General features: G+C 38.3%; 13 protein-coding genes, 1 long non-coding RNA gene and 1 other non-coding gene across 24 annotated transcripts; 4 read left to right on the top strand and 11 right to left on the bottom strand.

Annotated features, from left to right (window-relative positions):
- Nucleotides 1-581: 581 nt before the first annotated feature.
- On the bottom strand, nt 582-1,440 carry LOC116245474 (ethylene-responsive transcription factor ERF039-like). The gene has a single exon (XM_031616997.2). It carries the CDS (start codon nt 1,371-1,373, stop codon nt 837-839), a length of 537 nt encoding a protein of 178 aa, XP_031472857.1. The 5' UTR covers nt 1,374-1,440; the 3' UTR covers nt 582-836.
- A 15,591-nt stretch (nt 1,441-17,031) lies between these two features.
- On the bottom strand, nt 17,032-21,640 carry LOC116245804 (ATP synthase subunit delta', mitochondrial-like). Its single transcript, XM_031617369.2, has 2 exons — nt 21,290-21,640; nt 17,032-17,537 (listed from the first exon to the last, which is right to left on the bottom strand). Exons 1-2 carry the CDS (start codon nt 21,572-21,574, stop codon nt 17,193-17,195), a joined length of 630 nt encoding a protein of 209 aa, XP_031473229.1. The 5' UTR covers nt 21,575-21,640; the 3' UTR covers nt 17,032-17,192.
- A 2,697-nt stretch (nt 21,641-24,337) lies between these two features.
- On the bottom strand, nt 24,338-31,111 carry LOC116247863 (uncharacterized). Of its 3 annotated transcripts, none has more exons than XM_031620251.2 (7): nt 30,617-31,111; nt 30,042-30,308; nt 29,622-29,824; nt 26,686-26,781; nt 25,235-26,502; nt 25,006-25,078; nt 24,338-24,715 (listed from the first exon to the last, which is right to left on the bottom strand). In XM_031620251.2, exons 2-7 carry the CDS (start codon nt 30,166-30,168, stop codon nt 24,557-24,559), a joined length of 1,926 nt encoding a protein of 641 aa, XP_031476111.1. In that variant the 5' UTR covers nt 30,169-30,308; nt 30,617-31,111; the 3' UTR covers nt 24,338-24,556. The 3 variants fall into 3 exon arrangements, with proteins under 3 accessions (XP_031476111.1, XP_031476122.1, XP_031476130.1); XM_031620262.2 differs by having other exon boundaries at nt 30,621-31,111; XM_031620270.2 differs by lacking the exon at nt 30,617-31,111 and adding an exon at nt 30,437-30,576.
- Nucleotides 31,112-31,932: 821 nt separating this feature from the next.
- Nucleotides 31,933-39,408, bottom strand: LOC126409188 (uncharacterized). Of its 2 annotated transcripts, none has more exons than XM_031626487.2 (4): nt 39,142-39,408; nt 36,748-38,433; nt 34,332-34,497; nt 31,933-32,735 (listed from the first exon to the last, which is right to left on the bottom strand). In XM_031626487.2, the coding sequence occupies exons 2-4, from the start codon at nt 37,717-37,719 to the stop codon at nt 32,206-32,208; spliced, it is 1,668 nt and encodes a 555-aa protein (XP_031482347.1). In that variant the 5' UTR covers nt 37,720-38,433; nt 39,142-39,408; the 3' UTR covers nt 31,933-32,205. The 2 variants fall into 2 exon arrangements, with proteins under 2 accessions (XP_031482347.1, XP_049931467.1); XM_050075510.1 differs by having other exon boundaries at nt 34,332-34,494; nt 39,142-39,407.
- Nucleotides 39,409-44,885: 5,477 nt separating this feature from the next.
- On the bottom strand, nt 44,886-57,516 carry LOC116252307 (uncharacterized). The gene is made up of 5 exons (XR_007572266.1): nt 57,304-57,516; nt 56,794-57,220; nt 51,331-51,432; nt 47,706-47,946; nt 44,886-45,070 (listed from the first exon to the last, which is right to left on the bottom strand). It is a non-coding gene; the product is annotated as an uncharacterized LOC116252307 (long non-coding RNA).
- TRNAH-GUG (transfer RNA histidin (anticodon GUG)) lies at nt 55,427-55,498 on the bottom strand. Its single transcript has one exon. It is a non-coding gene; the product is annotated as a tRNA-His (tRNA).
- Nucleotides 57,517-62,160: 4,644 nt separating the features above from the next.
- Nucleotides 62,161-65,059, top strand: LOC116245891 (uncharacterized). The gene is made up of 5 exons (XM_031617494.2): nt 62,161-62,641; nt 63,486-63,600; nt 63,702-63,783; nt 64,522-64,573; nt 64,738-65,059. Exons 1-5 carry the CDS (start codon nt 62,240-62,242, stop codon nt 64,798-64,800), a joined length of 714 nt encoding a protein of 237 aa, XP_031473354.1. The 5' UTR covers nt 62,161-62,239; the 3' UTR covers nt 64,801-65,059.
- On the bottom strand, nt 63,790-84,322 carry LOC116245889 (uncharacterized). 5 transcript variants are annotated; one of them, XM_031617490.2, is made up of 18 exons: nt 84,109-84,322; nt 83,794-84,016; nt 81,902-81,978; nt 81,400-81,521; nt 80,218-80,268; nt 79,081-79,200; nt 78,577-78,696; nt 78,265-78,406; nt 77,853-78,023; nt 70,149-70,301; nt 69,881-69,987; nt 69,582-69,672; nt 69,262-69,403; nt 68,654-68,810; nt 67,950-68,066; nt 66,714-66,837; nt 66,490-66,631; nt 63,790-63,921 (listed from the first exon to the last, which is right to left on the bottom strand). In XM_031617490.2, the coding sequence occupies exons 2-18, from the start codon at nt 83,915-83,917 to the stop codon at nt 63,830-63,832; spliced, it is 2,052 nt and encodes a 683-aa protein (XP_031473350.1). In that variant the 5' UTR covers nt 83,918-84,016; nt 84,109-84,322; the 3' UTR covers nt 63,790-63,829. The 5 variants fall into 5 exon arrangements, with proteins under 5 accessions (XP_031473350.1, XP_031473353.1, XP_031473348.1 ...); XM_031617488.2 differs by lacking the exon at nt 63,790-63,921 and having other exon boundaries at nt 66,386-66,631; XM_031617489.2 differs by lacking the exon at nt 63,790-63,921 and having other exon boundaries at nt 66,386-66,631; nt 83,794-84,065; nt 84,174-84,322.
- A 6,076-nt stretch (nt 84,323-90,398) lies between these two features.
- LOC116250250 (pentatricopeptide repeat-containing protein At1g71490) lies at nt 90,399-93,359 on the bottom strand. Its single transcript, XM_031623838.2, has one exon. It carries the CDS (start codon nt 93,321-93,323, stop codon nt 91,158-91,160), a length of 2,166 nt encoding a protein of 721 aa, XP_031479698.1. The 5' UTR covers nt 93,324-93,359; the 3' UTR covers nt 90,399-91,157.
- Nucleotides 93,360-96,523: 3,164 nt separating this feature from the next.
- LOC116249316 (uncharacterized) lies at nt 96,524-103,426 on the top strand. The gene is made up of 13 exons (XM_031622563.2): nt 96,524-96,759; nt 97,565-97,717; nt 97,966-97,992; nt 99,007-99,100; nt 99,384-99,427; nt 99,984-100,082; nt 100,989-101,046; nt 101,238-101,290; nt 101,488-101,589; nt 102,353-102,418; nt 102,598-102,719; nt 102,804-102,975; nt 103,146-103,426. Exons 1-13 carry the CDS (start codon nt 96,619-96,621, stop codon nt 103,212-103,214), a joined length of 1,200 nt encoding a protein of 399 aa, XP_031478423.1. The 5' UTR covers nt 96,524-96,618; the 3' UTR covers nt 103,215-103,426.
- A 151-nt stretch (nt 103,427-103,577) lies between these two features.
- Nucleotides 103,578-106,102, bottom strand: LOC116265810 (uncharacterized). Its single transcript, XM_031646757.2, has 3 exons — nt 105,741-106,102; nt 105,042-105,318; nt 103,578-104,615 (listed from the first exon to the last, which is right to left on the bottom strand). The coding sequence occupies exons 1-3, from the start codon at nt 105,957-105,959 to the stop codon at nt 104,182-104,184; spliced, it is 930 nt and encodes a 309-aa protein (XP_031502617.1). The 5' UTR covers nt 105,960-106,102; the 3' UTR covers nt 103,578-104,181.
- A 4,842-nt stretch (nt 106,103-110,944) lies between these two features.
- On the top strand, nt 110,945-114,673 carry LOC116245930 (amidophosphoribosyltransferase, chloroplastic-like). Of its 2 annotated transcripts, none has more exons than XM_031617553.2 (2): nt 110,945-112,999; nt 114,412-114,673. In XM_031617553.2, exon 1 carries the CDS (start codon nt 111,149-111,151, stop codon nt 112,904-112,906), a length of 1,758 nt encoding a protein of 585 aa, XP_031473413.1. In that variant the 5' UTR covers nt 110,945-111,148; the 3' UTR covers nt 112,907-112,999; nt 114,412-114,673. The 2 variants fall into 2 exon arrangements, with proteins under 2 accessions (XP_031473413.1, XP_031473412.1); XM_031617552.2 differs by lacking the exon at nt 114,412-114,673 and adding an exon at nt 114,215-114,381.
- A 3,726-nt stretch (nt 114,674-118,399) lies between these two features.
- LOC116245814 (ethylene-responsive transcription factor ERF020-like) lies at nt 118,400-118,987 on the bottom strand. Its single transcript, XM_031617382.2, has one exon. The coding sequence runs from the start codon at nt 118,977-118,979 to the stop codon at nt 118,473-118,475; it is 507 nt and encodes a 168-aa protein (XP_031473242.1). The 5' UTR covers nt 118,980-118,987; the 3' UTR covers nt 118,400-118,472.
- Nucleotides 118,988-123,321: 4,334 nt separating this feature from the next.
- Nucleotides 123,322-128,022, bottom strand: LOC116246297 (uncharacterized). Its single transcript, XM_031618103.2, has 3 exons — nt 127,448-128,022; nt 125,979-126,239; nt 123,322-123,970 (listed from the first exon to the last, which is right to left on the bottom strand). The coding sequence occupies exons 1-3, from the start codon at nt 127,871-127,873 to the stop codon at nt 123,776-123,778; spliced, it is 882 nt and encodes a 293-aa protein (XP_031473963.1). The 5' UTR covers nt 127,874-128,022; the 3' UTR covers nt 123,322-123,775.
- Nucleotides 128,023-129,360: 1,338 nt separating this feature from the next.
- On the top strand, nt 129,361-140,724 carry LOC116256818 (conserved oligomeric Golgi complex subunit 1). 2 transcript variants are annotated; one of them, XR_004173237.2, is made up of 7 exons: nt 129,361-131,684; nt 134,054-134,260; nt 136,417-136,706; nt 136,915-137,094; nt 138,866-139,046; nt 139,905-140,334; nt 140,471-140,724. XR_004173237.2 is itself a non-coding variant. In XM_031633318.2 (6 exons), the coding sequence occupies exons 1-6, from the start codon at nt 129,513-129,515 to the stop codon at nt 140,082-140,084; spliced, it is 3,210 nt and encodes a 1,069-aa protein (XP_031489178.1). In that variant the 5' UTR covers nt 129,361-129,512; the 3' UTR covers nt 140,085-140,469. The 2 variants fall into 2 exon arrangements, 1 of the variants encoding a protein (XP_031489178.1); XM_031633318.2 differs by lacking the exon at nt 140,471-140,724 and having other exon boundaries at nt 139,905-140,469.
- Nucleotides 140,725-141,322: the final 598 nt, after the last annotated feature.

The following is a 141,322-nucleotide window of genomic DNA, read 5'->3' as shown; positions in this document are numbered from 1 at the left end:
TATACATCTAAAAAAGAAGATACAGTTAAGAATACATCCAATTCATATCCGATTGATTGACATCCCTAATTATGTAGACATTCAAAGCTAAGGCTATCGCTTAGTTCTTCGACAATAGGGTTTTCCAATTGTATATCCCGAACTCAATGAGCTTTAGGTTAAGAAGACGTCAACAAGCTCCAAGTCAACTTGAACTTGAGCTAGCTTTGTCACAAGAACAAAACAAAAACAAACCATGGAAGGTTTCTTTGTTGATTTTAAAAGATTTCCCCTCAAAAAGTTCAGAATAGTTCGGTCAAGAAGGGTCATCCACCGCAGGGCCCTCGTCGTCTTCTTCATGCAACAGGCCAAGAACATGTTACATCAATCTTTCATTTTCTTCATCGCACTTACAAAGTTTGTTTGTTAGTCTCCCAATGTTGATGTAATGAGTCTGATAGACAAGAATGGTTCAATCTTCTAGAGGGGAACATACGGCTCTTGGCATTCTAACATATAAGTTTTATACATCGAAGAGCTACAAAAAAAAAATCGTGAAAAAATGTTTATTTCACGATAAAAATAGGCATGGTAACTTGGAATATGCTTAAAAATACCTGATTTTTTTTATTTTAATTATTTTAAATATTCAAATATCTTGAGTTATTTTGATATCAGTGACCGGGATCCGACCCGAAGTCCCGTACCCGGTACCTCCCAATGCGGGAATACATGTATACATGCGATGAAGACAAGTCACGTGACGGCACAATCCTAATAGTCTAAGCATTCATACTCTGATACTCACAGTGCTGTTATATGATTCTCATTTTTTTTTTTTACCGAGGAGGGTAGCATCATTTGCACAAATTCCAGAGCTGCCCACCCCAATCGGCGTCGTCTTCCTGCACGTCGCTCTCCGCCGCGGACCAAAACCGCGGCGGACTCAGCAGCATCGCCTCCGCCAACTCCCTCCATAGCCTCGGCGAGTCGAAGGGAATCTCGTCGCCGGGGAACTGACCCAACGGCGTGTCACTTGCTGGAGAAGCAGCTTCCGCCGCAGCCTCCTCCGTGCGGGAGTTCGGGGGCGCGAAGCTGAGTGCGGCCTGCAGCGCCGCGAGGCGGATGTCGTTCGGGTCGGAGCTGGCGGGACGAGGCAGCTGCCCCGCGATCTCCGGGAAGTTGAGGCGCGCCGAGCTGCCGCGGAGGTAGAGAGCGGCGACGTCGTGGGCCGCCGCGGCCATTTCCGGCGTCTCGAAGCTTCCGAGCCAGATTCGCGACTTCTTTTTTGGCTCCCGGATCTCTGACACCCACTTCCCCCACTTCCTCCGCCGAACGCCCCGGTAGTTCGCCCCTGACGAGCAGTCTCCCTCCCCGGCGTCGCTCCGATCCATCGGTGCACCCTCGACTCTTCTGAACTAGTTTCTTCCTTCTCCTGAAAGCGTCGCCGGCAGGTTTCCCGGCAAGTTTGGTCGGATACTGAGCGGAGTGAGTGCATACTTAAATAGGGGCCTCGGCGGGGATTCATGAACGTGAGGAAATGGTCGAAGCTTGCTTCCAGGCAACTACGCGAAGTGAGATGGTATCTATCAGTGTGAACGACATTTACCATTTTATCCTCAGAAATTTCGTCTCGGACTCAAGGCTGGCACGGACGTGGAGGCGATCTTCGCTGTTTGAGGGTGTTGCGGTTTGACCACTCAAAATGTCAAAAGCGTTGTTTCTACTGGCGATTGCTGTTGCTGCTTGCCCACACCAGACTGGAAGGAATGAGTCTGTGAGAATGGATCGGGTTACGGGTAGGAGTGTAAACGAATCCGACGTATCCAACCCCCCACCCAATATCAAATTTGTTTAGTTGGATCTGGTAAAGAAATTCAAATCCAATTACCAATCAGATTCAGATTCCGCGTATGATTTCATAATTGGATATGAATCCTAGTCCCATGTCTAAGGTCTGAGCTGAAAAGTTTCCGAAAACATGCACTCTTGAATGGGCATGCCTTTAGTTTGGACTTGGGTCTGAGAATTTGGAAATGTTTGATAAGATTCAGCAGCCTAAGGGCCTGTATCCATTTCTGGATCTAAAACTCGGTACCAATATGGATTCGACCATAAGATGGATCTATATATAGGCATATATTTCTAGATAAGTTGAAATACGGATTTATGGATCTGATTTGAGATTCATTTGCGATTGAACTGGATCCTATAAGGTTACCGGATTGAGGTTAAATCCAACAATGCAGCTACTTAGGGTGGCCCAGAAATAAGAGAAAACATGTGTGAACTGTGACGATGTCTGGTTGAACATTCATCTGGAACAAATTAATGGGCCCGGAAATTTGGATTAGTCGACCAGTTCGGCCCCAGCCTATGCTGTATGTTTGCCAAAGTAGGGTCCATTACTCCTTTCTGGCAATGCTGTCGGATCGGACCGGACCTTAGCAGGCCCGACGACTTAATCAGTCAAGTTAGCTCAGCAAAAACTTAGACATAAAGTTGGCACCGATACACGAGTTTTAGTGCAAAACCTTGCATAAATTGAGGTTAGTCAATAAAATCTTGTAGACTACCCATATATGTTATTCATATATATACACATGGGTTCAGGGGCTGAGCTAGAAATTTTTCATGAGGAGGATCGAATTAAAGTTTTTATTCCTCTTAGAGCCGATCAAACTTTGAGTTATGCTCGCTAGTGAATCAAACTCTGAACAACTAAACGCGTTAATTCTGCAGCATTACGTTATCCGAACCTTTCTTTTTAATGGTAGGCAAGGGTATTACCAATCTATGTGAATGGATTTTGGGTCGGGAGTTGAAATTTTCAAACCAAATCCAGATCGAACAGGCTATGACCCAGTTTTTTGTTGCAGCCGCGTCAGATTTCCATCCGATTTTGAACTTGGATTGGGATCCGAATCCATAAACTGCATTACAGAATCCAAGACCGATTACACGGAGGGGAGGATCAGGTCATTGACTTAGAGAGCAAGGGTGGAGTGGTAATTTCCACCAGCAGCCAGCACAATATTTTTTAAGCGTCCAGCTGGCTGGGTCTAGAAGCGGGGGTTGGTAAATGGCAATGGTTCGAGCTGTGCTCCATTGCTCAGGTGGGCGTTATCGTTTGACCATCCGTACCCGAAGCCCACCGCGTCTCAGCGCCTCCCCACCGCCACCCGCAACCCATGTCCCGCCCATCCTATGACTGTGGGCCTCACATTATCAGCCCAAAACGGCCGAAATCCGGCTTCATTTCCATGTCGTCCTCAGGGTTTAGAGTTGCATACGACTAATGTCATTTGGACTACAAGTATAATGCTCCCATTCTCACAAAATGGTAGTGCCTACAAAAATCAAACTAACAATACGTTACCATTATAACCAAAGACACGACACCCTTGTAGACTCAAGATTGACAAAGCCTGTTTGGGTCAGAGACTCGAAAACCAGATCAAATGATTTTTTACTTTTTTTTTTCCTTTGGCCGCAACTGAGCTTAGACTACTAACCGTTATGAAAGACAAAACAACCCTAGAATTAGGGTTTGATTCAAGGTCTTCAAATTGGTACCCTGTGTACTTTTATCTCACCGCCTCACATGGTATCTCGCTCCAGTCTTTTATTATTTTTATTTTTAAATAAACATTTTTAAACACACACACATATATATATATATATATATATAGTTACAAATAAAAACGGTGAGGTTTTTCTCGGATATAATGTGGCAAGCTTGAAAAAAAAGAGAAAAATAACAGAAATTTTTAAACATTTGAAAAAACTAAAAATGAAAGAAAAATAAAATAAGTGAGAAACTAATAACACAAATATCAAACAATAAGTAGATTTGTAACAAATAAAAATAAAAATAAAAATAAAAACTGTTTGGCATTAAAGAAACTGAAAAACATGAAAAAAGAGTAAAAAAAAAACACACATTTTTAACTTGTTTTTTTCGTTTTTAAACGTTTCTTAAAGTTTTAAACGGTCATTTAACTTATCGCATTTTTTTCAGATTTTTTTTGAAAAAAAACGCGTTTTCTGTGACTATAAATTATATATATGTGTGTGTGGGCGCCTCACTAAATATACTAAATATGAGTATTTTTCAACAAGTGACCTCCAACCAATTTTCTGATTTGCCACTGCACCACCTTAGTCACCATGTGTACCATTGAGTCAAAGATTCTTTTTTAAGGTGGTAATTAGTTAAAACTTGTACCCATTGTTGCTTACCATATTTGACTTTGGGCATATTTTTTAGAGTTTGACTTAGACTTGCGCGTAGACTCAGCTCGTATTTCAAGAGCTCTTAGACTTGAAATTTGCATGTGATCGGACTGAACTATCTAATTTAGTCGATTCAGTTTAATATTAAATATGAATGCAATTAGCATTCAGATATGAATTTTTATTAGATCAACAGTACCAAGTCATTGACATCCCTGCACCTTCCAAACATATGTGTGGTTCAAATTCAAGGTGTTTATGTAACATAATGTGATTATAGGGTTCATAGAATAGATGATCAGGAGCGCCTTGTTTTTTTTGTTTCAATAAACATGATGTGATTCTACATACTTTATGAATATATAATAATCAAACAGAAAACATAATGTTTTCATGTTTTCCAAAACAACATGATATTCTTAAAGCACATTTGTACCAATAATTCAATGTCCTTATTATGAAAGGACCTTTAAGGGAGCATTTTATTTATTGGCATAGGCACATGTACCACTTTTTTCATTTTTTTTCAGTTTTTTTAATGCCAAACATTTTTTTAAATTTTTTATTTTTTATTTGTTGAAAATCTACTTATCTTTTGAAGTTTGTGTTATTAGTTTTTCACTTTTTTTATTTTTTTTATTTTTTTAAATTACCGCATCTTTCATTTTTTTTCTCATTTTTTTCAAACTCGCCGTATTATACTCGATAAAAACCTCGTCATTTGAAACTCCGAGACATTATTTGTAACTATACTTAATACCTCATTACTTATTTACATCAGTAGCAGAGCTATATGGGGGCTGGTACATGGGCAACTGCCCACACTAGGCACACAAAATATATTTTATTTTAATTTATTGTTTTTAAATATTTCATTGTTTATATGTATATGTGCATCTAAAAAAAATTAAAGTTATTCAATTAGTGTCCCTCCAGCTTAAATTCCTGGCACCACCTTAAGGGTCCTTTTAGCGAAATGAAAAGCTTGTAAATTGTTTCATGCATTTGCCTCAAATTTTGGACACATTTGTAGAGTTACAAGTTGTTCTTGTTACTAAATACCTACTAAAAGTTACAATTTAAGGTATTAATATCCCTCATTTAGATGTTTCTAGCTCTGCCATTGTTTGATAGCTTCTGATTTAGTTTGACATTAAAACTTGAGAGTTTGAAAATGATGAATATAAGCTCAAATTCCCTCCATATGATCTTGAAACAAATGAGCTTATAATATAAAAAGGTAAAACAAAGATCTAAGTTTGAGTTTTTAAGTTAAAGGATGAACATAGAGCCTCAAAAAGCAAAGCATAGCTGGTCAGGTGGGTGGGCGCATAGAAGGCGCATCGTCAGTTCAATTCTCATGAACGGTATTTCTTTGTACCGTAAAAGTGTGATCACAACACCCTAATTGATGAGTACGAAACAAGAAAATGTAATATATATTTCTTGTTACGTAGGTATTATAAGATAAATACATCAATCAATTTGTTTTAAACAAAAGTTAATCTATCGGGATTATTTTATGAGAACTAAAATGAGGTACAGTAAAAAGGGTGATGTATAATGGATTTAGTTTTTCTCGGCAGCTCGCAATTGATACCACTGGCGCACATATTTCAAAAATGTGCCTTTTCTCTTGTCTCTAAATGCGTCCTTATCTATTCTCCTATTGACAAAACGCGTCCTTACTTTATAGCTACTGACAAACGCGCCCTCATCTTATGGGCATTTCTCATTCTGTTCTTAGATTTAAAACTTAACGGAGATAGTTTCCTTCTAATCACTTGACATACAAAACCTAAGGTAGTTGAACATAAAGGTATATTATTACAACTTTTCTAAGGGGACTTTGATTACCTCTGATTCAATTAATTTGATTATAAATCTTCAAATTTAAGATCCTTGGAATTTAGGATTAGACCCTCTTCTGTTTCCTCTCAATAAAAGAAAGTAAAAAAGAAAATCACATGTTTATAATTGTGGTTATAAAAAAAAAAACACGCCTGTAGTATATGAAAGGTGACGCCACTCCCTTTCCTCTTCGACTCAAGTGTCGTACATAACATTATTTGTGGTTCACGAGAATACCGCCCACAAAAATCAAACTGAGGGGGCGTTGTTTGTAGCCTCTCGGGCTGACCAGCTATTCTACGTCCGCATTAAAATTGTGTTTCTTGTTTTAGTGTTCTCAAATGTCTTTAGTTTCGATGATCTTCGAAAACAAACTTTTTTGAAAACAATATTCCTCGATTCTCCAATTTGTGGTGCCTCTAGATTGTAACCCTCCTTTACATTTGTTTCACTCTTTTGCTGTTCCACACCTGAAAAAGGACACGTTTTTGTAACTTTATTCTTTTGGAACTGTTTGATGGCCCAGTTTGATATGAGGGAGGAAAAGTAAAATTGGCCATAAATACGTGGGCCCAAAAGTAAAAGCAAGATGTCCATTACCCTAACATAGTTTCACCAATTTTTTCGATCAAAACAAAAAATTACGTAGCTATAAAAAAAAAACAATAAATTGCCTAAAGCTGACCTTTTCCACAAGTTTTTCACTTTCCTCCCTCTTTTAGTGCTGGGAAACTCGAGAAAGTTATTCATTTCCCAAATCCTTACGTGACACGCCCCTGCCAAGAGTCGCACTGACATAAAGAAGAAGACAGCCACATGCATGCCTCTCTACACGACCTAAAAACATAAAGTCACGTGTGGGCAATTGCCAATACAGAGCCACAAAAAATACTTATTTTTATATCGACACTTTATAGCAAAATTTTTCATTTACATGTTATTGTCTCTTTTTATTACTAGTATTCCTTAACAAGAAATTTTTGTATAACAATATACATTAAGGGAGCAACCAACCAAGAAAATTAATGTGGGGAGGTAGGGTTATGATTGTATTAAGATTTCAATTCTGGTTTCCAGTATGTATCAAATGTTTATATTTTACAATTTGGTCCACCGAGAGGTTTTTGTGAAATATATATGTTAAAGCATTGGCGCAATATATCTAGCTAAAAATCAAAATATTTATTTGTATATGTTCTTTAAAAAAAACTTTTCCTTTTCTCTTTCAATCATCGGCAGAAAGATTCAAAAATGGTAAAGCATTAAACTTTTCCGTTTTTCTTTGAGTTTATCGATTAAGCATGCGATCAGTTCCATAGCATCGTTGTTCATGTGGTGGACATGGGCGGCTGGAATTTTAATCACTTGATTCAATCATCAAAGCTATCTAATGTTTGCGACAAAGTTTTCAAGATACTCTCTATCTCATTTTTTGTCCTCAAGGCCATCATAAAACGTGCGGACCGATGGACGACACGTTTGGACGTTCCATGTCGCCTTGTCGGAGTGTTAAAATCCAAATACATTCTCATGGAACTCAAGAATTCTGCACCCATATTTCATTTCATGATAGAACACGGTGGGCTGGAAATCCCTAATGGGTTTTTGACTTGTTAGTTTAGGCAACGAGCCTAACTCAAGGCTCGACTCGAACTTGCTCAGTTAAGCTTGACTCAAGTTTGTCTCCTTTGTTAAACAGTTGCGCTCGAGCTTAAATTAAAACTCGAGTTTGTAAACAAATTAAGTCCATGCAGACTAACCTCGAGCGGATTAATGTAAAGCTAGGGTTGTTCAATGAGCTGAGCCAATTCAACTCATAGGTCCGGTTTGGCCCCCTATTAGCTTGCTATCTAACTTGAATCTGGCTGAAGTATTGTCGTGCTCATCCGCCTTAACGAATTCAACTCGAGCTTCATACCTGCAATATATTGAGTCGAGCTCGAGCTAACCTTGCAGAGTGACCTCAGCTCAAGCCAAGCTTGGGAAGAGCAATATCATGTATAATAGGTGAGTTAAGCCTATGATTTGACAAGGATCTAATGCATTGGAATCCTTGTGGAAATTTTAGTCCAAGTAGAAAACAAAGATTGGTTCCAACTATCGAATACGCGGAAGTGAATCAAAGCGAGGTTCACGTGATTGTTCCTTTACCATTTATGACATTCCTCTTTGGTGGGCAATCCCACCGTTCGAGTGAAAGCTAAAACCTCTCTTCTCCCCACAATGCACCCCCATCTATACATGTAGAGCTGCTTTAGGTCAGTGGCGGACCATGCTGACTGGTGTGGGCAACTGCTTCTTCAAAATTCTTTATTTTTGAATGGGCATCTTTAAACATTTATTCTTCTACACACACACACACATATATATATATATATATACACAAGTGACCTACCAAATATGAGTATTTTTACGAGCACCCCTCCAACCAATTTTTTTTTGCTCCGCCACTGCTCTTGGTGTCTTGAGTTGATTTTCCGTTGTATGTCAACATGCATATTAGTGCCCTTCCTTTTCCAACACAAAGGACAGAGACGGGCTCTGCGAGTCCCCGCTCCATCCTTTGACAAGGATTATCTCGTTATAATCCAAATTCGGCTGAATCAGATACGAATCAGCTTAAAATGTTTAATTGAAAACAATAAAAAGTAGAAGATTCTTAAGCTATTTTTACAAAAATTAAAAATTAACATGTGACACACTTGAATCGGTTTGAATTGGTTTGCCACCGATTTGATTCAAATTGACCTTTCGGCCTATTCTAATAGGAATATTGATAGAGATATTATGCTTTGGATGCAACTCAATTTCAGAAATTTTAGTCCAAGTTGGAATCGAAGACCGGTTGCAATTATTGGATGTGCCAAAACGTGAATGAAAACGGGGTTCACGTGATTGTTCTTTTATCCCTCTCTCTCTCTTATATATATATATATATATATATATATATATATATATATATATATATATGACATTCATGACATTCATAGTGTAATAGTTATTCATCGAGATATCTCTAACTTAGATCCCGACCCTTGTGGATCGGCAAAGAAATATATTCCTTCTTTTTTATTTTTTGTTTGTCTCAACTATTCTTCCTTTGGCTCATGTTTATGCTTCATACATATACGAAGTTATTTGAAAGACACAAAAGTTTAATCAGCTCAGACGGTTGAGGGATAGGAATATATATATATATATATATATATAGTAATGTTGATTGAAATTATGGAAATATAAGGGTAATCTTTGTAAATTGGTATTCTACTCTAACTTCTTTGAGAAATTTTCTCATGTTGGTTTGCCACTTAAGGCACAAAGAAATTCAATGTACAATAAGAAACATATTTTTTTATAGAAAAGCTATTTAACAAAATGTGATTAGAATATTTGAACCCCAAAAGAAAGTAAATAAAACTACCTTTGTAATGACAATTTCTCAAAGAAGTTAGAGTAGAGTATCAGTTTACAAAACTACCTTTATAATGAAAATTGTTTCTAGAAAATAAAATAATAAAATGACAACTTTGTTTAGGAGGCGTAATTTTATAAATTACTCATCCACTTCAAGTTTTCCCATCCAGAGGTGACCCTTTGAAAAATTCTTTAAAAAATTAAGCACCTATTTGGTGGTCCTCAAAAATTAAGCATCAATTTATTATTTCTCAAAATTTAGGTTGTTGTGCGTAATTTAGTTCTTTTATTATTTAGATAGGCAATAGCTAACACTACCATTTGCCGGTCTTGGGAAAAGCAGGTTTATGCCGATCAAAATTTACTTGATTGTCATTCCGTTTCCCTTAAAGTAAATGCTTATGTCATTTCAACGAAGGAAAAACAACTCTTTGGTCTATAAAATTAATTACAAAAACAAACTAGACAGCTCAAGTGAAAATCTACCTGCACTAATGTTGCCAGCACATATTGACCTGTTTAATTTGTTCTTAAAGTTAAAAAAACGAAATAATTTTCATTATTATTTCATACAAATAATAACTATTATGGAGCTCAATTGGCCTATACTATATATGTATTGACAGAACACGCACACAGGCGGAGCTAGAAAATTTTGAATGAGGGACACTAACCCATCTCTCGCTTAAGAGAATGAGTGGTTGCATGGCATTGACTCAGGTCTGATGTGGGCACAAGCGTACAGCTGGACCTAGCTGCACCTAGATCTACCTTAATCATAATATAAGTTTTCAGGGGCTGGCATGGGTAGTGGCCCACGCCAGTCCATAGTAGCTATGATATATATATATATATATATAGTTTAGGCTGATATGGGTTCGATACACATCAGCACTGTTCAATGTCGACAATGCAGTCATCCACCTGTAAGTCGGAAAAAACAAAAGAACGATAAAAAAGCCAAAGGAATGTTGAGCTTGCATGATGTTTCATGCATGGAAAAACAACCAATGATGATAAGATGGCTCTTGCAAAAGCCCATTCATTTTTCACATTGAAAAACTGATCATTATTCCTTTGACTGAATTATGGAGGTCTATCACATGCACAATACAACAAGAAGTTGTTTTGTCTACTCCTAACTCCAACTGCATGTGGATCAAACATGGCCACCTGTTTGCATGGGATTCGTCTTTCAACCAAAGCGCGTTCAAAATGCAGCCCATTGCTTATTCTCTTCCAAAAGATCACTCAGTGGCCGAGCCAGAAATTTAATCAAGGCCCACATGTGTAACGTTTTACTTTGTACTGTGAAAAGGGGAAATGAGACAAGAGGTTATCTACAAAAGATTTGGCCAAGTAGGGAGAGGGTCCATTGCCCCCACATGTAGCATGGCCTTGTTTGCCAACTGAAAAAGGCACTCCAATTAGCACATAGTGGAGACAAGTATATAGTTTTGGTACTCTAAGGACTCATTTGATTGGAAAAACATTGTCTCTTCGAGAAAAAGTCGGCCAAATGTCACGGGAAGTACCCACGCGGCCGATTATACAGTAATATTGCTTTGAGAAATAGTATGCACGCGGTCGATTATACGATACTATTGCTTCGCAAAATATTTTTTTGAGTATTTTATATGATCCATCTCTACTAGAATTTTGAAACACATGCTAGACCAAAGAACCACATATATCATGCCTTTGTTAGGCTTGTCGCATTATTCATGATGTACTAATGAAAAGTGATCAGCTGTATTAATGGTGTTTTAAAACATTGTTTCCAGTAATTGGATTTGGGTGGATCTAGGTTTTGTTATATAGGCCACACTCTTCAAAACCAATTGAAAATTTGTTAACCATATATTTAGTATCCCATAAAAAAAAATTAAAGTCTAACTTAACCTCTGGTTGAGAGGCAACCCCCATATGGCCAATACATGCCTACCCTTGAATGAAATTTTTGCGAGGGTGTGGTGATGGTGTATATATATAATATATTTATTTCATATATATAAATGTATGTATTTGTAATATATATAATTTTAGCTTGTTTTTTAGCTCAATCTATCATTTCTTTTTACTTTTATTACCATACATAAAGAAAGAAAGAGACATAAAAAGAAAAAAATAAAAAAAATTGAACTTGCATAAGAAAGGACACGGGTGGAGTGCGTGTCAGAACAGCATCAGCATTGTGTCGACACGAGTGCGACCTCTATTTTGAAGAGTCCATGTGACATAGATACCCACACCTAACTCCGGAGCCATTCGGTGTTACAGTTACCCTAGATTGTTACTTTGTCATTAATAATGGTAGAACGTATCAATGTCATTTCTTTGAAGCTTCGTCTCGTTAACAAGGTCATGGTGCAATGATAGCTGTCTTCAGGATACTGATCAGAGGATCTCTCGGCGTTTGAATTTTGTGCACTTAGAATTTGATCCATTACAGATGCACACTGTACTCCCAAGATAAAAGATAAAGTCTGTAGGCGTCAGCGCCACGAAGAAAAGGAAGCATCCATGCATGCTTCGTTTGAGAAGAAAGAAAACCAGTTTTTAAGATTCAGAGGGTCCACCAGCTTCATGGAAGACGAGGAAGACAGCTACCATCTTGCTGCCAAGCAGAAACTCAAGCAAGAACCCTTTTCTTTTTTTATTATTTTCTTGTCTCTTCTTAAGACCAAATGGAATGACGTCGATCAAAGTGCAGGATCTCTTGTTTTAACTAAAAGTTATAGACCTATAATGTGGGGTCCCAGTGAGAGTTTTATGTTATTTCTTGGAAGTTGTTTAGGTGCCCCAAGGGTCCTAGCATAGTTAATCGAGTTGATGAACTGGTGAAAGTCAAGTCATCAGTTCGATTCTCGTAAGTGCTATTCTTTTGAATTGCAAATGGTAGTAAACAGAACTCTTGAATTAAAAAGGAGTAACTGCTTCGATCTCTTTGAAAAATCTTCTCCCCTGAAAGCTGGTTTAAGTATGTGTTCACATCAAGCTTGTTTTTAAAAAAGTTTTATTTCATTATGGACTTCTAACTTTACCGAACCTTATTATTGAAAATGAATTGGGTGAGTGGTAATAATAATTGAATATACCATTTGGTGGGGAGTAAACTTGACCAAATCAAACCAAGTCAAGCGAGCTCTGCCGACGATCATAAGTTTAATTAGCTGTTTTCAATTATTAAAAAGTCGCACCAAAAGAAAGCTTCCTTTTCTTGAGATTGAGTTTTCTTTAGGTATGTAGTTGTAGTATCCTACTGCCCAAATGAGAGCCGAAGCTCTTTTACCCTTCCTCCCAAGGTCTAAAGTTGTGTCGTGTCTAGTCCATGGCCCCCAATATATGTCAGGTAGTAGACCAGTCTCAATCTCGGGCCGAGATCGAGCTTTCTTATGTAGTCACTCTCATGAAACACAATTAGGAGATGGGAGGGGCAAGTGAATTGATGAACTTGACTCTACTCCAGGGCCGGATACCTGACTCATCTCTCTCATGTGAAACAAAGCCATGTTCTATAGGAGTCACAGAGTCGAGTTAAGGTGGAGTTCTTGAGTGTTCTCTCTTTTATTAAGAGTAAGGAGAGGAAAGTGAGCTTCAGAGTAGAGTACTCCCACACTCCCTTGCTGCATGGCTGAACTTAGACGAACTTGTTCAACCATGCAATGAAATTTGGTTTCTAGTCAAAGAATGTTCACGCGGCACTTTGAGAAGAAAATGAACCAATTGACCTTTTCTGTGAAGACAACAATGTCTCGCCAACCCTTTTTTCTTTTTTAATGAGCTAGCAAGGTTAGGCAAACTTATAAAATACACAAATTAATGAAGATGTCACCTTAGGGGCCATGCTCCTATATCATAAAATACCATAGAAGTGAGGAGGTTCGTACATACAAATTAAAGTACATACAAGTTGAAGTACGTGAAGATCGCACCACCTGGTACCAACATATCCTTCTGATCACCTAAACAAATAGAAATATATCATGAATATTGACTTGCTTCTTTAACTTGATGGTTTCAATTTCAACCTTTTACCTGTCCTTTATTTTCAATTAGTAGCCGGCAGGGGTCTTGCCCCTTCCTCAGATTTTAAAAACTTTAAAAGTTTATATATGTAAATATAAAAAAATTAGTTTAAAATATATATAAATTTAAAAAATTTTCATTTCCATCTCTTTAAAATTTTGAAACTATAGTTTTGACCCCTCAATATGTGGGATCTGGTATTGAGAGTTTTAACGTTTTGGTATCGAGTGCAAGCTGACCTGATATGGATCTGGGTCCCAAAATCCGATCCATTTTCAGGCCAACAATTCATTGGACAAAAAAGGTCGTTCTTCTTTCAGCTCAATGACAATGAGAGATACATACCAGCTGTCTTTCTTGCGGTTGTCAACTTCAAGGCCAACGGCCATGGCCTGAAATTTCTTCTCCGGCCATGTGACTTGTCAGAAAGATGAAAATGTCAATCCCGGTATATAATCACAGAAATATATATATATATATATATATATCTTGGAAATATAACGAAACATGACCTCATGGTTGGGCACACCTAGCTGTATTTGTCTATGGAATAAATCTATTCGGCCATCAATATAAATACATTTCGATCCACTTAGTCAAATTTGGTGAAGAAATAAAGGCACAATTACTAATAGGATTTTACCAAACAGAAACTAAAGCAAGTTTTGGATTCAAAGCTGGTGTAGTTCTGATTTGCAGCTTTGCAGCCAAATGCAAGTATGATATGTGAAAAACACATGAAGAACAAAATATGAGTAATTGTGGCAGCCTACTGGAGTTAGAGACAAAAGCTAGACCTCTTATTTTTGTATTAAAAGATATTGTAAACAAAATATGAACATCCTAACATGTCCATAAACAGTTATGCAATGTAAATCATGTATTAATTCAAGTTATTTTTTGTAAAAAAAAAAAAAAAACATTGATTTTTATACTGCAAAAATTTTGATGTTATAAGAGCCGTTACTTTTTTAGTATTAAGAATTGTGATTCATGTTTAAAAATGACTAACTTAATACGTGTTTCTCATCAAATCACTCTTAAGTTCATATTCATAAAATTATATTGTAAAAAAAAAAAAAACTTTTTAATAGGTCTGACATTTGTCTCTTATCTAAGTGGTCTAGTATTTACCAATTTCTCAGCATAATGTATTTCCTTTTAACTTTCAAAATAGAAATTTACATATATGTGCCACACTCGGTTTAAATTTTCGCTTCCACCACTGGCTTGTAATTGCTGGGTAAGTGGGTCGCCGGCATTGCCAGCAGAACCACTCCGTGTTTAGTTGGCATCTGAATCAGATGCAATGAATGAAACTGTACAAAACATGTGTAATTGCACTCTTTTAAGATATTCAAACTTTTAAAGGGAAACATCAAAAGTCCAAAGACGCGGCATAAAAGGTTCTCATTCTTCCCTGGATGGTCAGCTCATTTGGATGCGTTGATAAGGTTTTACAGCCAACGAACTTCAGAAATCTTAAGTCATTCAAATGTTCCGTTCATACAAACTAGTCATTAGTCAAAGTAGGACCTTCTTTCTCCCTCTCTCTTCATGTGTATGTTGGTAGTTTTAGAAAACTGTTGACATACTTTTTACAAATTAATTATTAAGTTAGTTGTTTTCTTACTTAACTAACCTTTTTTTAATAATTAAAAAATTGTTGGTTATTATAACATCAAAATCTTGATAGTGGAAAGATCAATTATTTTAACAAAAATGACTTGAACTAAATCATGATTTATGTTGAATTTGTTTTTGTAAACACATTAGAAGGTTTACATTTTCTTTAAAACACTTCTTAATACACATTTAAGAGGTCTGATTTTATTCCTTACCCAAATATGATCTGGTATATATATATATATATATATATATGATAGTAGGGATTCCGTCCACTAATTGCCCCGTGATATGCCCCGATCCATTCATCGGAACATGTGTGTGAAAAAAGGCGGGCAGTGTGTGTGTTAAGAGGTCTGGCTTTCATTTAGGTCGGAGATGAAAGCCAGACCTCTTAAACTTTGTTAAAATATATTTCAAAAACAAAGGCAATTGCGTTTCTGTCAGGTACTCACCATGGGATCAAGTCCTTTTGTGGTTGTTTGGGAACAGCAACAGTGTGTTACTATTTCAAACATCCATCCCAAAAGGTGGTGCAGATTCATAAAACACTTTTTAAAATGTTCAATGAATCTTAACCGACTTTTGAGTTAGATGCATGAAATGTTACTGTTCCCAAACAGCTTTAGAATCTCAAGTATTGAAGGTGGTCATTATTCTTCTTCTGAAATGGGGATTCTTCTTCAGTAAGAGCAGGGAGTATAGCATAAGATTCTTGAAGGCCGCCCCCTGTGACTAGGGACAGAATGGCTCAAAATGCTTGTGGGTGGCTTGGGAAATTATCAATGGTGGATTACATGGAAGTGACTCTTCAACCTCTTTTCCTCTGATCAGTGAATCTTCAGGGGAACAGGAGCATCAATCCCACTGCCCGCGCCGCTTAGAAAGAAGAAACAAAAACTAAACCTGAAGATTCAATTTCATCTTGACACTGGTTTTACTCACTTTCATGAAATGTGTGTGTGTGAACAATATGTGAACCACCGGCTTTATTCTTGATGAGTGAATTTGAACAAGGCCAGCGCTCGTTCAGCTTGTTAACCAGTTTCATCTGCATTCCTCAGCAAAATTTATAGACCAAAATAACAAAAACTCAACCTCAAAGTTCGTTTTTCTCCTACCCACTTGAACTAAGAATCACATTTAAATAAATGAGCAAGTTGGAACATCTGAAATTTGCATATTCATCATTTTCGCAAAAAAGGTAATCTCCTTTTGCTTATTTTTGCTATCGTTTCAGCAGATTGAGTCCCTAACCTTGATCACATGATATGGATATTGTGCGGTACTGGTCTTTTTTTACACGTGAAATCATCTGAGAAACTTACCGCCACAGGTGATGAGGAGGTGGTAAGAGGGAACTACGAACGAAGTGTCAATTTGAACGCCTTGGATCAAGTGTTTCCTTGTCAGGCTTGACAGTCGAGGCTCACTCTCGGCATAACAAAGAAAAGCTACAGGAGCGCAACTGTGGTGCACTCACCACGGACCAGAAAAACCGTCCCTTTTTTTTTTCGTATTTTGAAGGACTAAAGAAATCTCGAACTAGACAGAGCATGAAGGACAAAAGAATCGTTTCATTAATACCAAGATACGGCTTTGTTGGCCAAATGAGCAGACATACAGGTCTTCAAAGAACTCAGCTAAACGGGGACATTCCATTTTAGTGTGTCCATCGTAACATCCAACCAACGTTATCTTTTAATAAGTTTAAATATATAATAGACATTTTTGGTGCCTTGGAATATTAAAAGTTTAAGTTAAAAACTAAGAAATACTCATTCTTGTTTCACCAATGAAATTTTTAGTTCATGAGTCAAACCAGCATCACCATACTATTAACAAGGATCCAAATGGAGTAAAAAAGGCAGAAACAACAGAGTTACGAACAGCAGGTACAAAATGTGAGTTTTTTTCTTATTCCCAAACAATTATTCAACAGGGAGAAGGCAGCAGAATTCTTAAGCTTAAAAAGGAATGACACATCAAGCAAAAAAGATGAACTAGTTGTTTTGGCAGGTAAGAGTTCAAAGAGCTAGGGAGAAAAACGGGCACGGCTAACCAGTAAGGGCAGCATTTAGGGCACTGTGAACATCTATGCCAATTTGTGCTTCTGCCTTCTCTAGCTCAGTTGATGCTGTATTCAGCTTTTGTTGAAAATCTGCCAAACCCTTCTGAACCAGACTTGAATCAATGTGGTCAATTGGCACCGCTTCTACTGCAACTATATCAGCAAAGGAGTTGGCATGGATGAATGCAAAACCACTACTAATGAAGTATTTCTTTACATCATTCCCCTCATGAACAGAGAGGACTCCAGGCTTGAGCTCTGCAATGGTTGCCACATGCCCAGGAAGGACACCCATCTGCCCAGTTGTAGCTGGGATTATGACCATATCAACCTGCAAGCAACAAGCAAAATTTCTCACTAAATATACAAGCAGTAGTCAAGTCCTGATGGCCCAAACTTGACCACCAACAAATCAACTAGTGACACCATGTGAAAAAGCACAAACAAAAATTTTCACTTAGAAGACAAGAAACAATGGTCAAGTCCTGATGAAGAGGACCTTTTCAGGAACCAAAATTTCCCACTAGTGATTCCATGTCAGAGGAAGAGATCAGCTGCTGGTACAGAGAGAGGCACTAAATACTGCCCACTCTTGCAGACCTTAATCATTGACATTTTCAGCACTACCATAGCGAAGCAGCAGGTGAGGAGCATCGTAAGAGACATAAGAAACTTGGAACTGATTGGAGTCAATTACTAGTGTGGATGCTCATTTGCTAGAACTTATGAAAGTTGTATATTGTCAACTCCATAGTAATGGATACAAATGCAAGATATCTGTATAAGAAAAACAAAGACACTTTGGAGGTGATCATCTTTAAAGGTCAATAGTAGTTGTTTACAAAAGACAACATCTGAAAAATGCAAGGTAGAGTGGTGAAGACACTACGAGTTGAAAGGTAAGCGCTGCCAAAACTTTCATCCAAACTCCAGACACTCCGCTCCAAGTTCCTTCTCTCCAAAGCATATTGCTAACATATTTGATCAAAAGTATAGCTAACACTGATTATCATAGCAAGTAAATTATTTGAGTATTTAGAAGAAGTGCAGTAAAATGACTAAAACCTAACAAAGTAATCCACTACACGGTGAGACCTCGAGAAGAAAAGTGAGTTTTCTAGTATAGTGCATTTGCTTGGACTTACGATGGAAGAGAACTACTTGTAAAGGCAAGCATTGTCATCATTATAGCACTGCAAAACAACCAACATATAACAGGAGAGGAGAAGAATCAGGGAGGATTTGCTTAATTCTCTTCAACTGAACGGCACATGAGAAGAATTTATGGAGAACCACAATTTCCCCACAGAAATCAACCTAGAAGGGCAAAGTCGTTAAAGAAAGAAGACCAGCTACCATTCTTAATTTCAAATGAATGTGTGGACACAATTTCAGAAGGACATAAAGATGCTGTCAAAACCTTGTAGTTCTTAATTTGTCTTCATCCATACAGTCCATGCACAAAATTCTCTAAATGTCGTTTGTAAGTGTTCAGGTACAAATGTTTGCATTATTCTATTTTGTGTCTAGATGTTTATTTTTTTCTTCAATATCATTCATTTTTATTTTTTCTTCAATATCATTCATTTGGAAAAATGGAATATAACCCTGAAACAGCACCCTGCAAACTTTTCTGTTATCATAGAAATAGAATTTAGAATTTATGTTGCTATCCATTTTCCGATCTCCTTCCAGACAAGTCCATCAGGTGCTTCACTAAATGATTACCCTTCATGCTGCTATCCAGCAAATTAGGAAATTAGAAGCACATACATCTTTCTGGACATGCAAAATAGAGATATTGATCTCATCTCCCAAATATTGCAATCCATGAGCATGACATTCTTATCCTTGCACCTTTAATACTACTCGTCCAAAAGCAAGCCGCAAGGCTGCCACATCCCAAGTTGGGCTTTCACATTTCACATGATCAGATGATGCTGCAACATCATTCTGAATGAACTTCAATATAAACTGCAATAGCTATATGCTTATTTGATCCCCCTACAACCAGTGCGCTAAATTTCCACCTTTAGTTAATTTATCTCTCATCATAACTAGCATCACAACCAGATACTACCAAACTAATTCTTAAAAATGCAGGATAATGCCACTGGAAACCTCTGGAAAATGAAGTAGGACTAACAGTAGGAGATACCAATGAAAATAAAGAGCAGAACTCTGGCACTCACTGAATCATCTATAGACAATAATCTTATGCACAATGTGTTAACAGTTGCTGGTTTTATAAAACGTCCACAAACAGATTAGTAGATGATCGAAAATTAGAAATGACAGAAATACACCTCATATATACGAAAAACTAAAAGGAGCATTCCATGACAAAGCAATTAACATAATGCACCAAAATAACGTGTCAGACTTCAATTCATAAATTCACAACTCAAAAAAATATAATAATAAAAAAATAGAGAAAGCCGAAAAATAAGCACCTAATATAAGATGCAAATACCAATGGAACTAGATAAATGAATGAAATAACAGCCACCAACAAATGCACTTGATAAAGCAAAGAGCAGCAAACTATTACAGTTAAAATATAAGTCACCACTTAGAAAAATATTAGCATGACCAACCAAACTCCCAACCATGCATCGCAAAAAGCTTTGACCATGCCACATAGACGTGGATGCAGGTGCGGAGAACATGCATGTACGTAACATTAGCATACCGTTTACGTCGTTACACATTGAATAAGAAAGATTGCGGTCATACATTATGGTGCAAAAATTTTTGTTCTCTACTTGCTAAATACACATAATTCGATCAAAATAAAATCTAGAAACAACAGTGCTGTGTCCTGCAAGGAAAATAAAGAAATTAGTAGCACATGCTGCATACTATACATCTTATACCAAAAGCAAACCAAACACAGAAATGATACATATCAAAGGAACCATTGATAAAATATTCCCCATGAGAATAAGCTAGTTAGGCAGAAAATATTGCAAACATTGTAGGGAAAAAAGAATGTTAAATATGTTTGAAATGGTGATTGATAAAGTAATTGGTTAAAAACGCATCCCAGAAAAGCCAAAGAATACAAGGTTTATGTTGCCAAGCACCAAGTTCTAAGAAAAAACAAAGGCAAATAGAAGAGGGCCTTTAAGTGTAAATGCTGTCTGTAACTTGAAAACAAACACGCTCAAGAATAGGCATAAACAATGGTGATTCACGACCGATTTAGTACTTTCAACTGTTCATAACTTCAGAAAATCACTACTAGCAATGGAACTGTCAACCTGAACTTTTGAAGGACTGTTAAGAAAGCAATGAGAAACGAAAATAAGAGAAAAAAGGACCTAATATGCACAATGAATGACAAAATAGGAGCAGTGGAGTAATGGCATCAAATCTAGAATTAGGAACCCATAAAACTAGCGCGTAACTGATAAAAAAAGAGAGCAACTGGGTCAAAAGAGAGGCGTTCTCATCTCTACTATGATAAGTAACTATGGACGAGAGAATCGCAGTAAAACCATCGAAAATATCAAAAAGGGACACTACAAGCACTAGTTTCTTTACTACATAAAAGTTCTCATATTTGAGAAAGTAGATGACTAACAACCTAAACAAAAGCAGATTTATCCTCAAATTGCCTTTTTCATTTCACGAGATAACAGTTACCAGCATCGTCAAAAACCAACATTTTTTTAGGGTTAGGTCACTCCAAATAACCTCTACGTGCGGACAATCTACACTAGCGTACATTCGAGTACCTGCCCATGCAGTACAATCGGATGGAGTGACTAATGGCATATAAGAGCACGCCCTTTATGGAAAATAACAAGAACCAGAACTCTTGGCATGCCATGAACACTCTGACATTTCAATTATCTATACTACCCATATCTCTCTAAACGCTTTAGTAGAACCAAAGATGCGAAAGCATCAGATTCAACCACATTTGACTAGTCACAATCCCCAATCTATGAATCCAACCACCATCATACACGAAACTAAGAGTGAGCAATTTGTGAACAACCATATTGACTAGCTGAGAAGGGTCGACCAGCAGAAAGTAATCAGAGAAAACAGAAAAGGAGCTCTTGTTATTCTTACCTCTTTAGCCGACAGCTCCGACAGGTAAGGAAGCACGAAATTGACGGTAAGCTTGGAAGGGATGGAGGAAGGAACGGGCGGTCGTGGGGTCATGAAAGAGAGCGGAGTCTTTGGTGGGTCGATGTTGGGGACAACCTTCTTCCACGCCTCGATGAAGGTGGAATTTTCCGTTGCGGTGGCCGGCACATCCGCCGCCGCCGACGAGATGAAGCGAGATCGATTCGCAGAGAGGAGGGATCCTCCCCTCTTCAAAAGCCGAAGGCACGACGACGATTGACGGATCATAGCGACAGAGATCGACTAAAATCGAACGGGGGCTCTCTCTCCCTCTGCGTGAACGAATGAGGAGAAGGTAGTGAAGAGGGAGACGGCCAACATAAGACGGATTTGGATTTGGATCTAAGCACTGATCAATTTTATCCGATCCAGTAACGTGCGCCTTCAAATCTGCACTGCTCTCGAGCTGACCTGCCACTTAAATGAGGTTGACTAGCATTGCTTGCCTATATATGCAGTTCAACTTCTCATTGGAGGCAAGGAAAAATTTATAAACTTCACTGTATTCTTACCTTGGTACAATGTAAATAATTAATCGGAGTATGATTATCACTAGATTCAATACAGGTTTTTCTATTTTGACTTGCTTTTCAGCTGTGATCTAATAAGATAAAGTTTCATGAAATTGGCTAACTCCTTGCTAATATAAAGCACATTTATACGATTCATGCCTTGAAGCAAGAGACATTTCTAGTCAGCTTTGCCTACGAACAGGGGCAAAGCTAGGATTTTTTTTAGGGTCAGGCTAAGACGACTTGTGGGCCGGGCCAGGGTCGGGTCAAGAGGAGTGACCGGTCAGGCCAAACTAAAAAAAATTGATTTTTTCAATGTAAAAAAAAAAATCCTGAGCTCACCCGGGCCATGGCCTAGGCAGGCCCCCCCTCCCTCTGCCCCTGCCTACGAAGAAGGAAGTTACAAATAATGTAACCATAAATCTAATGAAAAAAGGAACTGGATTCTCAGGTTCAGCTTCCTCCCTGAGATCCAACAATTCTAAGATGCTAAGATGGATGGAAACTAAAAGTGCAGATCAACTAGATCATAAGCTCCTATAACACCCAAAACATTTCAGCTACTACATGGAATTAGCTATATGTGCGCTAACAATATGGTAAGACAACTATTTAGCTAACTTTATCTTAAAAAAGTGCTTTACAAAACTCATAGAAATAGATGTTGAGAAATAGCTACAATACATAGTGAGGGATTTTAATGTCGGACTGATGGGCGATGAAAGTTTGGTCGTCAATTTGATTCTTGTGTGTACTATTCTTCTGAATTGCTAATGGTGCACATGGTGCATATGTGATACTTTAGTTGATGGGTGTCCCACTCCCCATCTGGACCCCGAAGGTACATGTAAAGGGGAAGGAGTTTTGGCCTCACCAGACCATCATACCATCATAAATTACTTTTCAGTCTCTTACTTGAGACTTTTTCTAATGATCACCATTTCAAGGACAGTGTGTTTCTTATTTCAATTCTGTCTTTCATCTATTTATCTTTATCTTGTGATGGCAAAAACTTTCATTTAAGTTCAATGTTTTTTTGCCTTCATTTAAGTTCAATGCTTTCACCATTAGTGTCAGAAGCCCACATTATATCCTGAAATTTCTAAATGTGGTTTTCGTATTCTTTGCCAAAACCGCCAAATAATCCTTGTTTTATGCTTACCAGACTAATCACATGTTTTAGTTTTCATTGTAACTTGTCAATAGCAGCTCTGTCCATTATCCTGTAACTGCTACGTCCATGGCTCCGTATGCTGGATTTAATGTCGTTTGATGCGGGTAACAGAAAACCGAATGTCCGCGTCTATTCTACCGCACAAACCGGAGAGTGAGTTCCACACAAAAAAATTCTGAGAATCACTGTCCGCCAGGAAAGGATCACCGCGTCCCATGTGACTGGAACACATCCGTTCCTCGCATCAAACAGCCTTTCAAGGTCTTTGACGTGGGAGGAGATCACAACTTCCGTAGGGAGAGATTAACATGAGTTACTAGGGGTGGGACTCACCTTAAATTGCTTATCAAATGTAAAAAAAATTCCGCTCATCCTTAACAAATTGTAAATTCTTCTTGCAGAATCCGCCAGATCTCCCATTTCTGTGAGTATCAGAACCACATAATAAGCAAAGTTCATCTGAATCTGAATCTGAATCCTTCTCCGAGGTTAGGTAGTATCAGATTAAATTGAATCTGATAAAAGTTACTCCCGGTCTGAATCCAGCCTGTCTAAATTCTCACGTTTCACAGTATTGGTGGAGATTCATCTTCAAAGTCTGACACAACAAGTTCAAGACATAGATTAGGAATTCCAAGATGTTGGATGGTCAGGTTTGGGCTTTAAAAAATTCATCCAATTTTGGACCGACTTACTCACATTCAGATCACGTTTAGTTTTGAGTCTAGGGTGGAACCAATTTTTCATTGTATCGTACCGTGTCCAACTAAATTAAAATCCAACATTCACATGCAAACGATTCAAGATTCTAACCAGATTGAAAATTTTTTGAGCATAAAGGTTTTGAAGAGAAATTGCATACGAAGTACTGATGTTATTTTCTTTACTGCACTCGACTAAATCGATTTTTAACAAACTGGCACGTTTCGGATTTTTTTTTTTTTTTTTTGCACAAGAGCGGAACTTGAGAATATGTTTTTGTGGTTATTTGCTCCATAGATTCGTGTTTTATATCAAAATCGAATTGCCATCTTAAAGGCTGGGCAAGACAGATTTCTTCTCATTCTTTAGAAAGAAAGAGAAAACGAGATTCATTAACCAATTAGTTAGTTCCTTATGTAGTTGTACCCTTTTCCAGTTTCCTTCCACCTCATTTAATGATATCTCAAGTCCAAATTCCAGAGCCATTAATCAGGTGAATGGCGGCTACATGCATGATAAACAAGTCAGAAAGGCAGAATCCATCGTCGGCGCGGAGTTCTTTAACCTTCCTGACCCATTCCTCAATCTCCATAACCACCAGTTCCACTGCCATATGCCCATATCTATTGTGCTCACAAAAACTTTAAGTGCTATAGAGAAGAGACCCTTCAAAGAGAGAGAAAGCCTTTCATAGCTGAACTCGCGCATCAGGAGGGCATTGGGACCATGAGATCTCAAATGTTTCCATTAACTTACAATAATTGAAGAAACCATACAACAAATTACCTTTACAGGCGATACTTAACTGAAGGTTGTGAGCCATCACCTTTGCTTAGGGAGATCCCGACGCTGAATGTTCCTCCATTTGTCCTTCAGGTCTATAGGTGTTCGTGTTTTATGATATACATGACGACCATATTCCAAGATCCTAGTCCATGGATAGCCATTGCCTGCTACTGCAGGAAATTTCCTCACTCCTTCCTGCATCAGTAAAGCATGAATCCATGCAATCAGCTACATGGGAAGTGCAGAACACCCATAACCATTAACAGCAAAATCGGAAGGCAGAGAACAAAAGAGCGGACTGTCCACAACCTAAACAAAGTAAACCACCAGGCACCAAGCTAACTCAAAAACACACATGGATTGCTGTAAACCCAACACAAAAAAGTATGAAATGCCAAACATAGTAAAATTACAAGAAGATAAACCTGAGTTACCCGATGTGATAAGCTTAAGAAAAGATTTAAGTAATTTATGTAGTGGCATACCTTCAAAGCGTCTTCCTCTTCTTTGGTCCATGGGAGTTTCTTTCGCCTCAAATAAGGAAACATGCTGTTTGCACTGCAAGAGAAAATCCAGAAAATACATATATAAGCAGAGTTTTCCAAGTATCCAAGACCCACTATTTGGTAAAAGAATTTTTTTGATATAGGCCATAGTACAAGTTTTAACATGCTAAGATGATACGCATATATAGAGAATGTCATCCGAACTTACTAGCGCTTAGCTGGTCTTCTACGAGATACCCTGAGTGTACTGGAGGGGGATTCACTGTCTTTCTTTTGGCTTTCAACAGTATTTTCTTCAGTCTTGTCTGCATCATCAAGAGACCTGTCTGTCTGTTCTGGACATTTAGTTTCTTTTTTGCCATTTAGTGCAAATTGATCATTGTCACCATTTTCTGCCCCTTCACAGAATGATCTTCCATCACTACAGCGGACATCTTTAGGAAGCAGGCAATCTGCTCGCTGTTGCTTAATTTCACCATTCTCATCAGAGCAACCAACGTGATTTGCTAGTGCCTCTTGAGAATGGGCAGAATGTGCTTTAACCCTGTGCGTAGGTCCCTCTTCTAGTTGCCTATCTGTCAGATCTGTCCTCATGAAAGATAATAATGCTTTTCGGGCTAGTGAAACTTTCTCCTTTGCTTCTCTGTATGCAGCTGCAGCAAGCCTGTATAAGCAGTATGGACAGTAGAATTTGCCACTGTTGTCAAAACTTGCAGATGAACCCAAGCATGAGTCATGTACCAAAATTGGACATCCTATACTATCACAAGAAAGCAAGTTTCCACCTTCATTGCACTTGATGCAAAATCCTTGTTCACTCCCAACAGTAAGAGAGGCATGATCAACGGGGCCTCCAAAACTTGGTAACGTGCTTGTCCCAGCATGCAAGCCTTCATTTTGGCCAACACGTTGGCTCAGAACAGGGACGGCATCAGAAAACCCACCGCTGCTTCTTGATGTTTCTGGTATTATGCCATTACCATGAGAAACCTCATGAGCAAATACATCATTGGTGGAGGCATCGTCAACAGATTTTTGGCTTTGAGGGGCAGGAGCTTTGTGCTTCTCTCTATGGGACAACTGGTCCTCTTTATGCATCACTGTAGTGTCCGATTCAAGAAAATGGGCCTTCCTAGTTCTGGCTTTATCACCATGGCATATGCCCTGTTGATTGGACTGCTCTCTAGTTTGTGGTACATCAAGCTCTGCACAAGAAACTGGTGCATCATTATTCTCCTTTGGGAGCTGGATATCATGGACGTCAAAGGTTTGACACCTTTCAGAAGGCCCAAGTTCCTCCGTTTCTGAAGAAACATCATGCCTGGCATCAGGAATTGATCCAGCAGCAAGCTCCTTCAAGAGCTGAACACATGTCCTTTTACACCTTTTTGAGGGTCTAGGTCCATCAGTGCTTGTGGGATCTCCCCGATTGCTCACTTGGCTTTCATTTTCTCTGTCCGAAACACCTTCCAAAATCTGAGAAAGCAGATGCTGAAGTTAGAAAAGAAAAGAAATTCCAGAATTCACAGGTGATTAAAAAAGTTTGCCATGTGTGCAAAGATATGAGAGAGAGAGAGAGAGAGAGTGTGTGTGTGTGCATTATCTTTCAGCTACCAGCCTCAAAAATCAGAAATAGGCTAGCTAATAATGTCACACTACCTTCTCCAGAGGAGGTTTACCAAGGGAAGTTCTTCTTTGCTGTACATCATGTCTGAGCAGCTCCAACTGCTTTTGGCTATTAGCCGTAGAATGTACCTGAATTTTTCAGAAAATTACCTCTCAGCCATAAGTGAAACAAGAAAAATGCCAATTAAACCACAAAATTGAACCTTGCAATTTCTAGGTAATATATCTAGTGCAAATGAATAGTATCCAAAAGCCTAAGCCTCTCAATAAATCTTCAAGTTTGTTAAATTCCCATGATCATTCTCAATAACTTTAACCAGTTTGTAGAGGCCCACAGTAGACCTGTCAATCAGACAAGCACTCCGTATAAGTAGTACCTGAACAACCATTTTCCATCCAGCCAACAATGGCATAGTGATCAGCACATGAATTGAATACAGGAAAAAACTTCAAAAAAAGTCCTGGCATAAAATCCCGCTTCGATACATATGTACTCCTCGTCTCATAAATTTTGAAAGCTGACCAGATCTAGTTTGCATGATAATCCTAAAGAGTAGAAAAATTTGGAAAAGAGGATATAAATCAAGTACAAAATAAGAGCTTTATGGAGAGAGGTAGGGGTGCAGAAACAAACAGGAGGTTTGTATGAAAATCAAGATCTGATGATATAACTCATGCATTTTAGATGTTCAATTTATGTTGGGAATATGTCTGTCTTTGTCATTATTGGCTACAATCCAAACTAAGGTAGTGGCGTAGTGCAAGGAAGCAAACAAGTAAAAAATATAGAAAGTGGAAAGCAAAAAACAAGGAATCTTAAAATTCTTCAGAAGCAAGAATTACGATAACATAGAATTAAACTATAACACACAAAAAAACTGCTAGAAGAGTGATAAAAAAAGAACTGGATGAGAAATGAACAGGGAAAAATGATTAAAATGATACAATGAACATATAAATACATGAAAATTGGATATTTTATTATCTTAGAATTGAGTTAGAACTATGATGCCTAGGTCAAGTTTCCAGTGTCTACGAAGTATCGCTTAGAAGATATTCACGTGTTTGCCACGCCCCTACTAACTTGCTTACCAAAAGAGGCAAAAAAGCAAATTACATAAGGAATCATTTTATTCAAAATGAATGACAAAAAATAAAAGTGCCTTGATCTAGTTTTCAGATAAATATTGCCGGCATCCAACAATCAGAATTTTTGTGAAATTTCAAAATTGCATATCCAGTTTTTAAAACATGGTGAGTCAACCAAGTTTACTCGGATGACTTGGTGACGCAGTCCTCAACCTGGTCTAAAGAAATGAAAAAACCAAAAATTGACATCATCTGGCCGAGTCATGGAACAACCAGGTGAAGTCATCCTAGTTTGGGTCAAGTAAGCCGAGTAACAGGTTGGTGTAGTTGAGTTGAGTCACTTATGTAAATGACGTCAAATGATGTGAAAAATTGTGCATAATTGTAAATATACATATATGCTATCAAATTTGTATGGTATTACACAGAAGATACCTATGAATATACTAATAATGTATTTGTAGCCAACTTATTATTGAAGTTTTTTGCATTTTATAGATATTTCATTGCACATAAACCCAGTAAGTCATAACTCACCCAGCAAAGTCTCTATTTTTCAGATTGGGGACTGATGCCCACAGTTTTGTTGAGATTTTTTCAAAACATTCCTCACGTTTCATTTTCAATACTTCTAAGAGTTGTGGGAGGGTGAGTTTTCACCATTTGAAAAAGAAATTGCCAAAAAAATCATTGTCTTAAGGGAGAAATCACCAGTGTGAAGGGATGAGGATAAAGATGAAAAAGATAATGATTATTGTATCGATCAATAATAATCATGATGTTATTTAATCATAAACATTATTTCAGTTCTCATTTGACAGTCAACAACTATGGATTATATGTATTGATGTGATGTAAAATACTTTAAAGCTTAGACTTTATTTTATTAATGTGTCGTTACTCATGAATGATAAATCATGAACGTTCATTATGTGTCTAATGAGTTTTTTTATATAGAACATATTTTTCTTTATTTTTCAAGATTTTTCTGAATTTTTCTCTCTTTTTCTTGATTTTTTTTATTTTCTATGAATTAGAAGAAAATTTTAAGATATGTTTGCTATATGCTTACAATACGTTACGATAAGGTCGGTCCGACCAATACACGTTACGATGCGCTGGTTTACAGCATTGCTTGTAACAACTAACATTAACTTCTAACCTCTAAATCATTTGAAAATACCCACACAATGAATGCTAAAAAAAATTATGAAAGGAGCTTACATGCAAATAAGATAGGCAAACTAGTTTGGCAGATGATAATACAACATTCAGCTCTGGGTTTGTTTATGGAGTAGGAGAGTTTCACATGCTACAGTTTCTTCACACAACCAGCAGACATCCAAAACAAACCCAGAGATGTTTGAATTTGATTGACAAGACACTCTTTCACCTTTAGCAGAGATGAACTGGTACTTAACTTAAGAACAAACGAGATGCCAAGTGCCAACTTCACCATTCAACCTATTGCAAATCAAAAGCACACATTTTGAAAAAGCAGCCTAGAGTGAAACTGCATAAGGTCTTAAGTTCAAGATAAGTCAAGGGTGCTGAGGTGTGTAGCAGAAAAACCGAAAGACAATCAGAAGAATGGAGTTCGTTACACGATAATAGTCACAATTATATATAATAGCTCAAATAATGGCAAGTAGCCAAATACTTTCCTTCACTTAATAAATATGTAGAGAAAAACTGGTCCACGGGACCATGACATCATTATCTTTTCACCCCACACATACCATAATTAGAAAAGGATGAAAACATGAACCATTCTAAGCAAGCAAGATTATGCTAGACCCTTAAACCACTACCACAATCAAACATTCCGAATACCCACATGGAAGAAAAAGAAAGAATGGAAGCATTGGATTTAGTTTTACCGCTTTGGATAATCGAAGAAAAGCATCTTCACATCGTTCAGAGGGACCAATTCTGTCCAAATATGAAATCGGACTCACAGAATGGTCACAACCCAAATTTGACGATCTTGAATCCAATATTTCCTCCAAGCATCTCAAAGAAATCCTTTCCCTGGCATTGTCAAACAATTTGCCACCGAATCCCCGAATCCTAGAAACCAAAGCTGCAACCATAATTCAATTCAATTTGCGTGCAAAATGTTTACATTTCAAGATAGGAGCCTTGAATTAGAACAAATAAAGAAGGAAATAACAAGTCGCACAAAATCCTATCGACAAGTAAAGATTTGAACGCACGAAAAACGCAGATAAAACTGGAAAAAATAAACGGAAGAAGCAAAGAAATAAATAAAAGGAGAAGAGGTTAAAAACACGACTTGCCTTTAAGCAAGGAAACATCAACCTGCTTGCTATCAGCCAGGGTTTCGAGGATCCACGACCATGCAAGGGACACGCTTTCGTCCTGCCTGACAAAAAATCCACTCCCACTGTCTGTCCCTCCCTCCATAGAATTCGCATAACAGAAACCAAGTTTCCCCAACCAAATTCGTCCTCCTCCACCTTCAGCTGCCTATTCTTCTTTTCGCCACATTCTGATTCGACCTCCCACTAGCAGCTCGAAATCCCTACTTCCCACTTTGTTAATTGCTACAAGCCATAAAAGGGAGAAAGAAAATCATCCATTCTGTTCCAATAATCCAGAGATTTGGGATAGTAAACAATGAAAAGTAATTCAGAAGAATTAAAAAAAAAAGTGAAAAAGACGTTAACAGAACTGAAAGCAGAGCTAGCTCCGCTTGTGATTTCAAAACAGAGATGGAAATCCTTCAGACAAGCGCAAAACTTCGCGGTTTTCTCTCTGGGCCTCATATGCTCGTAATGGAAAAAACCGACGAACGGAACAAATTCGAATAAGGTGAAGATATGTGAGAATTTAAATTTTGACAAGACATTACCTACCCAAGGGAACAGGAGAGGGGAGGGACCGAGTCGAACGGGAACGAGATTGCGAGGGAAAAGGGGCTTTCATAGTCACTAGAATCTGTCGTCCCAGAGAAGGAACCCATACCACAATGACAATAACACCCCCCGTCGCTTGTGACAAATTACTTGAAACAGAACTGTTCGAACCCACCGCCCCGTTTGTCTCGGACGTGGACAGAGCGCCAATCCCTGCGTTTGATTTGCTAAGAGGAGCTGGGTCTGGTAGGACGGGCAAATCAGTCGGACCCGCTCCACCGATCCGGAAACGCTTCCCCGACGGAGGGAAACGCGTTTTCCTCCCCTCGCCCTTTCTCTCTCGGGAACCATCGACGGACGGCAGCCGCTCCTCCGCCGACGAGCGCCGCCGCTCTCTTCAATAGTTCTTCTCCGGCACGAGTATGATCTGGAGTGAACAGTCCCGGCTCCTCAATAAGATGGAGTGCATCCCATTTATAACGACAAAAAAAAAAAAAAAGCACTCACTACAATCAAAATCGAGCACTCGGTCACCAGCTTAGGTTTAATGAGAGCACTCCATGAAATTTTTAAGTAATCACAATATGATTTTTCATTTTTCCAATAAAACTTTTGACGTGCCACAGTCGGGTGGGATTTGTCCTCAGTGAGCAAGGCATGAACCCCCTCTTCGCAGTTTGATCTGAACCATCCATATTTCAGGGGAGCATCTACTTTTCATGGCAAGAATTGAATGAGGTTGATTGTGTGGATGATACCTCATCACTTGATTGAATGAAGTAAGCGTATCTGTTGAGATATTCTTATAGATGAAATTGCATATTGTTGAAGATGTTAGAATGCTTATTAAGGCAAGACCATGCATATTTCATGCTGATTCATCTTTTGTAAGATTGTGAGGCCAATGTGCTGTGACTGGCTACTACCTTGTCAAATTCTTATTTGAGGTGAGCAAGAAGAATATTTCATCCTACTACCCAAAAAGAGACCCGAAGCCTCCATCATTCCCGTCATCCTTCTAAGGTACTAGGCCTTCTTTCGGTGCATCGAGATGATGTCTCTGCTATATTTCAAATTTCGTATCAATCCTCTCTTTTGCAGGATAGAAAGTTGATGTCCTGATGAACACTCTCCCCGCTTATTAGCCTCTTTCTCATCCATTGCACCAACCCTTTTGAGGATGACTGCATCCTTGTTTGGCATACACCTTCTCCAGCAGAAGTTCGATTAAACACATACAAATGACATCACATGAGTCACATGACCCTTGTTAGAGCACTACTTGAAAGCAAACCTAAGGTTTAGTTGTGAGTAGGGGAAAATTGCAGCTTACAAATGAGACCCCCAAGTATGTACAACCTTTTGAAGATCTAACAGAAACGTGATTACAGATGCTGCTTTAGCTAGCAGACCATATTCTGATGACAACTGAACTGTGTTGAGTGTATATAAGAGATGTTCAATGGCGCAGGATCTGGCTAGTTGTTGTTGCAGTCTGGTACTTTAGCACCATGATGTCATGCAGACAGATGGAGGACATGGTGGTCAAGGCAGTGCAAACTGCAGAATCATGGTTCACCTGAGCTCAATCCATGAGGTCCAGCAATAGCTCATCGACCAAACTTCTTAAAACAGTGACCTCCATTTCCAAAACCATTTCTTCTTTTTCCATCATAAATTTCCTCCAATCTTCAGTCACTTCCATTTCCTTCACGCATAATTCCCTGCTCTCCTCTATCTGATTTTCCAGAAGAAACCATTCTTTTAGTCGTTCACTAGAAATTTTCACCAAATCTTCTTCATCGAGTTTACTTCCAATGCTTAATTCTTCCCTCAAGATGTCAATAACAAGCAGTTCAAAAGATCCCCATTGCCTCTTCGTTGGTGCATCCAAGAACTCGTTCAGTATCTCCTTTATGCATTCCTCCACATCTTCTGTTTTTACATCATTTAGGTCATGCCCGTTGCTGCTGTCATGATAGTTGGCGAAATTTTCAGGATGTTCATCCAAAATCTCCAACCTTGATGACGCAAAGCTTTTCTGCAGGTCAACTGGATCAAGCTGAATAAGAGTTTCATGCCGGCCAATCTTCTGCAGCAGCTGCCGCTTGGTTCCTGATCAACAGACATTATCATTGGCTAGGACTGACGCACAGATACAAAAGAAATACAATAGAAAAATAGCTAAATTCATGAATAAGCAAGATTCAGTGACTAGCCAAACAAGCAGACACCTTAAGTCGTACCTACATCTGGATTCTGGACTATCATAGACAGCACTGCAATCACTAATACGAAGCCATTTGGATGAAGAACGTCAATTAACAAGATATCAGAAATTTGGAGATCTATTTCTACAACATGGTGGAGGCTTAACAAAAATCAAAACCCTGACCAAAATGACAGATCATTGCAAATCTCTGTACGATGCTAAAAGATGTGCATCAAATCCTTTTCAGTAGTTACTGTTTCATTAAGCTCAGAGATGCACACATTAATCTCAGTAGCTTGGCGACATCAGCACGATGACCTTAAGAGTGAAGGTTTCCACCTTTCCTAGAGTTCACGAGTTACCCCTGTTCTTGTTTCACCCTTTCCCTATGCACCCCCCTTCCTACCAAAAAGCTAGCTGCTCATTGGCAGGTTTCTATTTTTCCCCCTGGCTTCAAGATGGACGTATAAAGAACAGATATTATCATGTCAAAGTATACATTACCAAATTCATGAGTAAATTTTATTCATTTCCAGAATCAGATGCGGGTAGGGAAAATCACATCAACAATACTCTATGCGAAAAAGAATATCGTGACTATGGTACACGAAGCAGATTGGAGACTAATTGATCTTGTTTCTGAAATTCCCAGGCAAAAGTATTCATGGGTGTTGGACACTTCTAAGCTTTTTACCATTCCACCTGAAATATGGCCCATCTTATCCTTAATTTGGACTCAGTCCACAACACGACCCCTTAACCTACTCACATGAGCCCCTATTTCTCTCAAGGCTTCTGCAAGATTCACGAGATTGAACAAGCCCATAGTGTAAAAGACCAATTCCTTCCATGTATTTGCTCCAAAACATTTTCTTAGTTATCTGCTGGACTTCCTAAGCAATAAGGACTGAAACTTATAGCCCCCACCCTCTCGTTAAGCTTGTTCCCAGAGAACTCAAGGAACACATAGAAGCAATAGAGAACACAAGTTCTGGGTGTTTTGTTTACTTGTAATTTTAGGTAATGATGATGGAATTTGTGTGTCGAATTTAAATTGAAAGACCTAAGTCCCAGATCTTGTTCTTTTATGGGTTATTGCTAGATATATGTCGTGTTTCACGCATATTTAAGGCTTTTAGTCAACGAACAAAATTTTCTTTCAGTAAACAAATATTAGATGTTCTTCCAGTCAAGCCAATCAAATTAGTTCTGATCCGAGGAAGCCATATGCACATTAAGTAGCACGGTGTCTGGACAAGCTTAACCTCCTAAGGATGCATGCGTGTCTTGCATATAACGGGTTCTCTTTGTTTCTGGTCTAGAAATAAAGGATCTGACACTGCTCAAAATGGAAAGTAAAACTAAAGAAAAGAACACAAGTGCTCTAGTAAAGACGCAGTAACTAGAGCGACGAGAATCTAATTTACATACCTCGCGTAAACCAAATAAAACTTAAGACGGGCGAAGCGTGGGTTAAAATTTTAAAATTCAGAACTTACTTCTTCTATTTGCAAGGCCCTCCTCGAAAGGTGCTGCCATGACATCATCTTCAAATGAGAAGTCAAGAATAGAAATTGGGCTAAACAGTTCTTTCTCATGCCCCTCAGCGTTAATGCGTCCAGTGAGTCCATCACCCCCATGCTCGAGCCGTTGGATATCAGCCTGCTGGTTCAAGAAACTACAGTGAGTATCGATCTCGAGTCGAGGCATTTGTTAAGCAAAAACAATATGAGCAAAACAAAAGTCGCAATTGAGCAGCAAAGTAAACTTTGAATTTAACATTGGTTTAATTTCATTTGCTGCAGTCAACAAGTGGCATAATGAAATCGAATCGGGCAGCTCAAAAGTTATCTGTGGCATTTCCTTCACTCTTTTCAGAACGGTGGACCTATTGGCTAAAAAACTTAAAGGTGCAAAAAAGACGAGCTCATCCAAGAGAAAATTAATCACCGAATCAGTGCCTTGGCGTCTTTCTTAGTGCAAGAGAAACGATACAATTTTTTTTAATTCCAGTCGTTAATCTGTCAACCCACTAAAGAAACAAGTAAAACTTTGAAAAAATACCCAAGAACTAAAAAACATTATTTGTGCTAGTGGCCTACTAGATCTAAGAAGTAATGGCACAAACAGCAACCTTAATAAAATAAATCGAGACGCTCAGTTTCTATGAACGGGTGGAAGAAGTTTCCATGCGTGGGCCCCCATGCTTATCTGTGACTTTGTGTACGGGTGCCGCTTGGACAAGCCAAGACTAAATTGACCAGGCAAGACCTACAAATACTTTTACCACAACACAATCAACTCCCTGAGATTCCAGGCCTAGCGAGAGATGGTTGAGGTCACAGTCCATCAGAGCATTTTGTTCGTGAGATGTACTCGATGCTGGGACTGGTCGGAAGTCCACTTCACAGGGCTTGGTTGAGATTCACTAGTCAAGTTGACAACGACAGTACATTCCAGTGTACATGCACAAGCAGTCAAGCACTACCATTTAGTACTCACCATGTTTCAAGCTCTAGTGACGCATCAATAGCATGGTTGATGTTCGGTCTGAGTGGTGAAATTTATCTAATAGCACTTTGAGGCTGATCATGACATGGCAGTACTCATCTTTCCTACCACTATAAAGCAAAGCAGTGGATCAAAAAGCAGATTGGGACCAATTCAGATCTGATTTTTTTGGGTTGCAGTGTGAGTGTCTCGTTTGGTGTTTCATAAATTTACCTAATTATAGTCTCCAGTTTTAGTGTTGCGACTGCCAAACACTCTGTTAGAACCAGTCGACGCGTCCTACTGTTTCCAGAAGAATTATGTTTTGAAGAAAAATAGCCTTTGCTGACCGAAACCGTAAGGCCATTGTAAACTGTGCTTTCTGCAAAATGGTTGGACGTGAGACACTTTTGTTGTGGGTCAAAGGTGACATTCCCATGTTTTTCGGCATCGAGACGGTGACAATTTTTTCACAAAAAATTTACAAAGTGGATCCCTTGACTTTTGGATGATTTGCAAATACACATTATCTTTGAAAATTTTCCAATTAGAGGCTTAGCAAAACCCCCCAACAAGTGAAAAGCATCTACCTGAAAACTTTTCAAGAAGATCTTTGTTTTTTTCTTTATGATAAACAGAGAGGTCTTGTCGGAATTAGGAGCTTGACAGGGGAACACAGTTTCTGTTCCACTTCCCTCAACGCGATAAATGTTCCACGAAGAGAAAAGCTTAACAAATAAACCGCAAGCCATCACGTAGGCTGTGGTAACTGGTAAGTCTCGTCAAATGTACTCACGAAAAGACTAACTAGGCGCAAACTCAAAGACTGTCGGAAGACTACTTTTATCATACGTTATCAATGTCGCACCCTAATGGAAACGCATCGGTCAGTACGTATCTTACTAGCACTTACCGATATCATATAAAACTGATACAGGTCTTACTATTTAAATAGTTAGCTTAGAATATCTAAATTGTTTTTAAATTGAAAAACTTATAAACAGGGAAAAGCGCCGATAGAGTTTTCCCAAACACTGCCTTTACTATATTTCATCCATTATTAAAAAATTAAAAACAATCAGTGGGCTTCACAAATGAGATTCTCCCTACTTTATCTAATATAATGTGTAAAACTATATCTAATATAATGTATAAAACTAAGTAGCGGACCAACAATAAGAGGAGAAAAAAAGAGGGAGCGGAGAAAATTAAAACCCAACAAAAGCCCGGGAGTAGGAAAGCGAGGGAAGGGGCAAAGCGATCAAGATGATACTCTAAAAACTGTAGGACAGCGCAGGAGGTGCGGAGAGATCCTAAAATGCCAAAGCCGGCGACGGAGACGGCGGAGAGCACGGGGACCCAGGTAATAGAAGATTAAAAAAGTAAACAGGAGAAGCAACCGCTCAACACGGTGGAAAAACGCACCTCCTCTTCGTTGGCGCAGCAGGTATCTGCTGTATCGAGGGAATCAGATCCTCCTTCCGACATTGCCAACCCTCCGGCGCTATCACGCTCAAGTAGGCGAACTGGGGTGTCGGCTGTTGGTCTCTCACGGCATCCCTTCTGTAAAATTTCCTCCACCGCCTGTTCTTCTTCCTCCTTGCCGTGGTAATTTAGTAAAAGCATCTTGTCCTTCATCACGTCAGCCTCAGAGCACACCGAACTCCCGCTGGAGGACTGCAATGTCGATGCACAGTCGCTCTCCTGCCCGAACTCGGACCACGTATAGCTACTTGTCCGTGAAGACGAGAGAGAATCCGATGTTCCATCATGGGTCCGCACATGTGCTTCCTCTCGCAGTGGGGTTCGAGAGTTACTATACTCGCAGGGCGTTGTTTCTTCGTCCCCAAATGATGCCCACCGCACGATGTCTCGAACCCGGACCGGGGTTTCGGCCCGTCTTTTGTTGTAATGGCGTCGGCGAGAAATATTTCTCAGGAGAGCAGACAGCCTTCGCGAAAGGCTTCCATTTGGGACACGGGATTCCCTCGCGGAAGGCAGCCTATGTGGAAATGAGCCTAATTTGTTGACGTTATGCACCCGGCGGATGGTGGTACCATGTCCTTGTTGAGATGGAGTGTCGCTTGAGAAGGGCAGAAGCTTGACTAGGACCTCCGAAGCCCTACGTAATGCAGAACGGGTGGAGGAAGCATGTCGGGAGGAGACAATGCCGACGCCTTGGAGGGCTTTCTTCTTGCTCTTGGATTCCATTTCCAGAAGATACTTCACAGTGGTCCGACATTCTTTCGAAGTTGGATGGTGATTCTGCCTGTTCTTCGTGACGTGAATCGGGCTAGTATCGTTCAAGAAATCCTTGAGCATCAGGGGTCTCTGTTTCTCCTCCGAATGTCCGCCTTTGGATTCCGGTATTCGCAGCCTCTCTGTTGCCATGTTCATTCGGTTAATATGGCGAACTTCTCGAAAGCGACTCGAACCAGTATTTGACAATGCACAGATCGGTGGATGGTTCCGCCAGAAAGCTGTTTCTTAAGGGGCTCGGAGGTCGTTGGTACCAACTAGGGATGCGATCGATCAGAATGAACAACCGTATAACTTGTGACGACCTTGGCGAGATAAAACCACGAGAAACAAAAGGGAAGACGAGCATGGACAAGATGAAGAAGGTGAAGGTGTAAAACTCGCTGTTTTTTTTCAAACGATGCTGCTCAAGACCCCTTCAATTTGAAATTAAAGATAGAAGAAGCGGACAAAAGACAAAAGAATGGTTCTATTGGAAGACGAGGAACCGGGAAGCTTGCCCGCCATATTTAACAGAGTAGGTCTGGGACCAGGGAGTAAAGAATACCAGTATAGCTCACAGGATCGAAGCGCAAGGCCCACCAAAAACTGCTCCCGATTACTTTTTCTAGAATCAATGTCACGCAGAGAGAGAGAGAGAGAGAGAGAGAGAGAGAGAGAGAGAGAGAGAGAAGGAGATGAAGAAGAAGAGACGCAATTGTGGTGCGAAGTTGCTTGTTCAGGGAGGTCCGAAATCAGCAGCATTTATGAAGAAAGGCCTGCGGAAGCAAGGCTGGTGCCGGACCTTGCCATAAACTCGTTACCCGGAATCACTGACTTCGGCTGGTACTTCCTGCAAAGCTCCTGGAGACACTGAAGCACAAGACAGCATATCAGAGGCTGCTCGTACACAACATTTAAGGAAACGAGATAAGAGTATGAAGAAGAAAATAACAAGCAAGTTCCAACTAATAGCCAAAGTTACGAAATATGGTCCCGTTTAAGGAAAAGACGGCAAATTTCTCAACAAGGACGATACAAAACCAGTACCAATATAGGAAGGAAGAGCTCAGAAGCACCAGATGCCGTATGGCCGAGTTATAAATAAGTTCAGGAGGAGCATTTCGAGGAAAAGCACGGAAGTTTATAGCCAAAACGTAAGAAAATCGATGTTTTCAGAAGGGAGCAATAAATGGAAATTTGACAACAGGCCAGGTGGGAAAGAATCATAAAATTGGATCATGATCATGCGCTCTTAGGCCGAAATATGCACTCGATGCTGTCAAAAACGGTCGAAAGGAACATATTTTCAGGCAAAAACATTAGGATTTCCTATTGCTCTGCTTAAAAACCAGTACTACTCTGTTCATGCAACCAAAGGAACCAGGGCCCGTTGTCAGAAAGCGACGGCCCTATGCATTAGCTAAAATGCGTAAAAGGAGCCGATCTTCGGACGAAATCAACGGAAATCTAGTGTTTATAACAGAAACCGACTACTAAACCGACAGTAGAAGAATCGGAAGGGGATAGTCGGTAAGAGCCGTACAGAAGCCAAAGGAAATCGAAAATGTAGATGAAAACCTGCTACGAAGTCCGGAAAAACGGAAAGGAAGTAGCAAATCTTGATTCCGATCACCAGAAATTAACCCTCATCGGCCGGAATTTAATTTTCCGACGGAGGAAAACAAGGCGATTCTCAATTATACGGCGGCAAATGCAGAACCCCAGCGAGATTCCACGACGACCAGGCAGAAGGCTTCCAGAAGAAGACTGAACACTGAAGCAAGAGGAGGCGCAGAAGGCTTGGGAGAGACCTTGAAAGAGATGGATCTTGACCTGACGAGAACACCTGAGGACGTGAAATTTATAGGCCGACCGAGAACACGCGCGCAGAATGGCGGAGATATACAGCGCGAACCCAATCACGGTCCAGGACCACGGTGAAAAAAAAAAAAAATTCCTCTACAGTAGTCGCAGTAAAAAGGTAAAAATCAATCGCAGTAAAAAAAAAAAAAAGAAAAAAAAAGGGATGGAAGAGGAAGGAGGAACGAAGGTTCTATGCAAACGAGTGAAATGCATTTTAAAAGCGTTCTGATCGCAGGCTTACCTGCAAAGCTCCTGACTCTCTTCGGATCTTGAGCTCTCTCTCTCTCTCTCTTTCTCTCTCTCTCTTCCCCGGTAAAAGAATCATATGAATTTCACTTTCGGGAATATTTCCATGTATTATGTTGAGAAAATTCTATAATCTCAAAAAAGAAAAATTTTAAGGTATTAATTTAACTCCAGTAATAATACGACAATGCCTTTATATTTTCCATAAAGCATTTATTATTTTTTAAGAAATATATATCTTCTCCAGATAACTGTCAAAAAATATCCTTTTTTGTTTTAAAAGAAGCGGTTCTTCCGGTCACAAATTCAATTTGGTATCTCTAATTTCCTTTTTAAAATTTTATGCTTTTCCTCCAAGCCAGAATTCTTTTTTGTTTTCTATTTAATTGATTTACCGTTTTTATCTATTGTTGCACTGTGAAGGATATGAGCTAATGGATGCACTTCTATTGGAATCCGGATAATCGATTGGCCACATATTTGGATTAGAGTCCAAAATGAATGAGTAAAATATAATGCGATATAATTCGGATTCTTAAAATTGCAACCAAATCGGAGGCTATATCCAGATTCAGACGGCAGTTTTGGCGTAGAGCCAAAAAAAAATTTATGAGAGAGCTCGAATTAGAGTTTTTTAATTTTAACTAGCGTCAAAATATTAATTTTTCAAAATTTATATATATAAAATTTATAGAGAACTTAAAAAAAATTGTGGTGAGACCAGGGCTTATGCCGACCTTACCTTGGTTCCGCTCCTGATTGGCATGTTTTTATCGATGTGGCAAAAGAACCATGACAAAATCCATGGTTGATCAAACTATAAATCTTATGTAAGACCCAATATTCATACTAAAATTTTTATTTTACCTTGTTACATTGAGAAAATGTAAGGTTTAACATTGGAGGAGGTGGATAGTTCGGATCTTATATTAATGGTCTTCAAATCTCGACGATTTGATGTGATTTTCCAATAACGATTTGGATTTGATGTGTGTGTGGTTTAATATTTGATCTGAATCGGATCCATTGGTACATTCAAGCTTATTAGGCAGGAGTTAAAACTACATCGACACATGCAGTAACACCTATTTGCCATGAGATTAAACATTATATGTGGATTTAGACATTTAGATGCATTAAAAAACAGGATAGTTCAACTTTAGTGTTTGAAAATCGGTTTTTTTTTTTTTCTTGTTACGGGTGAATGGTTCATTCCACCATCTTCGGAGAGGCCATTGACCCCCTCTATGCTTGACTCTCTCGGTTTTTATAGAGTATGCTTTTGGACGTTTTACGGTCCAGAGATAAAACACATTTGGACGTGACAGTGACAATTCCAAGACTTGAACCTGAGCACTTTGCCGCTCAGTCTGTTATCACCCCTAGAACCACTAATTAAAAAGAAAAAAGAGATAGTGACCCCTTTATACCCAATTACCTCTACGAGTGTAAATTGGTCTAGTATTTAGCTATATATGAAGTTGTCAAAGTTGCTTGCATAAGAGGGTGTGGGTTCAAAGTTCGAATCTCATGATCGCTGTCACTTTCCAGTGTAAGTTATAAACAACATGAAACATGATATTTGAGTTGAAATGTATACTGTAGGTTCACTCACTCAAGCTTCAAAACAACCTCTAAAGGATAGGGCCTTCTGCTAAGTAAACATTAAAAAAAAATATTGTATTATTTGAACATATGTTCTTATAATACATTGACAATTAAACTAAATCACACTATGTTTAATAGAAAGGTAATATAGTGTTCTTGAAACATGTACTCCAAGAACACAAGATTTCTCTTATCAAATTCCTTTTTAATTGTAGAAGCAGTAATAATAGTATGTTGTATGAACATAAGTGACTCATTTCTTCTAAGTGAGGAAAAAGAAAATTCAGACATGCCACAAAAAATTATTAGAGTCTAAAAATTTGAATCTTTAATTACTGGATTCAAATTCTTTACGAAATTTTAAGACAATGATTCAAATATGAATTTCGTCCTGATATCAAACTCGAATTCTATCAAGATCCAACCTGATTAAATGCAAACGTTGGCTTCTTTTCCTCTACAAACGCATTCAAATCGAATTCGGATCTTATTTGAAAGTGTTAGTTTAGACCAAACTTAACAAACGGGTCGGATTGAGTATGGATATGTAAGTTTATACCCGACTCGAATCCACATGCGTATAAAAGTTATTGGGAAAGAGGACCGGATCATTATAGTACTATATCAAGTGCGTGCATTAAATGCTTAATGCGGTTGATCACTATGTTTCATTAAGTGCTCCAATTAAATGCATTATGATGCATGTATAATAAAGTATACACTATACGAACAAGTACAAGACTGAGATGGACATCAATTATATAATAAAATAAAATAGCTCGGTAATAGGGAAATCTCTATTGCTACTTCAACCTTTTTCTAACCTAAATACAAGTCTTATTATTTAATATTATTTTATCTTAATAATGATAATATATTTTATTATCATTAATTTATTTTACATTTAAAAAAAAATATTTTAATTGGTTCAGGCTCAACCTCAGGTTTCGGGTCTCGGGTCAGGACAAAGCCCGAGTTTTGGGCCTAATTTTCATGCATAACAAAAAATTGATGTGATCTATTTCATGTTAACTGACATTTTAACTAGAGTTAACGGCAAGGGTAAAAATACAAAAAAAAGGGAAAAAATATCATGGTAGTTTATTTCATGTTAACTCACACTTTGACAACAGTTGCGTGCCCTCATTCTATAGAAAATGTGAATTTTTTATAAACTATAACAAAAATGGTAACCCTTCAAATGAAAATTTCCTTCAACTGAATAAAAAAGTACAAAAAAATCTATTAAGAGACGATTCAATAAAGGCATATGGCATCACTTAAATGAAGTGTACATGTTCAATTGTTAATAAGCTCTTCATTTACGAGTTAAGACATAAAGGCCTTCAATTTGAATCCAAAGCGAAAGTTAGGCAACTGATGTACAACTTCATTGGAGGTACATTCGCCAAAGACATGAAACTGCTTCATGATTTATGATTTAGGTGGAAAGCGGACACAATTAGGGGTGAACACTAACCCAGCTCGGCTTGACTAATGAAACGTGGAGTTTGACTCGACTTGAACTTAAAAATAGCTCGACAGAAGCAACTAGAGCTCGACTGGTAGTTACGTGTTGAGCTCGAGCTCGAGTCGATTAAGACTCGACAAACTCATTTGAATAGAATTGATATTCATCGTTACGTATTGAGTTCTATCAACTTGATTAAGGCTGGACAAAGTCGATCAAGGCTTGAGCTCGACTCGGTAATTACATGTTGAGCTCGAACTCAACTCGAATATTTGAACGAGCCGACTCACGAACTCGAGCTCGACTCATTAAGCAAATGACTCAGCTTAAACTCGTTCACGGGCCGAGCTTTAAAGAGTCGAGTTGTTCATCGCTAGACACAATGTTGACTAATGTACGTCTCATTCATCCACAACCTAAACTTGGCGTGCTCCTGTTAAGTAAGTGGACCTTCTTAATTAAAAGCATAAAGACAACAAATAAAATTGTTTTAATAAAAAACATCACGTTAAACAAGGTGAACACAAGCTAAGAATGCTTCCTTTTTCACTTATAAAAGCATATTAATATTATTTTCCGTTTGTTATGGGATTTGTCGCTTGAGGAACACCGGGCGAAACGTTTTCCTCGCAAGTAACAGCGGCCTCAAATTCTCAATACAATTCCAAAACTACCCCTGCATCGGCGGCCTAGATTCCGATGAACATATGGGTGATAATATAATTTTCCCACACCAGACGGGAAAAAATCTTCCCTCATCAGAGCCGTCGATCTCAAAACGTGGCAGCCGATGAGGGCATCCATCCCCCGTGCGAGCGGTAGAGGCCTTTTGTCTTCCTCTTCAGAGTGGGGACCCACAGATCGCCCGTCGATGTTGCGGTCCCCTTCCAAGGGCACAGCGGGGTATCGACCACCGTCTCGACCCAAAATGACATTAACATCCACGTCTTTATCCCCGTCAGGCAGGCAACTATAGGGGCTTTTTAGTCTTTTCTAGGTGTTAAGCCGAACTCGCACACTACGCTATTGTTTTCGGAACGACGATAGTGGGGCGTTCTGGACGGTCCATCTGACAGATGAAAGGTCGCACGCTGTCGATCTCATTTAAATTGTGGTGATGTTGACTTGCGGGGCCCACGGAGCCGTGGAAAGAGGAGGCATACGGAGATCGTGGTGTCCGCGAACGGGATTTTATTTTATGTTTTTTTCCGGCTTCTCTTTTAAATCGTTCAGGGTATGGACACACGACATGATTTCACGGGATTGGCAGAGGAACGAGCCGAGGCCCACCTTTGGCCGACGGCAAATCCACACCATCAAACGCTGCCCGATGGACGGTCCGCCGTTATCGTACTGGTTTCAGTTATACGCCACTTGCTCTTAATATATATATATATATATATATATATATATATATATATATATATATATAATGATGACTTAACTTTTGTCATTTGATCCTAGTCGTTCAACCTATCATATCAAAACAAACCGTTAAGAAAAAAAAAATGATGATGTTTATTATCTAACATTACTTTTTATATTATTTGCATGTTTTCTTAAAAACCATCAATGTGTATGAATCGGTGACTCACCATAAATAAATAAATATATATATATATATATATATATGTATGAATTGGGGAGACATCGCATATAGTACGTGTTATTAACAAATACGCTTGCATGACTCTCATTGCACTATTAGATGTATTTATTTTCGGTAGAATTATAATATTTTAATTGTATAAGACAAGACGTGCTATTCGCCAACTGTGTTTGATTGTATCTCTGCCACGCTAGGATAGGTAAAATCATACCTAATTGAGTAGGCTCCCCAACATTTACATATGGATCGTGCCATGTTTGTTTGTTGGTACCAAAGCAACTCAATTTTTGTTAGGCTGCCTCTTTCTTTTTAATGAAATAAAAAAAGAGCCTGCCATCGCTTTGCCTCTTCCATCAACACGGGTGAAAACCAACACTTTAATTTTTGAATCTAGATAGGGCTAAATTAAATTCAAATCTAAAAAATACATGGTACAATTAATTTTTTTTTTAATTTTTTTTAATGTATTTTTTTTTTCATTGGTTAGGATGGAGCCATGGCCTAGGCGGCCCCCCTCCTTCCGCCCCTACCTGCTAGACTTAAGCAATAATGAGTTCTAACATAACCCTTTTAAAATAACCATCCAAAAGTAAAAAAAAAAGAAAAAAGGCTGAAGTCACTCACCCAACCTCTCATCCCATAAGATACAAGGCTTGTATTGGTGCCTTGAGATGCTGCCCTTACTATGCTTCAACTTGTAAGTCGGTGACCTTCATTTAAAACATAGAGAATTAATCATTGAGAATTTAATGTGGAGGAGTTTTACTCAACTCCATTACACCAATCCAAGAGGGAGATAAAAGAACAAGAATGACTTGCTTCATTTTATTTATTCTTCAGTGTATATTAAAAGTCTCATTTCGTAAAGCATGACTATAATTTATTATATATATATATATGGCTTTATTTTTATGTTTGCCCAATTTAAGCATAAAAAATAAAACCTTTAATTGGAGAGTAGTTATGAAGGTGTCGTATAGTTTTTCTGAGTGACTTTTTTTTAAAAAAAAAAAACCGTATGTCCAACAGGATATCGTATACAGCACGGTAGATGCACGCAAAGGAGAAGAGCAAGCAAGCAATGAATTTAATTGATAAAAGACAACTTTCAAAAAACTACAAAAATACAATGCTGTATAATTTATTAGCAAGTACAGAAATTTATTAAAAAAATGCATTATGAAATTCCACACGGATGGATCGTGGCAGTGTGTGTCCAATTTGTGCACCCAAGGACATGCAGCCAAAACGGCACGTCCCGTGAACCTTCAATGCCATAAAAAAAATAAATAAATAAAGAGAGGGACAGGTTGTCCAACCACATACCAGTTCACTATCTGGACAAACTGCCCAAGTGATTCTATTGCTGTCAGTCCAAAGGGGAAAATAATTGCAATGATCAGAAGAACCGGTTCTAGACATTTATAGCTGGGACATAAACAAGGAGCTGTGCAGCAGCCACGGGACCAGGGTTCCAGAAAACATGTGAATAATAAAAATACGTAAAGAAGAATCAACCCCAAAGAAATGGCAGAATAAATTTGATTGGTAAGAGATCTCACGCCTGAGACCTGATCTCAAAGGTCTCAAATTAAAGAATACCAAGTACTGGCGTAGGTAAATTCCTTGGGGGTTAAACAATGCATATGAGGTTCTTCATTTTATACATGCTTTGGATACAAGTATCTTTCTATTAATATATTCTGCCATTACTTGGTATTTTTATTAAATTTACCTACCTATTTTTTAATTTGAGACCTTTGAGATCAAAATTTTCTGTCTGTACAACTGTTTTGGAAAATTTTCATTTTATACATGCTTTGGATACAACTTGGGGTTAAATAATTGCAATGATAATTGATTAAATATACCTTAGAGGGTTATACATGCTCACAGAATCAAATTTGTGACCACCATATTTGCTCTAGAAAATTTTCTACAGATACAAGTATCTTTCTTATTTAAAAATCAAAATTGGTACCTTGTCCTGTACAACTGGTTTAATTTCTTCATTTTATACATGCTTTGTATTGTTTATACGTGAAGTATGTGAGATCAATTACTTGGCTAACTTATAAAAACACCAAGGTTTGGCAATAGTTTATAAGCATGCATATGAGGTTCTTCAGCAAATGGCCCTTAGTTTTCTAATTAACATTCTCAAAAGATGTGCTCAACAGCTGTGGATATAGTTAGAGAAAAGATTGAATTGGTTGTACAAAGTTGACTATGTCAGCATATAGTTAAGTGGGGTCAGTATCAAATCAACATGTTAATTTATTCTGAGACAATACCTGGTGACTTTAACATTTATGTAGCAAGGGTAAGCGATAACAGAGATTAAACTCAGGCAAGTTAGATGTGTACGAATAAACAATAAAAACAGCTTCCGTCGTGTTTCTGACTGTGCCAAAATCTTATGTGTTGCTGAAATTGTACTATTTCTAATCATAAAGCAATTCTTTACAAATTTTAATTGTTGACATGGTTCCCGGTTTCAATAGCTTATTTCACGTTGTTAGCAACACATAATAAACCTCTATATCTTATTTCCGATCAAAGGTACGATGGTTGATATCATGCTGACTGTGATTGACATGAATCCTCATGAACATCAATATGATTGTACTTATGTATGACAATAAGCATAGTTTCACCCATGTATGATCAAATGTTAGATTTCGATTAGAGTTTGAAATGCTCGTGATCAGAAGTCTTTAAAAACTTTGTAATGTAAGACTATAAAAAATCGAAACCTTCAGTTTGCATCTTCACGACAAAATGCAATCATTGAAAGTGTTCAGAACTTATAAGTGAAAGCCCACATTTGCATTTATAATTACTCCTTTTTGTTGGGCGAACTGATATTTTGGGATGTTGTAGGAACAACATGCCATACCACTCCACGCAGGAGTCTAAGCCCCTTTCTTCCTCCACCCCACCCCTGAGATCTAAGACTGCTGTGAGACCTATGTGGACTATGGTACACCTTGTCAATTAGAATGTTGCTTTACCACCATGCAAGATAACAAGTTGTTGATGCGGCTCAAAGGAGACTCATGTGCACATCAAATTAAAGCATGCCCCAACCTGCCCCCTAATCAATTTCAATTCACTTCTTACAAAAACAATAAATTGACACCATTAGGAGAATTTTGCACATGTACATAAATTCATAAATACTTGTAAACAAAAAAGTTCCATATGTAAAACTATTCTCAAGTCATTCTACTTAAGGTGTTATAAATTTTACTCTCTTACTTTTGGGGTGGTGTGTGTGTGTGTGTGTGTGTGTGTGTGTGAGAGAGAGAGAGAGAGAGAGAGAGAGAGAGAGAGAGAGCACACCAGGTGATGATTCTTTGAGATAGCACTAACAGTTTGAGAGGGGCCATATCCTGTAGATGGTATTGGTTCAAATCTTACGTACTGTGGCTCTTAGCAGGAGAGATCGATACAAGAGTATGGTGAAGGCACTTTGAGTTCAAGGAGTCTTATCCTTGAACAAATACAACACTAGATAATCTGGGCCGGATGCTTTGTTTTACATCTCCCGAGCGGTAAGATTCTTTCAGATAACCTATGATAGCTTCAAAAAGGAGAAACAAAGAAAAGTTTCAACACCTATCATTCTCAGAAGACTGAAATAGAGGCACGCGAAGCAATAACCAACGTGACAGCCTTTTCCTTTTCAAGAAAAGGCACACTCTGAAGCAAGTATAGAAAGTGGAGGAAAAAGAGAAGGTGCAGGAGAAAAGATGTTAGGTAAGGTACCCATGTTTGATGCTGAAAACAGCAACTCAGGCAACCCTGTTTCCTGCTGCTAAAATGGCAAATGAAGTGATGGTTGTATTTGGCTATTTAGGGCTAAGGCCCCATTTGATCCTCTTCTTCATGCAACAGTTCCACAACTGGGCAACTAGGGTTAAGGATGAGGGCCATCCTTTGTTTTGCACTCAACCTCGTTTATTAATTGACTGGACATACCTGACCTACTTTGGCAAGCCAGCTGGAGAGTGACGGAGACAAAGAAGAACCATTTAATAGTCGACTCCCCAAGACTTCGGATATGATTATTACTCGTGTTTCAGTTTCACAAGCTCTTTCAGTATTTTATTTATTCACGTGGAACTGCAGAATCATAGTGGTCACAAAGATGCCTTTTCTTTTAACATTTATTTATTACCTACACGTAAACCACCTCCAGCATTGATCTATGGTAGATGTTTTTATTCATGAATCCGCCTTTCGTTTCTAGTTCCTAAGAGAGGCTTAAGTTTGATGTGATCTATGAATTTTCAGACGACGGTTAAGATTTAAGGGTTACTCCTTTATGCAGTGCTAGTTTCTCAATTTTCCATGGACATAGGAACTAAGAAGAAGCTTATTCAATCCAACGCAAAATAAAGCAGTTCTATTCTTGCTAGTACATCCAGTTGTTGTTGATGTTATTATTATTTGCTTCAATATTTTGATCCAGGATTTCAATCTTGATTTATGCATATAAAATTGGCAATCTACATTTTGCAATGGTTTTAAAAACTTAGGTTCATCTCCAAAAATTGGCAAGTATAATGGCATGGCCACTAATGACATTGGTGGCAGAAAAAGCCGGATGTAAACACTAATGTTCCAAAAAGAAAGAGAAAATATCATTTGGTCCTTTATAAGCATATATATATATATATATATATATATATATATATATATATATATACACATGTTGCTATCTTTTCCCAAAATAAAGAATATTTTAGTGAGATGTTGATAAAATTTTCAACCTCTTTCCCTTCACCAAGGGCTACAGCATGATGAGACTTGATAAGATGCATGATTCACATCCATATGGATTCTTATTCTTGTCTTTGGATGCTCATAAGGTCCCACCACCAGCGAAGCCAACATGGTTTTTTGTAAGTTTAAAATGAAACAGGTAGGAGTAATATAGGTGAAGGATCAAGCAGTACGAAAGAGGGAGGAGATGGATCAAGAGAAGTCCACACAGTACTTGCTGTTTTTCACCAAACTACACCAATTCCTGTGTTCGAGAAAATAGGGGACACCAACAGATCTTTGCTGAGATTTTCGCTGTCTTTTTTCTTGCAGTTAGTGTCTCCCATTAGTGGGTCAGCTTTTCAACGTAAGCCAATTGAGGTGATTGAACGACATGCACGAGCATGTCTCTCTCTCTCTCCTTCGCTCATATGAAACCAAAGTGTCACGAGCATCCAGTTGACAACCTCAGTTGGTATTAAAAGGAAAGCTTAACCACATTTTGATATACATCACAGCAAGTTCATGTAAACACATGTTGAAGCAAAAAATCCAATTTACATATTAAAAAGCATATAATTGCATACTGCATAAGCCCTACTGCAATGCCAGTTGGGACAAAAGAAGAGAAGTTACTATAGATTATAAAAAGATGAATTAACATGAAGATGCAATGCTTCAAATTGCATTTACAAGAGAACTATTAATATATTTATGTATATTTGAATCTAAATCCAATCAATGTCATTTCATAAATCTGAATCCAATCCAATTTCTTAATCAGATATTAATTTTTTTTTCATATACAATGTTTGTGGAATGGTTCGGTCAGATACCGAATACAAATTCATTTTATTGACATTTCTAAAGAGTGTTTGGAAACTGTAACAAATTGTTACTATTTCATGAATTTGCCCAAAAAAATTGATTCTAAAATATTTTAATAAATTGACCCAATTTTTTGGGGCAGATTCATAGGATGATAACAACTCGTTACTGTTACTGTTACCCAATGACCTGTTTGGCAGAAGAAACACTCAGTGAGTGTCCAATGAATATACTCGAAAGCATGGGTAACTTCGTGAAACACTAAAACAAATATTATGTGAATCTACTTCAATCTTTACAGCAAATTCATGAGGCACTCACAGTGCTCCTACTGCCAAATGACCTCCAAATGTTGCTATTTTATAAGTGAAACGATTTGTTGGGTCAAACAATAATCACTAGAGATAGACCTACTTATTCACGACTCATGCTTTGAGTGTTCTTCCTGATCACAGTGCCCGCGAGGCCATTTACGAACAAATTACAGTATTTGAATCGTCAAGAGAGTATATGAGATGGAGATCTTATGAGAGAGGTTAGAGACCACATACACTTAATCCTCTCTCAAACTCCCAAGTTGTAGGCAGAGGATGATGGCGCGTTTCCCTGTCTCCTCAACCTTTGCTATCATCTTTATAGGGGGTTAAAATTTCTCCCATTCATGGGGGCATACGAAGTCATGCTCGACATGGGCAGACCCAAATCCATATCCAACATCTCTCATTTACACATGAAAAGGCAGAGATCGATCATATCTATATAATGCTTCACTCCTTTAGATTTTCAATAGAAGCAATTAAATTAGGTGGCCCCTGTAACGGAGTTGTTTTTAACATGCAAAGGACAATGTAATTAATCTATTTTGATCATTCTCATTGCACATGGTTCTCGTTGTGCCCAGATTTGATTCATCTCCTTAGTCTTGGACATATTTAATCTCCCGGCGTAAGTAATCGTAAACATATTAAATTATGGCCTTCTGTACGTCATTTTTTGCTTACTGTCTGAAACTTTATTTATAATGCAACTTCAGCTTCTTCGGTTATCTCCCTTTCCTCCCCACCTGCTCTGGGTGGCATTGGCGTGACCTATCCTCAACTCGACATTGGATGCTACTAATGAAAAATAACCCCAGACTTCGCCCTCACAAGCACGAAGGAACACGTTCTCTAACAGTGTAATGCACCTGGGCATGCAGGTGGCTAGGCTAGCCTCGATTTTATCCAACCTAGTTTCTGGAAGTGGAACCTAGGCAAATTAGTGCATCCCAATGTGTTGCGGATGTTCCGGCTATCATAAAGAGGGGAAAACAACAAATAATAATAATAATAATAATAATAATAATGTTAAAAGTGCAAATAAATTCTCGTACCTTGGAAAAGGCCAGTTGCACCAAACAAGAAATCGTGCTCGGATACAAATGTTGGATATACATAAGAATATCCAGATCAAGTCGCAGATGAGATTTTACCTCCTACATTCGGCGAACACGAGTCAGATGGATTTATGCATATATTCGCGGATCAAATGCACTCCAAAGGATTGAGATAAAATAATCAACTAATGAACAGCAATGAAACCAAGTCAGATAAATGTACAAGGTTAACTCAAAAATGTAAACTAAGGTGGTTTACAACAAAAAATATACGCAACTCATAATCATACTAAAATGTCATGGTATTGACTTAAGAAGGAAGGGGAACTGGTAAGTGTTTGTAAACTGCTACAAAAAAATTGAAATAAGACCACCAACCATGCATAAAAATGAGTACAAATCTTAAACATACTAAAATGTCAACAAACTAATTTTAAGAAGAGGAACTAATAAGTGTTTATAAATCTATAACAAAAGTATTTAAACGCTGACATTTTAAGAAGGGGGACTGGTAAGCTTTACAAATTTACCAGAAGAAGATTAATGAAATAAAATAACCAACCAATGCATAAGAATGAGATCTAGTTAGATGCATATAAGTTTAACAAAAAAATGCGAAATAATATGTGGCTTTTCCATCAAGTCCTGTTTTATGCTAACCTAGCCATACTAAAAATGTTCGGTACTGATTTTAAGAAAGGGAACCGACGAGTGTTTATAAAAAAATTAAAATAAACTTATCAGCTAATGCATAAGAATGAAACCAAGTCAAGTAAATATATAAGGTTAACTTAAAAATGTAATCTAATGTGGCTTAAATCTTAAAACATACCAAAACGTCAGCAAAATAATTTTATAGTAAGGGGACTGATAAGCGTTTATCAATATATAACAAAAAGATTGAAATACTGATTCTTAAAAAAAAAAGACTAATAAGTGTTTCTACAACACAAGAATAACGAAATAAAATAACCAACCAATGCATAAGAATGAAATCTAATTAGATAAAACAATAAATTTAACCTGAAAATGTAAATTAATATGTGACTTATTCATCAAGTGGCCTTTTCATGCAAATCTTAACCACACTAAAATGTCTAGTAAGTTTAAGAAAGAGAACTGAATTTGTAACAAAAAGATTGAAATAAAATAGTCATTAAATGCATAAGAATGAAATCTAGTTCAATAAATATATATGATTAACTTAAAAATGTAAATTAATATATGGCTTTTCTATCAAATTGTCATTTTATGCACATTTTAAACATACTACAATGTCAAAGAACTGATTTTAAGGAGAACTGATAAGAGTTTGCAAATTTATAACGAAAAGATTGACATACTGATTTGAACAAGAGAAACTGATAAGCGTTATAAATCAACAACAAAAAGATTCGTGAAATAAAATAACCAACCAAGACATAAGAATGAAATCTAGTTAATTAAATATATAAGCTTCACCTAAAAATGTAAATTAGTATGTGGTTTGTCCTTCAAGTGGTTGTCTCTTTGCAAAACTTAAAAATACTAAAATGTCAGCATGTTGATTTAAGAAGGAGAATTGATAAGTTTTTGTAAATCTATAACAAAAAGTACAAATAAAACAATGAACCAATGCATAAGAATGAAATGCAGTTAGATAAACATATAAGGTTAACCTCAAAATGTGAATAATATGTGGCATGTCTAACAGTTTTACAAATCTTAAACATAATAAAATGTCAATGCACTAATTTGACAATGAGAACTGATACGCAGTTATAAATCCATAACAAAATATCAAAATACTGATTTTGGAAAGGGGAACTGAAAAGTGTTATAAATCTACAACAAAAAGATTAATGAAATAAACAGCCGACCAATACATAAGAACTATGTTGTTAAGGCCTCACCTAAGCTTAGCCTAGGCGTGGACTAAGCATGAGTCCACACCCATCGCCTAAGTCCACCACTTAGGCAATGGCGAATGTGTTGGCGCCAAAGCTGGCACCTAAGAACAGCCTAGGCTGGCCTAGGATCCAACACGCCTAGTCCATGGGAAAGTGACAAATCACATTTCCTTTCAATTAAGGTTTCTTAATTAAGTATATATTGTTATGTTGATTATGCTGTTATATATTGTTAGTTACTTAGTCTGTTATATAGTATTGGAATACCTCATACTGTTATATATATATATATATATATATATATATATACCTGTTATAAATTTATATGTAGGTACTATTATGTTAAATTGTATTGTAATACAATTTGTTATTCCTGTTATATGTATTGTAATACGTGTTATATGTATATACTATACAGTCTGTTATATCTGTTATATAGGATTGCACCAACCTATTATATGTATATACTGTTAGGCTGTTATATAATACGTAGTATTGTGATACCTGTTATATGTATATGTTAGTGTGGTTATGCACTTACATGTATTGTTACTGTTGTGTATTTATATGTATACTATTAGGTATTGTTAGTCTTTTTTATTACATTATGTTTTTCTTTAAGTACATATGGATTAAAGCCTTCTTGTGGATTTACATTCCTTCCTCTAGAGATTAGATTTAGATTTTTTACTGGTTTCTTGTATTAAATTACATTTAATGAGTAATGTTAAACTTCTGCTTGCATATTCAATGAAGTAAACAATTAACTTTTTATTGTTTAAGTTATTTATGGGTGTTATATTAGTACTCTCCACATTTCAAATATTAGTAATAGTTAATCAAAATGCCTAGGCATATTAACATAACTAAAAATAAAATGAAAAAAATGGTCACCTTTTCCGCTAGGCCTCACCTAGGCCCGCCTAGGTGCCTTGACAACATAGCATAAGATTGAAATTTGGTTAAATATATGTACAAACTTAAGCGAAAATATCCATTAATGTGCGGGTTATCTTTCAAGCGGTTTTTTTTATGCAACTTTTAACCATAATAAAATGTCACAGTAGTAGTACTGACTTTGAGAATAGGAACTCATAAGTGTTTATAAATTTGTAACAAAAAAAATTGAAATAAAACAGCCAACTAATGCATAAGAATAAGTACAAATCTTAAACATACTAAAATGTCAACAAACTAATTTTAAGGGGGAAAGTTATAAGTGTTTAGAAATCTGTAACAAAAATATTGAAATACTGATTTTAAGAATGGAGATTGATAAGTGTTATAAATCAACAACAAAAATATTAATGAAATAAAATAACCAATCAATGCGCAAAAATGAGATCTAGTTAGATACATATATAAGTTTAACCTCAAAATGTAAAGTAATATATGGTTTGTCCATGTTTACCATACTAAAATGTCAGGTACTGATTTTAAGAAAGAGAACTCATGAGTGTTTCTAAATCTATGACAAAAAATTGAAATAAAATAACCAACTAATGAATAAGAATGAAACCTAGTCAGATAAACATATAAGGTTAACTTAAAAATGTAAACTAATGTGGTTTATCTATCAAATGATCGTTTTATACAAATCTTAGAATATACTAAAATGTCAGTACACTGAAGTTAAGAAGGGAAACTGATAAATGTTTGTAAATCTATAACTAAAAGATTGAAATATTGATTTTAAAAAAGAAGAATGAAGTGTTATAAATCTACAACGAAATTATTAATGAAATAAAATAACCAACCAATGCATAACAATGAAATCTAATTAGATAAATATATAAGTTCAACCTAAAAATGTAAATTAATATGTGACTTGTCCTTCAGTGGCCATTTTACGCAAATCTTAAAAATACTATAAAGTCGGCTTACTAATTTAAAAAAGGAAAATTGATAAGTGTTTATAAATTTATAGCAAAAAGATTGAAAAAAATAATCAATCAATGCATAAGAATGGAATGTAGTTAGATAAATATGTAAGGCTAACCTGAAAATATAAATTAATATATGTGTCTGTATCAAGTGGTCATTTTATGCAAATCTTAAACATACTAAAATGTCTGCATGCTAATTTTAATAAGAGGAACTTATAAATATTAAATTTATGATAAAATAAAATAACTAAAACAATGGATGAGAATAAAATCTAGTTAGATAAACATACAAGGTTATGCTAAAAATGTAAATTAATATGTGGCTGCTGGGATTCGAGCCCAGGTCTCTACGGCCACAACGTAGAATTCTAACCACTAAACTACAGCCACCTTTGATGCACTGATTTTCGAGTTAAGAATAACATGGACAGATACATTTTTGAATTCTCACAAGCAAATGTTTGATGTTTAAATTACATATTAACCCATTTAATAATAGAAAACTTTTCGATGGCTAGAAGCTAAATAAAAAGTAAAAAAAAACGCATCTTATATTTTTATAATTAGACATTTGCTATCAATTTCATTCTTGGTTGGTGTATGTTACTATCTATCTAGTAGGTCAACTGATCCTGCATTCTTTGAGTTGGCGGCAAAAAAATTTAAAAGAAAAAGCTATTGTGCCAGTTGGAACTTAGTCCCATGCTCTGCAGCTAGAAGTATCACCATCATTTTATACATTGAAGTATTTTCTTAATATTATGCTCGAGAAAGACCCGTTTTTGGTGTAAACTTTTGAATCAAGGACCAGTTTTAAAAGGTTCGGCATTATTACGTCCTATCATTATCATACACCTTCCGATCAGGTAGTCATGTCTTATGCAAATGATGGCCGTACTTTCGGCCATAGTCACAAACATCAAAAGATCAAAAGTGATAATACAAACTACATTTGCAACAAATAAAAAAAATGAAAAAAAAAACTGAAAATGAAATAAGTGAGAAACTAATAACACAAACAATAAAAAATAAGTAGATTTGCAAAAAGTAAAAAATAGGAAATGAAAAAAAAAAGTTTGGCATTAAAAAAACTAAAAAATGAAAAAAGTGAAAACACCGCGATGTTTAAAAAAAAAGTGTTTTTTTTTAAGTTTTAAATGGCCATTTAATTTATCTCATTTTTTTCGTGTTTTTTTTCAAAAAAATGTGTTTTCTGTGACTATGTAATTTGGCAGCATTTTTCAGTCTTAAGCGATTAGTTCTCAAATAATCACATAAACTATTTACCTATTTAATTTAATATACTGAAGCAGAATCAATCTGCACGAGAGATTCTCTAAATATATAATTCTGTGGAAAAACAATTTTGCGGATGCTGGCATTCGTGCCCAGATCTCCACAGCCAACATAGAATTTTTACCTCAAAGCTACAACAAGAACACCATAATTCATGCAATTAAATGTTGATGTATAAAATGCTTATCAAGTAGGTTTAACTCCAAAGAGCATGAAATATAAGAGCCAAGACTCAATTCAGTTCAATTCAACCTTTTTAATCAATTACGGACCAACTGGAACCCCGATGCTTGCAGGCTAGGAAAAGGTAGATAGTAATGACATATCAAGCGTGCTGCAGGCAAGTTATCCAATTTCACAGCAGAATTACCGTAAACTGAGTCACGTACCTTGGATCGCGTGAGCCCATGTGTAGAAAGAACACACACGAGCCCCCCAAATTCGACTCATAGGGCTAGATCGAAACTATGCCATGAGATAATCATCATCCGCAAGCCTCACAACATCAGACAAGTCATGTGAGAACATCATTGAGCAACGAAATCATCCATCCAGTGGCAGCAAAGAAACCAAGAGATCACTGATAGGATACAAGAAGGGAAAAGCTATAAGTTCGGGAAGGACGATTCATCCTTCGAGATCAACGATATGTAGGGAGGAAAATGGCTATCAATGAGTTGTCTCAAGAAGGTCACTGATCATCGAAATTCGGCATCCAATACTCAAGAACGAAATAGATCATTATCGAGATCAAGAATCCGCAGGGTATGAAACAGAGAAGCAAGGCGGCCAAGACATGAGTGTGCTGGATGAATCCTATTAAGAATGCCAGTCAATCACGAAAAACCCTCAAAGCACATAACTCAATAGACATGTCAAGAATCAGAAGGCAATCAAACCGGAAAGCGCCATTCTCCTTCCAAGATGACCTTGGCCCGATTCGACCGCACAGGGAAGACCATCCTCCCTCCATGCGCAGGGCTCTGCACCTCGAAAGCAGTAGCGCCGCTGGAGGAAAACCTTGGGTCCCCGTTGATGGAGAGAACGACGCAATTAAGGAGGAGCATGAGACGATAGCCCTTCCCTTCCTCTTCCTCATCTCCTCGTCTTCATTTTTGATCTCCAGAAGAAGACCGCGACCCTTTTCTTGGAGGGAAATTTTCGTTTATGAGGATGTCCTGCCGGTGTAACTTCTTGTAACGGATTTTTCATTTGACCCCTATATTTTAGTTGTAATCACAATACGGCCATATGATTTGTATATTTCTTAATATGTGCTTAACTTTTGTTAGAAAGTGGCATTTCTCAGATAAAGTCTGCCCCTCAACAAAGTTGAGAAACAAACTGAACAAATCTCTGCTATCAACATTTAGTACAAAGTATTAGGTAAATAGAAAACAAAGTATTAAAACCCCTTAAAATATCAAATGATAGTTAATAACACCTAAAAAAGGTTGTTTTTAGAAAAAAACTAGTTTTTTTTAAAATAGATTTTTTAATTTTTTTCCTGCTAAGAACTTGTAAGTGGGGAGTCATAAATGATTTTCCAAGTGGTACTCATTCACAGACTTTCATGTAAAAAAACACGAATAATTATTTAAAGATGGCAATGTGAAAATAAAGAAACATTGCCTATACTAACCCATATGTGACTTAGCGAGTAGGGCTGTTTATGCACCAGTTCGAGCCGAGTTGAGCTCGCTTTGCGTGTCTTAAAAGGAACTTGAGCTCGGCTCGAGCTGGAGCTCGAGCTCGACATGAGTTCGATTTCATTAGCTCGAGCTCGACTCAGCTTGATTGAGCTCAAACCTAAGGTTGGCTCGAGCCGAGCCAAGCATTTCATTGAAAATTTACAATTTTTAAAAGAAAAGGTGGCATATAGACTTAAAAACCACCCACGTATCAGTGACGTGTATATCCATTTGAGCAGTCTACCCTTTTTTGATAATTTTATCATATGTATTATATTTTTTTTTTCTCGAGCACCTGAGCCGAGCCTACTTAACTCGAGCTCGACTTGTTTAGGTTGTCGAGTTCATTTCTTAACTCGAAGTCGACTCGTTTAATAAACAAGTCAAGTTCGAGTAAAGTTTATCGAGCGAGTTCCAGTCGAGCTCGACCTGTTGAACAACCCTATTCGTGACTTTAAAAGAGTCAGTTAGGTACCATTCAAATGCACTAGACGACAGATTGGATTCGAATTAGGGATGCCAAATACCCAAGGTTTTACCATATTCAAATCTGACTTCTAAATTTATAACTGAATCTGATCAGGAAATCCGAATTCCTTATTGGCTTCAAATCAAACGGGTAGTGAGCGGACCCTCTGCTCAAATGTCCACCCATATGTATTGCTATTAATAAAATTATGTTAACATTTTTTTTTTGTCACAAGACCTAATGTCCACCCATATATATTGTTATGAATAAAATTATGTTAGTATCTTTTTTTGTCACCAAACCACATATCTTATACCAGATTAATAACTATGCTCTTATATAAGCCCCTTTATCTGGTGTCATAAATATGCACATGCAAAAAATTTCTCTGGTGTTATAAATATGTACATACAAAAAATTTCCATACACCGAGAGGAAAATCTTTTGGAATATTTGCACATTGGGCCGGACAAACTCAAAACATGTATTTCTCGGGCCATCTGAGTGTTGCGGCCTCATACATGCACATCCCGATGCATTCGGACCACTCCTGATTAATTTTATTATTTCAATATAGTTTTGATTTGGATTTTGTAGGTACTTTGAAGTTTGTTTTTGTAGGACTTCTATACTATCTTTATATTCTTGGAAGCTTCCAATTTTACTTAGGATAGTGGCTAATTGGTCTTCCAAATATAATCGCATTCGCCTTTTCTCAACGAGAAGCCGTGTGTCTTGTTATTTTCACTTTTTTGATGCATGTGAGAAGATTTTTCAGCAGTATACGTCAGAAAATTCTTGCTGTAGTATATGCACTCAACAGTTTTCGCTTATTTTTGCTTAATAAAAAAAAAATAGTAGTTACGAACGATTGTGATACTATTGTAAAATTTTATGAAAATAAGAATTCAAAAAGAATGAGTCAGCCAAGATAGATATCCTTTAAAGATACCCTTATAAACCAAAATTATAAAGTAACATTTGAGCACATAAAGGGAGAAGACAATCGCCTAGCCAACATGTTAAGTAGACTTTAAAAAGATGAATAGAGATAGAGACATTGATGTTTGAATCTTAGATTAAGAGACTTATTAAAATTATAAGTTATTTTGACCAATCTAAAAAAAGATTACATGACCTTGACCCTGCTTTCTCCATCGAAAAAAGGAAAGTTAGTGATAATCCATTGGATATTGTTATAAGCATGCAACAGCTGGTCGCTGCCGTAAGGGTTCAAGCATCTTCATCTCGTTCTTCTGTTGATTTTTTGTTACTTTCACTTTTTTGAAGCGTGTGATTGATGGTATGACAAACTTTTATGGTTCATACCATTCATTATATAAATATTGTTCATAGTCTGAGTAACTTTAGTTTGATTGGTAATGTGCATAATATTCTAATCGATTCATATGGTAACGTGATGGTATGTCAAACTTTTATGGTTCATACCATTCATTATATAAATATTCTTCATAGTTTGAGTAACTTTCATCTGATTGGTAATATGCATGATAATTGGCGAAAGAAAGAAAAAGAATAGCTAAATGAAAAAATACAAGCTTTAGAATAAGAAAATAGAATCATGAGGAAACATGTTCAAGAAGAAATCATGATATTAGGCTAAAAAGAATGTTCAAACCTGGAGATATAAAGCCTTATGGTTATGTTAACCTAGACATTGAGTCTATTCCTCCCTCTTATAAATACTCATGTGAAGCAAAACAAGAAATCACGACCAATATATACACTTCACTTTTTCTCTACAAACCAGAATTGCTGAAGACACTATTAGAACTGCTTTGATTGAAGAATATGTATATTCTCAACTGAAGGGATGGAGAGCTTATACTATAACCGCATACCAATATGCTCGGTGGACAAAAACTACTTGTATGGTAGTTGAAGACAGAAATACACAAATCTTCCTAGTAGACAGTTGGGTTATTGAAAAATTTTACATTCTTTTCCAAAGTGTTTTATAGATAAACCCTCGCCTCTGTAAATATTTTCGTCAAATCTACGACAATAATCTGGTAGATTGGACAGGTGACAATCAGAATGTTGGAGCAGTCATCCAAAGAGATGACAATGAAGATGAGTGAAATGTTGGCGATGAAGGAAGATGAGATAATAATGAACAATACAAAGAAGAAATTGAGAATAACTAAAAAGAAGTAAGGACGAAGCTGCTGAGTCCTTAACTCTGCAGCCATCAAGATCGGTAAAATTTTACCCTTGCAAGTTATGGTTAAACTTTCAATGGATATAGTGTTTCTTATGTAAAATTTAAGCATCATATGTTTGAGAAGAAACGTGATAAGCTTTTCTTTGGAAAAATCCCTCAAGTTAGAATTAGGATTTGTATTGTACATCATCACTTTAAAATCTACTATGGGAAAAACCCTTCAGGATAAGTATGAGTATTACTTTTGTAAATTTTTGGCATAAAAATTTACCCTATGACGTACCCTACAGATTAAAACAATGGGTCACATCCTGAGGTAAATCATCTCGAGGAGCCTCTAGAAGATTGTAGCACTGCGAAGGACACTGTAGCGCACTGTAACACTTTTTGGATATGTTTGACTGTCACCTCATCTAGCACACGACAGTTGTCCTTCTTCGAGTTTCTTCAAATGTAACTACTTTTGTCTCTTAGTGTTTAGTTTGTTCGAAAAGGAATCTAATTCCTTTTCAAGTTGTAATTTGTTCTCAAGTCTGGTGTCTATATAAACACCACCCCAGCATCTGTACTCATCATCATCCACCCATCCTCTTTGTTATCCATCCACTTATCTATCATTTCCAAACTCTCATTCCTTTTCTTCTCTGCCCCATCTCCTCTGCCTCCCATGTTGTTGTAAAAGCGAACCGGTGCATTTTCTCGAAGTCTTTAATAAATAGTTTAGTATAATTAACTAATTCTAAAAACCGTTGAAGACTTTTGATATCATGTATTTCAAATTCTAAAGCTTTTGTGGTTATGTGTGGTTGTAACTTGACTTTTTTTTCACCAATCTCTACACCTAGATATTCCGTGTGTTTTTTTAAAAAAGTGTGTCTTTTTTGCTATTGATTATAATTTCATTTCATAAAAATTTTCCTAATAACCATTCACATGTTTCACACATGTAGTCCAATGAAATTTTAAATTTATATAAATATGAATTTCTAATGTGTTTAGAAACACTAATTTAATATAAATCATGATTTAGTTCACGTTATTTTTGTAAAGAAAAATCTTATGTTTAAGAGCCATTCTTTTTTATCATTAAAAAACATTATTTAAGTAAAAAAACAATTAAATATAACCAAATCACTCTTAACCTTATATCTATAAGAATAGATTAAGTAATTAGTTTTAACGAAACTTTTATATGGTACGCTTTCTTTCAATTATATATATATAATAAATAAATAAATTAATTCTTAAAATCTCCACCATCCGTCGATCTTGAACCCCGCTTCGTCCCCATGAGGGCCATGACTACGTCTACGTGTTATGTCCAGCTCCTATACAACTGATGGCTGGAGGAATGTAAGAATTATATACTTATATATATATATAAATTGTGTGGCGTACTTGAGCCACACTTTGCCCCACTCTGTTAGAAGACAGAGAAAGAGAGACCTCTGTTACAGAGCGAGAGACCTCTGAGAGAGAGGGAGAGGGGGATGAGCTATCTTTTCCCTGCGTCTACCTTCCTTCCTCTACGGGAGGCACGAACCTTCCACAGCAATGTCCCCAAATTTGGATCAAACACCTTCCCCATCCAACGGCACCAAGATTCCCTGGTTCCCTTCCCATCCTCCTCCTCTCCCGCCCGCCGCGTTTCCCTCGAGGCCCCCTTCTGCCCGCTGGTGGCGAGGGCAGAGGGTAACCAGGCGACGTTAACTTCGTCTGCGCCGCCGACCTCACCTCCATCTCCCTCCGCGGCCGCCGATTCCCCGGCGGAGCTGGTGAGGCGATTCTACGACGGAATCAATGGCCGCAACCTGGAATCCGTGGAGGAGCTCATTGCCGACAACTGCGTCTACGAGGACCTCATCTTCCCTCGTCCCTTCGTTGGCCGCAAGGTTTGTGCCTTTGTGGACTATAATACTGCTTCGTCTGCGCCCTCCCCTCCTCTTCCCGTTGCAGCGTAACGGATCGGTTTCTCTTATCTCTGTTTCTTGACGCGAAACGTTTTCGTGGATGGATCGGACTTCTGACGTAGTATTATAGCTTTTGCTGCGGACGTTTATGGATCTTTAATTTGGATCAGGTCGGGTTGTTATTTGTAATTTGAATCTATGCTCGGGAATATGGGCTGGGTTCAGCTTTGATCGTGCTACAAGCAAATTATTATAGAGCCAATGCTTTTGATACGGCTTTCAAAATATTCAAATCTGTCCCAGATGACCCGGATCCATATCTGATTTGATGGTATAAGGTTGATCCAGATCCAGAACATAGATGATAACGCTAGGTCTCCTGGGTCGCTCCAAAACAGGGGCTTTGCCGCTTTGGCACAGAGAACCTATGCCGGTTCAAGTTATTTTCTACAAAATTGCCTTAGTTATACCAATGTCGTCAGAATCAGCCAATTTGAAACGAATTTCATAGCAATTTAAGAGAACCATTAAGTGTTTTTCAAATATTGTGGTAGTTTATTATTAAAAAAAAGACATTTTTGAAACTGAATTTTGTAATTTTTTTTTGTCAATTCCCAACCAATTTAGCTGAACCAACCGATTCACTGAATCCGATTAAATTTCAGAACCGACTTTTACAACACTTGCACAGAAATCTGATCTTGGGTAAATGAAGGATAAGATTGGGATTCTCTAATTAAGTAGTAAGTTAATGAGAAAACCAAACATGGGATTGTGAATCTGATAAGAAAAACAGATTCATGCGGTTCTTCATATGGATATGCAGGCGATACTTGAATTCTTCAAGAAGTTTACAGATTCTATCAGTGCAGACTTGCAGTTTGTGATAGACGACATAAGTGGCGACGATTCTTCAGCTGTCGGGGTCACATGGCACCTTGGTATGCCATCTTCTGTTCTGCCTGTCGTTGTTCACCTCCAGCACCAACTTTTCCTTCTGTGATTTTCTTTACTGTCAATGACATTTACATACGTTTAACAGAATGGAAGGGGAGATCCTTCCCTTTTAGCAAGGGCTGCAGCTTTTATCGATGCGAAGTGAGCAATGGCAAGAGGAAGATCATGTGAGTACAGTCTGCTATTGCCTCCACCCATCTTTTGTTGATGTAACTATCGAGCTTGGAAATGCAGAACTCCTCCTTGACTCGATAGGAAATTCTCCCCGTCACTGATTTTGTGGCAAAGAATCATGTGCCCTTCAACTGAAAAAAGTAATAAGCACCTCATTACAAGGAAAAAGAAAATAAAGGTATCTTTTATGTCTTTGACGTTTGCCAAAAATAGTTTGACACCTTGATCTTTTCCCATGTAGAACTTTCTCACTTGATCTGTTTTTAATCCATTCCAGTGCAACACGAAATGAGTTTTTTTTCAAAATTTTTACGTTATATTATTCATCATGCAGTTTCACATATGCCAAAAGCTAGTTCCTTGAAAATGTCATGGGATTTTGCTTCGCAGAAATTTTTGGTCATGGATCAAACAAATAAATTTCTTCGAAGAAGGCGCAATGCATTTCAAAGCAATTACAAAAGGAGTGCATGCATATAGACACGCAGGATTACATAGAGTTGTATATATTGATAAAACAACTATTGGAGATGGGACTGTAAACTTGAGTGGGTTTGGTTCATGCTTACACACTGTGGTAGTTTCAGTCATACCAACAGCCACCGGCAAACTAACATGAATCCCCAAGTAGAGACTGGAAAAGAGAAAATATCAGCTCATGGTGTTCGTCTTCATTTGGTTCTCTGGATAACCATTCTTTCTGAGTTTCTAACCTGTTGTTATTTTCACAGTTATGGAAGAGATAGTGTGGAACCTGCTCTGAAACCTGGAGAGCTGGCCCTGGTATGCCACTGAATTATTCATTTTTTCCGCTATGAGCACGCAATGTTCCTGATTATATCTATGTATGTTCCTGATTAGCCTATAGGCATCACCAGTATGGCTGTGTTGCAGCACTTGCAAAGTTCTTGTGAATATATTTGTTGACATATGCGTTGTCTTAACAGGGTGCCATCAGAGGAGTAACTCTGCTTCTTCAGCAATTTCCTCAACTTGCCGACCGCTTATAGCAAACCAATTGGAAGCCAGCACAACAGTTGCTCCCTTCTCATCCTAGAACACTGTAAATATGTAATTTGACAGCTATTTGCTTATCTTCGCTTAGTAATATCATACATGAGGCTACTTTTACCTATCAATTTACTATACCAATCTGTACCTTTTTTTCTTCCCTAATATAGGATTACTTTTAGAAGCTATTACCATTGAAGACCGAAAGTGTGTAATTTAACAGTTATCAATTACTTTAATCTGTGTCACTGTTGTTTATCTGTGTTCAGTATATCAAAATTTTACCTATCAACTTACTGTGCCGATCTGTATATTTTTATTTTCTCTAGCATCATTCGTTGTAAAGATTGCTACCCGTGAAGGTACATCTGTTAGATTTCTTACATTACAGCACATTCCACAACTCTGTGATTGCTTATCCTTCCGGATTTGCTATTCATGTACACAAGAGACTTCCACAAAAAACAACTAGCCCTTCTATCTGTTCTTTATCAGGTACAGTGCAGCTCATCGTCACATTGGAGATTTGGAGCATGAGTACAAAAAATGAGAGAATACTTGCCAATGTAATGTAAATTGGTTATACATTTGCACATATCATTTCCCTGAACAAACGTAAAGTGGCTTCAGCACAGCCATCATGTGTATAACCAGCAATTATAGCATTCTGTGATATTTAAGCTTTGTTCTAGCATTTCCTGAAATAGAATCCAGCCGCACTTAAAATGCTTGCATCTTCAATGCAAGCTGGTGAATTGCATCCTTACATGTCTTTATCACATATCAAAATGGACGAACCACAAAATCACGGATCACTGAAGGAGCATTGACGGAAGATGAAAGAGAGCAGTAAACAGCAGATTCTTCTCTATTCATAGCCACACTCCTAACCCCCGTGTCCTTCCCTAGTTCCCTTCCATATAAATGATGACACTAGGGCTCATATATAGATCAGAAGTATTAGACAGTGGGTGATCAGCGTATATTGATGACCCAAAAACGAAAAATGAAAAAGATTATATTAGAGTTAGGTGCATGTTGCAGGAGGATCAAAGATCATTTCAATTTCGGTAATGCTGAGGGGAATAAGTCAATGACATTGCATGATTCCCATCCATAAGAAACTTCACTTGAATGGTGGTAAGGGCTAGTAAGCAGGTCTTAGAAGGCATGAAATCTATGTGGTTATCAGTTTGTCACGAAATCTATGACATATGTGCATATTTTCAGATCAATACCCAGAAGCTCATTCAGAAATGAAGTTTGTTATAGAACCCCTTATATCTCTCCTTAGCTCATTTCCTCTGTTCTTTAAATTTATGAATGACACCAACTTGCTCCTGGGCAGCTCACACCACACAACATAGCCAAAAAAAATAAAAAATGAAGACGGTGCAACTAAGCAAAAAAGGATGAGGAATACCTCTGAAAATCTTTCTAAGAATGGTACTCTTAGGAATGTGACTCTCCTCTCTCGCATACAAGTAGAAAAGGAAAGGAAGATCCCACTAAGACATAGTCCATTATAATTACTATAAGAATAATAGAAGTTCCAAATTTCCAGTCACAGTTTGAAGTTCTAAATTAGAAGGAAATTTCTGATGGCCCTTCCAGACGAATATAATCATAAAGGATTCCTTGGAAAGGCCATGAACTTATAGCCTGGGTGAGGAAGATGGTATTCTCACCTTCCAGAAGCCAAGCATTGATAATGTCAATGTTGAACAGCCAATATAGCCCATGAATCCCATGCCTGGCGATTGTATTGTCCGTACCAATCCTACCAGTTGAAAAATGAGGCGGGTTTGCGTTTGGATCATTGAAGCGAACCTTTGCCAATGCAAAACTAGGTCAGTAGAGCAATCCATTTAAGATACTGACGAAATTGAAGTGCATGAGCCAGGAAGTATGCCTGCAGGTCAGAATCTGTGGCAGATGCAAGAGCAATCCGGAGCTTGTAAGTCCCATTTTGCCTTGCCGCATCAAGTTTGAATTTTATCTGCCATGTTGTTGGCTGGTATGTGCTATTTTTGCGCCTGCATGATGTTGAAATGGCAATTACATATAAAAAAATTCACTAGTTCTTTACATTGTAGAACAGAGGACTTCCTTGCATTGTAATGATAAGCGCAGTGCTCTTTTGGCAAAATGGTCCCAGATATAAAATCATGTCTAGGTAAATATCTTACAACTTGGTCTTCTCTTTTGCAAAGCCACTCTAAAGTAATCCCTGAAATTAAGAGCCATCCCTGCTCACCCTGCCTTCTTACTGCAGCCTATGTCACGTGGACACCATAAGGGGTTCATGGATTTGGCAAATTTATGGATCTCATAGTGTTCCTTGCACATAAGAGGACATTCTTTTAGTGCCACAAAGCGACCAGATTGTCCTGAAAAAACCTTTCTGCTAACTGCAGGGAACCAATTTAATTTCCCAGACACTCTCCCGCACATGCTCAGAGCCTCAGACGCATAGAAAAAGTATCCACACACACACGCTCTTTGCAAACATATATTATATATATATATACAACAAGTATGGGCAATATCTTGGAAATATCGTGTTTTTATTGTCAAAACAGCATGAGTATTTTTTTTCAAATGTCGCCAAAATGTATATTTCGTGACAATATAATGATATTTTCCCCGTTTATAAAATACCTTTCTTATTTTAGTTTACAGTACCAATTTTGTTTATTTTAGAAGCTATTTCGAATCTTTATCAACAAATTTATAAGGAAGTTAGTATAGAACTCCAAATTTTATCTATTTTATATATTATTGCTTTTTTGAGTTCATCGTTTTTTTCCTTTAAGAAAAAAAAATCCGAAGGATACCAAAAGAAACCTTGCCGATAAAAGCACAAGAATTGTATTTGTAATTGTATCAGTGGTAAAGTTAGCAACTGTATCACGTTAGGACCCATCTAAGCAGATGGGAAATGGTAAGCATGCTTCTCTAAAACTGAAAGGTGCAACATTCTAAAGATGAAGGATTAAAGAAAAGGTTATTGTCTAGAAAAGAACGTAGAGCTAAGAGACCAATTTATCCTTAAAAACCGAAAGGAATCTCCAAAATTTTTTAGTTAGAACATGGAATGACGTACACACATATCTGGAGTATGGAAGACCAACTAAATTATCCCCACCTGGTAACTTGCGCAAAAAACCAGTCTCGAGTATCGTCACTGGCACCGATTTTGTAGACAAGATCCTCAGCAGGGAATAAGTCTGCATACCTCTCCCACAATCCATATTGCCTGAACCTGCTAGTGTAAGTGAGTTATCAAGCTATAATGTTAATTCTAGCATAAAACTTCCAACTAATTGGAATTCTGATAAATCCTTCCCAAACAGTTCCTTGTTGAAAGTAAATTTAATCACTAAAATTTCCATCTCACTGCATCCGAAGCAGGAAACAAGCTCTCTCTCTCTCTCTCTCTCTCTCTCTCTCTCTCTCTCTCCCCCATTCTACATGCATGGCAAGAATAACCCTATCCTCGTGACTGTGGGCATGAACAGAAAGGCGTTGAATGGAAGTAAACCTCTGCCCATTGACATACCGATTCATTGGTGACTACTTGTCAATTAGATGGACCATATAAAGCAAACAAAAAGCAGAAGAAAGATTATAAAGCAATATTTCAGATACACTTCGACTTGACTAGATAAACAAGCTATCTTTGTAACATCGCTGATGCTTGAGCAAGAATTCTGGTGGCATTTGATCGATGGAGGCATCCGTTGCATAACCATGTTATATCAATCAAGGTTCCACGTGTTGAAGTTATATACTGGACAAGACTTGGATATGGAATCAAAGAATGAATTACAGTGAAGAATATGGACTTACCTGTCAGGATGGTTAACATAGAGTTTGTTGACATAATTTGGGTTGGGATCAGGAACATAGAACTCTGCAGCAGAGCGGTCAGGAATCCCTATCTCCCACAGGGTAGGACCATTTCTTGGAGGCTCGTATACCAGATTACCCAAATCAATACGACCCCCTGCATGTTTTTTGCAACAATAATTGGATCCATAATAGAACCAATTATAGGAATTATCGACTATAACCTTGAATGTGTCGTTAATCGTGAGCTAAAAGCATTAAACGCAGCAGGTCATGCAGTAATTCAGTTCATTTACATTAAAAAAGAAGTGCATAAATACAAGATTCAGCAGCCTGAAAACTTGAAAATTTAGTAATAGCATGGAGATCAAGTGCAAGTTTAGTGCCATTCTTTTTTCTTTGAGTGCTACAAGTATTAGCAAAATTCTGAGGCCATCATCATTTTTATCATCATACATTGGAAAACTGCTGACAAAACCATTTCAGAGCAAAGATATTTTCAAGGTGTCAAAATTTGAGTACAGAATAACCTCCTAAAATTTTATATTTTGTTGTTCCCATTTAAATGGAGCATGTGAAGCATTGTGAACTAGGAGCAAAAAGTCAACCTGAAGAAATGTTAACAATTAAATCATATTTATAATCTCCAATGAATCCAGGAACCCATGCATAAAGATTATAGCTTCCACGTCGAACATGACTGATGGTGAAGAAACCATCAGAATCAGCTTTAGTCCAAAATTGATATCCCTGTAAAGGACAAAGTAAAAAAAAAATGAATAAACACATCCATGAACCAACTGCTGCTGCGGCAAACTGTTGTGACGGCATAGAGATAAAGCATTGCCATTTAGGAGAATGCAAGAAAATCTCCACGTAATTGTTTTCAGACTGCACAAAAATGCACTAGCACAGATGCCTGGATCACCTTGCATTCCCTTTGCCAGGACCCAACTTCTCCAGGTGGAGCTAAACCCACATAAGCAGTGTCTGCAGACAATGCTTCCAGAGAAACATACCTGAATATGATAATCAGAAGGCACAGTGAGGAAATGAACACGATGCCGACCTAAGGTAAAACAATAACAAAAACATCGAAGAATCAAAGATTCCAATAGCTCTTAATAACATGACAAGGTTGATCATAGCTGGCCCGGAACCACCCAACCAGGTAGTATCATGAAGAAGCATTTTGTGTCGCTGGGATAATAAATGTACAGAACATGCCTGTCTTTAACCATTAGTCTCCCACTAAGAGACCCTCGCTCATCAGAAGTTGGGAAGTCCGCCGAGGCTGGAAAGTCATAAGGCCAACTTTGTACTTCAAGCATCATCTGGAACAGATGAAACAGAAGAAAAATGAATATTGTAAACTTTGTAAACATCAAACAGGTGCTTTGTTTCATAATTCTCACAGTTGTTTTGAATTGAAATTTGCTAAGTGTAACCAGCAAATTGCATCTATAATCATATGAAGATGAACGTCAGATAAAACCTGAGACTTCGCGTCCTGCCAAAGAAGTGAATCTGATCCAACCATCCCGGAATTAAGATAGATAAACACGGGCCCGAAAACTTTCTTCCAAGGTTCACCATCTCGAAACTTGGGGACGAGATCATCCCCAGCATAGTGAGTACTAAGGAACATCTGTCGGAGAAAGGATTCTCTTAGATTTGGGAGAAAAATCAGAGGAGACCATAAATCAAGCATGCAAATTACACGGAGTGCACTTACAAGTCACAGCTAAATCCTTTCCCACTAATGCTGAGATTTGACATCCTATTGCAGAATTTCTAGGAAAGGAACGAAAAAAGTTCAAAATAGACAGGTAATCCTGATTTGACAGAAAACCTTTCAATGGCTCCAAGCATTATTTACCAGGATACCTGCTTCCGTTTTCTATTATTCGCTTCTCCAATTAGGTTTGCTTCTCGCTTCACACCGCTTTCCCTAGACCATCATCTACGCTAATATTATAGTTCAATTATTGCTTCCCGCAATCTTTTCATTTACTCGTGCCTGTGATCCAAGACTCCGAGCACTAACGCCCATCCACTGTTCCACAAAAAATAAGGACTTATGTTGCTAGTCTGTCTAACCCCTATCGTGAATAAAGTGCAATCAAGCTCACTCGTGAGTGTCACTGGAAGCGCACTTCGGAATCAAAATTCGACGCGCTTCAGAAGCTCGGCAAGAAGCGCCTCCTCGACAAAGGAAGCTCGCTTCCGGTAGAAGAGGAAGTGAGTTTCCCAATATTGGGAAAGCGAACTTCCTGCTGAGAAGCAAAATTGCTTCAAGGATCAGCAGCACTGGCGGAGCCAGAAATTTTTTGTTATGGGGCACTAATTCAGTGAAAAAATTCTCCAACTAAAATATATGTTATTTTAAAATACATAAAAGTTGATAAGCATTTTCAACGACTTGAGAGCTTTCCTCCAAAAAAAAACTAACTTTTCTATTACTTTAAACTTAAAATTTCATTTTTTTAACTACTAAATTTCATGGTAACTAGTACATTGGATCTAATTTCAGCACTCTAGTATATGAAAGTAACTTTCACATCTCTTTCTTCTTCATCAAATCATATACAAATTTTCTGTTGCAAGGAATCAAGACTAAGCCTATTATAGACAACCTTTCTGTTACATTGGATCAAATTTTCTTCATCAAATCATTTTTTCTTTCTTCTTCAATAATGCTCGGTAATGCCAAGCTTGAGCTGTAAAAAATTAAAGCTTGATTCATGTTCAGGATAAGCCTATTATGAGAGGGACAAATTTGAGCTTCCCCGTTCTGCCCACACTGGTATACATCCAACGTTTGTCTCTTTGCCTGATCATCTTGAAGGCTATTTCAAACCAACTTTGTAATCCTTCATTAGTAAAAGAAATCTTCATTAAGCATTTTCTTCTACAGCTTTAATATTGCTGACGAACTGCTGCACTTGCTTTATCAAGTGTAAGGTCTCAGCTTGACTAAAGGCTAAAGCTCATCCCTTGGTCTCCACACGAACAGAAGTAAAAACAAAAACTAAAACAACAAAAACCATGTAAGGCTAAAGCTCATCCCTTGGTCTCCACACGAACAGAAGTAAAAACAAAAACTAAAACAACAAAAACCATGTAGCGTTCAACTTCAATCTCATTTTAGAAAACAAAAATGAAAGCAACAACAAACAAAAAACGCCAATAATATGGAATTTAAATAGCACACAAACAAGAGAGAACAAGTCAAGTAGAGAAACTCTGCTTCTGGCATCATCCGCCTCAGAGAGATAGAGAGCACATTTCAGTTGAGGGGAATTAGGAGATTTAGGGCTAACGAGATGTAGACAAAATAGAAAATAAATCAAACAAATAGACATTAAATGCCCAAAATCACTGCAGGGCTGAAAGATGTGGAGGGTAGAACTGAGAAGCAAAAGAGCCAACCTGCGGTGGAGGGGGGAAGGCAGAAGGGAGGAGCAGAGTCAGCAGACCTGCTGCTGCCAGAGCTCTGTCGTGCGGCTGCACAGGGGAGAAGATCCAAGCAAACTTGCTGATAGCCTGATGTTGGAGCTGCGGAGAACTGCTGCGGCAGCGAAACGAAAGAGCGTGCAAGATGCACAGATTGGGACCGGATCCATTTTTGGCGTGGGCAACACTGCGTCAACATGGGCGTGAGGCAAACTAAGATTCCATTTCACTGTGGAGCTTCCTTGAGCTGGCATGGGCAGGCGCCCATGCTTGCCCCACGCTGGCTCCCCTACTGTTGGTCAGGGGGAGCTCGCTTGCTTGAACTATTCTTTCCGCTTTGATAGACTGAGATTTCAAGAAGAGGATGATAGAGAGAAAAGAGGCTGCACCAGTTTTACGTGATTTGGCTTTGGAGTTACATCCACGAGCAAGAGAAACCAACGTTTTTTATTTGTTGATAATAATCTTGTCAATACAATCAGGAAGGGAGGAGAGCGTGAGCACTTTCATAAATAAGTGATAAGTTGGTTTATGACCATTGTCTACTTTCTTTGCTGAATTGAGACCAATTATCTCTAAGGAGTTCTAATTTCTCGAGATATGACTTTATCTCTAATGTAATGACAATCGATCTCAATATGTTCCGTTTTCTCATGAAATACAGGGTTTGTAGATATATGTATTGCAGTCTTGTTGTCACAAAACATGTCCATAGGCTTGGTAATACTAAAACCTAATTCTTCAACTAGGTTCTTAGTCCATGTGAGTTCACTAGCACCCGATGCCATTGCACGGTACTCTGCTGTTGCACTAGATTTAGTCACTACTCTTTGTTTCTTGCTTTTCCATGCTACTAAATTTCTTCCAACAAACACACAATATCCAGTAGTAGATCTTCTGTCACTAGTGTCACTTGTCCAATCAACATCAGTGAAACAAAAAATGTCAATGTTTTTGTTTCTTTTGTACCAGAGTCCCTACCCTGGAGTACCCTTCACGTATCTGAGGATGTGATCAACTGCTTTCATGTGAGACTCTCTTGGACTCTGCATGTACATGTTGATAACATTCACCGCATAAGAAATGTCAGGTTGAGTGGCAGATAGATATATCAGCTTACCCACTAGCCGTTGGAACCTTTCTTTTTCAACTTTTGATTCATATTCACATGGTCCAATTTTGAGGTTTGACTCAATAGGAGTGTCTGCCGGTCGAACATCTAATTTTCCAGTCTCCTTTAAGATATCTAATGCATACTTTCTTTGACATAGTAAGATACATTTATGAGATTGAACAACTTCAATGCGAAGAAAGTATTTGAGTTTTCCCAAATCCATTATGTCGAAGGTTTTCTTCAAATAGTCTTTCAGAATTTGAATACCCTTAGCGTCGTTTCCAGCAACCACTATGTCGTCCATGTAAATTAATACCACGGTGATGTTCTCTCCATGCTTTTTGACAAACAAACTATTGTCTGTGTGACATTTGTGATATCATGTTTTTTCCAATGTCTGACTTACTTTATGTACCAAGCTCTAGGAGATTGTTTCAAGCCATATATAACTTTATTTAATTTGAAGACTCTTCCTTTCCTTTCATCTGGATGACTGGGAGGTAAAAACATATAAATTTCTTCATTGAGTTTCCCTTGTAAAAAGGCGTTTTTGACATCTCGTTCATGAAAGCTCCAATTCAAGTTGCTAGCAATAGAGAACAATATTCTCAATGTGTTCATCTTTGCGACAGGCACGAATGTTTCTTCATAATCCAACCCTTTAGTCTGCGTGAACTCTTTAGCCACTAGACGAGCCTTGTATCTTTTCAAGGTGTCATCACTTTGTATTTTACTTTATAATGTCATTTGCACCTCACTATGTTTGTGCTCTTTGAAGGAATGACAACTTTCCAAGTTTTGTTTCGCCTTAGGGCTTCTAGCTCTTCGTTCATAGTTTTTCTCCAATTAGGATCATCTTGAGCCTCTTGAAATGAGTTGGGCTCCTGAATGCTATCAAGATTTTTAATAAACTTGGCATGATAGTCGGAAATTTGATTGTATGACACATACTTGCTAATTGGATAGGTTTCATAATCAACTAGACGTGAATGAGCTCGCCTAATCCTTTCTGATCTTCTGAGAAGTGACGGATTGTTCTCTACATCTTCAGTAGTTGTTGCAAGTTCATGATCATTTGTGGGGCTCTCATTCTCGACATGAGTCTTATTATTAGTTCCCTGTACATCAGCCACAGTTATAAACAAGTCATCATAGTCATGCAAAGTAGAACTAATAGACTCCCCCTCATTTTGGCTATCATGATTGACGTTAAAGTAAGAGAGAGATTCATTGAAATGCACATCTCAAGAAATGATTTTTTTTCTAAAGGCAGGCTTGTAGCATACGTACCCTTTGCTTTGCGAATCATAACCCACAAAAATGTATTTAATAGACGGTGGACTCAACTTGTCTCTTTTTGATGGGTGTTGCCACATGTAAGGAACACATCCAAACAACCTAAGATGATCAAGCTTAGGTTGAGTTCCTGTGAGACGCTTGATAGGACTGAGGTAGTTCAAAGATTCGCTTGGAGTCCTATTAATAACATAGCATGCAGTCGAAATGGCATATTTTCAACAATTTTTTGGTACATTCATTTGAAATAGGAAACTTCTAACAACTTCGAGTAAATGTCTGTTTTTCCTTTCGGATATGCCATTTTGTTGAAGTGTATCTACACAAGATGTCTCGTGTCTAATACCATGTTCACCAAGAAAGGATTTGAAATCATGATTTTTATACTCAGTGCCATTGTCAGATCTAAAACCTTTAATTTTCAATACATATTGGGCTTCAATCATTTTATAAAAGGTTTTCAAGTGAGAGAGCACTTTGAACTTATTCTTCATAAATAGACCCATGTAGACTTAGAAAAATCATCAATGAACAGCACATAGTAGCGAAATCCATCCATAGAATCAATAAGCGCAGGGCCCCAAACATCAGAGTGTATCAAATCAAATGGTTTTAGGCTAATGGAATCAAATAAAGAAAATTTAGGCCTAATCATTCTAGCAAACTTGCATATTTCACACTCTCTACAATTCAAGCATAGATTAGGAAATAAATAATCTAAAATTCTAGAAGATGGATGTCCCATTCTTTGATGCCAGACATCTCCATTGTTGACATCATTTATGTTCAGTGCATTATTCATGGTTCTTATTTGATAGAGTCCATTGATGAATTGCCCTTCACCAATCGTCTTCTGAGTCATCCGATCCTGAAAAATAACATTAGTAGCAGAAAATACCACATTGCAATTTAACTCCTTAGTGATTTTAACAACCGATAGAAGATTGGTAGGCATAACAAGCACCTTGCTAGTGTAACTTTTGTCAAAAAAAATCTATGTTGCCTAACCCTTTCACAGTTATAGGAACACCATTGGCAGCGGCAACATGACCAATATCTCTAGAATGAACATATGAACTTAAGAAAGAAGATTTATTGGCCATGTGATCTGTGGCCCCGGAGTCAACTACCCATCGCAAGTCTTTACCCTCAATGTTATTAGCCATAGTAAGAGTCGTACCTGTTTTGCTTGTACCTTTGTTGCCTAATGTAATTGAGATGTCGGCTGTCCTTTGAACTTGAAGATCTTTTATCATTTCAGCAAGCTTGTCCAACGTGATTTGGTTTTCTGATGAGGAGATGGCCTGAGTCGCTTGGTTGGAGTTGTTGTCCCTTTTGTCATGACTGTGACCTATGCTTCTATAAGCTGAATTCTGCCCTTTGTCTGGTTTTTGTGAAGGAACCAACAAGAATCTCGAGAATGACCATTCCTCTTGCAATGAGTACATAAAGTCCTCACGTTTGTGTTTAAAAGACCTCTCACTATTGGCGACATGGGCACTATTACTTGTTGTAAAGGTCATTTTGTCTTCATTTTGTATCACTTCACCACCATCAGCCAGCGCACCCATAGCCTTATGCTTGGACTCTTCACGCATAAGCAAGGAGAAAACGGAAGCTAGAGAAGGCAGTTCGTGAGCCATAAGTATTTGACTACGTAGTTGCTCATAATCATTAGGCAGTCCGGTTAAAATTTCAAAGATACGATCTTGTTCTCGTTGTCGTTTGGCCTTAGTAAGATCTGTAGTCAATGGTGCATAAATATCTATTTCATCCCATATTGCTTTAAAAGTACCAAGGTACTCACTAATGGATGATGTGCCCTTTTTCAAGCTGCCCTTCTTTTGCGCTAGTTGATACATACGGGTTGTATACTCACCGTAAAGATCTTTGGCACCTTGGCAAACTTCTTCGGCAGTTTCTAAGAAGGTGAAACTAGCTGCGATCTTGGGCTCCATAGAGTTTATGAGCCAAGAGTTTATGAGCCAAGATGCTACAGTATCGTTGGTGGACCTCCATTCATTGTATTTTGGATCATTAATGTGAGGTTTCTTGATACTACCATCAATACAATCTAACTTGGATTTTCAACTAAGAAATCGGGTAACAGCCTTAGACCAAGGCAAATAGTTGAAACCATCGAGCAACATATGAGTAATTTTGAGATTGCGTTACCTTGTTCATGAACGACACTCTTGTGCATCGATTCATCGCTGGTTTGAATGATGGTGGCTTCACCGTTGTCATTCCTGGTTTCCCTTTCTTGTTCCATGATGATTCACAGTTTGAAGCTCGAAGATTTTGCCTCACATGATCTTTTTACCGCTCTGATACCATGACAGACTGAGATTTAATCAAGAAGAAGATGATAGAGAGAAAAGAGGCTGCACCAGTTCTATGTGGTTCGGCTTTGCAGCCTACATCCACAAGCAAGAAAACCAACGTTTTTGATTTTTTGATAATAATCTTGTCAATACAATCAGTCATAACCTTATACATCAAGAGAGTATTAAGGAAGGGAGGAGAGCGTGAGGCACTTCCATAAATAAGTGATACGTTGGTTTATGACCGTTGTCCACTTTCCTTGCTGAATTGAGACCAATTATGTTAATTGGTATTTTGAGATGGTTGATGTTCTAACATGGTTCTTCACAAAGTGAGCTTTATAAAAAGCCAGTGTGGTTCATGTCAGCGGGAACTCACTTTCTTCAATATATATATGTGTGTGTGTGTGCGCGCGAAAGTCGCAAATGTGGTTTTTTTTTTTATCTTTTTTTTTTCTTTGACTGATCATTATGGTCTTGTTCCGTGGTTAAATTTCTAACTAATATATTTTTGTTAGTCAAAATATGGCGTCTTAAATTCCTTCTCTTTTAGCTTCAGGTTCAGTCTTCGCGCTTTTACTTGGCTCTCACTTCCGCCTTTTAAAATTTCATTTCTGCTTTTGTTAACTCTGCTCCAAACTGTAGCTCTCTTCCTGCCTACTTTTTTCATTTTGCCAACAGGACATTACTAACGAAACTTCGAATCCGTATTTTACTCTCATTCACAAAGCACTTCGCAAATACCACAAACAAACAAGAAAGATGTAATGTCAATCAAATACATATTCTTATCAACCGACTAAACTGCTTATGGTTCCTTTGGTAAATCCCTAGCTCCACGATCAACCATAAAGATGTTTATATGCAGAAGTCCACAAACTATAATTAACAGGATGCAAACAGATCGTGATGAAATACTGAAACCAAGGCGGCATAAAAACTGGGAACATGCGTCACTATGCTACAGTCTCGTCAAGTGACGCGAAGAGAGCAAAGAAAGAGCACTCACAGCAAGAGTGGTAGGACCGACGTGAGAAGTGAGGTCCTGCTTGACGGGGCCTCCGGTTCGGAACTCATCGCTGGGCGTGATGCACCAGAATCCGATGGGCGGGTCGCTGGAGATCCATCCGTGAACTCTGTTGTCCTCATTATCACAGGAATACTGGTATTTATCATCCACCTGGTTTTCTGAACTCTTAGCCCCTAAGAATTTGGAGAGAGAGAGCCGACAGCAATATATAGTGGAAAATGGCATACGGAGGAAACCAATTTAATTAGTCAGAGACTCTGAAACAACTTCGATGGTTTAAGTGTTGACAATGTCTTAACATGCCTGTGCTAGGAAGATAAAATGGCTTAGAGTTGAGAAGCTTGTTGAAGAGAAAAGTATGCAGTTTCCTGCAGTTCTAAAGCTTTCTCACCTCCCCTTTAAGGTCAGGATTGATCGGATTCACTAGCAGCACTGCTTCAGGGTAAGCCAACGGTTGACCACGTCCAGGCAAACGATCATCCGGCATGGGCATTATCCTCTGGCGATCGTCTGCTATGGCCATGTAGTGGAATCTAAACGTCCATTGACAATTCAAGAACTTTCAGTTGGAAGAAAAATTGCAAAAGGACTGAACCAAGTTTATGATGAGAGCACCACTCAAACTAATCCTTCACTAAACTCATTCCAATAGAGGAAACAAGAAAGTAACTACCAGCAAAGAGTGATGAGAGATCAACTATACATGTTTTTCCTTAGCTTAAAAGCGATCCTTATCTCTGCAACATCGAAGTCAGGCCACCCTCCCAAGTGTTCAAAGATCGCATAGCTGTAAAATCCTGACTGACCACTAAGCAAGATAAACCTACATAAAGCCCAAAACTGTTGATACACATCCACAACATAATCTAGCGAAATTAAGGAATTAATCAGTAAAATTATTAGTAGTAAATACGTCAAACCTCACTAATTAATTTGACCTACTACCCTATGTCCATTTGAGGAAGCCCTTTTTCCTCAAAAGGCTGCCTTTATTTTCATGATTTCTGCATGTTTGCATGTATTATTTTATAAATCTCTCTTTTACCAAAGTGGTAATTGCATATTAGTATCTTGCAAGTCTAGGATACAGACCAAATGTTGGTTTCCTCTTAGATATCATTATCTCACATTTCAACCACTAACAAAGTTTTCCAAGTCGATGGTCTTAGTTATGTTTCATGTGAGAGAGAGAGAGAGAGAGAGAAACCTTTTATCTATATTGAGAGGAGCAAGCTTGCCTGTCAGAGAAGAATTCCATGTTCTTTTGAAGGAGACCTCAATCTGGCTTTCATTCTGTAAGACCACACTAAAATCTGTACCCTTTATCCTGCAATATTGTTCTTTCATAAATCTTCTTGGGGTACTGTTTGTTAATTAGAAAGCAATCGGATCAACCCCAACCAGTTTTCCAGTCAATTCAGGCGCCCAAGCAATCGGCCGATTCAGCTGAATCGGTCAAAGTCGGTCAAAAATAATAAAAAGAAAAATCATTTCATGAGAAAAAAAATCAAAGAGATATGTTCTTAAAATATTACAAGTATTTAAAAACAAGCAGCTACTACTCATCAATTGGCACATTTGTTTCTAAACTACAAATTTTTTATAAGGGGGCTGAATTAAAGTTTCTAAATTTTGAGTAGGGTTTAAACATCATTTTTTCAAAATTTTTATATAAAACAAATGAAATTTTCTAAAATTTACATATAATTTTTAAAAAAAAAATTGAGGTAGGGCCAGGGCCAAAGCGGCCCCTGCCTTGGCCCTGCCCTGAAGACACCCAAAGGCGAATTTTCGCACAAATAAACTCGGATCCGTATCAAAAGTCTGAACTCATCTGCTTTTGGAGATAATCTAAACTTTTGGCTTGATATGATCTAGTACGGCTCCCCCTTGCAAGCCAACGAGGTTTCAAGTGTTTCTGTGTTAGTTCAGATCGGAATCAACACTTTAGTTCTATTCCAAATTTTTGTTGGGAATACCATGGCGTAATCTTCATATGTAAAACCAATGCGTCACTTTACGCAGAGATGATGGTAGAATTTCATAAACTCTAATAAAAGAATATTAGAAACTTCAGATTTCGAACTGCAAGTTTTTACGAAACAATGTTTTTGTATTCAGATAAAGTGATCTAAAGGACAATTTCTTGATCCTGATCCATGTAAAACATATCCACGTAGTTAAACTGTTCAAGGAAAAATCTTCAAAAATTTGGTTTCTAAAACACAATGGTCCAATTGCAGCTGATCCAAACCCAACTACGAGAACCGAACCACAGAATCAGAGACTTAAGAACCAATCTCTGGCGTATTAACATAGACTTTTTAATAATCTGTCTGCTTACACATCAGAGATTCCTGGGCCATTTGGTTCATTCCAGTATAGATCCCAGTACCTGTAAAAATATCCACGAGCCATAAGCTCCTCTGGGAGGAAAAAAAAGGGTTCTTTACATAGATGAACAATTTATAGTCCTTTCAAGTTATAATGGATCTTTATACATCAACTGACATTCATGAGATGTCTCCAAACGTAAAAGGGGTTTATTCATTATGCGGGGAAAAAGATAACTTATCAAGCTTCTTAGTGATATCATTTGTATTTTTCTTTTTTCAATTTGATCGTTCACTGTCAAAGCTTGTTACATCCACCTCAAAGCTCCATCCAAAGCCAACAAGTGAAAAACAAGCACTCGCTGGCTCGCTGCGATATTGTTTCTCAAGATGACGAGATAAAAAAAAAGGAGTGCCCCAGTTTTGGAATAATTCAAAGTTACATCTAAAGATGAAATTTTGCAAAAGTGCTCTAACTTTGGCTTATAATATTTAAAACTTTAGATTATCATGATTCTCATCCCAAAACAAACTGGTCCAGGAAAAAAAAAAGTCTTTGAGTTATGAAGAGAAGGAAAGTAATAATCAAGAAGTCTTCAAAAGCACTATATGCCTTCTATGGGTTCTTATTATCAACTGAAACCTATAATTGTGTGTTAGTGAGGTTGGGCTTGAGTCCACTTAATAAGGAGTTGGACTTAGGCCTGACCATAGCTCGTGACTGAGGCTTGGGCACAGTCAACTATTCAAAACCTGAGCCTGGCCCCAGCCTGCCCAAGTTAGAATATTATATATATATATATATTATAATAAAATACATATAATTATATATATATATCAATAAAAATAATATTAAAAATAAGTCAAAGCAAATAAGTCAACACGAGCCCGCCAAACACCTAATTTTCTGGCCCGAGTTACACTGGGGCACGCCTTGTCAAAGTGTGCGGGAGCTTATAACTTGGAGGAAGACTGGCTGTCTCACTGTCAGGGTCAGAAAGGAGGTACCTTTTGGGGAGTGTGGAAAGTTATTGTACCCCAAGTGTATACATCCCACGCTCATTTTTGGTACAAAAGCATAACTCCATGCTGATCGAAATGTGGATGTGCTACCACCACCACAACCCAGTCACGGCAAGGATCTTGAGAAAAAAAAAAGTCCATAGGCAGAGAGAGAGAGAAGAGATTTTTACCCTCCCGTCGCCCCTTCTTGGTCGATCTCTAGCAAATTGTCAAGGCGATTATACTTTATTCCCGTTACTATTCCCTCGGGCTTAGACACCGTGACTTGAACGATCCCATTGCCAATCACCACCTGCTAGAAAAGGAAAGCAGCTTGGTTGAGATACTTAAGAGTTGCATGTTCACTTATATTGTTTTTCAATAACATCATAGGGTGAACGAACTTTTATCAAATTACGTCAGTATATGTAATCTTGCACTTAAGTTGAATATCTTAATTTGAATTAAGAATTCAGCATATATGGTATTTTCTGGCCAATACATTATTCTCTTTATGGAAATATAACATAAAGTGTTGCTTAGGATTTTACTAAGCGACAAGACCAATGACTAGCCGCACTCCAGCAACTAGTCCAAGGAGCTATGCTAAGGCAACAAAACTAAATATTTATTATTTTTCAAAAGTTAAACGCCTTTGCAAATGATAGGACCAAGGAGAAGTGAGATTCATACATGGCGGTCCTGAATCTCCAGGGTTACACCACGGGAAGCAGCCGTTGGTGTCAAGTTGGAGCTCCTCCTTGCGCAGCCTGAAAAGCAGCACTGTCAGTGGAATTCAGTTAAATCACCAATTCGGAATATACACATTGAAAATAGATGGTGTACGATTCCAAGCTTCCATGTTGTCCAACTAGAAAACTGAAACTAAATGATCCATAGGAAAAAAGATTTTCTACATATGATCTTGTGTTTATCAAAAACAAATGCTGAATTACACCAAAAGTTTACAACCCTAAAACCAATATGGCACAACAACAGAGTTAAATATCCTACAAAAGTATAGTCATTGACAAAGAAGAAGCAGAAAGAAAGAAAGCCGCACTGGTAGTCTAGTTCCAATGAAGGATACGGGGCGATTGTCTCCCGGCCTTTATTAATGAAATGACGCCGCACTAGTTATTGTTATTATTATTTGATTCAGACATGAAATTTACAAACAAAAAGTTTCGCATTCAAGCGAAGGTGTAGTACTGTCAAAGACGAAATAATGCATGAGATCAACACACACCCAGATCACTAGGAGAAATATGAGAAACACCGGTGGATGTCGCAACGTTTCATTGGATTAGTTACACGTTGCCACATATAAAATAAAATTTTGAACAAAATGTAAATCGCTCTTTAAAATCATTCTTATGCATAAACAATTATGAGCAGTCTGGTCATATTGATCAAATGGTCCATGACTAATTCTCATACATATTTTTTAATTGTGCGTGCGTGTGTGTGTGTGTGTGGAAAGTTAAACCAAAGTAATATATCAACGTTACCAACAAAAATTTCACTTCCAGTGGAAGATAAAAAGATCGGCAGATATTATACTTCCAAAAAGTGACGCTTCTCAAAGAAAATCACTAGAAAAACCGCCGGACATCCAAGGCAAACGGAGAAGCAACAAACAAACCCAGCGACACTAACCGAACAGCAGGACAGTGGCAAAGCCAACTGCAGACGGCGAACCGAGCAAACGGCAACCCAGTGGGCAACCATCGTGAAACAGAAAAGGGAAGAGGAAGAAACCCGTCTGACGTGCGCGCAGGAGAAAACGAAGGAGAGTCGTGAATCGTGGAGGGAAGCAGAAGAATGAAAGCAGACTGCCTTCTCCATGGCCTTTCAGTGATCCCGTTTGGCTTGATCTCCTTTTTCCACTTTCGGATGCAACAAAGCATCGAACGGCTTTTCCCAAAACAATTTTCTACTCGTGAAGAAAAGAGGAACGGCGGAAATCCGGTCTTTAATCTGCAGGGTACGCACACGAGCACGTAGCTACACTCTTTGGAAGTCGGTGGTAAATCGATGAAATCTACATCCTTTACCGCCAAATTCTTTACCATTCAGGGAGGTGAAAGAAGGAAAGAAAGGAAGGAAAAGAAGACGCTCACCACTACGTCAATGCATGATCGAGAGCTCAGAACTGGACGATAAAAACGAGCACATTTCAATCTTACAGAAAAATACGGAGTTTCTTTTTCCGTCAGAAGAAATGGTTGTAGAAGAAAAAGGTAAGACCACTGCCTGATCACAAACCGTACGAAAAAGGGGAATCGAGAGGCTCACAAAGACATTACGAGCCCTAAACAACAACCGCAGGCTTCGGTTTTGGGATGAGTGAGAGACAGAAGACACTGAAGCACTAAACTCGAAGCTGAGTCCAGATCTTGGAGCTCGCGATTTTGAACAGGAATTGAGAATTTCTCACTACTCGTCGCGAGCGCTTCGATCTTGAGGCGAGCTAAATCGAATTCAAAGAGTAAAACAGGTGCTATCTGTACGTTGAAATAATGACTATTTCACAACTCAGGGCAATCCTACACCGAACACTCCAAAAAACCAAGAATAATCACCAATTTCGGAGCAAATTGAAGCGTAAGTTCCCGAGCATAAAAGAAGATGCAGCAAAATGCAGATCGCGGCCATCCAAACGCATTCGGTCCATTCCCTAGCCGTCCACGCGACAGAAACCTTCATCTTCGCCCCCAAAGATTCACAGGAAGACACAAAATAATCGCCGATACAAAACTGAATCCATAAAACTTCAGCGGAGGCATCATCTGTTAAAGACGGAAGCTGTCATTTACAGTAAAATTTCATCAGGGCCGCACTTACCTGATTCTTTCTGCATATAATAAATGTATCAAATCTGTAAGGTTATGATTCACCAGCTCATAATTGTGTGCAACAGAAAGGATTCATTAGGAAGATTCATGTCCTTCTCTAACATAACCTCAAGGAAATATCTGCATCGTCTAAACAACTCAAAAGACAGCAGCTCTCCTCCTCATCCTGTTCGTTCTTGTTCAAAAGGAGATCTCCGGCTGCGGGCGAGGCAAGTTCCGTCACCGGAGTCTTCGCACTTCCTATTGGTATACGATACCTTCCATGAGAAAAACGAGCAAAAGGAAGAGGCGGGTCACTCGGGTGTTTTGTTTCGGGCGCCATTGATTCAACTGGCGAAATTTACCTTTTTGAGCCTATTCCTCTTTATAACTCCTAACAAACTGTCCACTTTTCCAATTTTGCGTTAGAGGACGATTTTTTAACGAGAAAGAAAAGAAAATATCTAGAAAAAGTAAGAACGTAATTTCTCGATAAAAAAAAGTTATACTGGAAAAAGATTAGAAAATGTGTCCTTTATAATAAAATTACATAAACGTCCCTTTTTTAAAGTTATGGACTATAGGTAACCCCGAAAATTTTTATAAAAAAAAACTCATATAAATTGAGTAAAACTCAAAAAAAAAAAAAACAACTCCTGGCATCACTCGCTCGAAGGAGCCGTCTCAAATCTCATTTTTATATTTATATCCAAATCCGAATCTGAATTTTTGAACCCAATTTTACCAATTTTTAAAATTTAATAGCATTAGATATATCTTTAATCATAACCATTTTTTTAATATTTACATATTTGAATTCAAATTTGAATAAAAAAACATATCCAAAATCTAATTTTACAATCCAAATCTGATTTTTATATTTATATCCAAATCAGAATCTAAATTTTTAAACCAAATTTTATCAATTTTCAAAATTTAATAGCATTAGATACAAGATATTTGTTTAAAATGAATCTGATCTGAATCCGATTAAATATTTATGTACATCCGAATCCAATCAAATGTCACTTATTAAATTCAAATTTAATTTGATTTCTTAATCAAATATTAATTCTTTTAATATCTGATTGATCGGATATCCAATTCAAATAGAATACATTGACATCCATTGTTGGTGTTAACATTTGTTTTTCGATACCAGCATCTTACCGATTCGGCGAGTCACCGATACACATCACTATGTATCGGCTTGTATCCCTTTGTCTTTTATTTTTAAAATTTAAGAATAATTTAAAATATTTAGAATTGATTTTAAATGGTGGGAGTGTGTGTATTAAACTAGTACCAACCAACCTTGTCTATATCATTATATCACTATCGACAAAAGAGGTGCTGCTTGATACGATACGCATCAGATAATCCTTCTAAATTTATATCTTTCGGCCCTTTCTTAATAAAATTATAAACAGGTGCCCCTCCTGAATTAATACATTACTGGAAAACATTAAATATTCCTCTAGTCGTGGTGATTGATTGGCATATTTGGATAGAAAACCTTCCTGATAACGTGTGCCAGTAAATGACCTATGTTTTATGTTATAGTTACAAAAAATGCGTTTTTTTCAAAAAAAAAAAAAAGAAATGTGATAAGTTAACTTGCTGTTTAAAACTTAACAAATACATCTTTTAAAAAAAACGTTAAAGATAAAAAAAACATGTTTTTTCGCATTTTTTCTGTTTTTTATTTTTTCAATTTTTTTAATGTCAAACAATTTTTTTTCATTTTTTATTTGTTGCAAATCTACTTATCTTTTTTTGTGTTATTAGTTTCTTACTTATTTTATTTTCTCTTTATTTTTAGTTTTTTAAATTTTTAAAAATTTTACATATTTTTTCTGTTTTCCCCCCTTCTTCAAGCTCGCCATGTTATACTCAGAAAAACTTCGTTATTTAAAAGCCCGAAATGTTATTTGTGACTATAGACTTTTAAGATGTTTTGTTTGTCGTTATAGACGTAATCCCTTCACAGGGATGGAGAAAGAAATTTTTCATGAGGAGGGCTTAATTAAAGTTTCTAAATTTTGACAATGATTGAAATATCATTTTTCAAAATTTTTATATAAGACAAATAAAATTTTCTAAAATTTACATGTAAATTAAAAAAAAAAAAAAAGCTTTTGAGGTGAGGCCAAGGCCCATGAGGCCCCCTAGCTTCGCTCATGCTTCACAGGCCATGACACCCAAGACGCAAAGCCTCTTCCTTAAAAACTTTGTTCCAAGTTTTAGGACCTACTTTGAAACATGGGTAGCAACAATGTCGCAGTTTGCAGTATGAAAGAGTAGCATGTATGGGAATTGGATCGACGACATGTTGTTTGCATGTTGATCGACTTGACCAACTATATTATGCAAAAGAAAAATTTTAAAAATTACATGTAAATTTTAAAAAATTTCACTTGTTTTATATAAAAATTTTGAAAAATAATATTTCGGCACGTGTCAAAATTTACAAACTTTAATTGGGCCTCCCTCATGAAAAGTTTTTGGCTAGCCCCTGACAAGAACTTACTCAAAATGTAAAGAGGTTTAGTTCGTAGGAATCCGGCATCTTAACTGGTCTTGTTCTTCTTGATTGTTATCGTTATAAATAATAAGTAAATGAGTTTGAATTCTCATACTAGATATCGGGTCTTTCAATTAAGAATGCTGTAAGTTTTTGTTGGGAAGATATGTTATATATGGTTCACTTGTCTTGAACAAGTTATCTCCGAGTGAAACTTATCTAAGTTAGCCCTGGAGTGGAATGACTTTTGGTTGAAGTAGCAGCTGATGCCTTGGAAATTGATTGAAGGTAGGTAAGAGTCTCCATTAATGCGAATCAATTCTAATTCTATGTGGGTGTGTGTGTGAGAGAGAGTATTCACCCCTCCACAATCAAGTTATACGTTTTCAATTACACGATCCAGTTCTCAAATTTAAATTTATGTATGTTATCACCCCAAATTTTTTCAAAAAACTGCATTCCATTTATACGAACAAGAATTCAGTTATTTCAACCTTTTTTTACAGTAATTCGGATATAATTTTGGACCTTGGACCCAAGCTCAACCCAAACCAGACATTTAGATCCATATCCAAATTCAGACTTCAACCCTAGATCCAAAAGGACCTCTAGACCCATGTCTGAATCTAAATGCAAGGTTTAGATCCAAAATTCAACTTTATATCAAGATTTTAACCCAAATCCAAGTCATGGATCCAAAATTTTCACATTGATCCAAAATACGAAGCCAAAGTCCATAATTGACCCCGATAGATGAAATCAAGTCCACACAAAATGATGCTTTCAGGTCCAAATTAGATCAAAAACCAAATTTTGGATCCAAATCAAGATTTTCAACTGGATATCAAAATAACAAATTTCAACCTTATTTGCACGACGCATACAAACCTCCCCTTTGTTTTGCTTCTCAATCTTGTGCCGAAACTTTTAAAAATATGTTTGGAGCTCAAAACACTTGTCTAATCCTTCATGTGAGCTTTGGGCATCGATCAAAACACTTTTGTGATCAAATGAACCCAATGTGGATCTAAAAAGACTCATTTTTTTACCCCCCCAAAAAAAAAACATTTTGCCATTCAAAATATACATTTTAAGATAAATTTTATATTTTCTTAAAGTGGACTCCATCCAAGGGGGCCAAGGAGCTTGAAACCCCCTTCATTGGCCCAAAAATGAAGCAACAGTGAGGGAAAGGCACACTTGGCCTTGCATTGCCGCGAAAGTGCCCTGGCGCTATCGTGCTTATTTCAAAAGAATTCAAAAATATTTAGAATTCACATAAAAATATTGTTAAATTCAAAAAATTTAAATTTTGAGTTTTAGCTCCAAGACTCTCTGTAAAAGCCCTTCAAATCTTTTTTTGAATATGAGTTAACACTTGGAGAACCTTTAGGGTTTTATCATTTGAAGACTTAGAGTTTTTTACTTAGCATTCTCTTCATTTTTCTTTTTTTTTTTTTGTCTTCTTTTTCTTCAACCTTGGATGCAATCTTCTTCCTCAACCCAAACCCCTTAGAGGCTCATTTGGAAGGACTTGAGACCATACGAGAAGAAAAATTGTCTTTTCAAGCATTCTAATTAGAGATATATAGTCAATATCTCAATCGTTGTTCCATTCTTCATTTCCCTATGGTCATACAAGATAGTTCTAAAATCTTCTCTCTAAAGTCAAACTACTTTTGAATACATTAAGAACATGAGCAAGGTGAAATAAAATCTCTTTTTTTTTTACTAAGATCGAAATAAATTTCTTTCTTTGCTCATTGAATGTATCCATTGTTTATATTTGAAATGATGTTCATATATAGTTAATTGATTTTCCAATTAATATATAAATAAATGGAAAGAACCAATTCTTGGGTTGGGATTTTTCTGTTATTATATTGATTTTTTAGACTAAGGTTTGTCCAACTCAAAAAACTAATTACAAATGCTTACATGCTAAAATATATCTTTAAGACATTCTTACTTTTAGTATTTCTCTTAATCACTCGATTATGGATCCCAATGAGAGTTTCTTACATTATTAATTTTTCATTTCATATATGTTTGACTTCCTGCCACACCCAACAGTGGGAGGAATAAATTTCCTTGTAAAAGTTGAAATAATTAATGTTCACATGCTTATATGAAAATATTTTGAATTTGTTTTTAAAAGAATTTCAAAACTAAGAACTATTTTCAATTTAGGCCTTGAGACTTAATCTAAGCTCTTACATGAGTTAAAAATCCTTTTCGGCCTACAAAACAAAAAAAGAAAATTGAAGTTGAAACTGCTTTAAGTTATCTTTTGATTTTAGTATATATATATATATATATATATATATATATATATATATATATATAACACTTTAAATCAAAGAGAGAGAGAGGAGAGGAGAAGAAGAAGATTCTAAAGAGAGAGAGAGGAATATATATATATATATATAAAAACTTTTAAAATCTTTCTCTCTTTTCAAAATCTCTTTCTCTCTATTTCTTTTGGCTTAAAATGATCTTTTATGAATGATCACACACACACACACATATATATATTTGATAATATCTTCATTTTTTTCTTTTATTTTTCTTTCTTTCATTCATCCAAATATCTTTTTTCTAAGACTTAAAATTTTAATTTTCATTTATCGGCTTCATTTAAATTAAAATTCAAGTAATAACCCAATGTTGAAATCATGCTTGATAGTCTAAAAAAATTATGACAAAATATCCAAGCAATGTAAGAAATCTAGATGTATGTGATGGTAGAAATGAACAATTTATTTTCTAAGCATATAGAATCAATACATTCATGCATTCACAATCATTTGTATAATTCACGAATTATCAAAACTACTTTTTTATATAGCTTTAGATAGGCAGTAACCAAATTAAAACAAAATTTTAAACCGACTTCAAACCTTAAGGGAATAAATTAATTCCAAAAAACATCTTCAAAATACCTATATTGGTTTCTAAAGATTTTTAGGTGACATTTGCAAAAATTTCTTGATTTGAAAGTCTCTCAAATTAAAATGGTTGAATCACCCAAATGATAGCTTAAAATTTTCTCATTTAAAAGTCTTTGAAATTTCAATCTTCAACATTATTTCTAAGCACAACATTATATTTATGATGAAAAAGATGTTTAAATAAAAATGAAATGAATCAACAATAAGTATAGTCATTGGATTAGTTACTCTCTACAAAGGCACTAGAATGGTCAATCCTCGTACCAACGAACGAGACCTTTATCTCGCTTTTCAAAACAAAATCTTATTTTTTTAAACATTCCAAAAACCAAAACAAATTTTTGGGATGCAAACAATGTACAAACCCGCCTAACTCCCCACAGAGCACCATGGAGACTAGTGAGCAATATTCTTGCCTTCTGATCCGTGATACTGCATTAGATTTTCATCTGTTGGCTGCAACCAGCCAGGTTCTAACTGTGGTATCAACAGAAATTTGATTATATTCACTGCTAAAAGTTTCTTTATTTCCCTCTATTGAGAGCACTGGCCAGCTTAATTTGTTGAAGTTATCTTGTACAAGGAGCAGTGACTCGTTCGAGTTAATTTACAGCTATTACAGAGTTTTGAATCTGCTGATGTAGTAAGGTAGCACCACCAGTTCGACATCTTGATGACCGGGCACATCTGGTGTTCAAGTTTCCACAGCGCCATGTTTTAAATCTTTCCTGTTAAATCATGATCAAGTTTCGTGCTGCGAGCACTGCCATCCGCCCCATGCATGCTGCAGTAAGTTGGTTTTGAAGGTCTGGGTTGTACTTTCCTAAGTCCGTTAGCAGTAGAAAAGCGCACACTTGATGAACCAAAATCTCATCTGCTTAGTTGAAGCCCTTCAGTAATCAATTTGACTAGGAGAAGTTATGCTTAGAACACATGGGAAAAAAGACTTCAAAGTTCAAACCAACTAAATGTGGCATGATAGCCATGATAACACTGGCCATCAGCTGATCAGCATGAAAATGATCATACACAATTACAGAAGATATGTTAGAACCTGCTGGTGAAGCTTCTGGAGCTAGCCCTTGTATGCCAATGAATTATTCATTTTCTTCTGCTATAAGCACCTATCAGGTGTTCATATTTTTTCTGTGAATTGGGGTTGGTTATGACAACCATCAATAACAAAATAGACGTCATCACATATGGAAGCGGTGCAGTATTTGCATGTGTTTTCGTACATCCGTTTGCTGACCTATTATCCCATTCTCTTAACAGAGTGCCAACAGAGTACCTCTGGATTTACAACAAATTCCTCAACTTGCAGATAGCTCATATCAAAGCATATGGAAGACTGCAGCAAGACTGCTCCCTTGTCATCTAAGAAGAATACTGTAAATATGTAATTTTGATAGCTATCAGTGCCTTGGGTCTGTAACCAATGGTGATCTGCCTCTGCTCTGTATAAAATTGGTGAGCCAACTTTTACCTGTTAGTTTACACCTTACGGTATACCACTCTGTATACTTTTATTTCCCTCTGCAACATTGTATGTAAGAATGGTTGCTGATCCGGCACCTTTGTTACTTGTTTGGTTCCCCGCATGAAGGGGCATTGTTCAACTAAGGCACATCACCGAATCAGCTAATTGCTTCCTGCATCAGAACCAAATCATCCATGTGCCCTTGAACTTCGTCCTCTATTAAATCGCACACCTCCAAATCAAAATCCCAATTTGCTACATAACCAGCATCCTTCATCTGAATGGTCAGGCCATCCAGCATTGAATAAATCTCTTGTGCTTGTGCGTTTGTTCTATCTCCCACAAGGAAAGGATGGGACCTATTATCCAATTCTATCCAGGTGCATCCAGGAGGCTTTTTCAGACCTCTGTTCCTCATCAGTACTCTAACTTCTGCTAATTTATCCCAGCGCCCAGCAGCTGCATACATATTTGCAATAAGTACATAATAGCCAGGATTTTCAGGTTTCATATCTAAAAGATTTTCTGCAGCCCATCCCCCAATTTCCATGTTTCCATGTATCCGACATGCACCTATCAGAGTGGCCCACATGGCAGAACTGGGCTTAAAAGGCATCTGAGTTATGATTTCCTCTGCTTCCTGCAACAAACCTGCCCTACCAAGAAGATCCACAATACAAGCATAATGTTCCATCCTAAGCTTTATTTTGTAATCTTTGATCATTTTGTCAAAAAGTGCTCGGCCTTCTTTCACCAACCCAGAATGACTGCAGGCAGATAGTACTACAACCATAGTTATATGATCTGGCTTGATATTGCATCTCACCATCTCATCAAATAGCTTAATAGCTTCTTCACCTTTCCCTTGCATCCCATAACCAGCAATCAAAGCCGTATAGGAAATCTCATCCTTCTTCGGGATCAAATCAAAAACTCTACGAGCATCTGATATCCTTCCTGAATTTCTGTACATGTTCACAAGGGAGTTCCACAACAACAAATAGTCATCATAGCTGTTCTTTATCAGGTAACAGTGTAGCTCCTTACCGTGTTGGAGATTTGCAACACGAGAAATGACTGAGAGAATACTAGCCAACGTGACGTAATTGGGTTTTATATTTGAAAATACCATTTTCCTGAACAAACATGACGCATCTTCAGCACAGTCACTATGTGCATAACCAGCAATTATAGCATTCCACGATATCAAACTCTTTTCCAGGATCTTCTCAAATAGAAGGCGAGCGCCCTTAAAATCCTTGCATCTTGTGTACATGGTAATCAGTGCATTCTTAAATGTCTCTGTTACATCCCAAAATGAACGAACCGCAAAGCCATGGATCTCTTTACCAGGCCTGAGGCTTCCCAAATGAGAACATGCAGTCAGACCAACCACCAATGAAACAGAATCAAAATTAACACCGCTGGCTCTCATCTGTGAAATCAGCTTCAAAGCTTCTTCAAACTTCCCCATCTGCACGTTTCCCCCAGCAATCGTGTTCCAAGTCACTGCATTCGCCAACCAACCATCCAGCTGCATGGTTTCAAACAAATGGAACGCTTGTTCCCACATACCCTCCTGCGCGTACCCTTCAATCATCGCATTCCCAGATACAACGTCTCTCTCCGGCATTTCATCAAACACTTGGCGCGCGACGCCGATTTCCCCGCACCTTGCATACATCGTTAGCAGAGCGTTGTGAACAAATATATTCCACTCTAACCCGCTTGTGCCTATCCTCCCATGAACCTTCCTCCCCAAATCCAGGTCGCCCATTTCTCCACACGCCTTCAGAACTGAAGGGTATGAAAAATTATCAGCAGCGACTCCAAATTCCACCATGCTCCTGTAAGCACCAAGAGCTTCCTTAAAGAACCCACTTTTTACATAGGCAGATATCAACACATTCCACGGAAATACGTCTCTAGTTCCTGAGCTTTCAACGACCAAATGGGCATCTGGGAAACTTCCACAGCTCGAGTACATGGCAACAAGCCTTTTGACCAATAAAGGGTGTTGGTGGATACCACAGCAAACTGAATGAGCGTGGAGCTGCTTGCCTTGTGGGAGGCACTTGAAGGATGCACAGGTGTGAAGAATGGAGGAGACGGCGGGGAGGTTGCAGGTGACTCCATGATGGAGGAGGAGGGAGAATGCTTTGAACGCCTTGGCTAGCTGGCCCTGGTTGGTGAAGCTCTTTATGCTGGATAGGAGAGAGGCAACGAGCGTTGGCTCCCATGGCGGGTAGTTCAGAGAAGGAAGAGTGGGGAGGGAGCTTCCTGCCGTCAATGATGTATGTGATTTCAGTGGAAATTGAGGCATGGGCTCGTGTTTGCATTTCTCCCGTTTTGCTGCATGGTGTTGTTAAGGAAGCCGAGACGTTCAATCGCCACAAACCTCTCGTTTTTCTAAAAACAAAAACTTGGAAAAACAGGAAAAATATAAAAAGAAGAGTGAGATCTGCGATCTTTTATGAAAGAGGGCCAAAACAATGTCTCTCAAGATTTTGGTATATTTAATTTTTTTTGAGATTTTAATCACTATTTTGTCTCCCAAGATTTTGGTATATTTAATTTTTTTTTAGATTTTAATCACTATTTTGGTTAAGGTTTTTAAGAAAAACAGCAAAGCATGTTCGAATCTTAAGTTTTATTTTTTTTTTTCTTTTAACTACTTAAAATGTGCAGAAATAAAAGGGTCGTTTGTTAGATTTGAGAACCGGATCATTCCTCCTCTTAGTTTAAATCTGACCTTTTTATAACATAAAGAAGTAAATTAAGAATTCTCGATCCTAGGTGACATATGTTTCTTAGTTTGACTAACATAGATTTTGCTATTGATCTTTTGTCCTATCAACAAAAACATGTCATGTTGTTGTATCCAAGCCCACGAGACCTTATGCCTTATTTTAGCTCTTCTAATCAGTTGACATAAAACGAGAACAAAAAGTAATTGACCTTTTATATATTAAACTCCTTTCGGCCTCATATAAAACATCAAACAATAAAGGATTTATGTGTTCTGACTGACTATGCTACACCTTTTGTCAAAATGCCAACATATGCTCGTAAGGAAAATTAATATTTTTATTTCATAGATAAAGCAGACATACTTACAGAGATTTCATCAATCCCTGAATAGGTTGAGGATAATTTGCTACTATTTGTTTATGGAACAGGCTTCATAAGACTTTCCTTAACTATAAAATATATTACAAAGCTCTGGTATCAAAAGGAGCGGATTTGAGTGTGGCTTATTGCATGATGAATATGAAAATGTGACACATAAAAAATGGACATGGTGTCATACAAGGCTCAACCACGCGCTTGCAGTTTTTGACGTGCATGTTGGACCGTTGGTCCCAGCTATAGCTGGCCTAACTCTCCCTTTCCCCTCCTTCAACGGTCTCCATTATTTGCCGTGTCCATTAAGGATCCTTTGCGGCATAGGCACAGTCGTTACAGGATATTTCCAAGGGCAACCTTCGTTCTGTCTCATTTGCAAAGAACGGGCAGTTATTATGGTTCAAAGTGAAAATGCGACTTCTTGAAGGGCCGGATTCCAAAAGAGGCACGTCTTATTTTTTCTCATTTCGTTTGGGGGTGAATATATTGTGTATCGGGGTGCATTATGTCCTACGTGATGACTACGCATTTATATTGATAACAATAAGTTAAAAAGATTTAAAACGTTGAGTGGTCGAAAAAAATTGTGACATAAAAAACAAAAGAAATACCTCTGTTTTATTTATATATATATATATATATATATATAAAGAAGTGGCAGAGCCTATGTAAACCAAGAAAGCATGTGACTTCAACCAGCAGCTACCAAACACATTTGTGGTTCTCTCTCTTCTTTTTCTTTTCTTTTCTGTGGGAGATTTTTTCTTGGACTTAGAGTTTTTAAACAGATATGAATAGTATATATATATATATATAAAGAGAAAGAGAGAGAAAAAAAAAACAAAGAAAGTGAGAGAAATTCTGTAGCTTAAGAGTTGTTTGATCCATGATCAAAGACGATTAAGAAAATAAGAAAAATATATACGTTAGTATTATATACTCAAAATGTTCATTGCTTTTTTGTTATTGTTTTTCTCTCCATCGTTCTCGTGTATTTGATATAGATGAATTGATTGATAAAAAAATATGAAAAATGAGAAGTAATAGTAGATGTTGAAAATGTTAGTAATTTTTATTTTTATCGTACTTGTTCATCATAATGGATTGCATGGTCCTGGTTAAATGGCTGGGTGACTTTAAAGAGCCTTTTCTTTTTCACCCTTGATCCTAACTAATTTATTTTGATTTCTGTCTCATAAAATGCTTTTTCAAAACATAAAATGCCAACACTTAAATTCTCATGTTCTCACAAACAGTTGGTGAGAAAATAAAAGAGGTGTTTGACAACAACAACATTGTCTAATACACTCAATTTAATACAAGAATGTCATGCTTTTTCTATAAAAACGGCGTGGTGTGATTATGACCGATGCATGGTTTGAGAAAACAAGAGGAGTGAAGCTAAACCTCCCCTCTCCCTAGGGGCAGAGCCACGTGAGCCTTGGCTTTTTTTTTTTAATTTATACCTAAATTTTAAAAAATTTTACTTATTTTATATAAAAATTTTGAAAAGTAATACTTCTGCCCATGTCAAAACTTAAAAGCTTTAATTTGGCCTCGCACATAAAAATTTTCTGGCTCTGCCCTTGCGCTTTCCCCCAACCTCTTATCCTGCTAGGGTTCAGGCAGACCTGCTTTGCTTTGTGATTTTGTGACGCCTTAAGGTTATTAGACATCAAAATCATATTTCTTGAAAAGAAAAAGTAAAACATGTCATTAATGGGGGCTTATTTAACAGATTATTAATGGGGGCTTTCTCAAGCTGAGATAAATATTGAACTTTGCAAGTGCAAAAAAAAAAAAAAAAAAGATATGGTTGTGAAATTTTATTTCTTCTGGCTGTATAAATTTGATTTTCATGTAATTGAAATTATTCAAATCCCAAGCATTGTCATGTTCCTATGCACACAAGGTGGATTACAAACTAATATTCATTAGTAAATTTAAAATTGGTTTTTGGATCGAATCTGGTAGTGGGAAGATTTCGGTAGTCGATTCAATCGAATCAGAATTATAATAAATTTTTATTAAAGATGAATAATATTTATATCTTTCTTAAAAACGGAAAACAAATAATATTCAAACTGGCTCGTATGCCATTTTCTTTTTTTTTTTCACTCATCAAAATTTAATTAACAAACAATAAAATATTTAATAAAAAAAAAAGAAATTTTGAATATTTTCGAATTTGGACAAATTGTTTGTTCCACGGTTCCACCTCACTTGGGTCATAAATGACAACACTGTAATACCCAAGTGCCCCTCTTCAATGGCGAGCCTATCAGAAATTACATAAAAAGGAGACTGATTATGAAACTCTCTCGTTTGAACGAGGAGCCTTTTGGAAAATTGTGTTCCACACGCGCCAAGTTGCAGCGTTGGCATCTCCGCCTCTCTCTCTCTCTCTCGTCCTCTTTTTTGGGGTGGGACGGTCCTCTTCTGCTTTCCTCCTTCAATCTGTTTCCCCGAATTTCTCCGGATGAGCTATTGAGATGGCGGGGGCGATTAAGCTGCTCGTTCCCGGGCGCGAGCAGGGGCCCCTTGCAATCAATGACCGGAGATCGGGTTTGTCCGGCGACCGACGGGAGCTGCAGTCTGGAGCGGCAAATGCGAGCTTCAGATCGTCATTCTTGGTGCGTTCTTTTTACTTTATTTCCTCTTTTGTATTCATTTCTCCCTTTTGGTCGTTCTTCTACCTCGTAACATCAAAGCAGTTTGGTTTACCATGTTTTTGTTCAGCAGCGTTTGGTGGTCAAAGTTTTTAGTCATTTTTCTCTCTCTATCTCTCTCTCTTTGCCGGCATTGAATTGTTGCCAACAGGAACTTTGTTATATGCCCTGACGTTCATGTACATTACGATTTTCCCCACTTCTCTTTGCCAGTTTGCCCTTTACGGTTTGGAGGTTGATTTAACATGATTCACGTTATGGGGTTCACAATTAACATCAATGTGGGTTGGGTGGTCTTTTGGCAGAGTGCACTTAGAGAAGTATGGAAGAGGTAAGGAACTAAGGATAATGTCGGTTGTGATTTTTTTTTTTTGGCCTGGAAATTTTGGGGTTTGTTTAGTCCATATGAAGAATTGAGAACAATGGTTCGAGATACTTCACAGTTATTATGCATAATTTCCGTTTTCTGTTTTCTTCTCTCTCTCTCTCTCTCTCTCTCTCACACACACACACACACAGAAGATTAATAGATCATTCCCCTTCCGGGATATTTTTTTTTAAAAGCAGTAGAACACGCAAGGAAGGTGCATTGCGTTGCAGAAGAGTTTATTTAACATGGCTCTTGTTGAAAGTAGAATTTATTATCAAAATTCAAGTTCTTCTTACGATTCTTTTCTCTATTTTGATTGTATAAGTGAAAACATTGTTGAAGGTTGTTTTCATTCTGTTCTATTTGGATTATATAAGCGGATATCTTCCTTTTTTATAGGGCAATGGATTTCCCAAGGCGCTTTTTGTTTCGCGTCAACCATGGAAGGAGCCTTTGAATAGACCAAAATCAGGACACTCGGTTTATATGACGTTGGTGGACGACAGACTAGCTCGAGTTCAAGATGTCAGCAGTAGAGCAGCTGAGGTTCTGGTAGGCGGTTGCCGTAGTAATTTCTTACAGGGTTAATTAATTTTGCAGTATTATCAGAACCATAATGCCATATTTTATTTAGCTATGCAAGGGTTAGTTCAGTAAGTAATTTATTTTCTCAAGCTAACCATTGCAGCTAGTTTTTTTGCATTATTTTGATTTTTACAGAGTATTTCTGCAGATAATCATGTCATGTAGAGCACTTTACCTTTCTTTGGTTAAGCTAAACTCAGATATCTGTCTTGCAGGCTTATGATCTGATTCAAGGAGCTAATGTAAGTTCAATTCTTCCCTCCAGATTGTTTTGACTCGTGTTTTCACCTGCATGGAAGAATATATTTACTGGCTGACATTTCTTGAATACCCAATGCGCTATAGGTGCCTGACCTGGTACAGGTAGGTTATAGTTGTTGCAGTGGGCTTAATTTTTCATGGCTCAATCTAACCTTATTGTTTTTTTGTGTTGCTACTGGTTCGATCATGCCCTTCAAAAGGTCCTAGGTAGCAAATTAGGTACAACAAGTTTTTAAAACACTCTGTTCTGCCCAAGGTGTTTAGAGAAATTTGTAAAATGGAAAGAGTGCATTTGCTGGCAAGCTGCAACCAGTCATCAGTCATCACCATCCAATGATAACGGGAAGTAGGTTTCAGACTTTGTTGAACAATGAGTTGTTGAGAGATGTCACTCTCTCTCTCTCTTCTCTTCTCACCATCCTCCCCCACACATACACACAATGTCTCTCTCACCTGCCTCATTGTGATGAACTGAGTTATAGTTGCCATTGTCTTATATTCTTCAATCTATTATTGATTGTCTGGCAACTTTTAGAGCTCAAGCCTGATAACTCTTTGGCATGGAGCAAATACAGGAAAGAACTAGTTAGGTTGTTGATGGGCTTGGTCAGGTAGGCACGCTTGTCACCTAGCATCTGGCTACAACTCATAGGAACCCTTATGCTGGATCCTCTGAATTAGGGTGCTTGCTACACCATATTTTTGAGCCATTAATTTTTTGCTCTGCATGGCCAATTTGGTGTTTGTTGTTAAGATTACTTGCTGAAATCTTGAGATGCTCTGTTTCCTTGTCTTTCATTGTACTTTTAAGATCCTGTCTATCTTAATTAGTTAATTTACATTTATATCGTTGTGACAGTCTTACAATATCAGGTGAAAGGAGGAGAAAATGCTTGGTGTTTGTATGGAATTTACACTGATTTTAAGTGTTTTTTTTTTGTTTTAATATTTACTTATGAATACTTAATCCAAAGAAGTGGGATGTTTCCATGCAGGTTAGGTGGTCTTCTACAGTTGGTATAAAAGCTGCCTCAGATCCTCCAACTGCTGTTCTTCTACATGGAATTCTAGGCAGCAGGAAGAATTGGGGTACGAAACTTGTTTCTTGTCTTATCCTTTCTTTTCTTTGGATTTTCCCTTTCTTGAGATGTATGTCAGTAGCTCTTTGTAGATGCTATACATGGCATGAAGATGTGGACTATATATGCCCGTTTTTCGAAATGCAAGCTATATTTTTTTACTATTCAGGTGGTCTTATTTTAACAAGTGTTTTCTAATAGAGGAGTGCTCACAACTGTAAGAGTGAACCTTATTATTCTCAGTACATAAATGACATTTTCAGGGTATAAAAAATTCTTGAATTTCATTTCAGGTTCCTTTGCTAGGAGATTGGCTAGTCAGTTTCCAATGTGGCAGGTACTTAACATGATTTTTTTCTTTTTTCTGATTTGAAGCTATAGTACAAAATTGTGAATTTCCTGGAGTTTTTAGCACCTTGTTTACAATTTGTTCAGTGTTCAACTGTCAAGTATAATGAAAGGAGACCAATCATCGCAATGTTGATTTCAGCTGTCTGTCATATCCAATTTCTTATTAGAGTTGGAATTCATTTGTCCATGTCTGCACAAAAGGACTCTAGCAACTAGCTTCATGGTCAGCTAATAATCTCCAAGTTGAAGGGGGCATGCTTTTGTGTCCTTTGCCACAAACCAAGGTTAATGGGCAGATTTCCCTGGTGGGCAATGGATGATGAGTCAGAGGTTTGAGGTGAAACCAGAACAGGAGATGTTTAAATTGCACCTTGTGGGTCTACAAGTATGGCACCTTTAAGAAATTCAATGGTTTCCCTTGTTGTAGAAAAAAACTTTGGTCCTTCTTGTCAGCTATAGTCATCTAGCCTCTTGGTACCATTTTACTTTGCCAAAATCTCTCATTGATTCATGGTGATACGTTTGGTTCTTTGTTGCTGCAGTTTCTCTTGGTTGATTTGCGGTGTCATGGTGATTCTGCTTCAATAAAGAAAAATGCACCTCATACTGTTGCTTCAACAGCCTTAGATGTCCTGAAATTGGTGAGAATTTAGTTCATTGTGTAGCTGATGATGCAGAAAAGGTTCTGGCTTTGTTTGAAGTTTGAACTTTGAAATCACTATAAGCATTTAAATAGGCTATCATGGGAATACGGAATACATTGTTTTATACTAGAAATAGGAGGATTGGTCCTTGAAGTTAATTGATCAAACTTTCAATAAAGAAAGGTGGCAGACCTGAAATATTATTTTTTGATGTTAGTAACACCTTTGAGTTGAAATTTTTCCTATTTAGAACATATTTAAAAGTTAAAACCTAATCTAAACTAATTCAAAAATTAAAAAGCAAGAAAATTGTCAAGAGTTCAATCAACTTGTATAGTTTCAGTGAAGGGTTGTGGCATGGGCCAATACAGAGTGTATTGATAAGACTTGAACACACAATATTGTTTCTGCATAGGTAAACAAAACTGGTTGATGTCTAGCATTTGCTTTGGTGAACAGAATTGCTCTTGTCATGCATCTTATGTTTGAATTGTTCAATGCCAGTGAGATGGAAAAAACATATTAGATTGGATAGTTTGAATTTGAACCATGCATTGCAACTTGCTCTGTTCTAGTAACACAAAATAAAGAAAAATTTCTCTAAAAGTGACTTTTTTGTCCTACACATCACAAGGAAAATGTAAAAGTGCAGGCATTTTGTTCCTGTGTTCAACTTGTCAATTGTTTGATGCATATTGTGGGTACATCTATCACTATAGGCTATAGTCAATGAGGCCCTTAACAAATATACTGTTTCACCCTTTGCCTCTTATCTATTAGGTGGAAGAATATTCTTGATAAAACATTTGCTGAATATTCATTAAATTTTGTTGGTTTGGAACATGTTTAAACTTTAAAGTGATGCTTTTGTGTAATAATAATATAATATGTTTGTTCCTGCAGGTGGGAAAACTGAAAATAACACCCCGCGTTCTGGTTGGACATAGCTTTGGTGGTAAAGGTATGAATATGCACTCCCTTTCCATAATTTTTGTCTGTTGTTGCTTAGATGATTATGATGGTTGAATTTGTTAATGCTCTTTGAACTGGACATGAAGACAATGAATCTGTCTCATGTAGTTCTTTGACTGTATGTTTACATGCTTGTATATATATGCGTAGGTGGCTAACAGAAGTCATTGATTTATACAGTTGCCTTGAGCATGGTGGATCAAGCTGCCAAACCCCTTGCACGACCTGTTAAGGTAGTGCTAACATATTCTAAATTCTAATTATTTTCTCCTTGGTTTTTTCAAGGGAAAGAAAATTTTATCTTCTCACCTATTCAACATTAAAGATCAGCAATTTGTTTCCTTTTGGTCCCTTTCTTGGTTCTTTCCCACTGAAGGACTTGAGCTCACAAAATTTTCGTTTTCTTTTTATATTTTTCTCTTTGGTCCAGGTTTGGGTTTTGGATGCAACCCCTGGAAAAGTTCGTCCTGGAGGTGATGGAGAAGATCATCCTGCTGAGTTAATTTCATTTCTCAGTAAAATGCCAAATAAGGTACAGTATGATGCTTTCTTCTTCTAGTATTTATGGTGCTGCTTGTTCATTTTCACTTGAGGGCTCCTTCTGCCTACAAATTGTGATTTATTATTAGAATATTTTTTTGCAGTACAACTCTAATAAAGTGGATGTTTGGCCTATCCTGTGGGGATCAACATAACCGGTTTCCTTTTTCTACATGACCTGCTGCTTCTGGTGGCTTCTTTTCTGATATTTGCAATACTATTATAGTGGAGTCACAAAATTTCATATGCCTGCATGGAAATATAAAACTGATTTTGAACTTCAACAAGAGAAAATATTACGAGAGATTTATTCAACGAATCAACATTCTTTTATTAGGTACTTCTGACATATTCTCTGACAAGGGTGTGAAACCTAGTTCCTTTTGGCATGAATAGAGCATCATAAATAACATAACAGTGGAGAATAGTCTTGTCATTTAGAAAGAGCTTGAGTTTGTACAGATATCTTCATAGTTGACAGTGAACTGGGAACTGTCCTGTTAATCGCCATGGGCTAGGCTGATGGTTTTAATGTTACAGTACTCTTCCTGGCTTGCATGAATTTCTTATGTGCATCTGTGATTATTTGTTCATTCATGAAGCAAGATTGCAGTTTCAGCCAGTGATTGTTATTTTTATTTTTGTAAGTCTAAATTTGCTGGTTCGAGTTTCTAATTCATGCCAAAGTAATTGCTTTGAGTCCTACTTTGCAGGAAAGTCTCACCTTCTAAACTTATTGTCCCTTCCTTGTTCAGGTATCATCTAAGCAGGTGGTCATAAATGCTCTTGTACAAGAAGGTTTCTCCAATGATGTAGCCCAGGTATGTTTGACTCTTGGTACTACAAATGGGATATTTCTCAAAGTCATTACATGTCTGTAGATCTTTTATGAAATCAAATGGTACTTAACGTTTCTGTAAAGACTTTATGTGCTAAGCTGTTCTCTTCTTTCATGTGTTTGCATTCTAACCTGTTCTGTTCTTCCTGCATTGCTTCTTAGTGGGTCGCAACAAATCTCCGGCCAGTTGGACCATCACCTCTGTCATCTTCAGGCTTCTCTTGGATCTTTGACCTTGAGGGTATTGAAAAGATGTATGAGTCATATGAAGAAACAAATCTATGGTATAGAAATATTTTAGTTTCAAGGTGCCTTTTGTTCCAAACTTCACTTTCTGCAAAAGAGGTACCTGATACATGTTCGTGCAGGAAAATTGTGGAGGACGTGCCTCGGGGTGTGCATGTGAACTTCTTGAAAGCTGAGAGGAGCTTGCATAGATGGGCCCTTGAAGATATTCAGAGAATACATGCGGCAGAAGAGATGGCAGCAGACGAGGGAGCTGGGATTGAAATGCATGTTCTTGAGGATGCAGGGCATTGGGTATTCCTTTCATATTGCTGATAGTTTCATACTTCCATATTGCTTTTTTGTGACAACGATTGTTTTGTTTAACTGCCAGACCATCGCTGAGTCCTGGATCTTTCTTCCTCAGCCAGCTTTTATCTGAGTACCAGACCATGTTCTAAACTTGAATAATCTAAACATTGCAGGTTCATGCAGACAATCCTGATGGGCTCTTCAGAATACTGTCTTCTTCCTTCCAAGGAGTTAGAACTTAGCATCTAAACTTACTTCCGATTCTTTCCGTAGGCAACCTGTCTCTGGGCTTCACATCTTCTTTCCAATTTTTTTGCTAATTGTGCTGTTGTGGTACTTGTTGAGCTTTGTTGGTAGCGAATGTGTAATTCCATCTGCTGTGTTTTACAAGCAAAATGCTTCGTGTCTGTTGCATTTTGCATTGCATATATTGATCTCATTGCTCTGGACTCCACGTTCTGTTTTTCATGCTTATCACACACACACACACACACACACACACACACACAGAGTCCTAATCGTCAAGATGTTGCTCTATTTTCTCGGTATGAGCAGTTGTAAAATGTAAGGAGGTGTCTGATCTGTACTTCGGGGGAAGGAATTCGGGAAGAAAGTCGCACCTCCCCAACAAGCCGGTTTCCTTTTTGTTTGTCTCCGATGGGTAGCCTGTCCTTGAAAACCAATGGTTCAGGACTGGGTCCAAGTTTTCAATAGGAAAAGGATCGGACAGCAGAGGATCGGATTTTGTTGAACAAATGAAAATATGAATAACAATCACAGTCGGATTCAGTTAGCGATTTCGTGTTCTGAATGCGAGTATGATTCTGATGGGTGGTCTTAATCGCATTGTATGGAGTGTATTTGGAAAATTACTCGTAAGAAGGAAAGCTTCAGATCTTAAATTCGAGGGAGTAATGAAGTATATTAGCACTAAAGGTTTATTAATTGTACAATGTGATGTAAATGAAATGGATTCTGCAGTAAGTTATGAAATATTACAAAGAAGACTACTGCAAAAAATATTACAGTTTATGTACAACAGAAGCGCTAAGCTGGGACTCCATGATGTCTTCATGCTGCTTCCTTGATGAAAGATCATGTGGAACACGACCAAGTTCGTGAACTTGGACGAGATCTTCTTCATGTGAACCATGATCCTCTTCTTTGGCACTTATGGAGCTTTGTCAGTGCAATTACTCACAGAAGGGCTCAGCCCATTGCTTTAACCAATGGGGTTGTGAAGAAAACCATTCTAGACAGAGGCTCTTGAGAGCCATAGTCTTGGCTATTTAACATTTGCACCCCAGTTGGTTTCATTCTGTCCATATGTGAAGCACCAGGCACCTGCCTCACACTAGGCCCCAGCCATTTCATTTGCATGAAACCAAACTTTCTCCAAGGCCCAATATGCATCTTCTTCTCCGCCAGTGACCTCTTCATGGCTTTGCAAACGGCTCGGAGAACCATTCGCAGGCGGTCTGGCTTGCCAACATATACCTCGGGCAGTTGGTTCACTATCTGCTGGTACCCACTGCTGGATTTCGCGAGCTCAAACTCTGACCGAAAATCTACTTCAATTATGTAGCTGATTTCCTTTCTGCAAGCTGCTGCTTCGATTATCACTTCTATGTATTCATGGGATCCTGAAACATTCATTAGCATGAGAAGAATCAATGCTTGGTTCTTCACTAAACAGAGAATGAAAATGGAGATCTTCGCCTTTGTTGGTATGAATTATCTTGGCATTTTGAACGAAAATGAGAGTTAATAGGTAAAGATCCATGCCATCTAATATAATAGTTTCCCACATTCTTATTAAACTAGAGAAAATATATATAACTTTGTTGAATAAGATACAATATGGTCTGGACAGGTTTCGTTTAAGATATGAACAGATAATATGTGGATCGGTGAGCGAACTACTAAAAAGAAAAAACTGATCTATATACAAGAAAGAGAGAGATATGTGGATTTTGTCTGAAAACGTATATATATACAGAGAGAGAGAGAGAGAGAGAGAGAGAGAGAAGGTGGGGGTGGAGAGCTGGCGGCGGTGGGGAAGCCGGTACCTTTGAGAATGCTCTTGCTCTTGTTGGCCTTCCATTCGGATCTGCAGATGGATGCACGATATCCGCACCTTCCAAGATGGTTAGTCACAATCTCCCGCAGGCAATGCCCACACCCACTGCCACTGCCACTGCCGCCGCCGCTGCCGCCACCGCCGTTGGTAGCGTTGGTGCATGAGGTGGAGCACCATTTTCCCGATCCCCTCTTGGCGCTATCAACTGCATTCTTCACATGTCGCTTCAAAGACAATTCGTGCAAGCTCCTTACACACAGAAACTCCTGCAAAAGATCAAGAGCGAGTCAGGAAAGAAAATAATTTTTTATCTTCCACATTAAACTTAATGATCTAATCGATGATCTTTCAACTCTCTCTGTCTCTCTCTCTAAGAAAACCAGCTTCTTTGTATATATAGTACGTTTTCTTTTCTAGCTAATAAAGTATAACTAAGCTCCATCACAGTAGTTAGAGTATTGAGCTTAAAACCTTCGTAATTAAAGAGAGAATGGGAGTTGAATATCCATTTGTGACTTTCTTAACATAATCTGCTATCCTTTATGCAGCCAGAGCTCTCATATAATTTCAGACACACATGGAAGAAGAAAGCTTCATCATTCCAAGTTCTCAATTTCTGTTCCATGCACTTGATCCCAAAAGAAATCAAAGTTTTTCCAAACAAGAAAATGAAGAATTTCATGGTTACCTCTACCAATTCCTTTTGTGATTCCCAGAATTGGTCATCTTGTTTAGTGTTCTCAACGACCTGCTCCTCCCCATCATCATCATCGCTGCCGCCACCGCGGCCGCCACCACCACCACCACCATCATCATCATCAAAGTCTAGTTTGCTGGACTCTTCACCATACAACTGCAAGAGCTTATCTTCCACATCATCCTTACAGGTGAGGAAAGAAGAAGCCATGACTGTCCTAAATCCTAATCCTTTCTTCTTCCTATCCCCTTCTCACAAAGAAAATGAGATCTAGCTAGAGAGAGAGAGAGAGAGAGAGAGAGAGAGTTGCTAATTCTTCCTTCTTCCTATCTCATTTCAGATAGAGATGGAGTCACCATAGAGAGAGAGAGAGATAGAAAATCATCCTCTTTGGGGGGAGGCTTATATAAAGGGCATAGAGCAACACGTGTCGGGACCCACCGGAGTAATTCGGCACGTGATTGGATAACTTTTGCCACGTTGGAAATATCATGGTCCACGTCAGCTGATGGTGCCTTCACCCGTTTTTGATGTGTGGGTCCCACCAGAGCAAGAGAGTCTTGTCTTGGTGCGTGGTCGGTTCGGTTGACCCCGATTTGGCGCTTGAAGATCAAGATATAAATGGATCGGGTTTTGGGTCTGACCTATTGGATTTAGTCTCGAAAAGTGGATCTGGATATAGTTTCTCTTGAGCATGAACTGGAGCACTTCCTAGCCCAAAATACAGAAAATGCATCCAGAAGCATGCCATCTTGGATCCCATTCTTATCAGTACTTCAAAAAACATATTTGGATTTGGGTCGGAACTCGAGCAAACCCGGTAGCGACCCCGGAATTCTGCCAATGGTGCATTCTGATTTGTTGCTTTCCTGGCCCATGGAACTGTCCTGCCTCAAGATTGTAGACGCTGTTGGATCTGGACTGCCAAGCTTTAATGTAAGGAACCAGAACCGAAGCCCGTAAAGCATGGAAAATTCATACCAGATCCAGAATGCTATATATTTGAATCCGACCCGAATAAGACTTGTTTGGGTGAGAGGAGGGAATCTCACCTCCTGAGCGAGAGGCCGAAGACCCTCTCCCTTCTCCTCACCCTTAGGATCCAAATATGCTTCGAGATCTGTGTGGTCATATGATACACTCTTCAACTTGAGCGTCATACATGTCACTGTACAGAAGAGTAGCGCTCATAAGAATTAAACTGGAAACATATCGACAACACGCTACTTAGCCCTACCAACTATGCTAGATTTGTTGATTGCATTAAGATACCATAGGGCATCACCTCAAGTCAAAATTGAAGGAAATTTTTAGGAGCTGTCATGCTTAAATTATCATACCAGCTCACATTTTAGAAACATTAGACAAAACTATGGGCTGCTACTTGTTTCATAACATGGATTTGTGCAGATATTTTGTCACAATACTATTGATGTCCCTTTTGGTTCCCTCTGATCTACTTTGATTCGAGATCTTCAAGATTTGAGATCTACATTTTTATCAAAGCAAAATGAGGATTTTAAGACCGAATCAAACATTTAACCCAGCAAAATGAATATCAATCCCTGCCAACACAGCACTGGACCCTCATAAAAGAGCCATGGTATGCTTATGACATATATCTGATTATGAAGTCAATTATTGGCTTGCAAAGATCAATCCAAAGCACATATCACGCGCATTTTTTGGATCAAATTCATTCCATGTGCACTTGCTAAACTAGAGCTTGTGCTAATCCAAAAGACAAAGGAGTTTCGGGTGAGCGAGAAATTAACAATCCAAGAAAGATCATCATTTCGCATTAACACCACATATTTCCTATGAAACAATATCCTCCGTAAGATTCAAACTTCAAGCCAAGCATGACTAAATTCGCGAACTCCAAAGCCAATATCAGTTTTCACGAACAAATCCAAGTTCATGATCTTAGACATGTTCCTGTTTGGAACTCCTGGCCCTCGACAGATTTCCTTTCGTCCCACTGTTTCATTCTTAAAATATGTCATTGGTCAACCGCAATAATGAGATGGTTAAAAACCCATGACAAATAGGTTAAGATTTGCTATGTCACAATGGATCTCAAAGGTGCAATCCTCTCTCTCTCTCTCTCTCTCTCTATATATATATATATATATATATATATATATATATATAATCTGCACAGGTTGTCATGTCTTTATCAAAATATTTTTGCTTCTCACTTCAGACAATAAGCAATAATCTTTCTGTGATATATATATATATATATATATTCTCTTTCACGTATATGTGGAAAGAAGCTCGTGCTTCATGTGCATAATGTGCCGAACTAATATGTTCGTTAAAGGCATATCTAAATAATCTTTCATCTTTAAATGTTGATTGGTCATATATTGTTATTATAATCGATAAATATGCACACTTAAGATTTTCATGTTGATAGCTTCTTACCAAACAGTGCTTTGAACTTGTTTTGGTTATAAACAATTGTGGAAGATAGTTGTTATTTACCTTAATCAATAATAAATGTTATCAAAGTGGTGGTGATGTAGTGTCAATGACGATTGTGCTTTATTATAATAAAAGATATTGTGACTCGCTATATATATAAAAAAAAAATAAGTATATATTATTTGTGAAACATGCTTAAATTCATGTTAGTTAAATCTTTTAAAGATCTTCTGACATAGTGTTTGGATTTGATTAACTTATCAGGTTTGACAGGACTCATATACTGGCAAATACTATCTTGTGAAGGTCTTGGTTGGGTCGTCACCATATCCAATCAGAGATAAATTTATCAATCTAATTAATGTAGGACATAAACGGTTCCGATTCGGGCTGGATCCGGAGTTTGAAAATTCGACTGACATAAGATCTGACATTTTGTATGCAATCAGATAGAGGTAAACACGAGTCAAGTCGAGCCCGAGTTCAGTTAGCTCAAACTTGGCTTGACTAATACAACCTCGAGTTCGACTCAACTCGAGAATAGCTCGACGAAATCAGCTCAAGCTCGACTCAGCAGTTACGTGTTGAGCTCGAGCTCGACTCGATTAAGGCTCGACAAATTCGAATAAGGCCCGAGCTCGACTCGGTAGTTACGTGTTGAACTCAAATCAACTCGATTATTTGAACAAGTCGACTCATGAACTCGAGCTCGACTTGTTAAGCAAATGACTCGAGTTGAACTTGTTCACGAACCGAGCTTTAACGAGTCGAACTAGAGTAGCTCGACTTGTTGTTCACCCCTACAATCTGATAGAATCTTCATCAGATCTTAGACCCGGATTCAATTTCAACCTGCAGACAATCTGAACCAAATTGACAAATCCAATTTGGACTTCCTTATTTTACCAGATCCAACTGACACTACAACAGGCATGTCATTTAGTTCAAGGCTTTTGTGACGCAACATACTTTTCATCACGAAAAGCACGCATGCTGCGGCAAATCAGTGATGCAAGCACCACCTACGTCATAGAAGGCAATCTTTCTTATAGCGTGAATGTATTTGAATAGCAAGGAATATGTGATTGACCAAAATTATTAAATGGTAAATTGATTATCATGCACATGTTTCTTAGAGGAGCTAGAATTCTCCCATAACAATGACATTGACCATCGTGCTTTTTCTCAACGGCTAATTCTTCCTACCACCTAGAGCAGCCCTTGTTAGATGATGTCTTGATCCTGGTTCCTTTAGATGATCAAATATACATAGAGTATGCAGCAGCTTCTGCTCTCTTTCTCTCTCATATATATATATATATATACATATATTAAAGTTTAAAATGACCATAAATAATCACTAATGATATTATAAACTATCAGCGCACCACATAAACTATAGCTATGCATGCTAAGTGACCATTTTCCAAAAACAAATATTTAAAATTTTAGACATTGGGCAGCATTAGGCATTTAGTATAATTAAATCGTTATATATATATATATATATATATATATATATAATATATATAGTTCGTTTGAATATATAAAACTTTATTAGCACTTTAGTCTAAAATCAATAGAAAGTTCCAGACAAACGCAAAACTGTGATATAGGGAGTTTTGGAGCTATTATGGATCTTTAGTACCGGCATTAAAGTATCTCCTATATATTTTTAAAAAAAAAACGTTGTTAACTTCTCAATGCTCACAATAAAAGCTACACAAAATTAAACAAATTAGGTAAGAAATTGAGTTCCATATATTCAAACATGCACTGCAAGAAATCATCTTGATTATTAATGATTTCAAAATAAAAGATGAAAAAAACTAAAAAAAAAAAGAAAAAAAAAAAGAAACTATACCATACATTGACTAACAACTGTTTATTTATTTTGTTGCTATGAGAGTTGCATGATTGGAGTGAGTTGATTGAGAAAGTTGCCTTAGAAAGGGTGGAGAGGAATCTCAAACCTTCCCCCTGATAAGATTGGGAGCGTCTGGCGCCAACGCCCACAATATCTTAAGGGCCCCACACCTTCCAAATCTAATCTCCCGCATCCTCTTTCCGTCCTACCCGATCCGATCCTAAAACCATGGATCTCTGACCCGAACAATTTAGCAACCCAATTGGATCCTAAAACCATCCGGAAAATTTAGCAACTAGGATCTTCTTTGCCTCCGTTTTGGATCACCTAAATCAAACTAGCTTAACCGAAGAGTTCCACACTCCCAAGTGCTACTAAGGGTGTCGTGTTGAGTCCTTTGCTTAATGAGTCGAACTCGAGTTTATGAGTCGACTCGTTCAAATAATCGAGTTGACTTCGAGTTCAAGACGTACCTATCCAGTCGAGCTCGAACCTTAATCGAGTTTGTTGAGCTTTAATCAAGTTGATATATTCAAATGAGTTTACGAGTTTGTCGCACTCGAAATGGGCACGTAACAATGACAATTCTTTGAATCAAACGAATCTATCTAGCTTTAATTGAATCGAATTCGAGCTCAACGCGTAACGATGAATATCCAGTCGAGCTCGAACTTAATACGTAACTGTCTAGTTGAGCTGCTTCCGTTGACCTATTCTCGAAACTCGAGTTGAGCCAGAGGTCAGCTGACTTAACTTGGGCTCGTGTTCACCCGGGTCATATCTAAATCCGATCGGGGCGAAGTCATACTCGGATCCAGACCCGGGAGAAGAGGGACAGTTTAGTCTTTATTAGAAAACAAACACCGGTCACCGTCTTTCGGCGGAAAGAAATATCGGGAATCGTACTTTTCTTGAAAAGGTAACTGGAATGAAGTTGAGAAATGCGGGTCCGTCCATCTCGAGATGGACGGTTCCTTGTATGAGTATATAAGTTTCGTCCGTTTTTTAAGAAAACCTTGAAAAAAGAGGGAAAAAGAGGAAAAATTCATCATCGTCATCGTCGTCGTCGCCGTCGCCGCCTTCCTGTGTCTCCTCTGCAACAATGGCAAATTTCTCGCTGGAAACCCTAACATTAATACCCCGCCCGCAGTCTTTTCAGAAAGCCCCGGTGTGTTCTTCTCCCTCCTGCCGCCCTCTTCGGTCGTCGTTCTCCCTCCTGCAAAGGCCGTGCGGCGTTTCCCCCTCCCAAAGCCCTAAACCCTCCTCCTTCTGCGCCTTGTCGTGCAAATCCCTGACACCGTGGTCGCCTGACTCCCGAGATGAAGTCGGTTACTTCGGGGCAGCTCAGGTGGAAGCCGGCGATGATCGCCCTCATGACGAGTGTGGCATCGTGGGGATCTACGGCGACCCTGAGGCAGCGCGGCTTTGCTATCTCGCCCTCCACTCGTTGCAACACCGCGGCCAGGAGGGCGCGGGCATCGTCTCCATGCCGTCATCCCCCACCGCCGGCGGCCGGCGGGCCGCGCCTATCTCGATCACGGGGCTCGGCCTCGTCACTGATGTCTTCAACGACGAGAGCCTCCGGCAGCTTGTGGGCAACTCGGCGATTGGCCACGTGCGGTACTCGACGGCTGGTTCGTCGAAGCTGAAGAACGTGCAGCCCTTCGTCTACGGCTACTACTTCGGCTCCGTTGGCGTCGCACATAACGGAAACCTCGTGAACTACCCTGCCCTCCGCTCCGCCCTCGAGCGGCGGGGCTCCATCTTCAATACCTCGTCCGATACCGAGGTGATTCTCCACCTGATCGCTATCTCGAAGGCGCGGCCTTTCGTCGCCCGTATCGTCAACGCCTGCGAACAGCTGGAGGGCGCCTATTCGCTCGTCTTCCTTACAGAGGACAAGCTCGTGGCGGTCCGGGATCCTCACGGATTCCGGCCCCTCGTCATGGGCCGCCGGAGCAACGGAGCGGTCGTCTTCGCCTCTGAGACTTGCGCTCTGGACCTCATCGAAGCGACATACGAGCGCGAAGTGAATCCAGGCGAGGTCGTCGTCGTCGAGCGCGACCTCGACGCCGATGGCAGCGAATTCTCTATCACCTCCCTCTGTCTCCTTCCCCACATGGAGAGGAAAGCTTGCGTCTTTGAGCTCATATACTTCTCCCTGCCGAATTCCGTTGTCTTTGGGCGCTCAGTCTATAATTCCAGGTACCATTTCGGGCAGGCACTCGCCATGGAGGATCCCGTCGAGTGTGACGTCGTCATCGCCGTGCCTGATTCCGGGGTAGTGGCGGCTCTTGGATACGCCGCGAAGGCAGGGGTGCCGTTCCAGCAAGGCTTGATCAGGTCGCACTACGTGGGGAGGACGTTCATCGAGCCGTCACAGAAGATTAGGGATTTTGGCGTCAAGCTGAAGCTTGCCCCCGTCCGGCCGGTGCTCGAAGGGAAGAGGGTGGTGGTCGTCGACGATTCCATCGTTAGGGGGACGACATCTACGAAGATCGTTAGGCTTCTCAAGGAGGCGGGCGCGAAGGAGGTGCACATGAGGATCGCCAGCCCGCCCATCATCGGGTCTTGTTATTATGGTGTCGACACGCCGGAGTCAGAGGAGTTGATCTCTAACAGGATGAGCGTCGAGAAGGTGAGGGAGTTCATAGGAGCAGACACGCTTGCGTATCTCAAGCTGGAGAATTTGAGGAAATTGCTTGGGGAGGAGAGCTCGGGGTTCTGCTACGCTTGTTTCTCTTTGAATTATCCTGTTGATCCCTATAAAGGTCAGCAGAAGCAGGAGGATGACGGCCAGGTGGAAGACTTGAATTCCTATGGTGGTGATAGTTTGCGTAAAGTAGCGGCAAATTATTGATGATGGTGAAAATTCGGTTTCAATTGGAATTCGGCAGTGCTTGCTCTCATCGCCAGAAGCTAGCTTGTTGACATTGTATAAATGGGAGAGGTGGTGAGTCATTGCATCTCTTCTAATGCTCTGCACAATTTTGTTTTTCTGCTTTTTTTTTTCCTTTCATTTTTATTTAGAGTATGAGGACTAGATTTTCCATTGTCTAGGGATGATGAAATATAACCTTTACTTATTTTGAATAAATTTTAGGAACTTTAGTTTCTGGAGAAATTTTGCACTTGGTTGCTGGTCTTCTTGAGCAATCATAGGCATAGCTTGAAGGGTTTTTTATTCCTGATTTTGCACTCAATTAAGGTTTTTGATTCCTGATTTTGCAATAAAAGATAAGCAAAGTTTTTCTTGGGGACCGATCTTGACAAGATTCCTATCTAAGACTTGATGAAACCTTTTCCTTGTTCAACTCTTTCATTTTCTAATTCTTCATACGATTTACCAGAATCTCGATGCTTTACCTAAACGTCTTACCATGTGTTTACTGGGTTGGTTCGACTGCTTCTGAAGTGGAAACTTTGAACGCTTAAAACTTCGTCTTCGCAACGGCCATATAGCTCGTCCGTTGACAAATTTGTTTTTCTCTTTCTTCTCAAAAAGATATTACGACCAAAGTACTTGCATTATTTTACCCAAAAGGACTTGGGCATTTTTGACGTATTGGTATGTTTTACACTTGTTGGTTGGGAGTTTCCTCGTTTCTGCAACAACCCTAGCTGGTGGGAACTAGTTTAGTATTTAGTCTTTCATACTTAATGGCATTATTCATTTTTATGCAAGCGAACCATTTTTTTTTCCCTTTCTTCCTGTCTACTGGGAAATGCCACAACGGTGGACAACTGGGAGAACTGCTTAGCACTCACTCTCTGTGTCTCGAGGTGAAATCATGTTTGTTGGATGCATCTTCTGGCTTGTCTAGTTGATTTATGAAGTACTGTCATTGCAAATTGTAAACCTGCATTAGGTTGCCCTGTTCTTGAATGGAATGGATTATCTAGAAGCCAGCTTGTAAGCGATCGTCATACTTTATGTCTTAATCCCTATCCTTAATCTGAAGCTATTAAACACCCTCCAGTTTTCCATTCCTTAGCATTGCAGGAAGAATAGATCAACTAGATTCATCTTGTCAGAATAAATATGATTTACGTAAGAGAAAAAGAGCTCCTGTTTTAATGTCTGCTCACCTCAAATTCTCAGTCAGGTGAGAAAGGGTTCAACGGTCGTGCTTCTTTGCTGTTTATTCTTAAAATTTAGCTTGTTTAGGTATGCTGCTGAATCGGGGCCGTTGTTAACTGCACCTTGTTGGGGTTGTCGATTTGAACTTCTTGGAGGTTTATCTGTTTCGAACTCTGGATAAACAGAAGAGCTGCTTCTTGCTTCTTGAACCTTTGAAGCTTCCATTGTTATTTAAGGCACCTTATTCTGTGCATAAAATCTTCATAGGCTTATCTGATGTACAGGTAGTCTGTATTGGGCCTTCCTGTCGAAGCGCAGCCCGAGAGCTGGTATTTTCTGGTCTCTTTTGTCTGTATAAGGACATTCTCAAAAATTTAACAAGTTCTTTCTTATTGATAATCTACCAGATGTTCATCTCTGCTTTTGGCCTCTTCCCAGAGAAGTTGAGATGTTGAAAATGGTTTCAGATAGATATTAGTAATAGGGTTGCAAACAATGGTAGTTGTAAAAGGACCTTCAATACATTTGGCAGAATAACTTCTGACTGATTGTGTGTGTGATCTCGATACCTAGATTCCCTTCACTTTGTTAAGGGTTGTTATTTGTGTGCCCAGAATATCCATGATACTCTTTGAAAAATATACCGTTTCACTTTTTTGTTTCAACAAACCAAAGTGGTATATTCATTTTTGGCCCCACTGTACAGAAAAAGGGGAATATGCTCAGTCCTGTCATTGACAAGTTATCTTGGACAAATTATTTATAATGCCTTGTTTTTAGCGTCATGAGCACGCGCTAGAGGTGAATTTGCAACCTAAACATTACAAATTCAAAGGTGAAGATTCAGTTTCTCTTCAACCTTGGGTCAATTTGTGTTTCCCAACACTACTTCTAGGTGTGGTTCAACAATTTAATTTACTCCGTTTTGGAGGCAAAAAGTTGTTTTTAAGGTGTGTTTTGGGCGACGTCGAGGCTGAGCTTGTGAAAAGTTGAGTGTTGACAAAATAATGTTTTTGAAAGGGTGTAAATAACTCTTGCGTCCTTTTGTCTTTTGGGGAGAATTTTTTACAAGAAAACATTGTTTTGGTCTTGTCACTCGAACAGGCAAATCAGATTTGGAAAACTGACAAAAACACTATGTTTTCACCAAATTCGATTTCACAATATGATGTTTCTTGAGGTTATCATTAGAAAATAACCATAGACTATGTATTCGATATTCGATTCTAATTAAATTATGATTGTTAATGAATGTGTGCTCACTCCGCCCATTATAGAGGGTCGTTTAATGCGTCTGCTTGGTAGATCATCCAAATTTCAGTGATTTCTTGAGAAGTGGAAACGGTTTTTTTTTTTTCCTTCATAACTTTGGTGTTTAGGGTTACTTTGTAACATGAAAATGGAGGGCAGCTCATTGTTTGTAGTTTAAATAAGTAGCACTCATGACAATAAGTTTTCACAGGCCCACTAACCTGATCAACTATGCTATATCTTGACTAATTAGAATATGGTCGGGTTTTCACCTACTCATCAGTCCGATCAGCTACGGACCAAAGATGTAACTAATTAAAATATGGTTTCAAGTTGGCATTATCTTTTGGACAGAGACTCCTAATAGACTTGGGCATCGGCCCGACCTGATAAGAGTCAGGCCCAGGTCGGCTCGACGCTCGAAATTTGAGTTCAGGCTCGATACCCGGGCTCGGACCCACTCCGGCCTGGCCTGATTAAAATAAAAAATGTTTTTCAAATATAAAATAACATTTTCAAACATAAAAATACTTTTTAATAATAAAATATGTATTATTATTAAATAAAAATGATTAAAAAAAACTAAAATCGAACCCCATCCGACCGACCCGAGCTGGCCCGATATAGCTCGGGTTGGTTTTCCTAGGCCCGAACAGGCTCCAGTCGAGTACCTCCTAGGCTTATCTCCTAATACCCCTATCCTTATAAGTAGGGCTGCACAACGAGTCGAGCCAGCTCGGGCTCGACTCGAACTCGCCCGGTTAAACTCGGCTCGAGCTCGACTCGTTTATAAACGAGTCGAGTTCGAGCTTACAATGAAACTCGAATGAGTAAACGAGTCGAGTTCGAGTTTTAAGAACTCGACTCGTTTATACTCGACTCGACTCGTTTATACTCGACGAATAAACAAATTTCATCCCACGTCATGAAATTTACTAGATATTTTAAAAAGAATGATCATATTTTATTTAGACGAGCTAATCGAGTTAATCGAGTCGAGCTCGAGCTCGACTTTATTTAATCGAGTCGAGCTCGAGCTTGTGTTAGGTAGCTCGACTCGAGTTCGAGTCGAGTTCGAGCTCGAGCTCGTTGAGTCGAGTCGAGCTCGAGCTGGGCAAGCTCGAGCTCGACTCGGCTCGTGTGCAGCCCTACTTATAAGCCCACCATGTGGGTCGTGATTGCCTCAAGTTTGGAAACATTGAAATGCTGCCTGAATTGGAACGAGACTTTTTGTCATCACACGCCAAGATTCCACGGCTTCGACTCTTTTTTTTTTTCTTAAAAAATTGCAGTTGACTGGCTCAACTTCAAAGTAATGCGCTTTCATGTTTTTTTTCCTAAAAAGAAGAAAAGTTTGTAACTTGGAGAAGCCACATTGGAATCAAGACACCTTTTTGTTGCTCACTTTTGATGCCTTGGGAAGTTGAAATAAACAATTGGCCTTTATGCCGTTCAAAGATGAATGGAAGCATTGTGTGAAAGGAAAGCTTAAGTGGAAACAGTGGGTGGCAGTCTATATGTAGTTTTGACCAATTTTTTTCTTGTGCAAAAAAAGAGGGGGGTGGATACCTCTAAGAGGCCGAAGCCCCCCTCTATGCTGAGGGTTTATGATTGTTTTAGAAATTAAGTAGGAAGCATGACACCTGTCAACTAAAGTATTGTTTATCTATCCAGGGACGGAGTTAAAAAATTTTTATGAGGGGGGCAGAATTAAAGTTTTTAAATTTTAACTACGATCGAAATATCATTTTTTAAAAATTTTATATAAAACAAGTGAAATTTTTTAAAATTTACATGTAACTTAAAAAAAAAATTGAGATGGGGCCAAAGCCCAAGCGAGCCCTACCTTGGCTCCGCCTCTGCATCCATCATTTGCAGTGTAAAACATTAGTCTTCATGGAAATCAAACTAACGATTGGATGCATCGGCGTACCCTTCTGACCAGTTATACTATGCCCAGCGAAAAGATTGAGACGACAAACTATGGATGAAATAGCGAAAAAAAATTGTCAATCCACATAAAAAAAAACTAACTTTGGTGATGTATCAATACAAAGAACGGACGCAAAGTTTTCAAACTCTATAATTATAATCTGCGTTCATCAGATTCTATCCATCAATTCCATGTTCAAAAGGAGCCTGCATTTCGATTCGGATAGAACAAAAAATGACCAGAACATGACCCTCTGCTCGGTTCATGGGCTCATTTACCTGCCGTTGTAATTGCACCGCGGTTTGCACATTATTGCAGGAAAATCGAGGTACCTGTCTGACATTATCTAGAAATTGATGCATGTCCGTGAATTTGTAAATAAATTTTCGGTCCGTGCTTGTTTAGATTGTTGAAGGAGATCCTTGCCCTGTACTATATCAGGGCTCAAATGACTAAAAAGCCCTTGTTGCTAGAATGAAAGACTCTCTTTATAAAGGTTGACTTCACAATTTTCGGTGTTGAAAGTTCGTTTGGAACTGAAGAGCGGAGCTGTCAATTTGGTCAGCAGGCCAATTCAGTTAAATAATGAATGGACAAAAAATATTTTAAATTTTAAATAAAAGTTTTTAAAATAATTTAAATGTTAAAGATTCTAAATTATTTTTTAAAAAAATAGTTAGAAATTGACACATGACCATTAACAAAATTGAATTGATTTGCCACCAAACCTTCAAATGGACAAGGTGCTTTTGATATAATACATCGTCGATACTGATGTTTGATGAATCAAAGACAATTTTGTTGTTTTTTTGGTCTAAAATGTATTTTTTTTTTCAATTTTTCCATGTTGCTTGATATAAGGGGCTTATTTTCCATTATTATTGAGTTCAATCCAATGGACAGTCGGACTAATTCTGCTTTAATTTTTTATTTTCTTTTTAAAAAATATAAAATGACGAAAATACCCCTTTGCACCATAGTGTGTCTCTCTCTCTCTCTCTCTCTTCTAACCCCATCTAGTTAACCATGCTAACTTATTGGTAATAAAATCATACAATTTCAAGTCAAAAGAAGCCAAGAGTATTGCATAAAGAGATGCATCTCTTTCCATAATTTCTTTAAATTTTGCCCAAATCTGGTCATATTCAAGAGAACTAAAACCTAAGAAGGAAAATTTACAAATATATTTCCATGCATGTCATCCACTGAGATGCTCAACTCTTCCTCTCTTAGCTGGTGGGCGTAGTAGCTCCTCGGCAAGTCTTCCAAGCCATCCCATATCAGGCACTCCTGCGCCGCACCCTCGCCGGATTCCGGCAGTCTGCCTGTGTTCTGCAGCTTGGACGACAGCTCCACATCCATTGCCACCCCGGCCTCGGCTGCTACTCTTCGCACCGACCTCGGCGACATGTCGAGCCGCGGGATCGCCGGAATGTTGTAGGGGAAGTTCAGACTGTTGACTGAGTTCGGGCCTCGTAGGCAAAACACCGCCGTGTCGCGTGCAATGGCCGCGGCTTCGGGGGTAGCGTACGAGCCCAGCCAAAGGCGGTCCCTTGAGCCCGGCAACCGGATCTCCGACACCCATTTCCCCCATTTCCGGCGCCTAACACCCTTGTATGGCTTCCGGCCACCATCCTCGACAACCTTTCCGTTCCCTCTTTCCATCATGCTGGATTCCGGCGAAAAACTGGAATGAAGTGAGCTCAAGGGCGAGCTAAGGGCTCCATATATACATCTTCAATAATGGAAGTCAACCATTGAAGAACGTGAGGAGGAGGGCAGGCCAAGTCAGTTTATTAAATAAGGATGGGAGAAGGTCAAACTGCAATCAGGTCAAAGTAGGTGAGAAGAGACGCAGTTCTCAACGTCCAGTGGTCGGTGGGCGTGGACCCACTTGGCCCGCAGTTAGCTCCTTGGCTTGGATGTCTCCGGACCACAAGTGGGTCTACTGGGACCGTCCCTTATAAAAATGAAAACACAATGGCATTGGCCCACCTTCTCTACTAATTACATACCACATTTATATCGGTGTCAAACACGGTTGATTTGATTGTGAATGAATGCAATTTTTTTTATTTTTTAATAAAAATGATAAACAAAATTTAAATATTTAAAATATTTACAAAATTGAAAAAAAAAAAGGACAATGAGTGATGGGGTGTTCATGTATCGGCCAATAATGGCAGAACTAAATGGAACTCGCATTCGAATTGGTCATTTGCATAGAGTGCACATGAGTTGAGTTGAGCCCAAGTTTAGTTCGCTCGAGCTCGGCTCGACTAAAAAACCTCGAGTTCGACTCAGCAGTTACGTATTGAGCTTGAGCTCGACTCGACTAAGGCTCGACAAATCGTTTGAATAGAATTGATATTCATCATTAGGTGCTGAGCTCAAGTTGAACTCGATTAAGTCTCAACAAACTCGTTTGAATGTAATTGATATTCATTGTTACGTGTTGAGCTTGAGTTCGACTCTATTAAGGCTCGACAAACTCGTAAACTCATTTGAATATGTTACATGAATGTTTAAATTTTGTTTAAAACAAGAAAATACTTACATGTTTTACAAAAATGTTTAGGAATTGACAATTGGGACTTTTGAATTGGCTACTGAACCCAGATAAATACTTTATCAGTCAGTTTTCTCATGTGGGCACACATCCAACTCTTCAAACACGTACCGTACACGCAATAAGGGATCATTCCTCCCTGCTCGATATGAAACACAGAAAGTAAACATGTTACGTGCAGAAACCAGGTGTGGAGCCGCCATTAAATTCCTAGTCGTTCAGGAAAGTGAGCATTTGTCTGGGCGCCTTTCAATTCCACGACCAGAAAACTGCATGCATTTGACGGAAAAGCTTTGTTCCATTGACCATGAAGCTGACAGAAGAAGGAGGAAGAGAGAGAGCCTCTTTGTGGGCTGTCACCTACCCATCGGGTTCACACACGCTCTCTCTCCCCATCTCTCTCACTATTTGTCGATTCCCAAACAGTGTTCTAGACGCTACCCAAGTTGCATTTCCTCCTTTTTGACCACCCTTCTGCACTTGGAGTTCAGGATCTCTGTCATGTTCTGAGAAAAAATCACAAAAAGCCAAACGCAGCCGCCCCCAGTGTCTGACTGCAATTCTGCAGGAAGCCGGTGAGTTGAAGTCGAACATGTTTTCTTTTCCTTCTGTTTTCCATTCGTTGGTTTTACGGTTATGTAACGTATTTGGTGCATAAAGCGCTTGTTTCGGCACAGATAGAAGCAATGAAGGAAACTTTCTCAATAGATTAGACGGCTCATTTCTCAAATGGAAGCATGGTAGTGACGTGCCATTGCTGCTCTACATGGCGCTCCGGCAAGGGCTCCGGCGAGGCATGATGCGTTGATATCTATGAGGAAAGACTGATTGAATGTAGCTTGCTTTTAGGTGCAAGCGCATGAACTGAAGCGCCGGTCGTCCAATTCAATCTAGAATTCGTTTGGCGGAGTTCAACATCGGCGATGTTTTGCTTAGGTATGATACAGTTTTGCTTGCTTGGGTATGATACAGCAAGCTTGAAAAAAATAAAAATAAAAAACAGAAAAATAGATAAATTTTTTAAAGATTTTAAAAAACTAAAAATAAAATAAATGAGAAACTAATAACAAAAACATCAAAAGATAAATAAATTTGCAACAAATAAAAAATAAAAAATTTAGCATCAAAAAACTGAAAAAAAGTGAAAAAGGTAAAAATTGTGAAAAAACGTATTTTTTTTTCTTTTAACATTTTTTTCAAAAACATATTTTTTTCAAGTTTTAAACGGTCATTTATTTTATCACTTTTTTTTAAAAAAAAAAAAACTCATTTTTTGTGAATATGGGACTCTAATCTATGTGCATGTTTATTGAGTGAGTAGAAGAAATTTTTTATCCTACTGCCGAACAAGAAAGCTTAAGCCGAACAAGAAAGCTTAAGCCATCTCCATTCTCTTTATCTCCCGATGATGATGATGTTAGTTTTGCTTTCAATGTTTCAAGATGACACTCTCGCTATAACTTGAATATTGGTGCACCCCAATCTCAACGCAAGAAGTTGACACCTTAACTATTTGAAATAAAGACTGACTACCCACCAGCCCCCCCACCTGTACGTTATGACAATCATAGTTGACAAGCTCAGGAATGGGACTTGCATCAGCAGTCAACTAGGTCAGTGGATGTCGATAACTCGACAGGATCAAGTACCAAGAATCGGACTATAGACATGCAACCGAGTTACAAGAGTCTCAAGTTGTTGCTCTCTCCTTCTTTCTAGTTTTTTCTAAAATGGTACAATGAACTCCTCAATCCTTATAGACTTGGTGAAACATTGAAATGTAAACGAAAAACATGGTATGCACTCTCCGGTGACCTCCCAACAGATTGGGGCCCTTGATAGCTCGACCGACCCCTTTCGGGGCATCATGGAGAGAGAGAGAGAGAACCAACCAGTTCACCTTCTCCTTCCTTTTCGGGTTTTTTTTTTGTTTGGAATGTGCAAAATTTGTAAAGGGTTGTTCGGCATACTGTCATATGAATCTGCCTCAACTTTGATGCAAAAAGTGTCTTATGAATTTACTTCATTTGTTACACGTAGATTCATTTTGACAGAAACAATGTATAATTGTTACCAAATATATCTTAAATGGACTGCTTTGGGCAGATATGAAATTCATATATCAACTTCTTAAATAGTGCATCATGTGCAAAGTTTGCAATTAATCTGCAACATCACTTGTTGATGGAGATCTACAGTCTCCATTGTCCATTTGTTATGGAAGAAGATTGGTGAATATTGATGTTGTACCTCTGTTTCTTATTTAATCCATGTCTTCTAAGATGTAATTTTAACCAGTACTGTAAAAATCAAACCGATTCATGAATTCAAATCGGCAAAGTTGCACACCAGTCAAATGAGCAAAAATTACAACAAAAAGTATTTTTGATATATGAACGAAAAATATGTATAATCAACTGAAAATATCGAAAATAACTAGAAATGTTTCTATAAATAATTAAGAACTGACGTGATACTCTTGAATTGGCCGTCGAATCAAATTAAAGATAACCCAACTAACGAGGATGCAAGAAGCAGTCGCTGATGACAAACTCAACTGCTCATTAAACTGCTTAGCCTTCTTGTGGATGAGAGTTGACTACAGTCAACTAATTGACTACGCCGCTTTCACGGAAATGTGAATGCCGACAGACGCACCAGCGGCGGGATGTTTATTTCATTTATTGCGTTCCACAATTTTGTTCAACCCCAAACGCACGCATATTGTAAATAAAGTACGTGCACAGAAGAGGACGAAGGGAATTTGTATTAAAAATTATAAAAGTTTGAATGATGACTCCACGAAAATATAGATATAAGGAGACATCAAACTTGAGCTGTTTGATCATATATGGAACAGATTAGTTTGCTGATAGATGGGGAGCTGTCAGTAAGGGTCTTGGTCTCTCTCTTAAATTTTTAAAACTTTAAAAAATTATATGTAAATTTAAAAAAAATTAGTTTAATATGTTTAAAATTTTCTATTTTGATTCCTGTTAAAATTTTAAAACTATCCATGCAACAAAAAATTTCTGATTCCGCCCTTAGTTGTCAGGGCTCCCCATGCAACAAAAAATTTCTGATTCCGCCCTTAGTTGTCAGGGCTCCCCCTTCTCTCCATCACTGCTGGCATTCAAAAAACAAATAAATCATAAATAAAAAGAGGGTTCAATCAAGGCCATCCATCTTCTTTTAGATGAATGGCCCTATTTTGATGGTTGTGACTCATATGAAGGGTCTTACTAGGATGGATATATATAAAAAAAGAGAGAGAGAGGGAGTATCTGTAGATTTCTCTATGTGGGAGATATCTTAATACTCTTTCACAGATGCATTGCATTTTCACACCCACCTGATACACGAAACTCAAGATGACCGAACGATTTCAGCTATCTTGAGAGCTCTGTGCGCGAGGATTTGTCAGTCCAAATTGCCTTTACCTTTCAAAAAGAAGCACAAATCGTTGACTCTACGAAACAATGGTACGAGTAACAAACATAACAGTTTCATGTCAGGACTTTTCACAAAATACTTGCTTGGACAGCAAAAAAATGATGGTTCCTTAGACCCCTTGAGTAGTAGGACAAGCGGCAAAGGAAAGATCCATCGAATTTTGTGAAGGCTTGATTTGGCTAAAAAGAACAAAAAAATCCAATGACTTCTTAGACCCTTTGAATATCTTCCCTTATCATAATTACAAAGGAAGCTGGTATATCATGACAGATAATTCCATGTTATGGCACATGTTTACTGAATAATCTTAACAATTGGTAGACTGAAGCTTTTGGTTCACATGATGGTTCTGTTATCAAGTGCAACGTCGAAGCCAAGTAAATGCACTCAAATCACATTTTGCTTCTTCACTTTTCGTCCTTATGAAGGCTCCGACAAAGGCCTAGGAGGAACCGAACAGCCTTGATGCAGCATATATGAAGTCCAGGAAGCCTGTGCCCTTGAGAAGCCCCTTCCCAGTCAAGAGCTCAAAGTCCAACAACAGTAGGAAACCGATAACCGCTGCTTTCCCATTTATCAATTCATTTTTCTCCGAGAAACCAAAACCTTCCAAATCTTCGTCAATAACCATTTTAACCTGTAACCAACATTATGACAATTCATGAAATCAATTCATAATAACCATATCAAAAACAAAGATAACAGTGCTAGTTTTCGTCTTCTTCCTTCAGAGGAATGTGAAAAGACTTACTGAAGACTGAATGTGTCATCCTGTTCATAAAATGCAGACAGGTAATTGAAACGAGTGAACAACAACACTAATTTGTTTAGCACAGCTTGTTTAGCATTCAACCCAGCTTGCAGTCATGCCTAGGCAGACCGGCCTCAAGTAACAAACCCAGTAATACATGCAGTCACAAACCTCGTCACGCAAGAAGAATTACGTATATTCTGGTCATTTGAGAATTGAAAGTCGTGCTCTAATAACCTTACTGGATTGCTCTTTTAAGCAAGCATTACACATAGAAGCCATGTGTCTTGCCTGAACAAGCACACTCATGCCTACACAAGAGACTCATTGCAAGCTCAACTGGTGTAAACATGTGCAAAAGCTCCTCCTGGCATCACACCACCTACGTGACCTAATCTAATTTGAGCAACTGAGTCTGGGATAAGCTAAACCAAGTTAAGCCAGCTCATGCTTCTAAGGCTTCCATAAAGGGAAGCAATCAATGCATGTCGTACATCTGAGCTTTATTAGCAAGCCAAAGTCATTTAGTACTAGGGGCAAAGTGGTCCTCGTGTTGCCACAATAACACAGGCCCGGCAGATTCTGAACTACGGAATCACTACCCAGATCCAGCCATATGGGCTGTCCCCACTGCACCAGAGTTGGTGCTTCTGAATGTGTCTCAAACCCATCCAGCTGCTTCTTCTCTCCATTCAACAGAAATCAAAATGAAGGTTCCAGCCTCAGCAGCTCGACTTTCAGACAGCTGCTGGCTTCCTACTTCTGTTCCTTAAAACATCAGCAGGTTTCACCCTCAGTGGTTCGGCCTCCCAATGATTGTGACACATTATGAGTTTTTGTGTTTACTACATATTACTACCGCCCGGCCAAATTTTCTGCCTCAGTAAATGTTCAAAACTCATAACAATATGCCAAGTTTGTACTACTGCAGCAAGTGGATGAAAGTATTTTCTGCGTGTTAATGATATCGTGTGAAACAACAGTAACAAATGCATGAACCTAGCAACATCACTAAGGTAAGAAATTCTCAAATTCTTGTTCACCTTGAGAAAAAGACATATTTTCAAGTAATCCTTAACCCTTGACTTAACTAATACTAGATTTACATCATTCACAACACGAACTTTCAAGATGATGGACAAAATATCTCTTTTTATAGTCACCAACTAGGCGATACATGGATGGTTAATTTTCATAGTGCTTTATTGACTAGCCTTTTTGTTACTTCTAAGGTCTAAACTTGGCTCTGTTTGGTCCTTGACTCAGTAGGAGGACTCAGTTTTTATCCAAAACTAGGGAAAGCAAAAAACTCATAGAAAACTTGTATGACTCGCCTAGAACTCATGTCACTCACCAAGTCAAGTCATTCGACTCCTCCAAAACATGTTTCACACCCAAAAATTTGGTTATAGATGTTATCTTGACAACTATACTGTAGCTTAATGGTTTTGTTTCCTGTTGTTACATGGGTAAACGTAGCTTAGTTATGGTTTACTGGATTTTAATTTGACCTATTTCTAAACTATATAAGTAATCAAGCCATTCTACAACCCTTTTATGTAAAATGACAAGTTATATATCGTTTTTCTTACAGTTATATATCGTTTTTCTTGCAGAATATATAGTAAACAAACCCCGGCCCGAGTCACTGAGTTGCACAACACCCCCGCCCGGCCCCAATTCATGACCAATAATGGACAACTCTAGCCCTAAAGTACAAGGTTTTAGAACATTGTTTTTAACAGTCAAGCTGCTGTCGTCATGTGAGAACAAACAAGAACAACAATCACCATAACAAGTAGGCACAAGTAAAAAGCTGCAACAGATGATAAACCCTGAATCTCACAGGGCGCAGCAAGTAGCAGTCATGGTCAGAAGAAGGGAAAAGGAGTACCTCATCTACATTGACATCTGATGCAGTCACACCAGGTTGAGCTTTCCCACTGAAGACAATCTCTGCAGATTCTCCAGTTGCTGAACCCCCTGACATGCTGATGTAAATATTCTCTTCGTCTGACTTCACAGGATACACAAAAAGTTTCCTAAGAGCCGGCGTGAGGACTCTTAGCACAGGATTTTTTGGGTACCACTCCTTTATAGCGCCAGTCCTCAAGTCAAATGTACTATCGGTTGTTGGGCACACTACACAACCATCCTGTCAATTTCCACAATATGGTCCTCTTAAGAGTTTTTCCTAAATAATCTTCAAAACGACTAAAGCAGTTAATCACATTTACTAAAAGGGAAAAGACACTAGGACAAAAAAAACTTCATGGATAAACTGTTAGCAATCAAAAACCTCTAGATGATGGTCTTTCAAATGCATATCCGTGAACAGGAATTCATTTGTCTCGCTGGTACTAAATATGACGTTTGGTTACACAGTGCAGTTAGATTTTCTTTTCCTTCCAAATGCATTTTAAAATGCACAGGTATGCATCCATATCTTAAGAAATATCCTCCGAGTGATCTTTTCAAGGTTGGACAAAAAATTTACCTACCAGCAGGACTGTGTCCCGAATATACTAAAGAGTAGAAAGAGGACATCCAGCACAGTGAAACTCACTAACAGAACTAAAACATGAAAAGTACAAAATCGAGGAGGTCTCTAACGTTCTAGCTGAAAAGAGAGAGCTGGTATGACCTCATTAGAGAGAGCTGGTATGACCTCATTAGCCAGCACGACGAGGTCAACAAGTAAAACGGAATCATTTCAGAAGCTCCTTATCCCTAGCACGTAAGGTATGTCAGTTACTGGAGAATCCGCCGTCAGAAGGTTAAACATTTCTAGAACATGAATAATGTATTTTCCCTTAAATCCTCTTGAAATTTCTAGACTGGCATAGTTTCCTCACAGTTCTCTGTGACAGTATGCCATCTGGATCTCCGCTAGCAGATTTTCTAGTAAAACTATAGCTGATTGGTTCAAAGGAACCAAACCAAGTAGAAGTATCAAATGGAACGTAAAATCCAAATATTGGCGGATGAACTCTGACCAAGGAGGATGAACTCTTTCCTCTCATCAACTCAATACTGTCTTGCTTTCCACGCCCTCTAAAGTCGAAAAATGACATTTCTATGCATTAAACAAGGCACTTCTCCCGATTCTTTGTGGACAATGGGCTCTCCGACGCGAAACAGAAGTCATCAGTTCTCGAGTTTATAACTTTACCAATCAGAACCACAACCAAACTGTGACAATTACAAGAAAACGAACTCCATTTTTCCACAATCAAATTCACTTTCGGGAAAAGGAAATGCATTTACCCACACTGAAACTCACTCCCGAGAAAGGTAATCCTAAAATAATCATCAAGAAAGTGAGAAACGAAGAACGACGAAACGAAGGATGAGAAACAGCACCTGCGTGAGCTTAGCATTGAGCAACCCCTCGCTGTACGCGCCCTCAGCAGGCGACCGATTCTCAATAGCGAATATCTCGTCCCTGTACCAGAGCAACAGGATCGTCTCACCGTTCTGGATGATCACCCTCCTCTCTCCCTTGGGCAGCGCAGCAAGCGGAACCACCGGCACCCAATTCCGGCCATCATCTGAGGCAGCAGACGATGGCTCCTCCCTCTCTTGCTCGGCGACCGAAACCTCGGAGGCGCATACGGGTCCAATTTTGCGACCGCGACCCGCGGCGGAGCTCCGTCGAGGGACTAAGCGCCTCCCGGACGGAGGGAACGACACGAAGGACGCAGGGACAGCCCGGGGTGGAGACCTTGGGTTTCTAGAGACGGACGCGAGGAGGGAGGAGAGATCAGGGGAAGACGAGGCGGACGCCATCGACGGCCGGCGGAGGAGAAAAGTGAGGTACAGACGGAAGTGGTAGTGGAGAAAACGATGGCGACGAACACAGGGAGCTTAAATGGGAGAAGGAGATTGCAGCCATCCATGGCCACAAGGTGTGGATAACGCCGCAGAGGAACTGAGAGTGAGAGTGACGAAGAGTCTCCCGCTGGGCTTCGCTCCCCATTTTATAGTGGGTCTGGTTCTCTCGCACGCGTGCATCTTCCTCGCTCGTGCGAGACATAACGGCCTATCTTCGTTTTGGTTTAATGGCTTCAGATACGAGGCTTTCCTTTATCCGATTTTATCTGGATATGTTTATCTGGATATGAAGATTAGCCTAATGTAATCTAATTTTTTTCATTAAGGGGAGAAGATTACTACCCATCATTTCGAAAACGAACCTGTAGGATTTTCAATTATATTAGTATATATTAGCATCAACAATGACAATAAGCTTGTATATTATGAGAGATTTTCAAGGGTTTATGAAATGGGTTATTGAATAGATGGTTGTACTGGTTTATAGATAGGTTAAAGTCGAAATTACTAAAGAGTGGGTTGGAATCCATCATATCAGGAGCTTGAGCTTAGGAATATAGTAGCATCAGAGCCGGTTCAACATTCAGACCTATAGTTCTACACAAGCAGACGCGTGTATCTTAAAAAAGGTAGATTGTAACGTCACAAAAATTTAGTTTTTTATTGAAGATTGTAAGAGATCTTCAAAAACTTAATAGATGGTTGTTCTTGTTCATAGTCTTTTTAGGGTTGAAATTGAAACCGCTAGGAGGTAGGTTGAGATCCGCCGAACCAGTGGCCTAAGTTGAGGAGTAGGTCGGGTTATTATAGTAATATCAAGGATTTTAACGCTCTTTCTCTCCCCATATATATATATATATATACATTTTGGATATCTTACTCTTTTTGATTTGGACTCTCTTTCCCTCAATTGCATGGAAACTAAAGAGAGCGACTTTTTAAGTTATTATTTAGCTATTAAACATTTGTTAAAGCAATCAAATGTTGTTTTTTTTATTGTTGTTTCTTCGTATCTATGAAAGGTGGTTCAAGGAAGTTAAAATCTTGAAATGGCACCTTCTAAGCAAGCTCTTTGAAACTTTGAAGTTAGTGAGTAGCTGTTTTTATTGGACTTGATTAATGATATTCAGATTTAAGCAGAGATCCTATTTTCTAAAACCGGATTAAGATCCAAATAGTGGATCCGAGTGGTATATCAGTTTTTTCTGAATTTTATGTCATGGAACTGCATACCTAATCTGAATCCAAGCTATAAAACGGATCCAAATTATTTTAACGGATGCAGCTAAATGGATTCGAAGTAGGACGCGTACACGAATCTAGGCAAACCAATCTAACTCAATGTCCGAGTTTTTCTATACTGCGACAAAGTTTCTCCGGATAACAGACACGGCTGAACGATCTGTCATCATACGTCGGATGAATTGTTTCGGACAATTCAAACAACCGCTGGTTATCCCGTCCGTCGGTTAAAGTGTCCGAGAAAGAGCGGGGAGAGACTGTTGGCCCCCTCTCTGAAATGTAGAGAGGAAGGAGATCTCTCTCTCTCTCCCTCTGGAATTCCCTGGCCTCTCTCCTTCTGCACTAGGCAGCCATGAGGGTTCCTTCTTCGAGGTACCTCGACGGAGATGCGGAGTCGCTTTTCCGGTCGAGGCCGATTTCTGAGATCCGCTCGGTCGAGGCGTCGACGCGGAAGGAGATCGACAACAAGCAGGAGGAACTGCGGCAGCTCGTCGGCCGGAGTTACCGCGATCTCATCCAATCCGCGGATTTCATCCTCCTCATGAAGGCCTCCTCCGAATCCATCTGTGCTAATCTCTGCCGCATTGACACCTCCATTCGGTCGCTCTCCGCCGCCGACGGCGATGAAGCTAACAATTCCGCGGGCGGCGCCGGCCACGTCGGTTACAAGGAGCGGAGAAAGAAGCTCTACGGCGTTGGATGTAGGATAAAGTACCTGGTCGATACGCCGGAGAACATTTGGGGGTTTCTTGACGAGTCAATGTTCTTGGACGCCGCTGGTAGGTACCTCAGGGCTAGAAAGGTTCATAGTTTGCTCGTGGAGAGCCCTTCGGCGAAGGAGTTCCTCGGGAACTTTCCCCTTCTGCAGCACCAGTTTCAGTTGGTCGAGAGCTTCAAGGGGCAGATCTCGCAGAGGAGCAGAGACAGATTGCTAGATCCGGTCGGCTGTAGCGGCAGCACCGCCGAGCTTTTCGCCGATGCGCTGTCTGCCATCTCTATAGTTGATGAGCTTGGCCCGGATCAGATGCTTGCTCTCTTTCTTGAATCTCGCCGATCGTGGGTCTCTCAGGCGATGCGAAACTCGCAAGCCTTCGACGGGCACTCTTCTGCTGCCTTCGCAGCCGTATCTAGGAGCTTCTGTGAGGTGGTGACCATAATTCAGATTACCCTCGGCCAAGTGGGCGAGCTCTTCCTTCGCACCTCCAATGACCTACCATTGTTCTATAAGAAAGTTTTGAGCGCCCCGCCGGGATCGCAACTCTTCGGGGGGATTCCGGATCACGAGGAGGAAGCCAAGGCTTGGAAACAGCACTGGGAGAAGCTTGAGTCCGTGATGTGCATGCTTGAGCCGGAGTTCATCTCGGAGAGTTGCTTATCGTGGGTTAACTCGGTGTCCGAGCTCGTGAATTCCGCCGTTCTGAGCGACGGGCGCCGGTTGGTGGAAGCTTTTGGAAGTGGGGGGCGTTTGGCATCTGTTGAAAAGGACGTGAGAGCGAAAGTGGACGAGAAAGAAGCTCTGGGCGGTAGCTTGGAGTGGCTCAGAAGTTACTATGGCTTGGTTATTGAGTCTCCATGGGAGGGCATCTGCCGACTTGTTCTTGGGCAACCCAAGAATCTGTGGGATGAATTGTTCGAGCAGACTTTTGTTCACAGAATGAAGGAAATAATCAATCTGGCCTTCGAGGAAATGGTTAGGAGTGTTAAAATCAAAGATGCCCTCAAGGAAGGTGTCGAGTCTCACAGTTCCCTGAAAAAATCCTCTTCATATGGCAGCTTTTGGTTCACTGACAGAATCACAAGTACTAAGAAAGTGGGATTGACTCCCATGAAGGCGATGGATGACGAGAATGACTTTCATGCGTGCCTTGATGCGTACTTTGGATCACAAGTCAGTCGAATTAGAGATGCAGTGGACGATAAATGCAAGAGTATTTTGGAAGACCTCTTGTGCTTCACCGGGGTGCAGAAACCGAGCCCCAGGTTGAAGGAGCTGGCACCTTTTATTCAGGAAAGGTGCTTCAATAGTCTATCAAAAATTGTCAAGGAACTGGAAGAGGAGCTGGGGCTTCTTTCCACTGCTTTGAACGATAAACACGGCGACAAAGAACAATTGTCTCTTATTGTTGAGAAATCTCTTCTGATTGGGCGGCTCTTCTTTGCTTTGCGCAATCATTCAAGCTACATTCCGTTGATTCTTGGGTCCCCAACAGTGTGGACGACTCAAGGAAAAGCTAACAATTTTGCTAAAGGATCGTCGAATGTATGGCAGCCAAGGGGTAGTCTTGATCAACCGATACTCGAAAGCCCTAGAATACAAAGCTTGTCATCACCTCGTGTTGGTTTTCATGCTTATGGATTGGATGAGAATGCAAATCCGAAACTTCAAGAACTCAGCAAGACCTTGAGGGATCTTTGTGTGAAGGCACATAAACTGTGGATATCATGGATGTCCAATCAGTTGGCTATGGCTCTTGCCAAGGATCTTTCAATGGATGATGCGTTATCCACCAGTACTGCCTTGAAGGTAAGCTGAAGTTTTTACATTTTCAGTTTAGTTGTTTGTTTTGAGGTTCATGATACAAACACATGTACTTTTAGTTTTGCTTCTTGATGTTCACAACTTTGACTTTGAATACTGCTATCTGTGATAGATGTAAATGGAAAAATATTGCTTTATGAGCGTGATCTTTAGCTTTCTGTACTCTATTTTTTACGTGCTTTAATAATTAAAAGTATTTAGTCTCATAAGTGCAAATTACAAAACTTTTCTATACTTAAGCATAATTATGCATCTTTGAGAATGTACATATGTATATGTATATTTATATAGGTGTTTATGTGTTTGTGCATCTATGCACTTCTAGTTAGAAGTTTGTTTCTTCTACCATTTGTATGCATGTAATGCCCCATGTACGCACATGTACAGACAAGACAGGCTAATAGGAGAAGGACTGGAAGAATTGATTCTAAGCTTTGGGAAAATATAAATGCAAGCAAGGAAGTGTCAGTGAACCTTAAGGAAAATGCTATGGCTATCATGTTTTGGAATGAAGAGCCTAGTTCTGAAGTGAGCTTCTAGACAGAGTGTTTCTCTCATATAGGAACACCTCTGGTGATGCCTAACACCATTGAATGAATATACTTCTTTAATTTGCATAAGGATAGAACTGTTGGATCCATCCTTGGGCTCAGTCCTTTGTCTTCCTTGTATGCACATTTCTTTAACGTTGGATATGTTAGAACTTAGATGCCTTATTGAAAAATTATTGGTTTGCAAATTTTAGACAACTTCGCCAAGTTTAATCATACCCAATAACAAATATCTAGGGAGGAAAGGCTTTTCAGGATTGATTGTCAAAGTGGTCTTAGACTTAGACTAACCCTGAAAAGCCTTCAAATGTGGCAAGACGAAACTTTAATGGGTATTTAGAACATTAGATTCCTAATAGCAGTTGATTTGTACACTGGAGTCTGGACCGTGCCATTAAATGTAGTATGAATCATTGCGTGGACTTACATAATGATGCTACACTAAAGACATTTTCTAGCTATTCAGGGCAGTGGGACATGCTGGTGTAGAAGTAGATTCAATGAGAATATGTATTATGGTGTATGATCTGATGCGCTCCTCATGGTCTTGTTTTGCATCTCTATTTGTTCAACATGTATGGGGCAGGGGACTTAAGATTTCAGTCTACTGGATTGGTTCTATTTTGTGGTAAAGATCATTCTTGGTCCTTTTTATTATTTTTTCTTTCAAATTTTGTGAGAATGTTGGACCAAAATTTTCATGTCTACATGTAATTATCTTTCCTTTCACCTAAAAGTATGGCCCTTTGATACGATTAAAGCTAACATCAGTAACATACTTAAAAAGCTAACACCACAAAGCCTAGAGCTAATGTTGATCCGTAAATGCATGCCTGATGCACCTGCACATACATAGAGACGGAACTAGAAATCTTATATGGGAGACATAGTTGTATTTTGTAAAAATTTCAAGATGGGGAATGATACATATAAACATCCTTTACATTCTGGAACTATTTGTGGTACACATGCCCTTATCTGCATTTTCAACCAGCGATTAGTTGGTCAGACTATTGTATTAGACAACCTAGTTATTGGTCAGCCAAGAAAGCCTTGGCCTATAACTATAGATGTGCTGCATTCTTTGTGTAGATTTATATGTTTCTGTATTTATTTCTACATAAATCTATTAATTTATAGTCAATCGATTTGGACCAAGTTGGAGTGACTAGTCCCAGTTGGTCTCATTTGGGACTTGAACAACCTTATCCAACTTCTGATTTTGGGAACATATGCACACCAACCCATACACATAGCAGAAAGGGATCTTTCACATGCTGCGGTCTTGGTTGTGGGTCTCTGAGGCATATGTAATTTTCGTTTACAGTTGGCTAATTAATCTAGGTTGGCACATGTGGTTATTGCTTACAGCTGCATATGCTATAATCATTTCATGGTTTTGTTATTGTGTGTGGATGCTTGGTGGTGTATAACTATATTTAAGTTGTCTGCTTGATAATCCAAAATTGCAGCTTACCTTTTTTGCCTTTCTTGGCATTTGTACTGCTAGTGCTTTAGACATTTTAATCTTCTCTTACTGATATGCAGAAAGCCTTATGAGAAATTTCCATTCTCAAATTAAATAGCCTGCATGATAACCTAAAATTGCAAACTTTCTTTTTGCACCGACACTACCATGATGTTGTCTGCCTGTGGCTTTAGACATACTGTGGTTGTCTCTACTGATATGGAGATAGCTGTGTAAAAATTTTCTCGTTACTTGAAGGATGCAGCATTTTATATTTATACCATCTATATGCCTACCTGTCCTTGTTTAGTTACCGTTTTTTGCCTTTTGTTCAGGGTTGGGAAGAAACTATACTTAAACAAGATCAGTCAAAAGAATCTAGTGGTGAATCTTTAGAGGAGATGAAAATAGCGCTTCCTTCCATGCCTTCACTATATGTTACGTCTTTCCTGTTTGAAGCATGCCAAGAGATTCATAGAGTTGGAGGCCATGTACTTGACAAAGTTATCTTGCAAACTTTTTCACAGACACTACTGGAAAAGGCAAGAAAATGCTCTTTTTCTCTGCATTTTTTATAGTACGAGCAACTTATCATGATATTCTTTGATTTCTTTTTATTGCTACGCATGGTCATACCCTGAGTTAGGGGGAACATCATCTTCAAATCTCAAAAAATTGTTGAGAGTAAAAACTTGGTGAAGACAGTTTTTTATTTGATGTTTGTAACATCCAAAGTTCTTGTTTATATACAAGTTGAAATGTCTTATTTCTGTCTTCTATTGATTGAACTAAATAGATATTTCCTTAGAAAACAATTATGATCCACTATCTGGAGTATTTCCTGAGAAGGGAAAAACATGCAACTGAAATAGATTAATAACATTGTTAACGAACTTCTTACTTGTGGCACCTATATTTTGAACAAACCAAATATGATCATAGAATAAAAATAAAGAGACATGTATGTGCATGCACACGTGTGCATGTGTGTGTGTATATATTGTAATACTTTTGTATTAAGTGTCTGACATTTTTATGAGAATAAGAAACAAAATTTCACGCACATGACAAGTTTGAAAAGTCTGATGTCCAATATATGCTGCCAGCTAAAACTTTTCAACTGATCCTCGTTGGTTATCATATGCCTTTATTAAGTTATCCCATTGAATTCTCTATGCAATAAGTAATTAAAGTTATTAAACACAAACTGTAAAACCATGACTTTGGACTTGAATGTAGGTTCTGTTATCAGTTTTTGCTAACAAATGGGTGTGTATTAGTTGCAGAATCTGAGGCCACTTGATGGGGCTGTTTTCGGGTTTCTCTACTCAGGGACCCAAAAAAGGAACTAATTCCCGTATGAGGTTCCATTTATGTGTGTTGTTTCTAATGATCAGTCCTTGGCTGTGTTGATTTGTACTCCAATAAGCGTTCCAGTATGCTTTTGATTTATGCTTCTTAATGAATCAGTACAAGCTGATAGTAGGTTCAGGAATGCTACACATTATTCTTATCAGGATGTTTGCTGACAGCTTATCTGTAGCTTGTTCAGAATGCTCACACTACACACCTCATATTTAATTTGATGATACCAATATAATTCAGATAGACTAGCCTAAGTAAAAATTAGTGTTGCAAACTGGTCAGATCCAGGACAGATAAGTACATAAGAGGTCAAATTGGGATAATATTTGGTATGATAGGAAATAACAATATCCCAGACTACATCTGGCCCATTTGCACCCTTAGTACTTAAAAATTTGATATACCAATCTATATGAATTATGAAGTTTTCAACATGTTCTAACCCATTTTCCCTTTTTTCTTTTCTAAAGAAAAGTTGATACAAAGGAATTAAACTAAATCTGGGCAATGCTAAGTTGCTAACCTAGTCTAATTTTATAATAAAAGCAGCTCGCGTTACACCTAGGCATTTTTTATTGCACCGAGTTCTGAGTTCTATGCAGACCCAAATGTGGACGAAAAGTAATCAACTGCACCCAAACCGCACTTAAAATTGCTGGCTTTTATTTGCTGCACCTGCACCTCTGCTTGAGTCTTTTGAAAATTCACGTATTAGGGTGATACTTTTCCCCCTTGGTCCTGTCTCTCTAACTTAAAGTCAAACTTGTGTGGATGATGCATCTCTTTGCTTTATTTTTTTTATTATTTTAGCGTCTCAGAAATGCACTATTGATTGTATGTTCATATCCTCATTTATTGTTCCTCCTTCTGAAGTAATCCTATCTGTGCCGTAGATTTCCAGGTAGAAGTAGGAATTTGAAAATTTCTCAAAATTACAGAATGGTTGTCTTAAAGCAACTAACAAGGATGATTGTACTCTGATTGTTGTAAAATAGGAGTAATATCAAGCTTACTGTTAAAACTAGTAAATGTAGATTTTTTGTCACCTGAGATTGTGAATTAAAAGCAACGAATTGGACAAGAAAGCTACTATACACATGCAGTTTCAGCAGACAACTTAGTGTACTAAAACCTTATCTATGGAAGTTTTGATGGTTTGATACCATGTCTATCTTCTAGTTGGTTTACTGTTTGCCTTGTTTGTTCCTGCAAATTTAATTATTGTGGAAAATATTTGTTAAGTTTCTTCAAATAAGTTTCTGAAGGGATCATGTGGATTCACTTTATATGCTAAAATTTATTTTATTGTTCTCTTTCAATTTTATGTGTGTAGGCAGTGACTACATATAGGAATTTCTTAAATACCGAGACCCGTACAGTTCAGGTGTCTGAAAAGGGAATTCTTCAACTTATATTTGATTTGCGGTTTATCTCTGACGTGCTTTCTTGTCGAAGTGAACCATTTTTGAGCAGCGATGCTGATATTAAAGAGAAAGAACTGTTGAAACGGATTCCTTTTCGAAGTAAGCACAGTTCAGTTCCACCTGTTTCTGCTAGTGTGAATCCTACCCAATCATTGATACATGCATTTTCTCAGAGGCTGGATCCAATAGATTGGGCTACGTAAGATTCTCTGTTCTTTAAAAGTCTTCATTTCCTTCAAATCTCAGGATAAGAATGTGGTGTGAAATGTAGGAATGTGAGAAGTATATATGCAAATTCTGTTTGTGTGTAATTTTTCCAGGCTAAATCACACTTCATTGTATATATGCAATTCCTTTTATATTTCTTTTCTGCTTCTTAATCTTATAACTTGTTCCTTAATTGGCAGATTCGAGTCCTACCTTTGGGAGAATGAGAAGCAATGGTACCAGCGCAATGCAGTCTTGTTTGGGTTCTTAGTGCAACTCAATCGTCTTTACACAAATACTGTCCAAAAGCTGCCTGCGAAAGCTGAGTCTAATATTTTTAGATCTGCAGTACTTCCACGGTTCAAGTACCTTCCCATAAGGTATGCTGTTATATTTATATCTAACAGGCATGTTGGGTTCTTGTCAATGCAAAAACCAAGTCGGTTACTGCAGAGTGAAAAGGTGTTTATTCCTAGACTGCTTCTAGGGCTCAGACATGGGAACCAGGGACAAGAGAGATTTTTTGCTGGATGGGTCTGTCACATCCTTAGAAGTTAGAAACCCATCTTCTGCCAAAGTCTATAGTCTACACTGTTTAGTTGGATTTGTTGCCAAATGCACTAGTGCTGAGAACAGGCTAAGGGAAGGCGTCAAAATGATTCCATGGGCATTAAGAAACAAGAATAGTCAGTTGCTCTGCTCTGGTGCTGTAAAAGTGAAAAAGGAAGCTGTTGGCACTTGACATCTATGGTATGTGGCCTATTGTACGGGGTAGTATGATACACTATGGTACTGTACAACACCTGTTGGTGCAGCCATAGCAATGATAAAGAGGTATATCATACCAGATCATGATCCTTGTATTCAAAATTAGGCTTAAGTGCTCCACTAGGCAGATGATAGCCTAGACTGGCACCTGGGTGCGCCCAAACAATTCTTTCCCTTTTTCTGTTTCAGCCTTTCCGGTCTAAAAATGAATTGTTTTCTGTTTTCTCTATTTTCAGTAGCTAGACTGGGACCCTTCTTCTTTCTGATTTTCCTTCCTTTTATCTTCCTTTGTGCCAACCAGGATCATCAACATCTGTTAGGCTAACCCCTATCTGTGTCTTTTGTGCGGTACATTGCTTATGTGCACCTATTATTTTTCTAGCTATATAGATGGAAACATAATATTGCAGCATGACATATCATGCATTAGTATTATATTTACGGTCCTGTGGTTCCATTATTGAGAAATATGTTTGGGACTACAATGTTTCAATATATACCTTTCTTTTTCAGAACGTGAACCAGTGGGCTACAATATAAAAAGTTAAGACATTGAACTCTAAAGGCTGATTTGGAGTATGACACAGAGCATGCAATAGCATTTGAAGTTCATCATTACCCTGGCCATTTGCCTAGGTCCCTAAGGCCATCCTAGGTGCTAGGCTGTTGTTTATGGAACCTAGGTGGCCTAGGTTGCACCTACACACGGATCTTAGTTAAATGACTAAACAGTAGTCAATTGTATTCTCATATATCAACAAGAAAGTTTCATCTGCTTATGAGTACATTTTTTGCACTATGACTTCTAGGTACACCTTTCCTCTGTTTACTTCTCTTCTGGCTAACAGTTAGTCTGTGCCCTATTTTGCCTTTTAACTTTTAAGCATTTCTAAGTTAAATAGCATGCTGTAATGAGAAATATCTCCAGCCCACAAATCTTTGTGGGTAAGAAAGGTTTCTGTCGTTCCCATGACAGAAACTTAACCCCATTTGGGTACACCTTAACTTCATTTCACTATGAGTTCTAGGTACACCTTAACTCCATTTACTTCTCCCAGCCTTTTAAGCATTTCCAAGTAATAGCGTATATCTCCAGCCTACAAATCCTCCTGGGTAAGAAAGGTTTCTGTCATTCCCTTGAAGCTCCATAATTTGCAAGAAGGTTTTTGTACTTCAGGGGAAAACAGTGTGAAGATTTTGAAAAAAACTTGCTTCGCTGCTTTGTCAATAGTTAAACATCTCTAGCTCCTTGTTTTTAAGAAGTATGTTACTTTGTAATGTCTTGGTGTTTGTAAATGGTTTTATTTCATTTGCAATCTACTTTCTTTAGTTCATGGAAAGAGTGAGACTGATAGAGCACTCTTCTGCTTTTTGGTTTATCAGTGCTCCTGTATTATCATCAAGAGGTCCATCCACGCCAACTCGTTCTGGTTCATCTGATGAATTATCCTCAAGAAGCTCTTGGAAGGCTTATTCAAATGGAGAGCATTCCCCAAAACCTGAGTTTGATGATTCTTCCAGTTTCACTACTGCAACTCCACTATTCAAGTCCTTTATGACACAGGTACAAGAGTGAAATCATTTCCCTTTTAGTCCTTCACCATGGTCAATTGCAAAGATATTATGCAACTATGAACTTGAATTTGTGTGATGTTGAAACTTTCAAGCACTGTTAAATAGTTATGTCTTGCATCAGACAAGCAACACCAGTCTTGCTGCAGAGGCATTCCGGATTTTGAAAGTTGGAACACCCTTTTTGATAAATTACGTGCAATTTTTCTTCCAATAGTCAAGTACAGGGCTTTCAAACTCTCTTGGTTAGAATGGTGCAACTCAGTTATGGTCAAAATTGGAAACTGAATTGTGGCAGCTAGGTTCAATTCGGTACATCGGTTCAGCTGAATGGTTGTGTATAGCTAAAAATTAGTAAGATGTTCTTTCCTAGAAGAAAATAATAAAAAAAAGTACAAAATAATTTAAAAGAGAAACTTAAAAATGTTCAAAAAATCATAAAAATGAACAGTATGCAAGATGTGTCCCCCCATATCAGTCTATGAATGGAATCAGTTAGCCTCCGATATTATTTGAATTGCTGATTCAGACAACATACATGCACTCTTGACAAGCCAGCTATCTTGCTTCACCCAGATCAACGCTTGGTTTTTTTATATTACTTGTTATCAGGGAAGATAGGAATAGGTGAATGAAAAACCAATGGAACTATCTTCCCTGATAACCGAACGAAACATGTATCCTCTAAATTTTGGTAAACATCATGCTAGCCTCCCAACGGCCTAATTACTCTGTTCTGCCTCTATCAATTATTCAATTTCTGTTCTTGCATCGAGGTTGTTATATATATCCCTTCACTACTATTTCTTAGTGGCTTCTTGTCCACTTCTTATTTGTTCCTGGTATTCAGGTTGGTAGCAAATTTGGGGAGAGCACATTTAGACTTGGCTCCATGCTCACAGATGGGCAAGTAGGCAGACTTAAGGACAAGTCAGCTGCGGCCATGTCTACATTTGGAGATATTTTACCTGTTCAGGCTGCTGGCCTTCTTTCTTCCTTCACGGCAGGAGCAACAAGATCAGATTCTTGATTGTGCAGTCCACCTTATGATCCAAATTGTGTTTTGAATACGGAGAATCCTGGACTTCACCTGAGTGTACAGCGGCTGGATGTTGTTTCAAAGTTGTATTTGGATGAAATCACCTTTTCAACAGGGAAAGAAGCCAAGACTGGAAGTACTTCGGCTGAGTTCTGTTGCATGTCTTTTCATCAGCAGCTTATGGTGGTGTCGTTGTGTTCATAGAAGTTGGCCCCACCCCACCTAGATAAGGCAACATAAGGTACCTCATATAATTCTTTCATTACATGTGTTTTTTTTTTTAATATTTGGGGGCCTCTTTGTGGCCTTGTATTCATGCTTATCTCTTGTTTTGCTCCTTTAATAACATGAATTTTAATGAGATAATATTACTGCAGTCGATCTTTTCTCAAAATCTTCAGCTATGAAGTCAAATGACATAATCATGCCCACAAAATTCCTACCACGATTTGTCTATGACTTAGAATTTGAGAATTGATGCAGCTCTGCTATGTTTTGTCATATTTAAATTTAACTCGGTTATGACAATTTGAAATATATCAGCTGATGTGTATGACGTTTCTAATGAAATAACATGTAAAAGTAGCTGTGTTGATTGATTTGGGAAAACCAACACTTGGGATTATGATGCAATGTCTATATAAATGTTTGGTTTGTGCTAGAGTTTGTACAAATTTTCTCATCCCACTTTCATTCTTGGCCAGAAAGAGCCAAGAATGGAGATTTCTGGGGTTTTGACCGTGAAACTGTGGGCTAGTTTTGGAAACACACACACACCTGAAAAGGTGAAAATAGGTCACTTGGGTTCATGGGGGGGCAGGAATTCTCTTTCTAAAAGATAGTGTGGGCATGGAAATTAATTTTTAAATATTGAAATGGGATCCAAATCCAGATACGAATGAGATCTGACTATACACTTAGAGTGAATTAAAATCAGTTTTGAATCAAATGCACGTAAGGATCATCAGCTAGTTTATTTGGATCAACAGAAACTCCAAGGACAGTAAATTTGTCTTGTTTCGTTTATAATTATGAGCTAAGAAACTTTGTTCATTGATCGAAGGTGTAGAACCTTGATCCTAGCCCCAAGGCCCCAACTATGAGGCTCCCAATCTCAGATCCCACTCACATCAAGATCCAATAATTGCTGCATCTACCACGTCCACAACAGGTAATTGGTAGGGCTGAAATATCATTTTTCAAAATTTTTATACAAAACAAATGAATTT

Source organism: Nymphaea colorata, chromosome 1, assembly GCF_008831285.2.
Source record: "Nymphaea colorata isolate Beijing-Zhang1983 chromosome 1, ASM883128v2, whole genome shotgun sequence".
NCBI lineage: Eukaryota > Viridiplantae > Streptophyta > Magnoliopsida > Nymphaeales > Nymphaeaceae > Nymphaea > Nymphaea colorata.
The sequence above is the reverse complement of the archived record's forward strand: the minus strand, read 5'-3'. Positions and strand labels throughout refer to the sequence as shown.

What these genes read in the sequence shown, in the direction of transcription:
- LOC116250250 (XM_031623838.2), bottom strand. Translation starts at nt 93,323, where the DNA reads ATGCCTCAATTTCCACTGAAATCACATACATCATTGACGGCAGGAAGC.
- LOC116245814 (XM_031617382.2), bottom strand. Translation starts at nt 118,979, where the DNA reads ATGATGGAAAGAGGGAACGGAAAGGTTGTCGAGGATGGTGGCCGGAAG.
- LOC116247863 (XM_031620251.2), bottom strand. Translation starts at nt 30,168, where the DNA reads ATGGAGGGAGGGACAGACAGTGGGAGTGGATTTTTTGTCAGGCAGGAC. An exon ending in TGATGTTTCCTTGCTTAAAG is followed by an intron (nt 29,825 to 30,041) that starts GCAAGTCGTGTT and finishes TTATGGTTGCAG; the next exon opens with CTTTGGTTTCTAGGATTCGG. An exon ending in AGAAGACCAGCTAAGCGCTA is followed by an intron (nt 25,079 to 25,234) that starts GTAAGTTCGGAT and finishes TTTCTCTTGCAG; the next exon opens with TGCAAACAGCATGTTTCCTT.
- LOC116249316 (XM_031622563.2), top strand. Translation starts at nt 96,619, where the DNA reads ATGGCGGGGGCGATTAAGCTGCTCGTTCCCGGGCGCGAGCAGGGGCCC. An exon ending in AGGCAGCAGGAAGAATTGGG is followed by an intron (nt 99,101 to 99,383) that starts GTACGAAACTTG and finishes ATTTCATTTCAG; the next exon opens with GTTCCTTTGCTAGGAGATTG. An exon ending in GTCAGTTTCCAATGTGGCAG is followed by an intron (nt 99,428 to 99,983) that starts GTACTTAACATG and finishes TTGTTGCTGCAG; the next exon opens with TTTCTCTTGGTTGATTTGCG.
- LOC116246297 (XM_031618103.2), bottom strand. Translation starts at nt 127,873, where the DNA reads ATGGCGTCCGCCTCGTCTTCCCCTGATCTCTCCTCCCTCCTCGCGTCC. An exon ending in TCAATGCTAAGCTCACGCAG is followed by an intron (nt 126,240 to 127,447) that starts GTGCTGTTTCTC and finishes GGAAATTGACAG; the next exon opens with GATGGTTGTGTAGTGTGCCC. An exon ending in CAGATGTCAATGTAGATGAG is followed by an intron (nt 123,971 to 125,978) that starts GTACTCCTTTTC and finishes TGTTGGTTACAG; the next exon opens with GTTAAAATGGTTATTGACGA.
- LOC116245891 (XM_031617494.2), top strand. Translation starts at nt 62,240, where the DNA reads ATGAGCTATCTTTTCCCTGCGTCTACCTTCCTTCCTCTACGGGAGGCA. An exon ending in AATGGCAAGAGGAAGATCAT is followed by an intron (nt 63,784 to 64,521) that starts GTGAGTACAGTC and finishes TTATTTTCACAG; the next exon opens with TTATGGAAGAGATAGTGTGG. An exon ending in AACCTGGAGAGCTGGCCCTG is followed by an intron (nt 64,574 to 64,737) that starts GTATGCCACTGA and finishes TTGTCTTAACAG; the next exon opens with GGTGCCATCAGAGGAGTAAC.
- LOC116245804 (XM_031617369.2), bottom strand. Translation starts at nt 21,574, where the DNA reads ATGATCCGTCAATCGTCGTCGTGCCTTCGGCTTTTGAAGAGGGGAGGA. An exon ending in CGGAGCTGTCGGCTAAAGAG is followed by an intron (nt 17,538 to 21,289) that starts GTAAGAATAACA and finishes TGTTGCTTGCAG; the next exon opens with GTTGATATGGTCATAATCCC.
- LOC116245474 (XM_031616997.2), bottom strand. Translation starts at nt 1,373, where the DNA reads ATGGATCGGAGCGACGCCGGGGAGGGAGACTGCTCGTCAGGGGCGAAC.
- LOC116256818 (XM_031633318.2), top strand. Translation starts at nt 129,513, where the DNA reads ATGAGGGTTCCTTCTTCGAGGTACCTCGACGGAGATGCGGAGTCGCTT. An exon ending in GATCCAATAGATTGGGCTAC is followed by an intron (nt 136,707 to 136,914) that starts GTAAGATTCTCT and finishes CTTAATTGGCAG; the next exon opens with ATTCGAGTCCTACCTTTGGG. An exon ending in TTCAAGTACCTTCCCATAAG is followed by an intron (nt 137,095 to 138,865) that starts GTATGCTGTTAT and finishes TTGGTTTATCAG; the next exon opens with TGCTCCTGTATTATCATCAA.
- LOC126409188 (XM_031626487.2), bottom strand. Translation starts at nt 37,719, where the DNA reads ATGAACATGGCAACAGAGAGGCTGCGAATACCGGAATCCAAAGGCGGA. An exon ending in GCTGCGCCAACGAAGAGGAG is followed by an intron (nt 34,498 to 36,747) that starts GTGCGTTTTTCC and finishes TTCTTGAACCAG; the next exon opens with CAGGCTGATATCCAACGGCT. An exon ending in GGGCCTTGCAAATAGAAGAA is followed by an intron (nt 32,736 to 34,331) that starts GTAAGTTCTGAA and finishes TCTGTTGATCAG; the next exon opens with GAACCAAGCGGCAGCTGCTG.
- LOC116265810 (XM_031646757.2), bottom strand. Translation starts at nt 105,959, where the DNA reads ATGGCTTCTTCTTTCCTCACCTGTAAGGATGATGTGGAAGATAAGCTC. An exon ending in CACAAAAGGAATTGGTAGAG is followed by an intron (nt 105,319 to 105,740) that starts GTAACCATGAAA and finishes GATCTTTTGCAG; the next exon opens with GAGTTTCTGTGTGTAAGGAG. An exon ending in GAGCAAGAGCATTCTCAAAG is followed by an intron (nt 104,616 to 105,041) that starts GTACCGGCTTCC and finishes TGAATGTTTCAG; the next exon opens with GATCCCATGAATACATAGAA.
- LOC116245889 (XM_031617488.2), bottom strand. Translation starts at nt 83,917, where the DNA reads ATGAAGGTTTCTGTCGCGTGGACGGCTAGGGAATGGACCGAATGCGTT. An exon ending in AGACTAATGGTTAAAGACAG is followed by an intron (nt 69,673 to 69,880) that starts GCATGTTCTGTA and finishes TATCATATTCAG; the next exon opens with GTATGTTTCTCTGGAAGCAT. An exon ending in CCTGGCAAAGGGAATGCAAG is followed by an intron (nt 69,404 to 69,581) that starts GTGATCCAGGCA and finishes TGTCCTTTACAG; the next exon opens with GGATATCAATTTTGGACTAA.
- LOC116245930 (XM_031617553.2), top strand. Translation starts at nt 111,149, where the DNA reads ATGGCAAATTTCTCGCTGGAAACCCTAACATTAATACCCCGCCCGCAG.